General features: G+C 45.6%; 1 protein-coding gene across 1 annotated transcript; it reads right to left on the minus strand.

Annotated features, from left to right (window-relative positions):
• Nucleotides 1–15,506: 15,506 nt before the first annotated feature.
• golga2 (golgin A2) lies at nt 15,507–115,588 on the minus strand. Its single transcript, XM_085965416.1, has 30 exons — nt 115,426–115,588; nt 110,155–110,280; nt 103,150–103,236; nt 93,860–94,015; nt 92,686–92,729; nt 91,246–91,309; nt 88,177–88,233; nt 84,873–84,953; nt 78,730–78,768; nt 76,055–76,117; nt 74,724–74,817; nt 72,159–72,265; nt 68,399–68,457; nt 68,149–68,290; nt 67,139–67,228; nt 66,449–66,454; nt 66,232–66,333; nt 64,618–64,705; nt 57,252–57,388; nt 53,498–53,716; nt 46,068–46,181; nt 43,549–43,773; nt 42,864–42,966; nt 40,940–41,031; nt 39,379–39,520; nt 35,229–35,311; nt 26,887–26,989; nt 24,546–24,652; nt 22,961–23,126; nt 15,507–19,897 (listed from the first exon to the last, which is right to left on the minus strand). Exons 1-30 carry the CDS (start codon nt 115,471–115,473, stop codon nt 19,644–19,646), a joined length of 3,198 nt encoding a protein of 1,065 aa, XP_085821542.1. The 5' UTR covers nt 115,474–115,588; the 3' UTR covers nt 15,507–19,643.
• Nucleotides 115,589–144,179: the final 28,591 nt, after the last annotated feature.

Here is a 144,179-nt window from a genome sequence, read left to right on the forward strand (position 1 = left end):
GCTGTGCCTGCATGTTTACTTTCAGTGATTCATGTACAAGGACATCCAGGTCCCTCTGAACACCAACATTTCCCAATCGCTCATCTTTTAAAAAATACTCTGCTTTTCTATTTTTCTTACCAAAGTGGATAACTTCACATTTCTCCACATTATATTCCATTTGCCATGTTCTTGCCCACTCACTTAGCCTGTCTATATCCCCTTGAAGCCTCCTTGCCACAGGTACAGAAGGTTTGCGATGGTTTAACTACAACGTCCGCTTGCCGGATTGACTTTGGCTTCAGAAACCTGAATCCAGTTCAGGGACAACTGGTAGGAGGTTCTCTGCAGCCCAGAGCTTTTTTCCCTCCATTTGTTTCTCTTCCATTTCCCTTTTTCTTTCTTGGCCAAGAGTTTACATAGATAAAGAAAAGAAAAACTTTCATTTCTATAGCGCCTTTCACAACCTCAGGACATCCCAAAGCGCTTTACAGCCAATGAAGTACTTTTGAAGTGCAGTCACTGTTGTAATGTAGGAAACGGGGCAGCCAATCTGTGCACAGCAAGCTCCCACAAATAGCAATGTGATAATGACCAGATTTATGATGTTGGTTGATATTGGCCAGGACACCAGGAATAACTGCTCTGCTCTTCTTCAAAATACTGCCATGGGATCTTTTACATCCACCTGATGGGGCAGACGGGGCTTCGGTTTAACATCTCATCCGAAAGACGGCACCTCCGACAGTTCTGCTCTGGGATTGTCAGCCTAGAATTTTGTGCTCAAGTCTCTGGAATGGGACTTGAACCCACAAAGGTTCACCAGACTGGTTCCTGGGATGGGTGAATTGTCCTATGAGGAGAGATTGAGTAGACTAGGCCTATATTCTCTCAAGTTTAGAAGAATGAGAGGTGATCTCATTGAAACATACACAATTCTTACAGGAAATAACAACAGAAAATGCTGGAAAAACTCAGCAAGTCAGGCAACATCCGTGGAGAGAAATTTGAGTTGACGTTTCGGGTTTGACCCTTCTTCAAAACTGGAGAGAAAAGGAACTAGATCGAAGGCAGGGCTGCGATCGGACAAAAGAATAAAAGAACCAAAAGAAGTAAAAGAGATTAGAAGCTAGACGAGATGGTAATAGGCTGTGATTAGGTGTAAAGTGTACTGGCAGGGTAAAAGATAGCTGCCAGGTGTGAGAGAGAAACAAAAGGAAAGGGGGGGGGGGGAAGGAAAGGAGTGGAAAAATATAAGTGAAAATGAAATAGGGGCCGAGGTTATGATCTGAAATTGTTGAACTCAATATTGAGACCGGAAGGCTGCAGAGTGCCTAATCGGAAGATGAGGTGCTGTTCCTCGAGTTTACGTTGAGCTTCCGTGGAACAGTACAAGAGGCCAAGGACGGTGAGGTCCGAGTGGGAATGGAGCGGTGAATTGAAATGACAGGCGACCGGAAGCTCGGGGTCACCCTTACGGACTGAACGGAGGTGTTCCGCAAAGCGGTCACCCAATCTGCGTTTGGTCTCCCCAATGTAGAGGAGACCGCATCGTGAGCAGCGAATACAGTATACTAGATTGCGAGAAGTACAAGTAAATCGCTGTTTCACCTGGAAGGGGTGTTTGGGGCCCTGGACAGTGGGGAGGGGGGAGGTATAGGGGCAGGTGTTACATCTCCTCCGCTTGCACGGGAAGGTGCCAGGCGAAGGGGAAGGGCTGTTTGGGGTGATAGAGGAGTGGACTAGGGTGTCTCGGAGAGAGCGGTCCCTGCGGAATGCTGAAAGGGGAGGGGAGGGGAAGATACGTTTGGTGGTGGGATCACTTTGGAGGTAGCGGAAATGCCGGAGGATGATCCGTTGAATGTGGAGGCTGGTGGGGTGAAAGGTGAGGACAAGGGGAACCCTATCGTGGTTCCGGGAGGGAGGGGCAGGGGTGAGGGCAGAGGTGCGGGAGATAGAACTGACACGGTCGAGGGCGGTGTCAACCACGGTAGAGGGGAATCCTCGGTTGCGGAAAAAGGAAGACATGTCTGAAGCACTGGTGTGGAAGGTGGCATCGTCGGAGCAGATACGGCGGAGGCGGAGAAACTGGGAGAATGGAATAGAGTCCTTACAGGAAGCGGGGTGGGAGGAAGTGTAGTCCAGGTAGCTGTGGGAGTCAGTGGGCTTGTAGTAAATATTGGTCGATAACCTATCCCCAGAGATGGAGACGGAGAAGTCGAGGAAGGGAAGGGAAGAGTCAGAGATGGACCATGTGAAGGTGAGGGAAGGGTGGAAATTGGAGGCAAAGTGAATGAAATTGTCAAGTTCGGGGCGAGAGCAGGAAACGGCACCGATACAGTCATCAATGTATCGGAAAAAGAGGTGAGGGAGGGGACCCGAGTAGGACTGGAACAAAGATTGTTCCACATAGCCCACGAAAAGGCAGGCATAGCTAGGACCCATGCGGGTACCCATGGCAACACCTTTGATTTGGAGGAAATGAGTGGAGTTAAAGGAGAAGTTGTTCAATGTGAGAACAAGTTCAGCCAAGCGGAGGAGGGTGGTGGTGGATGGGGACTGGACGAGCCTCTGTTCAAGGAAGAAGCGGAGCGCCCTCAGGCCATCCGGGTGGGGGATGGAGGTGTAGAGGGATTGTACGTCCATGGTGAAAAGGAAGCGGTTGGGGCCAGGAAACTGGAAACTGTTAAAGTGGCGGAGGGCGTCCGAAGAGTCGCGGATGTAGGTGGGAAGAGACTGGACAAGGGGAGAAAAGATAGAGTCAAGATAGGAAGAGATAAGTTCCGTGGGGCAAGAACAGGCTGAAACGATGGGTCTACCAGGGCAGTCCTGTTTGTGGATCTTGGGAAGGAGGTAGAAGCGGGCTGTGCGGGGTTGGGGAACTATGAGGTTGGTGGCAGCGGGGGGAAGATCTCCAGAGGAGATGAGGTCAGTGACAGTCTTGGAAACGGTGGTTTGATGTTCGGTAGTGGGGTCATGGTCCAGGTGGAGGTAGGAGCAGGTGTCGGAGAGTTGGCGTTCAGCTTCCGCTAGGTAGAGGTCAGTACGCCAAACAACAACAGCACCACCCTTGTCAGCGGGTTTAATGACAATGTCAGGGTTGGATCTAAGAGAATGGAGTGCTGCAAGTTCAGAGGGAGGTAGGTTGGAGTGAGTGAGGGGAGCAGAGAAATGGAGACGGCCGATGTCACGGCGGCAGTTAGCGATGAAAAGATCTAGAGAGGGTAAGAGGCCAGGGGGAGGGGTCCAGGTAGAATGGGAATTCTGCAAGCGGGAGAAAGGGTCAGTTGTCCTTGGCCTCTTGTACCGCTCCATTCCCACTCGGACCTCACCGTCCTTGGCCTCTTGTACCCCGCACAACTGACCCTTTCTCCCGCTTGCAGAATTCCCATTCTACCTGGACCCCTCCCCCTGGCCTCTTACCCTCTCTAGATCTTTTCATCGCTAACTGCCGCCGTGACATCGGCCGTCTCCATTTCTCTGCTCCCCTCACTCACTCCAACCTACCTCCCTCTGAACTTGCAGCACTCCATTCTCTTAGATCCAACCCTGACATTGTCATTAAACCCGCTGACAAGGGTGGTGCTGTTGTTGTTTGGCGTACTGACCTCTACCTAGCGGAAGCTGAACGCCAACTCTCCGACACCTGCTCCTACCTCCACCTGGACCATGACCCCACTACCGAACATCAAACCACCGTTTCCAAGACTGTCACTGACCTCATCTCCTCTGGAGATCTTCCCCCCGCTGCCACCAACCTCATAGTTCCCCAACCCCGCACAGCCCGCTTCTACCTCCTTCCCAAGATCCACAAACAGGACTGCCCTGGTAGACCCATCGTTTCAGCCTGTTCTTGCCCCACGGAACTTATCTCTTCCTATCTTGACTCTATCTTTTCTCCCCTTGTCCAGTCTCTTCCCACCGACATCCGCGACTCTTCGGACGCCCTCCGCCACTTTAACAGTTTCCAGTTTCCTGGCCCCAACCGCTTCCTTTTCACCATGGACGTACAATCCCTCTACACCTCCATCCCCCACCCGGATGGCCTGAGGGCACTCCGCTTCTTCCTTGAAGAGAGGCTCGTCCAGTCCCCATCCACCACCACCCTCCTCCGCTTGGCTGAACTTGTTCTCACATTGAACAACTTCTCCTTTAACTCCACTCATTTCCTCCAAATCAAAGGTGTTGCCATGGGTACCCGCATGGGTCCTAGCTATGCCTGCCTTTTCGTGGGCTATGTGGAACAATCTTTGTTCCAGTCCTACTCGGGTCCCCTCCCTCACCTCTTTTTCCGATACATTGATGATTGTATCGGTGCCGTTTCCTGCTCTCGCCCCGAACTTGACAATTTCATTCACTTTGCCTCCAATTTCCACCCTTCCCTCACCTTCACATGGTCCATCTCTGACTCTTCCCTTCCCTTCCTCGACTTCTCCGTCTCCATCTCTGGGGATAGGTTATCGACCAATATTTACTACAAGCCCACTGACTCCCACAGCTACCTGGACTACACTTCCTCCCACCCCGCTTCCTGTAAGGACTCTATTCCATTCTCCCAGTTTCTCCGCCTCCGCCGTATCTGCTCCGACGATGCCACCTTCCACACCAGTGCTTCAGACATGTCTTCCTTTTTCCGCAACCGAGGATTCCCCTCTACCGTGGTTGACACCGCCCTCGACCGTGTCAGTTCTATCTCCCGCACCTCTGCCCTCACCCCTGCCCCTCCCTCCCAGAACCACGATAGGGTTCCCCTTGTCCTCACCTTTCACCCCACCAGCCTCCACATTCAACGGATCATCCTCCGGCATTTCCGCCACCTCCAAAGTGATCCCACCACCAAACGTATCTTCCCCTCCCCTCCCCTTTCAGCATTCCGCAGGGACCGCTCTCTCCGAGACACCCTAGTCCACTCCTCTATCACCCCAAACAGCCCTTCCCCTTCGCCTGGCACCTTCCCGTGCAAGCGGAGGAGATGTAACACCTGCCCCTATACCTCCCCCCTCCCCACTGTCCAGGGCCCCAAACACCCCTTCCAGGTGAAACAGCGATTTACTTGTACTTCTCGCAATCTAGTATACTGTATTCGCTGCTCACGATGCGGTCTCCTCTACATTGGGGAGACCAAACGCAGATTGGGTGACCGCTTTGCGGAACACCTCCGTTCAGTCCGTAAGGGTGACCCCGAGCTTCCGGTCGCCTGTCATTTCAATTCACCGCTCCATTCCCACTCGGACCTCACCGTCCTTGGCCTCTTGTACTGTTCCACGGAAGCTCAACGTAAACTCGAGGAACAGCACCTCATCTTCCGATTAGGCACTCTGCAGCCTTCCGGTCTCAATATTGAGTTCAACAATTTCAGATCATAACCTCGGCCCCTATTACATTTTCACTTATATTTTTCCACTCCTTTCCTTCCCCCCCCCCCCCCCTTTCCTTTTGTTTCTCTCTCACACCTGGCAGCTATCTTTTGCCCTGCCAGTACACTTTACACCTAATCACAGCCTATTACCATCTCGTCTAGCTTCTAATCTCTTTTACTTCTTTTGGTTCTTTTATTCTTTTGTCCGATCGCAGCCCTGCCTTCGATCTAGTTCCTTTTCTCTCCAGTTTTGAAGAAGGGTCAAACCCGAAACGTCAACTCAAATTTCTCTCCACGGATGTTGCCTGACTTGCTGAGTTTTTCCAGCATTTTCTGTTGTTATTTCGGATTTCCAACATCTGCAGTATTTTGCTATCGTACAATTCTTACAGGGCTTGACAGGATAGATGCTGGGAGGATGTTTCCCCTGGCTGGGGAATCTAGAACCAGGGGTCACAGTCTCAGAATAAGGGGTCGGCCATTTAGGACTGAGATGAGGAGAAATTTCGTTGAGTTTATTCAATACTGAGATCGATAAATTCTTGGGCACTAAGGGAATCGAGGGATATGGGGATAGTGCAGGGAAGTGGAGTTGAGGTAGATGATCAGCCATGATCTTATTGAATGGCAGAGCAGGCGCGAGGGGCCAAATAGCCTACTCCTGCTCCTATTTCTTATGTTCTTAACCTTCTGACTCAGAGGCAAGAGTGCTTCCCACTGAGCCACAGCTGACACGGACAATACTGCATTGGGGTTTCCTTCTGTCATACCTTTGCCAGCTTGGTTCTCTTGGTCTGGGGTCTGTGGGATCAAGCCACACACCAGCACTTAGGTGCATGATAAAGGACCATTGCCAAAGCTGATACCTATCTCTGGAGGCAGTGGCTATAGAACCTGTGGTTGAGGACCTCTTACATTTGACAAGCCACAGCATACTTACATGGAATGTGTTATAGGTAAGATCGTATTATGCTCGATATTTGACAGTTTTTATGCAGTATTCCAAGATAATGTTACTCCCTTAACTCACTCCCAGCTATCCAGAGACAAAGAAGAAGAATCCTAACCCCAGTGACAAATGTACTCCTTACAGCTTCCATTAATGAGCCAGTCTGGCTGGTCAATTGGTGCCCTCCGATACTGCACACCTGTCTGGCGGAAGGCCACCTTGGTTCCAATCTTACGTGATCGGGCAAGACGTCATGGAGTCAACCTGACCCAGCTTGACACGTCTCACCTCGGAGGATAGTGTAAGAGTAAATGCCCCAAGAAATACCTTAAACACGCCCCTCAAAAATGGGGTCAGTAGCCAGCCTGAATGCTAGGAAAGGAAAGGAAAGGGTTAGCGCTAATTAAGCCATAAAGCATTATACTGTAGGAATGGCTAGATTCCTAACTAAAGGACTGAGATCGAGTCAGTCTATCAAACAAACGATGTTTAATACTATTGATCAGAGTTTAACACGAAAACACAGGAGAACTAAATTACAGGTCTGTACTCTTTGCTGGCTCCACGAGGGCTGGCTAGGGCGGCTCCCCAGCCTGACGTTATGACATCATCACGTTTTCCTGCTGCTGGAGGATCACGTGATGACGTCATCGCGTTTGGTCTCATTCTTAAAGGGACCGCGCTATGTACATGCAATATGAACAAAGATACAGATTCATTCTGTAGCTAATAATTTGTTAAAGATAATTATGTACATTAGATCAGAGTCCCCTGGTGGCTCTGCCACATGCGCCCCCCCAGAATTGACTAACAGTAAAAGTCAATCGACTAGGAGGTCTGACAAGCCTGTCAGAGCGACTCCTGTATTCTTGGAGTGGATGTTGTTGAACAGCGGGCGGGCTGGCGGATGGAAGCCTTCGGTCTGGCGTGGATGTAGCGGGAGGTCGACCACGTCGTGGTGGCTGTGCGGTCTCTACTGGCCGGTCGATGTCTAGGTGTGCCGGTTTGAGACGGTCAATGGATATGTGGTCGGGTTTACCACTGATGTCTACAGAGAAACTCGTCGCCTGTCTCCAGTACGCGAAAAGGGCCTGTGTAAGGGGCCTCGAGCGGATCCCTATGGGCATCATGACGAATGAATACAAATTCAGCATTCTTTAGCTCCGCTGGTACGTGTGAAGATGGAAGGCCGAGATGCAAAGTTGGGATAGGCGCACAAGCCTTGGCTGTTTCCCGGTGGTTGCTGAGTTGGTCGGCTGCGGACCACGGCTCAGTTGGAAGCGGCAGGAAATCTCCCGGTACGCGGAGTGGCTGGCCGTACACGAGCTCCGCGGCGGACGATTGCAGGTCCTCTTTGGGTGCCATGCGAAGACCCAACATGACCCATGGAAGCTTATCCACCCATCCGGTGCCTTGGAGGCTGGCCCTCAGCGATGCCTTTAACGATCTGTGGACACGCTCACACAAACCGTTGGCCTGCGGGTGATAGGCTGTGGTGCGGTGAAGCTTGGTGCTGAGACCCTGGGCCACAGCGTTCCAGAGCTCGGAAGAGAACTGTGGACCGCGGTCTGAAGAAATGTCTGTCGGAACGCCAAAACGTGCGACCCACGAGGAGAGGAATGCTCTGGCGACAACAGCGGATGTAGTAGACGCCAAAGGAACTGCCTCTGGCCATCTAGTAGTACGATCGACCATGGTGAGGATGTGTGTGAACCCCTGTGATGGTGGAAGCGGCCCGACGAGGTCCACGTTGACATGGTCAAATCGACGTTCTGGTACTGCGAACGTGGCCAATGGGGCCTTGACGTGACGTTGCACCTTAGACTTTTGACAGATGACGCAGGTGTTAGCCCAGTCGCGGATATCCTTACGCATTCCTCTCCAGACGAACTTAGCCGACATTAATTTTTGAGATGCCTTCACGCCAGGATGCGAAAGCCCATGTATGGCGTCAAAAACTGTGCGGCGCCAGGCAACTGGAACGATCGGGCGGGGATCTCCCATGGAGACATCGCAGAGTAACGAGGTGCCTGCAGCGTGGAATTGCACATCAGCCGGTTGGAGGCTAGAGGTGTCGGTGCAATACTCCTGTGTTTCAGGGTCGGATGCCTGATCGGTAGCCATGAGGGCATAATCGATGCCCAGCTGGACCGCCTGTATGGTCGCGCGAGAAAGGCAATCAGCTACCAAGTTGTCCTTGCCAGCTACGTGTTGGATGTCTGTCGCGAATTCTGAAATGAAAGTTAGCTGTCGCTGCTGTCGAGCCGACCACGATTCGGCGGTCTTAGCCATGGCGAAGGTCAGTGGTTTGTGATCTACAAACGCAGTGAAGGGACGTCCTTCTAACAAAAAACGGAAATGGCGGATAGCCAGGAACAGCGCCAGCAACTCCCGGTCGAAAGTGCTGTATTTGCGTTCATTGCGCCGGAGTTGGCGGCTGAAAAACACCAGTGTTTGCCACGTCCCATTGACCCACTGTTCCTGTACGGCGCCTATGGCATAGTCATTGGGTCGGTGGTAAGGGCGATGGTGGCACCTGGCAGAGGGTACGCCAACATAGTTGCATTCGCTAGAGCGGTTTTTGTGTTGTCGAAAGCGTTGTCCATTTCGACCGTCCAGGCTGTTGTATCCTTTCCAGCCTTGCCTTTGAGGGCCTCGTAGAGGGGCTGCATGAGTTGTGCTGCCTTAGGTACAAAGCGGTGGTAGAAATTCACCATGCCCAGGAATTCTTGAAGAGCCTTGGTGGACTGCGGCCTTGGGAATGCCGTAATTGCTTCGACCTTTGACTGCAGCGGAATTGCGCCCTCCAAAGTAATGTGGTGGCCCAAGAAGTCAATTTGCTGTAGGCCGTACTGACACTTGGCCGGGTTGATTATGAGGCCATGTTGGCTGAGGCGCCGAAAGAGGGTGCGTAGATGGCAGACGTGTTCCTCTTTGGTAGAGCTGGCTATCAGGATGTCGTCGAGGTAGACAAATAAAAACTTAAGATCCCGCAGGACCGAGTCCATTAGTCGCTGAAAAGCCTGTGCAGCGTTCTTGAGCCCAAATGGCATCCGTAGAAACTTGAACAGTCCAAAGGGAGTGATGACTGCAGTTTTCTGGATGTCCTGCGGGTGTACGGGAACTTGGTGGTAGCCACGGACGAGGTCGACCTTGGAGAAGATTGAGTTTCCCGCCAAATGGGCAGAGAAATCCTGAATATGCGGGATCGGGTACCGATTGGGAGTAGTGGCGTCATTAAGGCGTCGGTAGTCCCCGCATGGCCGCCATCCACCGCCGGGCTTTGGGACGATGTGGAGAGGCGAGGACCAGGGACTATTCAACTGGCGAATAATCCCCAGCCGTTCCATCGTGGCAAACTCTGCCTTCGCAGCCGCGAGCTTGCCGGGTTCCAGGCGCCGAGCTCGTGCGTAAACTGGAGAGCCAGTCGTAGTAATGTGGTATTCGACACCATGCTTAGTGGCCGAGGAGGAGAAAGTGGGCTTGGTCAGCTCCGGGAATTCACCTAATAGGCGAGTGAACTCGTCCGGCGAGGGCAACGCGCAGGAGAGTGTGCAACGTTGCAGAACTGCGGAAGCAAGGGATGGAGTGGAAGGTGGCCACGTTAACCAATCAACGATTTCTTACATCCACCAAGAGGCCGTTGGCACATAAGAAATCCGCGCCGAGGATGGCTTGCGAAACCTTGGCTGTGATGAATTCCCACTGAAACCGTTGCCCGCCGAAGCACACCTGGACCCGCCATTTGCCAAAGGTACGAATGGCCCCGCCATTAGCTGCCTCGAGGGAGAGGCCGTGCCTCCCAGACTGAATATCGAGTGCTGAGGCAGGAAGGATGCTACACTGCGCCCCGGTGTCGCATAAAAAACGCCGGCCCGAGAGGGAATCTGTAATGTAGAGGAGCTTCCCGGAATTTCCAATCGCCATTGCGGCCACGGAGCATCCCTCAGACTCCGTCCTCCTTTTCTGAAGTTGCTGCTGGTGTTGATGTTGGTTGTTTTTTTTAGGCGCGCAACTGCAGGGAGGGCAGCAGCCTCTGGCTTTTGCGCCAAGCGGGTGTGGTAAAAGCACAAGCCGGGGGATGGAGGCATCGGGGCGGCGTTCGCGGGGGAGGGGTGCCTCGTGGCAGCGCAGGATTGCTGCGTGACCGCATAAATCGTATCTGCTTCTGCAGCAAGTGCTGCACAATCTGTGGCTTCCGATCTGGCGAGGGCAGCCTGAACCTGCTCGGGTAGTTGACTCAGGAATAACTCCCGAAAGAGGAAACATTGTGGTTTGGAACCAAGGAGCGTGAGCATCTGGCTCATTAACTCAGATGGCTTGGACGCGCCAAGCCCGGGCATAGCGAGCAGTCGGCGGGCACGCTCCGCCTTCGTGAGCCCGAAGACCTGTATTAACCGCGCTTTAAGAGTATTATACGTGCTGTCAACCGGGGGGTTTTTGAGCAGGCTGATGATCCGTGAGGCCGTGGAGCTGTCGAGTGCGGAGACTACGTAAAGGTAACGGGTCTGATCCGCAACGATATTTCAGAGTTCGAATTGTGCTTCTGCTTGTACGAACCAGGAGGCCACCTGTTGTTCCCAAAACTGTGGTAGCTTCAAAGCCATGGAGTTCACTTCCATGTTTCGTTTCGCTTCTTCCGCGAAAATTGTTCACGAAAATTCGGGGTCACCACTGTAGGAATGGCTAGATTCCTAACTAAAGGACTGAGGTCGAATCAGTCTATCAAACAAACGATGTTTAATACTATTAAACAGAGTTTAATACAGGTAGACTATCCTTTATCTGAACTTCTGAAAACCGAAAGTTTTTTCGTTCAGCGTAAGTCGTGCGCACGACATGACCAGAGTGGCGCACGACTTACGCTGAGCAGGGCAGAGGGTCACAAGAGTTCCCTCCTGGGTAGGAGATTGCAGGCCGAGCCGGGCAGTGTGAAGGAGGTACCGGGAGAGTGAACCCAACAATACAGCGGCCCGTCCGATAGCTGCAGCGGCCCGTCCGATATTCTTTTCTCCCCCCGACCCAACCCGAACCGAACCGCGGCCCGTCCGATATTCTTTTCTCCCCCCCCCTCCCGACCCGTCCGATATTCTTTTCTCCCCCCCCCAACCCGACCCGACCCCCGACATTCTTTTCTCCCCCCACCCGACCCGAACCGCAGCCCGTCCAATATTCTTTTCTCCCCCCCCCCCCACACGACCCCCGACCTGATCTGCGGGCCAGATTAGTAGGAGTCAGCCGATATCCGGCTTTCCAGAGAAGCAGGAAGGGGAATGAGACACGGAACAGTCGCAAGAGGTAGCCTGAACTTTTAAAATTTATATTAAATACACATTTCCCAGTCTTATAATACCTTCTGAAATCTGAAAAATTCCAAAAACCGAAACTCAGCTGGTCCCAAGGCTTTCGGATAAGGGATAGTGTACCTGTACTATTAAACAGAGTTTAACACGAAAACACAGGAGAACTAAATTACAGGTCTGTACTCTTTGCTGGCTCCACGAGGACTGGCTAGGGCGACTCCAAAGCCTGACGTCATGACATCATCACATTTTCCTGCCGCTGGAGGATCACGTGATCAACGTGATGACGTCATCGCGTTTGGTCTCATTCTTAAAGGGACCGCGCTATGTACATGCAATAATATGAACAAAGATACAGATTCATTCTGTAGCTAATAATTTGTTAAAGATAATTATGTACATTAGATCAGAGTCCCCTGGTGGCTCTGCCACAATACAAACCAAACATTCCTCAACAGTGATGGAAAACAAGCCATCAAAACCACAGGCCCGGAGACAGCTAAGGTGAGGATGTAAAGATGCCCTGCCTTATCTGGACCTGTGTGCGAATCCTTTGTTGACAATGACCTGAGAAGCTGGGGAGTAAACGAGAAACTTGGCGGGTCCAGGTGCCAGTGCTTCATTCATTTAGAGGTTATTAAGGATACCAGAAGGGCTGAAATCTTTGAACATTGTTACTCAGATTGGTCAATAGAATTGAAGAGGTTTCTTTGGACATCAAGGATATATAAGATGGCCTTTTTGACACTAGAGTCCTGAGTCTAGTTTTAGTTCTTTTAGTAGTCTTTGTAGAAGAAGGTGTAAGGGTCTTTCTCTACCATATGTAGAAGGCTATCTGTGAAAAATTGGAAAGTGCATTTCTGAGAGAGAAAAGTTACAGAAGGTTGTGTGGCTATAATCAGCCAGATACAGGCAGAAGTGTGCGTGCCACTTAGATGTACAAGTTTCCCCAAAATCAAGGGAGGTGAGAGTTCAGATACAGCTACCAGCGCGGAAGGTGAACGTACCGGTGAGGATTCAGGAGGATCGGGCAGTGCCTCACCGGCTGGAGGCTCATCATTCTGCTGTTTCAGAAAGCCAACGCCATCCTCCCAGAGAAAGGCGATGCAACCGGTTCATTGACAGCAGCTCATAAGGACGAGGTTGCACAAGTTCTGGAAACATCGTTAAGTACAAGCATATAGACTTTAATCTATTCGACAGACTGGCTATCCAATGCTGTTATCTAAGGAATCCTATCCTAAATTAATCTCACCCATCGATATTAATTGCAAGACACTGATCTCAACTGTAAATTTATAATCAGTAAGAATTGTGACATAGCTGAACTTCCTTTGAAACCTTATTTCATCAATTAACCCAGTCTATTAATTATTTGCATACTCAATATTTAAGTGCTAACTATGACTCTAAGGTTGATAAACACTTACTAGTTCATGTCTTTGTTGACTGACCTTTGATAATTGGCAAGGGCTTAATTGATTCACTCAGTAGCTTTTATGAATCTGGTTGGAGGTTGGTGGCATAAATGTTAATATAATCCAAACTGGCTGACGTAAAACAGCTCAGTGGGACTAGTTAGGCACCAATAACTCCTAGGTATGGACTAGGCGGTAAGCCCCAAACAGTTTCTTGACAGGGAGTTAAGCTGAAGGGGGTTAAGGGATTGTCTGGGCCCCTTGATGAATATTCCCGTCAGGGTATCGATCCCAATGTTCAGTTGGTCAAGAGGGATAATCTGAAAAGTATGAGCATTACTTGTTAAATTAAACATTCAAAATTAAAAAGGAGTTCCAAATTTAGCTCCCCCCCCCCCTCCCAAAATTCCCCACATCGACTCATTTTACACAGAATTTATAGGTGGCCCGGAAATCAAACCTACTCCATTTGATCACAATTCATCCTGGACTACAACTTCCAATAATCATAAACGCAGCTCATTGTACAGCTCAGTCATTTCTCAAAGTTAGATTCTACCAATCATTCAGATGAACTATTACTAGGACATTAATTGCAGATCCAAAATATGAATTATAGACAAGCATAAGTGTATAAATTTGCTTTGGAATCATTACTTGTTAATCCACACATTTAATATTCATTGAGGTTGTAAAAAAAAAGCTCTTAAGCGCTATCAATACACAGAAGTAATGAGATTTTTCTTTGATAAACACCAACTCACTTGTTACTTGCTGACCATTGAATCACAGCAGTCTGGCGCATCAGAGAGAACATTCACATTAGCTTTTCACTGTGGACATCTTTCTACCGTTGCACTGTGTTGCAACTACTCAAGAGTGCAGTATCCAGACGAGGCAAGAACACTGCTGTCGCTCCACGTTAACTGTATATTCAATGGCACCAAACAATGCTTCAAAGGAAGCTGCACAGCGGTGGGACGAAGCCTCTGCTTTAAAAAAAAAATCATTCTAGGGATGTGGCCATCGGTGGCAAGGCCACATTTATTGCCCATCCATAGCCGTCACCGAGAATGTGGTGGCGGGCTTCCTTCTTGAACCACTGCAGCCCGTGTGGTGAAGCTGCTCCCATAATGCTATTAGATAGGGAGTTCCAGGATTTTGACCCAACGACGATGAAGGAACGGCCAAAATATTTCCAAGTTGTTATGATGTGTGACTTGGAGATGATGGTGTTCCCATGCACCTTTTCAAAATTCTGCTGGTTAATCAAGGACTAATGAACACCCCCCCCCCCCCCCACCCCGCCCCTCTTCAGAAAACAATTGTCTTCATAGTGGATTTTGCTCCTTTTGTTGTAATCAGAATTGCAAGATTCATATAGAAAGTATCATGTCCAGCCGACACATCACACTGTTGCTATACAATATTGGGTATTTTTTGTGTGCAATGTATACAATCAAATCTTCTGCAGCCTTAACAGTTCTGGAACCTTTCTCTCCCCTGCAACTGTGCAAAGAACGTCTTCACGAATGGAGCGGTAGCTGCCGAGCCTTTCACCATTTTCTTCCGCAGTTGTTTATAGCCCATTAGGTTTAGTCGGAGTCATAGCTTTTGGAATCAATACTTGTTACATTTTATCAAAAAGTTCCCTCTTTTCAATTCTCCCCCTTCTTCTCACTGTCTCATGATGGTGCAGTCCTGTTCCACAGGTGCCAAGGGGTTACTTTTCATGTGTGAGCCCCAGCAGAGGGTACAGAGGAGATTTACCAGGATGTTGTCAGGACTGGAGAATAGCAGCTAGGAGGAAAGACTGGATAGGCTGGGGTTGTTTTCTTTGGAACAGAGGAGACTGAGGGGAGATTTAATTGAGGTGTATAAAATTAGGAGGGACTTAGATAGAGTGGATAGGAAGGACTGATTTCCCTTCGCGGAGAGGTCAATAACCAGGGAGCATAGATTTAAAGTAATTGGTGGAAGAATTAAGAGGGGAGTTGAGGAGAACTTTTTTTCACCCAGAGGGTGGTGGGGGTCTGGAACTCACTGCCCGAAAGGGTGGTAGAGGTAGGAACCCTCATCGCATTTAAAAAGTACTTGGGTATGCGCTTGAAGTGCCGTAACCTACAGGGCTACGGACCAAGAGCTGGAAAGTGGGATCAGGCCGGATCGCTCTTTTTCGAACGGCGCAGACACGATGGGTTGAATGGCTTCCGACTGTGCCGTAAATTTCTATGATTCTATGAGCACGGTGTTAGAAGGTAACCCTGATCCAGAGAAGTGGCAGTCAACTGTAGCAACCTCACCACTGCCCCTAGCCGAGATCAGCTCAGGCTGGGGGAGAAAAAAAAAAATCAAACCTGGGACTTGCCTCCATCTACTGCAGAAGCCACTGGAGGGAGCCTAAAACAAGGACATTTCCCCAGCACCTCACTGTTGTTTTGTGCTCAGAAACTTACCAGATTAAAACCAAAGTACAAAATTATGACAGGGCGAAGAGATGACTGCAATTTATTGAATCAGTTTATTCATACAAGAAAGGCTAACAGGATCACATCAGTATTATAATGCAGACAATTTTTTTTTCTATATGTGTTTCTCTTCATATTCTTTAAAATGGATTCTTCACCCCCAAATAAATACCGCAATATACTGAAATTATATCCCCAGCTTCCTTTTAATTAGATTCAAGTTATGATATACATTATGAGCAACAGCTCAAAATGCTGCCAATCTCTTCTCCGTAATGAATTTACAAAATGTTACACAAGTACACTATATACAGAATTATTTGTACCTTGCAATGCAAGGCTGCATATCAATCTTTGCCTTTAATTTTTTTAAAACATTTTTTTTTATACAGTATGGCAACTCTGAACGTAACTGCATTCCAGAACACAATAACTTGACAGTCCCACGACCTTATTGCTTGCTTCCTCACTTTGCAGCATCTCGCAACCATAAGCCAAAAGCCCGTAGTTTTCTCCCACCTCTACTGGGCAATGTGAACCAATAAAACAATACTCTGTTAACGGCCCTTCAAACTTGCGTCCGGACAGGTGGAAAGCTGGCGGAGCCTTTCTGTCTTAGAGTGATATAAAGCGATGCATCTTAAGTGGTTTATTGCCACTGTTACTTTGACTGTTGTGTTCCATGGGAATTTAAAAAAAGGGGGCTCAGTTTCATAAATTGAGAAATACAAACAAATCAGGCGGAAAAAGCGTAGAAGGGTAAAATTCGGAATCATGACTACAGGAAAACTTCCTTGATTGAGGAGATTCATTAAATGCTCTGAATTCCCAAGACATTCAAACCTCTGGCACTGACCAACTCACCATTAAACCTAAGTCCAGATTGAATACATAGGGGGGATCATTTGTATATCTCAGGCTCAGAATTACACCATTTTATGGACTAGGAAACCCACATAGCTTGGGGGTCAGTGCAAAGCCACACCAGAAATGTTCATGGTATTTAAAATAAAGGCAGTAAGGTCAGCTAATCCACAAGACCATCCCTACCTCAAAGTCTATTGAAATACTTCGGATAGTCAATTATTTTCACCAAAATAACTTCCAACCCACAGCTCTAAATTGGCACACATTCTCTCTCCTGCTCGCACTTTTACACCAACCTCAAATCGCCATCTTTAGTCAATTTCTTTTCCAAACAAGTTGTGATCAAACATTAGAGAATGTTCATTCTTCAAATTAAAAAAAGATTTTATATCCTACAGTAATGTTCAACCCTCCTAGAAACAAAGTAGATGTTAAAAAAAACCTCCCAATCTGTCCATATACAGGTAATCACGACACACCTTCACAATCTGTCCATTTACAGGTAACCACGACACACCTTCACCACCTGCCCATGTACAGGTAACCACGACACACCTTCACCACCTGTCCATTTACAGGTAACCACGACACACCTTCACCACCTGCCCATGTACAGGTAACCGCGACACACCTTCACCACCTGTCCATGTACAGGTAACCATGACACACCTTCACAATTTGCCCATGTACAGGTAACCATGACACACCTTCACAATCTTCCCATGTACAGGTAATCACGACACACCTTCACAATCTGCCCATGTACAGGTAACCACGACACACCTTCACAATCTGTCCATGTACAGGTAACCACGACACACCTTCACCACCTGCCCATGTACAGGTAACCACGACACACCTTCACAATCTGCCCATGTACAGGTAACCACGACACACCTTCACCACCTGCCCATGTACAGGTAACCACGACACACCTTCACCACCTGCCCATGTACAGGTAACCGCGACACACCTTCACAATTTGCCCATGTACAGGTAATCATGACACACCTTCACAATCTGCCCATGTACAGGTAACCACGACACACCTTCACCACCTGTCCATGTACAGGTAACCACGACACACCTTCACCACCTGTCCATGTACAGGTAACCACGGCACACCTTCACCACCTGCCCATGTACAGGTAACCACGACACACCCTCACAATCTTCCCATGTACATCCATTCTTCCAATACTTAACCAGCCGACAGGGTGAAATAGAACTGCACAATACTATACACGTGTAAGGAGCCAAGAGTGAATCATAAAAAGGAAGAGGAATCAATACAACCAGAGAACACGGTGGAACCTTTCCTCAGAGAATGACTGTGCGTATCTACCGCACCAAAAGCATCTCTACCTCAATAAACAGCAGTTGCCTGGGGATGGTCAGAATTTCTCATTTTGTTTGATTTGTTTAAGGGGTACACTCCACTTGCGTTATATGGTTTTAGATTGCAAGATTTGTCATACAGTTACTGAGGCTTAGTATGGGACTTTCCCCTTGCTTATGTTACATTCACTAGGGTACACCTCATTAAAAGAACAACAACAGAAAATTACAGGATAATATGTCCCCCCCACAGCTGATGCAGAATTCAGTCACAGGGAGAGAGCTCATTGTTGGCCTGTCCGCAAATGAAGCGGTGGCTTCTAGGACTGTGGGGCCAGGTACTGAAAAGGAGGGTAGCAGCATATATTCCACCTGCCCCAACGGAAGCCCCAGTTGGCAAGCTGTAGCTGATGTCGGGGTATCTGGGGAGTGGTGCTATATCTAGAACTACTGTGGTCAAGGTGAGCACATTCCTTCTTTCACGAGCGAAAGGAATTTGTGAGTGTATGTTCCACACTGTGTATACACACCCAAATCAAAGAGAAACCATCCACGTGCACCAATCTGTAGAAAGTACATCCTCCTCTGCTCGCAAAGCCTATTCTGGCACATCCCTAACAACAGCACTACATTACCGCAACCTGTGGACAACCCGGTCTCACAAATGGCAGCATAAATGGAAAGCTGCACAGAAAACATCTAGAACACAGCCAAATGATCAGATGATTTTTTTTTGTTATACACTTAGTCATACAGAGTGATACACCACAAAGGATATACAGTAAAAAGAAAAACAGCCGTGCCAGAGAGTCATCAGCTCTGTCTGAAAAGTATTCATTATCTACCTTTACTTCACCAACTGGCCAACTCAAATCCTCCTTAAGAAATGCATTTCTTCAGCACTAATAATTCCCCTAGTCTCCTGAGCGCCCCGACTTGTGCCGAGATTAAGGTCCAACAGGCCCTGGCCGCCCTCGGGTACCTCACCCAGGCGCCTCATTCTTCACGCACGAGCCTGGGACAACAGCGAGTGTCAAAAGGGCAATTTGACCTCAGGGCCAAGCCTGCTCCTGTCCTCGGCTGACGGCCACGTGGCCCCCCACTCTCTGGCAATGAACAGAAGAGACAAGCCCTGGCTGATAATTCTCCCCTCCGCTCCCGCGCCGAGACGCACGGAGGCAACTGCAGCAGCCCCCGGCGGTTTCTCTCGTTGAAATCAACTAACTCAGCCAAGAGTGGGAATCGAACCGGGGATCCTCTAGTCCGTATGGTTGAATGCCATGTGTGTGGGCAGCACCTTTACCCACTAGACCATTGGGAGAGCTCTACAAAATGCATTTCTAAATTAAAAAGTACAATTTTTTCTTCAGCAGCTTAAAAAAATAAACAGTTTCTTTTTTTACTCTTAATATATAAAATGGCCGGACAGATCTATTTCTGATTTAATATATTTTCACAATTCCCTAACGCCTTCTTGTTGTAACAGGAAATGTGGCAAGTTCCCAAAGAGTCTTGAGGATAGAGTGTAATTAGTCTACAAAGCAAACGGGACAAAATGGCTACTGATTGGGAAAATCCTTCCAATGTCATTCGAGCATTATAACTCAAATCTTTGGGAAGGGGAGGGGGGGGATTTATTGAAATGGGATTTCAAAAATCCATAATATAAATGATTATGTTTGTAAACGGTTTCAAAGCAGCTGTTTAATGACGTTAAAGAAACTTGGTTTAGAACTATCGTAATCTTTTTGATGAGGCATTATTAGAGGTCATGCTAGATGAACACTTTTGCTTTGTAGAACCATGTCATCTCTGGTCTCAAAAATTCCTCGTGTTCTACCACAATGTCGCTCATCGACGCACTTCATTTTTTTTTTTTTTAAAGATCCTTACCAATTTACAAACCTCCCCCCACCAAATAAAAAATAAAAATATTGTATTCCCCCGTGCTTGAATGGATCTCTAGACGATTACAATCTTCACTTCCCCATTTTCATCAGGCCTGTAGAAGAAGGGAATACTGGTGGAATAGTTCAGGGATGAGCTCTGTTTGGCCTGCGGGTTCTGGATTTCTTCGAGAAGTTGCATGATCTGTTTAGTAGTGAAGTCCTCGGAGGGCAAGCCTGCTTCTGCTGCGGTGCCTGTGCTGGAAGGACGGGAGTTCGGTGAAATGGCTGGAGACTCGATATCATCCACCAAGCTGATGTCTTGTAGATCTGGGGTGGGAGTGAAAAAACCCCACAATTACACACAAATAAAAAGTTACTGCGGCTTGAGAATTTTTCAGGTTATCAAGCGTTCTGGCTCAGTCTGGGGATCTACAAATTCCATGAGGAAAAACAAGCAGTTTGCAAGAACCCATTTCTCAATCCTGCAAAATCCGACATTCTGCAACTCAACCTAAATCAAAGCAAATGTTACATTCTGTAAAAAAAATTACCCCTTTATCGCTCAAGCTGTCATCACAGGTCAAAACTCTGCATGCGAGGCAGTCAGTGTGACTACAGGGTGCCGCAAGTGTTTTCCACCCCACTATTGAAGGCAAGACTCCCTTTTCTTAAAATGGCCTTTTTGCATCTTCCCCATACACTGCACCATAAATCATTCCTTGCCAAGTGGGCGAGTGACCTTCTCCCAGGCCCCTTACTCAGACCAGGTAGCGTACGAGTGCACTCAGCTCCCTACAGTGCACCTCCTCTGTGCTTTAGAGGGGCTTGGCCGAGATGGAAACTCAGCACGGAGGCAGACTGGGTGTAAACTGACAGCCCACCACTATGTGGTGCAGAGCTTTGATGCTTGAGTGTGCTACATGAATGCCACCTACCCGACTTGAACATTCAACAAGTATCCATGCTCTAAGATAAAACCATGTGCTACATGGCAAGTGCAGAAATGTATGGCATTTCCCACAAGATGCCATGCTGTGTCAAAACCCTTGCCCTACTTATGACCACAGTAAACTGTAAAACACTCAGCTGGGCAGAGTCACTCCAGGCAAGGGACCCATGGATCAGTATGGCGACGTCTGAGGCAGAGTGGGGGATAGAGAGAGGCTGGAGAAAAAGACCACAGGAACTTACCTACACCAGGCAGGTCACAATTACACAAGTAAATTTCAGAACAGATTTCATAGAATCAGAGACTAGTACAGCGCAGGAGGAGGCCATTCGGCCCATCGAGTCTGCGCTGGCTCTTTCGAAGAGCAATCCAGTTAGTCCCACTCCCCCGCAATTTTTTCTCCTTCAAGTATTTATCCAATTCCCTTTTGAAGGCTACTATTGAATCTGTATCCACCGCCCCATCAGGCAGCGCATTCCAAATCCTAACCACTCGTTGCGTGAAAAAGTTTTACCTCATGTTACCTCTAGTTCTTTTGCCAATCACCTTAAATCTGTGCCCTCTGGTTTTGCCCCTGAAAACCACTAAACGACCATACCACAGAGCTTTTCCATCCATAGTAAGTTATGGGAAGGCCAAGAGCGATCATTGTTAACCAATATCAGGCTTCACTCACTGAAGTCAACCTTCTTGGACTGCAAGGGTTTCCCCTTTCTCATCAACAGGGCGCCTCCAAACTGCAATTGCAGAATAAAGGTCAGTTTCTTGCTGCAAGAGTCCGACCATCAGGGAGCAGGGGGAACCAGCTGAATATTACATTGGTGAACTATCAAGCTTTACAAACTCGTGAAGGGTTTCCTCTTAAAAGTAGGCCTACCAAGTGTGGTATCAGTACTTTACAATCAATGGGGGGGATATTTACTACAAGGCTCAATAATCATCGGGGACTGCTCTTGTGCACCTCCTAGTGCCTGGAAGAGCAGAGCTGCAACTGACCGGGGAACATGTCGCCCATTTGCCTTCCCTCTCCCGCCAGTCTAGGGCCAGCTCAGAGGGCAAGAATTGGACATTACACATTTCTTGCCTCTCACCAAGACAAAACAGCTAAGGGTGAGCGGGAGGAGAGAAACTCAAACTTCAAAACATGGAATTATTGCTGGAACGGTTTTATTTTCTGGATGTTTTAACAGATTCAGCAAAACGTTGGGGGGGAAATAAGCAACATTAACCTTTGAAGACAGAGGTGCCAATTCTGCAGTGAAATGCTAGAAATGTAAATAAGCGCTCACTCCCCCAGGTCGGTTCAGGAAATCAAAAGTAGTGACACCAATCATCATGGGTAACCCAGAAACCTCGCTATAAATTATTTACTTTTCTTCAGGTTTTAAAATGAACCCTCCAGGTTTTGTTAGAACAACCATGCACATTTACTGTAATGTTGTTGCCATGACGAGTTGGATGGGGATTTTTTTTAATCCCCCTTCTTTAAAGTGGTTTAATGCAACACAACTTGCTATGTACTGTACTTGGTGCAGTTCCAATCCCTCCATGGCCTCGCCCATCCCTATCGCGGTAACCTCCTCCAGCCCGACAACCCTCCCAGATCTCTGTGCTCCTCCAATTCTAGCCTCTTGAGCATCCCCTGATTTTAATTGCTTCTCCACTGGCGGCCATGCCTTCAGCTGCCGAGGCCCTAAGATTTGGAATTTCCTCCCTAAACCTCTCCGCCTCTCTTTCCTCCTTGAAGGCGCTCCTTAAAACCTCCCTCTCTGCCCGAATATCTGCTTGTGTGGCTTGGTGTCAAACTTTGTTCGACCATGTTGCTGTGGGACGTTTTACTACCTTAAAGGCACTATATAAATGCAAGTTGTTGTTGCTCCCCGCTTTCAGCAGCTTTGATTTCAGTAAGTGCGCCAGCCTGCCCAAGTCCGTAGCGCTCAGGAGAATGTCGTGGGATCTTCAACCTTCACCTAAGCCACCAGAAAAGTCAGAGAGGCACCGCAGACTATGCAGCACTCCCTCAGTACTGCACTGGAGTGTCAGCCCAGATCATGCACTTAAGTGCTGGTGTGTAGCTTTTGAACCCAGAGGCGAGGGTGCTACCAAATGGGCCAAGCTGACAAAAGCCACGACAGAAAGAATCCCCAATGCAGTATTGCCCGAGGCAAGCTATCTATTGACGATGACATGGGCTTAGGTCTCTTTGATTAAATGTGCCATGGAACATAATTGTTAATTAAAAACATAAAAATTGAATTGAATGGGGGAAAAAGGGAAATGGTGGAGAAACAAAAAGGCTCCCAGCTGCAGAGAACCTCATACCAGTTGTCCTCGAACTGGATTCAGATTTCTGAAGCCAAAGTCAATCCGGCAAGTGGTTGTTCAGACCTAGAATGCCAAACACTATCCACTCGGAATGTTGTAACTAAACCATCACAAACCTCCTGTCCCTGCGGCGTTTAACTCCATATCTTTCAGTAAATTCGGTCGTACTTCATCTGCCAAGGGGTGTGTAGGCAGTTTGGCGGCGCGGACGTATTTATCGTACCATTCGTTCCTCTCTCCCACTAACCTCAACACCAGCTGCTGCAATTCTGACAGTTTCATCTGCAAAGATAATAGCTCGATTTTAAAACGTTATAGATCACTGAAATTTATTTTCTGCTTCCATATGAAAATATAGGTTACTACCAATTCAGATGGATAATAAATGCAACAATGACACAGGGAAAATGGCTGGAATGTTTATTTCCCTTATGACTGTAATTACTCTCAACTGAACAGGCTTAGTACTAACTCATTCTAGACTGCTGCGGAGTTAAAACTCAGTGCTGTAATTTTAAAGCTCTCTACAGCCGATTCGGTTATATTCGTCTTGTTAAGTACCACTTATGAACTAATTGAAAAGTCACACAAAAGAAACACACCATTGTATCCAAACTTCAAACATTACTTTGAATTTATTTGTACTAGACCAGAGATCCAACAGTGGCCTGCTAATTATTGAGGCGTTCCGCGAACCACAGCTCGGAATGAACAATGTGGAGAGAATGCATCAGGAAAATGAACTGAAACATTACATAACGGCCCTCAGGATTATACGAAACAAATGGATGTTGAAACATAATCCAATTGCGATGCAGTCCTGGTCATTTGTGCTTGCAGCTTTCTTGACTAATGAGGCCTAAGATCAATTCTCTCCTTATACAATGCTGTCAGCTAGTTGGCTTTAAAGTAATTTGATGTTTCTGGAGCACAACTGGTGTGATCTTAAGCCAGCGGCTCTCCAAACAGCAAGCTCCCAGTCTCAGCTACGTGCAGCGGGGATTAAAATGAAAAGAAAAGCTCGGCGCAATCTTGCACACAGTTTACCCTTTGAGTCTGGGCAGTATTAGCACAGGCCCAGTAACAGCTGACCAGTCTGCACCCTGACCAGGTGAACCATCTGACTTTAAAATGAAGTTGGGGGGGATGGGGGGGAATGAAATATGAGAATGGGCCTAGGAAGTTTCAACATGTAGTTAACTGAACAACTAGCAGTCAAACAGATGGTGCCTCAGTCAGTAAGAATATGCAAAATGAATTGGCATTTTTTTTTTACTGACCACCAGGAGGCCTTTTACGGGTCCGTTGCAGCAATTAGGAACTCCCATTAGTTTTCTTAATTAGTCAAAACTGCGAGTGCAGATTTTATGGACACCATCTCAGTTATTGAGCACAACTAAGCTGAATTAATACACACAGTTCATATGGCACAATTGCTGAGGTGCTTTCGGGTAACGAGCACGGCCCCACTGACATTAATTCAGCTCCTTCACAAGCCTAGGCTCAGCAATTCCTTGCAACCACTTCCCCTGCTCTTTCCCCCCCCCCCCCCCAAACGACACCACTGGGACTTGCTACAATCAACAGAAAGAGCCACCAGAGATGTTAAACTAAGATTTCCGAGAAGCGTGGATTGTTTTTAAAGACTGACAGAATTAAGCATCTTGAGCAGCACGCATTCAACATTGCAGGGACATGTACCTTCATCTCCTCCTTATCCTGAGCCAGCCTGCTAATGTACTCCTCTTTCTCCGTGTGCCTCTGTTTGAGGATAGCTCTCTGACTTTGGTAAAGTGCAATGTACTCGCCTAAAGGTCAAAGAAAAACAAAGATCAGAAATAAGAAACTCTATCCACAATACCAGTCACTTCCAGAAGAGATAAAACAAAAGGAAAAACTGAAAAGTAAAAATTTTAGGGATACAGGGAAAGAGCAAGGGAGTGGGTCTAATTGGAACATAGGACAGGAGGAGGCCATTCAGCCCCTCAAGCCTGTTCCACCATTCAATGAGATCATGGCTGATCCGTGACCTAACTCCATATACCCACTCTTGCCCCATATCCCGTAATACCTTTGGTTAACAAAAATCGATCAATCTCAGATTTAAAATGAATAATTGAACTAGCTTCAATCTGCGGAAGAGAGTTCCAAACTTCTACCACCTTTTGTGTGTAGAAGTGTTTCCTAACTTCACTACTGAAAGGCCAAGCTCTAATTTTTAGACTATGACCCCTAGTCGTAGACTCCCCAACCAATAGAAATAGTTTCTCTCTATCTGCCCTATCAGTTCCCCTTAATATCTTGAAAACTTCGATCAGATCACCCCTTAACCTTCTAAATTCCAGGGAATACAGCCCTAGTGTGTGTAATCTCTCCTTGTAACTTAACCCTTGAAGTCCGGGTATCTTTCTGGTAAACGTTCGCTGCACTCCCTCCAAGGCCAACATATCCTTCCTAAGGTGTGGTACCTAGAACTGCTCTCAGTACTCCAGGTGTGATAGCTCTTTCAAAGAGCTGGCACAGGCACGATGGGCCGAATGGCCTCCTCCTGTATTGCATTAAAAAAGGTGGCAACCTAGAGTGAACTAATGGTCTGGGCCGTGTAAAATAAACAAAAGCTGTTGAACCTCCAACAGGGCTTCACAGTTACTGTCTGTGGTGCTACCTGGGTCCACAGCCCAATGATTCCCAACTGATTTGTCCAGGTTAAACTGGCTGCCTAATCATCGCTGAACATTTTTCAAAAAACATCTCCCTGTATGATGAGCCAAAGAGACACTGGCCAGCAGGGTCTTATTTTCGTTAAATAGCAATTCTGCTGGATTGGTGACTCGAAATACATTTCTATTTCCATTCTCCATGGCTGCTACCAGCACTCAATGAGTGCTCGGTTAAACTGTAACAAGGACACTGAAAACAATCAAGCCTCTCTTTTGCAAGAAATAAGCTAGCTTATTGGCGTTTTCATCTACTTGACACATCTTGGTAAAAGCAAAAGGCGTTTGGTGTTCCTCAAATGAATTCTTCCAATCAAAAAAGGCCTTGAAACATTTACACGCAACGTTTATAAACAATATTTAGGGAAAAGATGCTGCAGACGTCATCAATAACGTAATTTAGAAACTGATTAGAGGACCTCCCTCAATGGCGCTGTGGGTATAATACAAAACGGGGACTCTGAGCAGGGAAGTCTGAAGTTCAGTCCATGGGTTGCTGAGTTAGTTGGTCTCAGCCAGGCTTGCCAGTGCAGATGGGAGGGGTGGGGGATATAAAGTCAGTCTAGACTTTCCGTTCCTGGTTGCTATACAGTGATTCCTGCTGAAAACGGCACAGGATCAAGCTTGGCTGTGACGTTACCCATGATAAAATAGCCTTCTGTCACTCACTGTTTAAGCTCTTGGAGAAAAAGGAAAGATGGGGACGAGCGGAGGAGACGGGGACGAGCGGAGGAGAAAACAAATGTACAAGGCTAAGAACTGAACACATCAGACAATGGAAAGACAAAAAATTCCATTCAGTTGAGACTAATTTCAATATGACTGCAGAGGCAGCCACAGATTACCGATGTAGCTCTTTGTAAACCCAAAATATTTCAAGACATCCCTACTCAAATGAAAACAAGAGTGACATTACGACTGTGGTGGAAAGTTTCAACCTTTACAAGCAGCACAGGCAACTACATATTCAGTCAATCACCAATAACAATCAAATACTTCAATTGAACGGCCCACGATATCACACGGCAACCAAAATTCTATGAAAATTAGCATTATGAATATGTAAATAAGGTGTATATTTCTTGAAGACGCACTGCTCAAAGTTCAGGGAGTCTATACAAACCCTTTAAACCCATTGCAGATTTTTTCCCTTTAAACAAAATTTAAAGTGAAAATAGAATTTATTTGGTTGCTAAACTAAAGAGAAGCAACTATAATTTTAACAGCAATATCCCTCAGTGGTAGGGGAGGGCTGTCAGAATATGTAGTGTAGAGTAGTGGAACAATGCAGAGATTTCTCTCGAAGATCAGATCAGCTCAGATACCTATTGTATCCGTCTCCCCAGACAACTGGATACAGCGATGCTCCAGCTCCTCCACTCGTTCTTTTAGATCTACCTTCTCCTGCATCAGGGTTGTGAATCGAGCCTTTAAAAAAATAATGAAGTAGCATTAACGTTGTGATCTAACCAAAACAAGTGGCCAACAGACCATTTGATACTGGCACGAACACAAAGTGCTCTGACGAAGGGTTACACCAAAACATTAACCTGTCATTTCCCTTTACAGATGCGGATAGACCGGCAACGCCTCGATTTTAAAATTCTCATCCATGTGTTCAAATCCCTCCATGGCCTCATCCCACCCCATCTCTAAACTCTTCCAGCCCAATAACCCTTCGAGACCTGTGCACTCCTCCAATTCTGGCCTCTTGCCATTCCCGATTTCCTTCACTCCACCATTGGCGGTCGTGCCTTCCGCTACCTAGGCCCTAAACTCTGGAATTCCATCCCTAAACCTGTCTGCCTCTCTCTCCTCCTTTACGCCTCACGTGGAGCATAAACGCCAGCATAGACCAGCTGGGCCAAATGGCCTGTTTCTGTGCTATAGACTCTATGCTCCTTAAAACCTAGCTCTTTGATCAATGTTCTTGGCCACCTGTCCGAATATCTCTGTGGCTCGGTGTCAAATTTTGTCTGATAACACTCCTGTGAAGCGCCTTGGGACATTTTACCACGTTAAAAGTGCTATATAAATGCAAGTTGTTTTTGTTTTAGATTTCCAGTATTTGAAGTTTGCTCCCTTTTTATTCATTTGATGCCACAGAAGGAATCCTTAGGTACCCTAGCAAATAACGTCGCAGCTGGCCATTCATGTTGTGTAGCACCAAAACATCTTTCAATTATTTTTGCTTTTGGCAGGAAGTATAAAAAGGGATAGGACAAAAATATTGCCTGCTCAGAATTCAGGAACCACCTGAAATTCAATCTGATTCTGTCGTCTCTCTAACAAATAGTAAGCCCAGAGTTAATGAGACCCCATTTCCAAACGGCATACATTTAAAGAAATAATTCATAATTCGCAACAAATATACATTCTCTTAAGGAATAAAAATGCCACGGGAAAAATGGTCCACCCGTGGCTAACCAGAGAAATTAAAGATAGTATTAAAGGAAGAGGCCTATAATGTTGCCAAAAATAGTAAGCCTGAGGATTGGGAGGATTTTAGAATTCAGCAGAGGAGGACCAAGAAATTGATAAAGAAACAGAAAATAGAATACGAGAGTAAACTAGTGAGAGACATGAAAACATACTGTAAAAGCTTCTATAGGTAGGTAAAAAGGAAAAGATTAGCAAACGTAAACGTGGGTCCCTTACAGGCGGAGACAGGAGAGTCCCGAAGGCTGTGTTGCCTGCCCAGTGCCAGGGTTAAGGACATCCCCTCTGGGCTGGAGAGAAACTTGGAGTGGGAGGGGGAGGATCCAGTTGTCGTGGTCCATGTTGGTACCAACGACATAGATAGGACAAGGAGGTTCTGCTGAGGGAGTTTGAGCAGCTAGGGGCCAAATTAAAAAGCAGAACCACAAGGGTAATAATCTCTGGATTACTACCTGAGCCACGTGCAAATTTGGCTAGGGTAAATAAAATTAGAGAGTTAAATGCGTGGCTCAAAGACTGGTGTGGGAGAAATAGGTTTTGCTTCCTGGGACACTGGCATCAGTACTGGGACAGGAGAGAGCTGTTCCGTTGGGACGGACTTCACTTGGCCAGTGCTGGGACTAGAATCCTGGTGAATCGAATAACTAGGGCTGTAGAGAGGGCTTTAAACTAATTAGTGGGGGGGAGGTTTTAAGAGAATGAAAAATAAAAATGACAGCGGAGAAGGCAATAGAGCAAGGTAGCAGTGGGGGAATTAAAAACCAGAGCGTGTCAGGAAGGGACAGAATGTATAAAAGGTAAAGTAGTAAAAGGGGTAAAAGCAGGAATAAATTGTCAGAAAACATATTTGAAAGTTCTTTATCTGAATGCACGCAGCATTCGTAACAAAATTGACGAGTTGACGGTGCAAATAACTACACATGGGTATGATCTGGTGGCCATTACGGAAACATGGCTGCAAGATAATCATGACTGGGAACTAAACATACAAGGGTATTTGACAATTAGACAGGAAGGAAAGGGAGGTGGGGTTGCTATGTTAATCAAGGATGGTATCACTGCAATAGTCAGAAATGATATTGGGTCAAAGGATCAGGATAGTGAAACAGTTTGGGTGGAGATAAGGAATAATAAGGGGAAAAAGTCACTAGTGGGCGTAGTCTACAGGCCTAACAGTTGCAACTCTGTTGGTCGGAGTATAAATCAGGAAATAGTTGGGGCTTGTAATAAGGGAACAGCTATAATCATGGGGGATTTTAACTTTCATATTGACTGCACTAATCAAATTGGGCATGGCAGCATTGAGGAAGAGTTCATAGAGTGTATTAGGGATGGGTTCCTTGAGCAGTATGTAACTGAACCAACCAGGGGGCAGGCAATCTTAGATCTGGTCCTGTGTAATGAGACAGGATTAATAAAAAAATGTCCTAGTAAAGGATCCCCTTGGAATGAGTGACCATAATATGGTTGAATTCCAAATTCAGTTTGAGGGTGAGAGAGTTGGATCTCAAACCAGCGTACTAAGCTTAAATAAAGGAGACTATGAAGGTATGAGAGTAGAATTGACTAAAGTGGACTGGGAAAACAGATTAAAGTGTAAGACGGTACAAGAGCAGTGGTCTACATTCAAGGAGATATTTCGCATCTTTCAAGATAAATATATTCCACTGAGGAAAAAGGGGAGTAAAGGAAAAGACAGCCATCCGTGGCTTAGTAAAGTAATAAAGGATAGTATTCGACTGAAAACAAGGGCATATAAATTAGCCAAATCTAGTGGGAGGATAGAAGATTGGGAAGCATTTAAAAGCCAGCAAACAATAACTAAAAAAGATTAATTAAGAAAGGGAAGATAGATTATGAAAGTAAACGAGCAAAAAATATAAAAACAGATAGCAAGAGTTTCTACAGCTATATAAAAAGAAAAAGGGTGGCTAAAGTGAACGTTGGTCCCTTAGAGGATGGGACCGGGAAACTAGTGGTGGGGAACATGGAGATGGCAAAGACGCTGAACAAATATTTTGTATCAGTCTTTACAGTAGAGGACACTAAAAATATCCCAACACTGGACAAACAGGGGGCAATTGGGGGGAGGAGCTAAACACGATTAAAATCACTAAAGAGATGGTACTCAGTAAAATAATGGGACTTAAGGCGGATAAATCCCCCGGACCTGATGGCCTACATCCTAGGGTCTTGAGAGAAGTGGCGGTAGGGATTGTGGATGCATTGGTGATCATTTTCCAGAACTCCCTGGACTCAGGAAAGGTCCCGGCAGATTGGAAAACTGCTAATGTAACACCCTTATTTAAGAAGGGAAGTAGACAAAAAGCTGGAAACTATAGACCAGTTAGCCTAACATCTGTGGTTGGCAAAATGTTGGAGTCCATTATTAAGGAAACAGTATCAGAGCATTTGGATAAACATAATTTAATAGGACAGAGTCAGCATGGTTTTACGAAGGGGAAGTCATGTTTGACAAATTTGCTCGAATTCTTTGAGGATGTAACATACAGGGTGGATAAAGGGGAACCAGTGGATGTAGTGTACTTGGACTTCCAAAAGGCATTTGACAAGGTTCCACACAAAAGATTACTGATCAAGATAAAAAATCATGGGATTGGGGGTAATATACTGGCATGGGTGGAAGATTGGCTATCTAACAGAAAACAAAGTTGGGATAAATGGTTCGTTCTCGGGCTGGCAATCAGTAACTAGTGGTGTCCCACAGGGATCAGTGCTGGGACCCCAACTCTTTACAATCTATATTAACGATTTGGAGGAAGGGACCAAGTGCAACATATCCAAGTTTGCCGACAATACAAAGATGGGAGGGAAAGCAGTGAGTGAGGAGGACATAAAAAACCTGCAAAAGGACATAGACAGGCTAAGTGAGTGGGCAGAGATTTGGCAGATGCAATATAATGTTGGAAAGTGTGAGGTTATGCACTTTGGCAGAAAAAATCAAAGAGCAAGTTATTATCTAAATGGAGAGAAACTGCAAAGTGCTACAGTAAAAAGGGATCTGGGGGTCCTGGTGCATGAAACACAAAAAGTTAGTATGCAGGTGCAGCAGGTGATCAGGAAGGCCAATGGAATCTTGGCTTTTATTGCAAGGGGGATGGAGTATAAAAACAGGGAAGTCTTGCTGCAGTTATACAGGGTATTGGTGAGGCCACACCTGGAATACTGCGTGCAGTTTTGGTTTCCATATTTAAGAAAATATATACTTGCTCTCGAGGCGGTTCACTCGGTTGATTCCAGAGATGAGGGGGTTGACGTATGAGGAAAGGTTGAATAGGTTGGGACTCTACTCATTGGAGTTCAGAAGAATGAGAGGCAATCTTATCGAAACATATAAGATTGTGAGGGGGCTTGATCAGGTGGATGCGGTGAGGATGTTTCCACTGATGGGTGAGACTAGAACTAGGGGGCATAATCATTCAAAACTGAGATGAGGAGAAACTTCTTCACTCAGAGGGTAGTAAATCTATGGAATTTGCTACCCCAGAGAGCTGTGGAAGCTGCAACATTAAATAAATTTAAAATGGAGATAGACATTGTCCTAGCAGATAAGGGAATTAGGGGTTACGGGGAGAGGGCAGGGAAGTGGACGTGAGTCTAGATTCAGATCAGCCATGATCCTATTGAATGGCAGAGCAGGCCCGAGGGGCCGTATGGCCTACTCCTGCTCCTATTTCTTATGTTCTTATGTTCTTAAATTATAATTGGGGAATAAGGAAATGGCAGAGAAATTAAACAAATACTTTGTGTCTGTCTTCATGGAAGAAGACGCAAAAAACATTTCGGAAATAGTGGAGAACCAAGGCTCTAGTGAGAATGAGGAACTGAAAGAAATTAGTATTTGTAAAGAAATAGTACTGAAGAAATTAATGGGGCTGAAAGCCGATAAATCCCATAGACCTCATGGCCTATATCCTAGGGTTTTAAAAGAGGTGACGATAGAGATAGTGGATGCATTGGTTGTCATCTTCCAAAATTCCAGAGATTCTGGAACGGTTCCCGCAGATCAAATCAAATCAACTTTTATTGTCATTGTTAGTGCACAAGTGCAGTACAACGAAATGTAGGCTTGCGGCTCCCGAGAGTGTACATTTAGATTAAGACATTTAAACATTCAACATACATTTGGCTTGAAATACATTAACATAAACATAACCATAATAAGGTGCATTGGCAGATGTGCAGGCTTTAGAGTTTATTAGCAGAGTTCAGTAGGATGACAGCCCTGGGAAAGAAGCAGTTCCTAAATCTGGTCGTATGGGTGCGAATGCATCTGTAGCGTCTCCCAGATGGCAGGAGGGCGAACAGACTGTGGCTGGGGTGGGTAGGGTCTTTGATGATGGACCGTGACCTCCGTAAACAGCGTTTCTGGTATATGTGCTCTATGGTCGGTAGCCGGGTGCCGGTAATGCGTTGGGCAGTTTTGACTACCCGCTGCAGGGCTTTCCGGTCATAGTAGCTACAGCTGCCATACCAAACTGTGATACAGTTCGTCAGGATGCTCTCTATTGTGCAGCGGTAAAAGTTAGAGAGGATCAGGGGTGACAGGTTACATCCCTTCAGCCTCCTTAGGAAATATAGGCGCTGCTGGGCCTTCTTCACCAGAGAGGAGGTATTGAGGGACCAGGAGAGGTCTTCCGTGATGTGGACTCCGAGCAAATGTAATCCCACTATTTAAGAAAGGAGGGAGAGAGAAAACGGGGAACTATAGACCAGTTAGCCTGACATCAGTAGTAGGGAAAATGCTAGACTCTATTATTAAAGATGTGGTAACAGGGCACTTAGAAAATAATAATAGGATTGGGCAGAGTCAACACGGATTTATGAAATTGAAATCGTGTTTGACAAATCTGTTAAGAGTTTGTAACTAGCAGGATAGATAAGGGGGAACCAGTGGCTGCAGTGTATTTCTATTTTCAGAAGGCATTCAATAAGGTGCCACGCAAGAGGTTACTAAACAAAATTAGGGCTTGGGGGCAATGTACTAACATGGATTAAGGATTGGTTAACGGACAGAAAACAGAGAATAGGAATAACCGGGTAATTTTCAGGTTGGCAAGCAATAACTAGTGGGGTACCACAAGGATCAGTGCTTGGGCCTCAGCTATTCACAATCTACATCAATGATTTGGATGAGGGGACCAAATGTATATTTTCCAGGTTTGCTGATGATACAAAGCTAGGTGGGAATGTAAGTTGTGAGGAGGATGCAAAGAGTCTGCAAGGGGATATAGACAGGCTAAGTGAGTGGGCAAGAACATGGCAAATGGAATATAATGTGGAGAAATGTGAAGTTAGTCACTTTTGATAGGAAAAATAGAAAAGCAGAGTATTTTTTAAACGATGAGAGATTGGGAAATGTTGGTGTTCAGAGGGACCTGGGTGTCCTTATACGCGAATCACTGAAAGTTAACATGCAGGTACAGCAAGCAATTAGCAAAGCAAATGGTATGTTGGCCTTCGTTACAAGAGGATTTGAGTATAAGAGTAAAGACACCTTACTGCAATTATATAGGGCCCTGGTGAGACCACACCTGGAGTATTGTGTACAGTTTTGGTCTCCTTACCTATAAGGAAGGATATACTTGCCATAGAGGGAGTGCAACGAAGGTTCACCAGACTGGTTCCTGGGATGGGGGGATTGTCCTATGAGGAGAGATTGAGTAGACTAGGCCTATATTCTCTCGAGTTCAGAAGAGTGAGAGGTGATCTCATTGAAACATACAAAATTCTTACAGGGCTTGACAGGGTAGGTGCAGGGAGGATGTTTCCTCTGGCTGGGGAGTCTAGAACCAGGGGTTACAGTCTCCAAATAAGGGGTCGGCCATTTAGGGCTGAGATGAGGAGAAATTTCTACACTCAGAGGGTGGTGAATCTTTGGAATTCTCTACCCCAGAGGACTGTGGAGGCTCAGTCATTGAGTATATTCAAGACAGAGATCGATAGATTTTTGGATATTAAGGGAATCCAGGGATTTGGGGATAGTGCAGGAAAGTGGAGTTGAGGCAGAAGATCAGCCATAATCTCATTGAATGGCAGAGCAGGCTCGAGGGGCTGAATGGCCTACTCCTGCTCCTATTTCTTATGTTCCCCAGTTCATCCCATTAAGTGCAACTCAGCGCCAGTGTCTCAGCCAAGCTGCGGTATTTAGCTGTGGCTGACCAGGTTTCATTGGTGAGGCCTACTGCTTGTCAGACTCCAACAACAAACATTTGTTAGCCTCAACAATGAACCGTGTGTGGCAATGTTCCCTTTAATTATTTTTTGGGTTAGCGGCCCCTTTAAGGGGCTGCACGGGCCATTCAAAATACTACGCATGCGCGTTTTTTCCTATTTAAAAGCTGGTGAGTCAGCTGTGTGTGAGTTGCAGAGCGCTGTGCACCTGCACAGCTTAAGGGGAACATTGGTGTGTGGGTCATGGGTCATACCATCAACAGGTATGAGGGCAATTGTCCAGCTCCGGGGATATAGCACAGGAGAGTCAGATTAGCACCATCCTACTCTTAAGGGTCTATTGCCATGTCAGCTTTCCTCACTGACAGCATGAAAAGAACAAACTTGCATTTATATAGCGCCATTCATGACCTCAGGGTGCCCCCAAAGCACTTTACAGTCAATGAAATACTTTTGAAGTGTAGTCACTGTTGTAATGTGGGAAACACGGCAGATAATTTGCGCACAGCAAGCTCCCACAAGAGCAATGCAATAAATGACCAGATAATCTGTTTTAGTCATGTTGGTTGAGAGATAAATATCGGCCAGGACACCAGGCAGAACGCCACTGCTTTTCTTCAAATATGCTACTGCTAGAGGGTAAATGCACTAATCCTGCACTGCCAGGTGGGAGCAACACTCAAAAGGGAGCACTTGTGAGAGAGACAGTGGTTACAACACTGTATTCTCCACCTTGCATTCCTTTCAAGCACCGGTGAATTCAATCCTTATGTTATCACAATAATAGGATCATATGTTTTAGACAATTCCCAAACCAAAACATGAGTAAGCTACCAAAGGTGACTGTTTTAAGCAGGAGAAATGCGCTTACATGCGCAGATGCCATCGGTTTGTATCTACCTTCACTACAAAGAGACCCTTAAAGATGCACAAGTACGTACCAGTACGTGCTTGAAAGTAAAACACTTTCTGCTGTAAAGTAGGCCCATAGAGGTTTGGGCAAAAGGGGAAATAAAAATCTACATTCGCTAACCTGCAGCTTGTCCATAGCAGCTTTCAAGGCTTCGTGCACCTCTGTTGGTACTGTGTCTGCATCGCTCATTGTTTCTGCAGCTCCTGAGAGGATGGTATAATAAACAGTTTTTCAGAAAAATCTTACATGGAGAGAGATGTTACTCACACGCTGACCCCAAAAGGTAATACAAGAACAGACATGTTATGTGGAAACAAATCTTAGTGACGGCAAAAGCTTTTTATTTACAGCCTCTGGAGTTTTGCTGCACAAATCCTTTCTCACAAACGAGGGTAGGTAACCACAGAAAACCACGATCCGGTAGGCCAATAAATGTGCCCAAGAGGGGAGAGGATGCACAGTCGGGTATTTTAAGTGATGAAGACAGGATATTGAAGTACAGCAAGGGATTGAGTGTGGGAAAGGAGGTGCGAGTGTGTCATAGAATGTTACAGGAGGCGGCTATTCGACCCGTCGTGTCTGTGCGGCTCTTTGCAAGAACGATCTAATCCGTCCCACTCCCCTGCTCTTTCCCCATCGCCGTGCAAATTTTTCCTTTTCAAGTATTTATCCAATTCCCTTTTGGAAGTTACTATTGAATCCGCTTCCACCACACTTCTAGGTAGTGCATTCCAGATCATAACAACTCTCTGCACAAAAAAAAATTCTCATTTCCCCTCTGGCTTTTTTTTGCCAGTCACCTTAAATTTTACATTTCTGCCGTACACATTTGTAGTACATCTGCTGTTGTTGTGCGATGATGCAATCTGTCATATACATTTCTGTATACCATCATCCCCTGGGTTTGGAGCAAGGGTCAATCATGCCTTCATTCAATTTGTTCAGAGTTATTGGTGTAATTTTCTTCTTAAAAAAAGGTTGCTACTTTGTGAAGGTTAGAAATGGAGCTGCGTTGTATACAACACCTCCTTTACAATCAGGTCTGAGAAAGGTTGAGGTGATCCCAGGTGTTTGTGTGGCGGGGGAGGTGGGGTAAGCCTCACTGAAATGTGTCAGGTGAATAAAATAAGTCACACTCAATGCAAAATGTCTACACAATGAAATGTCATAATATTGTAGTGTTTTACACAAATTTATGAAATCTATATCATGCCTTCTCAAGTCGATTAGTCAGAACATGCAGCAGATAATCCCAATACAAAAACCGGTCACAATAAGTATTTCATGTACGTAAAATCTACTCCAAAAAAGTTGCGGGCTAATCATTTGATTGGATAGCACCATGTTACCCTGTCACCCCTGATCCTCTCTAACTTTTACCGCTGCACAATAGAGAGCATCCTGACAAACTGTATCACAGTATGGTATGGCAGCTGTAGCTACTATGACCGGAAAGCCCTGCAGCGGGTAGTCAAAACTGCCCAACGCATTACCGGCACCCGGCTACCGACCATAGAGCACATATACCAGAAACGCTGTTTACGGAGGTCACGGTCCATCATCAAAGACCCTACCCACCCCAGCCACAGTCTGTTCGCCCTCCTGCCATCTGGGAGACGCTACAGATGCATTCGCACCCATACGACCAGATTTAGGAACTGCTTCTTTCCCAGGGCTGTCATCCTACTGAACTCTGCTAATAAACTCTAAAGCCTGCACATCTGCCAATGCACTTTATTATGGTTATGTTTATGTTAATGTATTACAAGCCAAATGTATGTTGAATGTTTAAATGTCTTAATCTAAATGTACACTCTCGGGAGCCGCAAGCCTACATTTCGTTGTACTGCACTTGTGCACTAACAATGACAATAAAAGTTGATTTGATTTTTTTGATTTTGATTTGATTTGTTACTGGCTTTATCTGGGACATCTGGAGAGTCTAGAACAAGGGGACATAGTCTCAGGATAAGGGATCGGCCATTTAGGGCTGAGATGATACATTTCTTCACTCGGAGGGTTGTGAATCTTTGGAATTCCCTACCCCAGAGGGTTGTGGATGCTCAGTCGTTGAGTATATTCAAGGCTGGGATCGATAGATTTTTGGATATTAAGGGAATCAAGGGATATGGGGATAAGGCGGGAAAGTGGAGTTGAGGTCAAAGTTCAGCCATGATCTTATTGAACGGCGCAGCGGGCTCGAGGGCCAACTCCTGCTCCCAACATATAAAATTCTGACAGGGCTAGACAGACTGGATGTTTCCCCTGGCTTGTGGGGGGGGCGGGGGTGGGAGGAGAGAGTCTAGAACGAGGGCTCACAGTCTCAGGATACGGGGTAGGACATTTAGGACTGAGATGAAGAAAAATTTCTTCACTCAGAGGGTGGTGAACCTGTGGAATTCTCTACCACAGAAGGCTATTTAGGCCAAGTCACTGAATATATTGGAGGAGATAAATAGATTTCTAGCCACAAAAGGCATCAGGGGGTATGGGGAGAGACCAGGAATATGGTAGTGAGATAGAGGATCAGCCATGATCATATTGAATGGCAGAGCAGGCTCGAAGGGGCGAATGGCCTACTCCTGCTCCTATTTTTCTTTGTCTATGTTTCTTATGTTATCAGGAGGATGATCTTCCAGCAACATTCATAAAGCCAAGAATCGTCATTTATTGAGCGGAATGTAAGCATGGGGAGGAGACACTCCACATTTTTATATAATACTCGCTTAAGCTCAAACCTGATCAATGCAAGGAGCCTAATTCTGAATTTCTGCTGCTAGAGAGCATCTTAAAATTGCACCATCCCACAATAACCAGCAGCATTGCAGATATAGTGTGTGCTTGGTTCACCTTTAAGCACTTGCCAAAATATGGCTGATGAAGGTCACACACTCGGCTCAGACTGCAGTGGTGGCGATTATGCTGTTTCTATTGTTGACGAAAAGGTTTAATGTGTCAGCTGCAAACCTTACACAGCCATATCAGAAATTACTTAGAAGTCACTGCATTCAAGTCAGGGGCAAGTAAACCAGCATTGACAAGTGGTTTTAAATTACATTGTCAGCAGGGCCACCTGGAAAAAAATCATTGCATTTTTTATTGTGGAATCTACGAACTTTGCCCCCAGGTCCACCACTTCCAGCTCCTAATTAATGCTGCTGTTTCTCCAGGTGACTGAACTCTGCAAGATACAGTATTGTGGGCAGCAACTTATGATCGCTCTATAGTGTTGCAAGATTAAGAAATCCCTCCCAGAGCAGAGGTCGATGCCCAGAGCAACAGCTCTGCAAATTTGGATGAGGAGAAGGACCAGGACCTGTCTGAACTGGGGGCGCAGCGGAAGGAAGGAAAGTGTGAGTTTGTGAAATGGGGTTTGGGGGGTGCGGGGAAGGGAAGAGACGAGTGGCAGTATCAACTTGTAGGGTCTGTGAACTGATGGGGAAGAGGAGAGAAGGGTGGCATTGTGAAATGGAAAGGGAGGTGGAGTTAATGAACAATTTAACATTCAGTACAACAATTTAACAATCAGATTTAGCAATAGTACTAATGCATGTGCGCAATTTTTCTGCAAGAAATGAGGGAAATCTAGCACAGTATTTGCAGCAATCACTGGGCGATGGAGACCGCAAGCTCTTGGCAGACCGCTGTAGGTGGAGCTATGCTGTTACTTTTGTGACGGTTGCAAAATATAAATGACAAAGTTTGCACAGCCAGATCTCAGTGATTCATTAGAAGTCATTATGTTCAAGTGAGGGGGTAAGTAAACCAGCATTTAAAAAGGAACCTGTGGGATTGTGTGGTTTTGAATTGCTGTAGTCTACAATGGATTATAAGCAGGGCCGTTGGAAAATCTTGCCGTATTTTTAGCGCGGAATCTGCGAAAGTCTCACCTTCTCTAACCTGATGCTGCTACTGCTCTGGGTGTGGGTAGCCCTGATTATAAGCCCAATGTATCAGTACATTATACAGTGTTGCCACCATCCGAGTTTACCTTTTATATTACTCAAATTTCACTTATTTGAAACCCTTGGCCATCTGAAACATTCTGGAGAGACGATCATCTCAGTCCGATTCTTTTCCATTTTGCACCCCACTTTCTCCTCTGTATAATTTTCAGGTCATCCCCTTTGTTGGAATTTGCTGTATAAAGGTAATGGAACTTCATAATTCTTGAATATTCACATCTCCAGTGCAGTGGGGGTTTCAGATAACTGAGGATTGATTGTTTTATTTAAATGCACAGTTTAGGTAAAAATACTCAAGTGGATACCTCTGGACAGTTCGTGCTTGTGCGTTAGAGCGGACATTTGTTGTAGTAGCGCCTGGTGCTGCTGTTTCTGTTCCAAGAACTGCACAGTCAGTTGATCTCGCTCCTGCTCCAGTTGGCTTAGTGCTGATTTCAGGAAATCAACCTGAACAATGGATGGAGAGGAAGAGACTTTCAGACCAAGAACATACAAGACACCACCTCGCTGGTGACAACCAGCATCAGGCATCAGGCAGTGCTGCCTCAGTTAAATGCAAAACTGAAAAGATATAGAACTCGTCTAGTAAAAAAAAAATTACATGACTCAAAATAATAAAGGGGCTCAGATTGCGTTTCGCCATCACTGTTTAACACATCACCTTAATCCCGTCAATGCTCCAGCCCACGCATGATTGGGTTGGATTAAGGGAAATATTCAATGATCAGGGTAGTGTTTTATTCCATTTTCTAGTATGCACAGACTGGAGCATCAGCAGGAGATATCTAGGGAGCAGAGAATGCAGTTACTCCCCAATCTAAGGTTAACCGTCCCCACCCCACAACCCTTCTTCAAGTGTTGGAGTGTTTTTGGTTGTGGGTATCTTCACAAGATTCCATCCGCGCTGACCCCTTCAACAACCGACAAGTATTCCTGCTTTAGCAGTGCAAAATGAGTTTCCTATCCTCTTCGAGCCATAGATTTACAAGAGCTACAGATAATGTATACAGAAACCCAAGAACTAGGAACAGGAAAGGGCTATTACGTCCAACAAGCAAGTCCCCCTTTTGACAGATTAGCCTCACCCGCTCGCCTTCTCTCACTATATCTCTCAATCTCTTCTTTTACTAGTATGCATTGAATCTTAAATCAATTTATAACTGTAGCCATCTTCCTTGGTATTTTGTGACGGAAAACAATACTCATCTATACACATATAAACACTACGCATATCAGATAAGCCAGTTTAAAGGCGGATAGCAAGTTTCATGAGGTAATTTAGTGAGGCACTAACCCTCAAACTCAGTGTTTAAGAACACACACACGGTACTAAAAAATAATCTTTGGTATATTTTATCCCATTTCTCCAGATCTACCAATGAAGGCATTCTGATGAAGGGCTACACCCCAAACCTTTCTTTTTCAGGAGCTGTTGTGCTCTTCCATGTGTTCAGTTTGTCCGGTAAAGTACAAGGACCCGGGGGAGGGATTGGGTTGGGCTGTTCCTCAGACAATTTACTTGGTGAAACCTTTTGTAGCTTTCGGTGATGATATTAAGCCCTCGAACCTCTTCTAGTCTTTTCTCCCCAAGCTCCGCAGCCTCAGCCAATGTTGCTTTGAGCTGGACAGCAGGAGACACAAACAACACCGGCATCCCAGGAAGGACACTCCCGTCGCATCCCCCTCCCCGGTAGGGAAGTCCTTGTCCCCTGCTCAATGGTTTCCCCCAAGCAGTGCGGCTGATCCAACAATACAACAGCATGGGAGAGATTGAACCTGCATTCTTTGCTCCCGAGATACCTCCTTGCTGATGCCCCAGTTCAAGATCTTTAAGATGAGCTTGAATTGCCCCAAAGACAATCTTACCATTTCTTCTTTACTTTCAAGTTCCTCTGGTATAATAATAGGGGTCCTCTGAATTCTATCCGGGAGAATGCCATCACTTTCTACCCCATCACCTGGTAGCACAAAGTTAAATATTAATCAACCTCAACAGGAACTTGTGGTAATCATGCAACAAAATGACAACGCAATAAAATTATCCTTGTTTAGTTGGTCAACGCAATAAAATTATCCTTGTTTAGTTGGTCAACGCAATAAAATTATCCTTGTTTAGTTGGTCAACGCAATAAAATTATCCTTGTTTAGTTGGTCAACATAGTAACAGCAGAAGCTGCTTTACAAACTGACGCAAGAGCTTTTTGCTCAAAACTAGGCGTCATAAAAAAAATTGAGTTTGACAATTCTCTGCAGCTTAATTTGTGGGATAGCTGTCCATTTCACTCTTCCCAGAAATTGGCATTCCCACCTAATTTTCTGGGATTAGGAGGAATAGAGTAGGCTGTCCAACTTCCCTGGGTGAAGAGAACCAATTGGAATCAAATGACACAGGAGTGCAAGGCACCGAGTCCCAGTACCATCAACTTCAGCACTAAGCTGGATGCTGATTTTCATTTTTAAAGAAAACTTATTTTAATACATTGTCTTCCCAGTGTAGCGCACAGTTGCATGTTTCACGAGGCATTCAATATTGCCAGAATAAAATTAACAGAGCAGTAGTTGGAGAATACTATTTTGAAAAGATTTTCCATGTCCAGTATTAACTTGAAGCCATCTCCACCTTCCTGCACAGCCCTGTATTGCAGCAGTACTCTAATGGTTTTCTGGTACAATCTCTGCTGCCAGCTATAATGTATGTAGTTGGTGAGCTTATCGAGGTCACTTTGCAGGGTTATAAAGGTAACTAGTGATAGATTGCGTTCACTGGTTAGTGAGATCGTAACATCAGTGTACAAATGTAATCATAAAATGAATTGAAAGTGAGGTTAGAAAAGATGTCTTTATACAGAGGATGGTTAGAATGTGGAATTCTTTGCCACAGACCAATGTTGAAGCAGCATCATAAATTACTTGAAAAGGGAATTTGACAGTTGCTTGTAAAAAAAAAAACTATTGAAAGTTATGGGGAGTGGGCAGCAAAACAGAATTGGCTTAGGGGGCTCATGTAGAGAAAAGGAGGAAAAAATCCCGTTACTGTGCTGTAAGTTCAATACATAGAGATGCACTCGTACATTTGTAAACATTTTCTTAATGCTGCTTTCCCCACGAAGTTAACCCATGTTAAAATTTGGTATGCATGGAGGCATTCAGGTTCATCAATGAGACGTGGCAGCGAGAGGTAGAAAGAACACATGTTCCCTCCTCACCAAAGGGAGGTGAAGAGAGGGAGGGAGAGATCGTGAGCATCCCAAGTAGCCCTTGCTTATCTTACTTGGGGGGCATGAAAACTGGCATTGGCGTAGGTCGACATGCCAACTCTCAGCCACAGAATGGTGCCTGGGCGCCAAGGAGTGAGAGGTGATGAAATAACAAAACAGGCTGAGTAACAAACTCATGTATGGTACCCACCCCTTTTAATTAAAGCTTTTTTTTTTTTTAAAAGCCAAGAGCAATAACTCACACGTACCTTGTTCAATATTTAAATTAAAAAATGGAATAGCAGTAACTCCAGAATTTTTTTTGTTGCTTCTTGTCTTGATACGTGTTATCTGGAACACTTGCTCAATGACAAATCATGAGAGAGTTAGAGGTTTCAAATTACAAGACAAGTTCACACACCAATTACACACTCAGTGGAATCAAACGGAGGGGGCTTGGGGTGCGACAGGACTTTGATGTGGGTTAGAGTCCCCGAGCCTTGGTGAATATACAATTTAGAACTAGAGACGATGTTTACGAGGAAAAGCAGCTTTTAAAACTATGCTAGAAGTGAAAGCTCAGCTTCCCACACCTTCTACTCGAAGCTGTGGACTGATCTCGTTCAGCTCCGCAGTCAGTGTGCCGATCTGTGCCTTCAGTTCTTCGTTTTCCTTGTTCAACAGTTCCACTTGCTCCTGCGGAAGGACACAATTTATTATTGAAAATAACTGTGGAGACACGCTCCTTCTGCCCCTTTCCTGTCGTCTACCACCACTTTAGCAGTCTATACTGGCAGAAACGTGCAGTCTACTCCGTTCCTCAAACATTAGATCTCATTCATCAAATTTGACGTTGCTTAGTCTAAATGGGGTTGCATCAAATCCTGAAATGAAACCTGGAAGGCAGGAGTGGCGGCTCGGCCTGTTCCCATTGCTGCTTTGGCAGATTCTCACTTCGAGTTTCACTTTTTTGCTTTTAAACTTTCTGTATCTTGCTTGAATGGTCACCCATTTTGCCACGATTCATTCTTGCTGGGTATTTCGATAAAAGGTCGTCGAGTGCTGAATGTAGTAGAACTGGCATTACAGGGCCGATACTCCCAAATTAATGGATGGAAAAATCATGGGGATCGTGCCCACGACGTCCCAATAATGCACTCTCGGCAGGTGAGGTCCCTGCTGGCAGCACACATCCAGAAAATTACATGTTTACGTCAAGATTCACTTAAAGCCCCCAAGATAAGCAGCTCTCTCTCCCCAATGAACCTTTAATCTCACCTTTGTCACCAGGAGGTCCTTCTGGTGCAACTCGATGTGGACTTTCCCTTGTACCTCCTCGTGCTGCAGCCTGTCCATGAGGTGTGTCTGCAACAGGTTCTGTTTTTGGAGCTCCTCTCGCTCGGCCACCAGCTGCTGGTAGGCTGCCGTGTACTGTTGCAAGTGAGCATAGAACTGGTCCCTCTGCCCCAGTAAGGCCTGAGCTTCCTGCGACTTCAAGTCAAGCTGTGGAAACACAAAGTGGCATTGGAACGTCAGCTGAAACAATTCAAACAGCAATGCTCACACAAGCAGGGAAAAGGTTCATTTTAACAAGGGGCTGTTCGCTGTCTTCATAACGGTCAAGGGGACAAGCAATGCACAGACTTCAAACTCTGTTGGGTGACCCGAGTCAGTTTTTAGACGAGGCTGCTAGGCTAAGCACCATGGGGGCGGGGGCAGAAGGAGATTCCCCGTGCACCATAGGTGACAAAAGCATACACTCCACGTTGGATGAGACAGTGGGAAATGAGGATTAGTGGCTTGCCCCATTTGGATTGTGCATCTTTGTAACGAATCATTCACTGATGACAGGTGGCTATATAGAAGGCAGTAGCTCACATCAGCCTGGCAGCAGAAGCAAAAAAGGGAAGGGGGAGTGGCAGCGGAAGAAGTGCCACTGTTCAGGGCAATCATAATAAACTTTATGGGCCGGAATTTGCAGTTGGAGGCGTACCTCCGGAGTACGCCTCCGACCCCCAAAAAATCCGAACCTACCTGCTGGCTCCCGAGCTTCGGAGACTTTGGGTCCTGGGCCTGCAGGCATACGTCTATGCAGAGGCCCACAGATCCCAGGGACGCAGTCGGTTCGGAAAGGAGGGTTCCTCACATGCTTATGACAATTCCATTTACGAACGGAATAGCATATGAGTAATCCCCAAATAATTAAATAATTTATACAACTGCAATAAAAATAAATGTTCCTATTTAATTAAAAAGTCCCTTTAATGAAGCATTTACAATAAAATAATTGTTTGAAAAATAATTTTAAATATTTTAATCCAGGCCAAAATTTGCATAAGCTAGTTTTGAATGTGTGTGTGGATGATTTTTTATTTAAATTTTTTTAATTTAACACTTTTATTAACCCTTACGCTGGTGAAAGCAGGCTCTACGCCTGCTTTTACCAGGCGTAAGGGTTTCGTGGGCAGTAGTTGGGCAACTCTGCGCCAGCGAAAGTGATATTTGGGTCGGTTCGTATGATCGGTCAAGGCGAACCTTAACAGATCGCAAGTTCCGGGTTTTCATGCATGCAGAAACTGGGAACTTGCCCCCTCAAAATCCAGGCCATTATTTTAAAATGTACAGAACTTTTCTTCAGCTTCCTGACACCTGCTACTTTTTAATGTTCCACATCCTATACGCCATTTTTTGCGCATCCATCAGGAGTAGTAGACAAGATAACTTTTTCCCGAATGTAATAACTCAACCTGCTAGAACATTCATTCTCCTTTCTACAATACAAAAAAAAAGACATCTTTTGTATTAATTTGCTTCTACAGTTCAAGGTAGATGTGATCATCCTGACTGAATGCCCTACGCAGCGTGCCTATAATGGGCAATCTCCTAATCTTTACCCTCATTCCTTGTTAGGGAATATATATATATATATATTTTAATAACATAGATTTTAATATGATTAAACTAATGACTGAAAGTGCTGATTGTGCTTAAACAGCCACAGAAAAAAGGACCACATTTAAGACTGTAGAACAAAGACATGGTGTGATGTATCAGATCCAATCACAGCGTGGTAACGTCACATCGGCTGATTCAGCTTAACTTTAGAACAAAGGAATGAGTGATGTATAAGAGATCCAATCAGTGTGAAAATGTCAGATCGGCCAATGTAGTTGAACCAATCATGGCTCTGCATGCATGCTGCTGAGCCAATGGTAATAAAGGGACGGGTACATTTGCTGTGATCTGCTGCTGTATAAAAACCAGCCATTTTGAACATGCTTGTTAGTACAACAAAGGAAAGTCAAACATGTAAGTCAGTGCTGCAATAAATCGACTATTTAAAACTTACCACCGGACTCGCAAACTTTTATTTTAGTGTGTTGACCTCAGATCAGTGCGGTTCACTGAAATTACCTTTCAAGCTGTTGGAATCGAAAACTCAGTGCCCCTCCTGCAGAGAATTAATTTGTTCTGCTGCACAGTGCACATTAGCCAGCGTGTCCTACTTTTGCAGGAAATGTTCAGCTTGTCACAAAGAGCGTGCTCCAGTTCCATGTAATCAAAGGCAAACTGTGCACTCCAAGGTGCAAAAACTGAGTGCATCTGAAAAGATCTACCAGACTCATGAATAAAACTTGCATAGGAGCAGAGTGTAATATTAATGCAAGCTTCCTGCATATAGCAGGTGCTTTGGTATGAGCGATCCCTCCAGTAAAACTGCAACTAGGTTAAGAAGCGCACAATGTAACACAAGAGTAAATCACTTGACATTTTCGCACTTTGGGAGGAATCAATACCTTTTCTTTCAAATCCACCACGTCCTCTTGCAACTGTCCTATCCTCCGAGCCACCTCCTTCTTTAGGTGCTGTTCAGACTGCAATGCACTGGTGAGCTCCATGTTCTCGTTCGTCTGTGGACAGTTAGTGGAGATCATACATAAATTAAACACTGCAAGGCCCTGCAGTCCTTCAAAATAATGCTTCACACAATCCCCATGTAACATGGCATAAAAATAGTGCGTCCCTCATTTGCATAATTTGCTAATGTAGTCAAATAATTGCTTTCAAAAGACATGCAAAAATTAGCATTTCGATTTAAATATAGAGTGGAGCTTGGAGAGGGCGAGGGTGATGGAAATGTAGTGCTTGGTGCAGGTGGGGGTTGAGGCTGCAGCGTTTTGAATGACTTAAAGCTTGTGATTGTTGAGGTCGGAAGGCGACCTTGAAGAGCGAGAGAGAAATCCAGCCTCAAGCTGAAGGGGGAGTGGAGCAGATAGAGGCATCGGCTAGGGTTTCGGCAGTGGGAGGAGAGGTGAGGTAGGAGCAGAGGCCAGTAATGTTGGAGGTGGAAGAACGTGGTCTTGGTAACAGAGTAAATGTGGAACAGGAAACAGAGCTCGGGCTTAAGTAGTTCCGCACTTCCTTGCAGTCCGTGGCGGCAGTTGGAGAGGCTGATGAGTCAAAGCCAGAAGCATACGAGTGCCAGCAGGAGCCAAACAGATTGCCTTTAGGTTCTGATACCAGACAGACAATTGGAGAGTGTAGCAACAACCTTTGGATCAATGGAGTCCTAAAAAAGAACCACTCTGTCATCAGCATGTGTGTGGAATCCAACCCCACATTTTAAATTGGCACCAAGGGGTTGCATATAGATAGTAAAGAGGCGGGGACCAGGGATGGATTCCTGAGGTATACCAGAGGTGACTATGCAGGTAGAGGAGGATAAGCTATTGAGGGTAATGTGGCGCCCATGTTGCACCAGGTATGAGAACCAGTAGACACGAACAGCATGGAGTGGACTGCAGGGGAAAGATATTAGAGGAGGCTGGAATAGTTAACGGTGTAGAAGGCAACAGAGCGAAACAGCAATGGTTGCTGTCACACTAGATGTTGTTTGTGACTTTGATCAATGGGGACCTGGTGCTGTGAGGGGCAGTGTGGGAGCCAGATTGGAAGATTTCAAATAAGCAACAGTGGGAGAGGTAACAGCATAGTTGAGAGGCACCAATGTATTCCAAGACTTGAGAAAAATCTGGAGATTGGGCAGTAGTTGGAGAGAGTGGAAGGGTTAAGAGTGCATTTCTTAAGGAGTGAGTGACAGTGGCAGTTTTGACAATGGTCAAATCACAATTCTAGGCACTGCAATGAGTGGCTTGTTCTCAACGTTTCTGTGAATGCTACTCTGAAACGAAGATCCAGTGGAAGAGTTCACGTGGAAAATTTGAGAAGGGTGCATTTACACTGTAAAATGTAAATAAAATGTGGAAAATAAACTGGGGGAATTAGGAGCCATTCTGTCACAGGAAGATTTAGATTTAATTGCACTACCAGATTCTTGGCTGAAATCTGGCGGGTTACAATATTTTTTTTTTTTTTTTTAAGAAGGGACTGAATAGATAAGGGAGGAGTGTTACATAGACATAGAAGATAGGAGCAGGAGTAGGCCATTCGGCCCTTCATTCAACGAGATCATGGCTGATCATCCAAACCCTAGCACCCGGTCCCTACACCGACAGCCATCCCACCCAAGCCCTATCCCCGTAACCCCACGTATTTAATCCCCCCTAACACTAAGGGTCAATTTTTTTATCATGGCCAATCAACCTAACCCGCACATCTTTGGACTGTGGGAGGAAACCGGAGCACCCGGAGGAAACCCACGCAAACACGGGGAGAATGTGCAAACACCACACAGACAGTCACCCGAGGCCGGATTCGAACCCGGGTCCCTGGCGCTGTGAGGCAACAGTGCTAACCACTATGCCACCGTGCTGCCCCTGTTGTAATATTGGTGAAGAAATGACAACACAGAAACAGGACGTTGGTGTATATCCTCCACAAGCAGTATCTAATCCCACATGTCTGTCGTGATCCCATATCCCTTTATTCCCCTTTCTCTCAACCCATCAATCTAACCTATTCTTAAATGTTGACATGGTCTGTGCTGAAATCTCTAACTCTGGCTGTGCATTCCGCAGCCTCACGACGCTCTGTGCAAAAATAAAAGTTTCTTCCTGTTCTCTATCCCAAATCTTATTTCTATGTCGTCTCGTTCTAGACCCCCCTCAATTACTGGAAACAGTCTGTTTCTATTTACTCTGTCCCAATTTCATAATTTTAAAGGCCTCTATTGAATCATCCTGTAATCTCCTCTGTTCGAACAAAAAGAGCCCCAATTTTTCCACAGGTGCTCTGTGAACTATATCTGGAGAACAGGAAAAAACCACATCTGTACAGAAGAGATGTGACCATGCCATCGCTGACTGTGCTGTACACTATTGTCTAAACATCTTTCCAATAGTGTGGAGCCCAAAACTACATACAGTACTCCAACAGAGGTTTTGTATAGATTCAGCATTATATCTTGACTTTTATATTCTATGGGGGCGAAATTCAATATTGCCCAGGAATGGGCGCTAACTTCTGAAATGTTTGAGATTTAGCGGCAGGCGCCAATGAATCTCGCTGCACGCAAAATTCAGTGTCATCGCTCAAAGAAAGGATGGGAGCACTAAGCGCTAATGACCTAGCTCAGTGGCATTAGATTCAAAGCACTAAGCAATTTCAGGTGCAGTCTAATCAGTAATCATCATTGACACAGGCTCTTTCCAGTTCTTAAAGGGGAGGTTCAATCATGCTGCAGAATCTCATTCTCCACATTGCTGGTCCTGCAGCTGTCTCAGCACACAGCAGAAGGCCAAGGAGAAGGAACCAGACCACTGGAGGAGGTGTCATTACGGCAGATCAACGGCCCAGGGAGAGAGCTCGCAGATTCTGCGACCAGGCATTGGAGGCATTGGTCTTCGCTGTGGAGAGACGGAGGGCGGTGCTGAACCGGCAAGTGGCAAGAGGCAAATGCTTCAAATGCTACGTACTGCCATCTGAACCTCAGTCTACACACACTGCCCAAAGCACCACACCCCCAGCACTCAGCCACCAACAATCTGCACCTACCAACACTCTCCCACATCTCAGCTATTCAACTATGGCAGGCACATCTCCCAAACACATTGCTCCACACTTACTCACACACTTTCCTCTCTCTTGCAGGCTAAGGCCGCTCACAACGGGAGGGAGCAGGGGCGCACAGGCGGGGGACAACCTGATACCCAACCACTTTGAGCTGGAGGAAAGAGTGCTGCAAATCTTTGGGTGCCAGGTGGTGGGCGCCGTGGCCACCGGTGATATTGACCCCCTTGGGGACAATGGTATGTTCATCCCTACTCCTCCTTCTCACAGCTCACTTCCCTCTCACCCCACAAGCCTTTCCCACTTTCCAGCTAATCATGTCGTATGCATGCCTTTCTACATTCCTGCACCCTCCCCTCACCTTAACCCGACTCTTGTGCTTTTACGCTTTCAGATAATGAGCAAGCAGCTGAGCAGCCTGTCCGAGGGTACCAGAGAGAGTGAGGCGGAAGAAAAGGACGAAGAACTGCATGTCTCACCCGCAGGCACCAGCTCAGATACTGGCACTACACGTTCTTTGGAGGCTAGTATAGTAGCGGGATCTGCACAGGGTGATGCACTGGGGATGAGCAGGCGGCAGCAAGGCCAGGGAGAAAGGGTAGCTCGGGAGTCGGCTCCCCGGAGGGCGAGTTCGGCGCGAGTTCTGCTGCACAGGACTCAGATGAGGACCTCGATGGGGAGGCCTTTAGAAGGTGATGGGCATGCACACGGAGATGATAGGTGCAATGGCAAGGGTGCCCGAGCAATGGTAAGGAGCGTGGAGGAGTCCGCCTCCAACATTGCTCAGAGCTCTGCGCACACCATGGAGCCCATCATTTGGAGTCTGCAAAGGATGGTAGACTCCCAGGGAGACCGTGGCAACCCAGACCTCATGCCGGGTGTGATGGGCGATGTCGCAGCTTCCAGTGCAGTACAGGCGAAAGCCACGCAACGTCTTCGTGCTGTAATGCAACCTATGCTTGGTGCCATCAATTCTCAAGACTGCTCTCATGCAGTCTCAGCTTGATGCCACGCAAGCTCTGACTGCTGCCATCGTGGCTGGGTCAACCACGGTGTTGCAGCAGGCCAGCAATCAGTGTTCCAGTAGATTGGTAGTGATGCTGAGGTGCTGTCCCAGGGGAGCGCCAGTGGGTCAGTGGAGCAGGAAGCTGCTGTCCTCTCAGGATGACAGCAATCCTGCTCCCACCGCTGGCACTCCGCCATTGCCCTGGTCACTGCCCGTCATCCAGCCAGCCCAGACTGCTGCCGCACATGCTGAGGTGGTGCAGTCTATAGCCGGGCCTTCCAGGCCCAGAGCTGGTCGAAGGTGTCCTGCAAGGCCATCTGAAGTCTCCTGCACGGACACTCAGCAGCCTTCCACCCGCCATGCTGCAGCCCCTGGGCCAACACTTCGTAGGAGCACTAGAGTAGGCAAAGGCACTACAGGACTGCACAAGGGTGAATAACTAATGTTGTTGTTGTAAATATGCGTTCACTGATTTTTGATAAATTAATTCAGTTTGGATTCTTTTGTGGTGTCTCTCATTTCGGCTTTGCGCTGTGATATGGCCTGTGACAGGGATGGAAGGAACAACGGGGATCTGGGGTTTCATTTATTGGAACCTCAGTCTGTTGAGGCGGTCATGGACCGCCCTTCCAGAAGGCCGATTGAGTGACTACCTCCTCCCTCACGTCTGTTCCTCCTCCTCGTCTTCCTCCTTGTCGGCCTCCTCCTGAGGTGGTCCCGCAATCCCCGGTGGCAAGGGCTGGGCCCTCATGATGGCCAAGTTGTGGAGCATGCAGCAGACCACGGCGAAATGAGACACCTGCTCCAGCGAGAACTGGAGGGCTCCTCCCGAGCAGTCAAGGCAGCGGAACCATTGCTCGAGTACCCCGATGGTCTGATCGATGATGTTCCTGGTGGCAGCATGACTCTCATTATATGAGTGCTGGGGTTGCGGAGGGGAGTCATGAGCCATGTGGAGACCGGATAGCCCTCGTCTCCAACCAGCCAGCCGCGAGCTTGATGTGGTGGCTGGAAGAGGGCTGGCACATCGGTCTGGCACAGGATGAAGGCATCGTGGCTGCTGTCTGTGGTCGCACACCAACTGCACATTAAGTGAGTGGTAGCCTTTGCGGTTACGGAAGATCTCAGGATTGTTATGTGGTGCCCGCAAAGCCACTTGGGTGCAGTCAATGGCGCCCTGCACCATGGGGAATCCCGCTATCCTGGCAAAGCCATAAGCATGCTCGTCCTGCTTCTCTCTGGCGATGGGGAAGGAAATGTAGCCCCTTCTACTACTGTAGAGAGTCTCTGTGACCTTCCGGATGCAGCGATGGATGGCGAATTGCGAGATGTTCGCTAGATCACTTGTTGCAGACTGGAAGGAACCGCCGGTGACCTTGACTGCCACTGAGAGCGCCGTGGTCGACCTGACCTGAGGCTCGAGGTTTGGTTGCAGGAGGTGGCAGAGTTCTGTGACCACCTCCTTGGTGAAGCAGAGCCTTCTAATGCACTGCTCTTTGCTTAATTGGAGGTAGGAGACGTGCTCTCAGAATACCCTCGGAGGGCAAGGCCTCCTGTTGAGAGCCCTGATGGCCCTCCTTCTCCTTCTGACCATATCTTCACAGAATCACAGAAACCCCACAGTGCAGATAGAGGCCATTTCGGCCCATCGAGCCTGCACCGACACATATCCCACCCAATCCCCGTAACCCCTACACCAACACATATCCCACCCTATCCCCGTAACCCCACGTATTTAATCCCCCTAACACTAAGGGTCAATTAATCATAGCCAATCAACCTAACCCACACATCTTTGGACTGTGGGAGGAAACCGGAGCACCCGGAGGAAACCCACGCCAACACGGGGAGAATGTGCAAACTCCACACAGACAGTCACCTGAGGCCAGATTCGAACCCGGGTCCCTGGCGCTGTGAGGCAACAGTGCTAACCACTATGCACCGTGCAATCTTTCTCGTTGCCTCCACTCCCTCCGCAGTAGATCCTGGAGGGCGAGGTCGACTGCCAGTACAGCCCCCATTAATGTAACAATGTGTAGCACTTTGAAATTGTCAGAATAAATAACAAATTTTTAGTAGCCACAACACTCCTGATACTGAAGAACCTTTAAATGACTGAATTAAACTCTTGCACATCACAAACTGACAAGGAAGCAGTGAAACAGCACTAACCTGACAGCTGCGACTCATCCCGTTAAATAGCGCCCTGGAGCCACTGTCCGCCTGCTTCAAGCCTCCTCTTCCTGTTGCTGTTGGGGCAAGGCGCTAAGGCAGGGGGCGATAATCAATTTGGCAGATCAGGCGCTGAGTGAACGTTGCATGCTCACTGACGTCACGATCTGCCTGGCACTAAAGCCCCAGGCGCTAACTGGTAGTTGCAGTGCTAAGGGGCGACTGGATCTGGCGTATGGCGCTGGATTCGCCTCGCCCCAGCGCTGCTTTATTAGCGCCCTCGCCAGGTGCTAACGGGAGGCGCTAAGCAACCGAATGCCTCCTCCTATATCTCTTGCCATAAAGCGTAGTTTCACTATTACTTTTTTTTTAAACTAAATTGTACCACCTCACACTTACTGACATTGAATTCCATCTGCCACTTTTTTGTCCATTCCGCCATCTTATTAATATCTCTTTGTAGCTTCCTTTGGTCCTCAGAATGATTTACTATTCCTCCTATTTTAGTATCGACTGCCAATTCGAACATCACTCCGTCTAGCTCAATATCCAATTTGTTGATATAAACAGTAAACATAAACAACGCGAGAACAGAACCCTGAGAAATTATTTTCCCACTTAAATATTTATCTAAAAGTTGACCTAAAACATAAGAAATAGGAGCAGGAGTCAGCCATATGGCCCTCGAGCCTGCTCCATGATTCAATAAGATCCTGGCGGATCTTCTACCTCAACTTCACTTTCCCGCGCCCTATTGATCTTAGTCTTGAATATACTCAACTAGCAGATGTTAAATTAACTAGCCTGTAATTATTTGGATTAGCTCTGTCACACTTTTTGAAGATGGATATTACATTACCACTGGATTTATACAACTTTAGTGTTGGTGCAAAGTTGAAACCACTTCACACTGATCAAGAGTGCAGTCCAAACACACCCAAAATGTAAGGCAGAACTTCAGGACTTTGAATACAAGGACTTAGTGAATCCATTTGGTGTCAGGATTACTGATAAAGATTCACAACATATTTGTGAGTAAGGACACAGGGTTTTACAAAGAGGTGACAATATAATACGTACAAGTTTGACAAAGCCGTTTTGGAGTTCTGCTAGCTGTTCCTTGAGTTCGCGGTTCTGCGTCAGTGCCCTGCTTATCGTAACCTTGTCGCTCTGCATGTTTTCCAGCAGTTGCTTCCGGTCCACAGAGTCGTCATTGTAGCGCTGCACTGTCCGCTCTAGTTCCTGCAGCCTCTCTTCCTGCTCCTGGTTCAAGCGACTCAGCTGCTCATTGTCGCGAACCTAAAGAGGCCAGCGATTAACAAAAACAAATTTGTGCACTCTTAAAAAAGGACGCGACTGCTACCAACAAAATAAAGTGATTGCACACGCGCAGTTCCATTACATTTTGGTCGTTCTTGCTGGACTTCCCATAGATGAACAGAAGAAAATTAAAATTAAAAGTTGAATTTGTTAACATTTATGCGCAGAGATTGCTTCTGCGCAGGAAAGAGATCGCTGAACTGAAGAAAATAAAAATTTGTCAGCCTTTGGTAGCTTCTGCTTTGTTGGCAGCAGTCACTCTGCTTAAAAAATTATTCTGCCGTTGCTACATGGCTATCACGTTTGTCCACTGGCACTATAAAAGACCACACCATTCAGTCAACTCTGTGGACTATAGCTGGACAACTGGGTAAAGAAAAACATTGCTGTAAAAGAGATGTGTCCATGCCATCACTGACTGGTCACGATTAGACTGAGACTTATTCCAAGCCCCACTTCAGCAGCAGAGCACATAATCTAAGCCAACAATTCACTGGGAATGACGGTACCGGACATGATATCAGTGCAGTACGAGAGAGTGCTGCACTGTTTGGAGGTGTCTTGTCTTTCAGATAAGATGGTAAACTGAGGCCCTGTCTAGGTGCACAGATGGAGGTAAAAGATCCACTGCACTATTGAAAAGAATGGGGAGCGTTCCTAGTGTCCTGGCCAACATTGATCCCTCAAACCACCACCAAGGCAGAGTAACTAGTCATCCATCTCATTTGCTGTCCGTGGGACCTTGTTGGGTTCAAATTGGCCGTCGCAATCTGCCTACAAAAACAGTGGCTACACTCCAAAAGTAATTTATTGGCTGGGTAACACGTTGGGATGTCATGGGGCCATGAAAGGCACCCTACAAAGTATTCCCTTTCTGTCTTTGCATCCAAGTGGATTTGCCTATTATACTATGGTGATCAGGCAGGCTGGAGAGAATGACTTTTATTTTAGAGGCGTCATACTTAAATCCAGTGTATAGTTAAAAATAATAGCGCTGTACCAAAGAATGCTGCATATCACCCCTCTGCTCCCCCAAAAGGTGGGAAGGTTGGTACTGGGCATCACTTTGAAAAAAAGTAATCAATCATTCAAATTAGCAAAGTAATACAATTTTGAAAAGAAGGGTTGGTCAAAAGTGGATAGATACTTGACAATTTTACAGGAGCAACCCACCAAAATTAGACTGAACTCATTAACTGCAGCACGCTTGGTCATCCTTTGAGAACTGCAGCCAACGTTGCTGTATTAAAAAAGGAGATCCAACTGGATCGCTAGCTGGGCGAATGCAGAAAAGACAGACCTGCATTTATATAGTGCCTTTCACGACCTCAGGACGTCCCAAAGTTACAAGTACTTTCGAAGTGTAGTCACTGTTGTAATGTAGGAAATGCGGCAGCCAATTTGGGTTCCACAAACAGCAACGTGATAATGAACAGATAACACTTTTTTTGTGTGATATTGATTGAGGGGCAAATATTGGCTATAATGCCGGAGAGAACTCCCTGCTCCTCTTCAAATAGTGGCCATGGGATCGTTTACGTCCACCGGAGAGAGCAGACGGGGCCTCGGTTTAGCCTCTCATTTGAAAGACGGCACCTCTGACAGTGCAGCGCTCCCCCAGCACTGCACTGGAGTGTCAGCCGAGATTTTTGTGCTCAGGTCTCTGGAGTGGGACTTGAACCCACAACCTTCTGACTCCGAGGAGAGAGTGCTGCCCACTGAGCCACAGTTGAGAGTCTTCTACTCAAAGTATACCTACGAACTGCCCCAAATACACAGAGCAACTATTACAAAATTAAGGCAAGAGGGAGTCTCATGCAGATGAGTTCCCTCTTTTCCTTTGATTGGTCTGCCCATACAAGGCACTACGCTCAGGTTACAAAGCAAGCAGATAACCTGTCGCCAGACTTGTAGCAAATCAGCCTTACAGGTCATAAGGTAGGTATTCTGAGGAATGCCATCTCGCCTACTCGAGCTCATCAATGCACAAAGAACTGCATTCCTTGCTCCCACACTCTTAAACGATGCCTTCACTACCCTATCTGGAAGTCTGTTCCACATGGTGATCACTATTTGTGTACGCAGCTTCCTGACATCAGTCCTAATTTTGCTTTCTACCAGTTTGAACCAGTGTCCCTTGGTCTGCTAAAATAACTGGCACTAGCTTTCACGTCCTGTAGCAACACTTCAATTTTACTTTCACTCTGAGTGAGGAGCCATCTAGTCTCCAGGCAGACGGTTATAATGGCAGAGCTGAGATGGAGAATATTACTACCTCATGGGTTCAGACCCACACCTCATCATTTTGTAGCACCATGCACTATTGCATTATATATAGTGTTACAAATAGCATTTCAATTATTTTACCCTATCTATCATTGTTTATTCTTTGTACCTCATCCAACTTTTTCTCCTCCTCTGGTTGTTGACTCCTCACTGGGATATGGTTCCATGGGTTCTGGCAGCCCTCGAGGACGCTCTTCATGTGCGAGCCGAGATAGCCAGCGTTGACAGGCTACTTGACTGTGGAGCACATCACAAGCTGAGCTTAATTTCGCCCTTGCCCAAGGTCCATACGTGTGCACTCGACAGCGAGTCACTGAATCACTATTAGGAGTGGGGATCCTGGCTACATTTTCCCCATCTTAAACTAGCGGCACTGAGGCTAACTATAGTGCCTCAAGCTAACACAAATCTGGGGAAATCTAACTTGGGCCTGCCAGGCTTCGAGGGCTCCGTGCTACACCACGTGCACCCATTAAGCCTCATGGGGAGGTGGAACAACAAAGAGCTGCAAAGAGTTGTGATCCAGTTTCTTGAGTTCTTTTTGTCCATTGCTTTTCTTTCTTTTGTTTTAAAGAACATTTTTTCTTCAAGCCCCCAGGGGGTGGGGAAAGAAGGAAGTAAATTATTCTCTCCAGTGTGTCAGCCGTGGCTCAATTGGTAGCACTCTCACCCAAGTCAGAAGGTTCTGGGCTCAAGTTCCGCTACAGAGGCTTGAGCACAAATTCTAGGCTGACGCTCCCAGTGCAGTACTGAGGGAGTGCCGCACTGTCGGAGGTGCCGTCTTTCAGATGAGACGTTAAACCGAGGCCCCGTCTGCCCTCTCAGGTGGACACAAAAGATCCCGCGGCCACTATTTCGAAGAAAAGCTGGGGAGTTCTCCCCGGTGTCCTGGCCAATATTTATCCCTCAATCAACATCACTAAAAAAACATTATCTGGTCATTATCACATTGCTGTTTGTGGGAGCTTGCTGTGTGCAAATTGGCTGCTGCGTTTCCTACATTACAACAGTGACTACACTTCAAAAGGTACTTAATTGGCTGTAAAGTGCTTTGGGATGCCCGGTGGTCGTGAAAGGCGCTATATAAATACAAGTCTTTCTTTTTCTTCACAACATTCTGTGCGGTTCGGCTCAGTCAAACCTCCTCCTGAATGCGTTCTTTAAGATTCATGTCTACTGAGAAAGTCATTCCCCCTCCTCCTCCGAATGACGAGGGAGCTCCTCTTACCTGTGCCTGATACTGAGTGTACAACTCCTCCTTCTCCCGCTGCAGGCGCTGAACGTCCTCCTCCAGCAACCGCTCTTGCTCTGTGGGGCCTTCGGGCTGTGGTGTGGTCTGGCTTTCGCTGGCCTCACATTGTAGTGCTGTACAACACAGGGCACAGTCAGCATTATAAACTCAACCTTCCAAAATATATAAACCATCCATTCACTATGAAAAGGGCCACTGATTTACACTGACTAAATAAGTCACATTCTCCTCTAATTATAAAATATTAGGATTTTTATCGGGTGTTTTCAGAATCATAGAATGTTACAGCTCAGGAGGAGTCTGTTTATCCAGCACACCCATGCCACCTCTCAAAGGCTCAGGCCAACATCCCCAGCATCGAAGCTTTGACCACGCTCGATCAGCTCCGATGGACGGGCCACATTGTCCGCATGCCCGAAACGAGATTCCCAAAACAAGCACTCTACTCGGAGCTCCAACCCAGCAAGAGAGCCCCAGGTGAGCAAAGGAAACGCTTCAAGGACACCCTCAAAGCCTCCTTGAAAAAGTGCAACATCCCCACCGACACCTGGGAATCCCTGGCCCCAAGACCGCACAAAGTGGAGGAGAAACATCCGGGAAGGCGCCAAACACCTCGAGTCTCTTCGCCGGGAGCAAGCGGAAGCCAAGCGCAGGCAGCACAAGGAGCGCACGTCAACCCAAGCACCCAACCCAGCCGTCCCTTCAACCACCGTCTGCCCCACCTGTGACAGAGACTTTAGGTCCCGCATTGGGCTCATCAATCACCTGAGAACTCATTTTTAATGTGGAAGCAAAGTCATCCTCGGTTCTGAGGGACTGCCTAAAAAGATTATTAACCGAGATCCATTGCCCCATACTCATAATTTTTTTACTTTTTCAAATATTTATCCACTTTCCTTTTAAAAGCTATTTTGGATTCTGCTTCCACTACTGTTTCTGGGAGCGCATCCCATGTCCTAACAAGCCTCTACAGTTTTTACAAAAAGTTTCTCCTAACCTCTCCCTGGTCTTGGGACGTTTTATTACATTAAAGGCGCTATATAAATATATAAGTTGTTGCTGTTGTTGTCATCTATTGGTGATGGCCTTAAATTTATGGCCTCTATAGTTGCCAATCTTTGCATTCAGAAATGTTATCCTTTTTCTGTGAAAATTGCAAACCTATGGCCTTAACTAGAAAGAAAGTTGGCTTCTTACTGTAAATAAACCTATAAAAAGCTGGTACAGTTGTAAGAATACAATTTTAAGACAGGAAATTTAAAATGCAACTCGATTGTTTGTTTCTGTAAAGTTTTTTTCCACTTTGCTAATTTTTTTTTTTTTTTTACCTTGCCCCCTCTGCTCCTGAACTCTATCTAAGGATAAGGGGTAGGCCTTTTAGGACAGAAATGAGGAGGAATTTCTTCACCCAGAGAGTGGTGAACCTGTGGAATTCTCTACCACAGAAGGCAGTAGAGGCCAATTCATTAAATATATTCAAGAAGGAGTTGGATATATTTCTTAAGGCTAAAGGGATCAAGGGGTATGGGGAGAAAGCAGGGACAGGGTACTGAATTTGGATGATCAGCCATGATCGCATTGAATGGCGGAGCAGGCTCGAGGGGCCGAATGGCCTACTCCTGCTCCTATCTTCTATGTTTCTGTTTCTGTCTTCTCGCCCGCTGGCCTACATTGGCTCCCGATCTGACAACGCCTCGATTTAAAAATTTCTCATCCTTGTTTTCAAATCCCTCCATGGCCTCGCCCCTCCCTATCGCTGAAATCTCCTCCAGCCCTACAACCCTCCGAGATCTCTACACTTCTCCAATTCTGGCCTCTTGCACATTCCCGGTTTTAATCGCCCCATTGGCGGCCGTGCCTTCAGCTGCCTGGGCCCCAAGCTCTGGAACTCCCTCCCTAAATCTCTGCACCTACCTCTCCTTTAAAAAGCTCCTCAAAACCCAAGATTTCACCAAGCTTTTGATCACCAATTCTAATCTCTCATGTGGCTCGGTGTTAAATTTTGTTTGACAACGCTCCTGTGAAGCACCTTAGAACATTTTACTACATCAAAGGTGCTGTATAAATACAAGTTGTTGTCCGTATTGTTACCAAGTTACAGCTCCATAAAGACCTTGCTCAACTGGGCATTCCATGTGCGAGCAAGCTGCGATTGGGGAGTGCACAGCAGCCAAGCCCAATTCTGACCTCATCCAACATCCACAGTCATGCACCCATTAGGCTGATGTCACTGGATAGCCAGGAGTGAGAACTCTGGCCTTTTCGTTTACCTTCTTAGTGGCACCCTGACTGAGATCAGCTTACTCAGCACAGAACGGTGACTGAACCAGGGACCTTCCTGCTCTTTCTGACTCAGCTACTCGCTGGGCAAACTTGCTGGTCCAGCAGCAGAACATCCCTCTTAATGGACCCCAACCTTTTAAATACCACTGGAAATTGAGCAGTAGGAATCCCAACTCCAATCTTTGGCACTGGGAAACCCACGTATGAGTGGCAACCAGAAGACTTCACACACAAGCGGCAGCACCTCCCAAACCTGCAATCTCTACCACCCAGAAGGACAAGGGCAGCAGGCGCCTGGGAACGCCACCACCTCCAAGTTCCCCTCTAAGTTATGCACCATCCTGACTTGGAAATATATCGGCCGTTCCTTCATCGTCGTTGGGACAAAATCCTGGAGCTCCCTCCCTGACAGCACTGTGGGAGCACCTTCACCACACGGACTGCAGCGGTTCAAGGTGGTGGCTCACCACCACCTTCTCAAGGACAATTAGGGATGGGCAATAAATGCTGGCCTTGCCAGCAATGCCCACATCCCAGGAACTAATTTAAAAAAGACATCTAGCTGTGTTACACGAGGTGTTTTTACCATCATTACTGATCCCCTAAAGGAAGTCAAGACACCCCTAAACCTTAGAATCGGTTCCACCTGATCACTGTAAATGAGTATTTGACTCCAAGTTAGTCTTTAAAAGGATATCTTTGATTTGGGATCAGAGGTAATCTAAAAGCCTGGTTTAGCCCTACAAAGAATGCAGCACCAGAAATTTGCTTTAACTGTAGCTGTACAACTGTGACTCAAACATGCAAGATGCCACACCCAACCAAAGCTTCAGTCAACATGACTTCAGTAGTCAAATTAGGTTTGCTAAATTACCTACACTTAGGCACTGCGCTTCCTACATTTCAACAGTGACGACACTTCAAAAGTACTTCATTGGCTGTAAAGCGTTTTGGGACGTCCTGAAGTTGTGAAAGGCGCTATAGAAATGCAAGTCTTTCTTTAAATAAAGGTTATGGGAGTCTTCTGGCTGCTCACACTGGTGATACAAAGAATGCAGCTTCTCCTGGGGTCTAAAACTGCCTCAATCGGTCAGATCAGTGTTTGCCCATCACCTTCTTTAAGCAATGAAGGCAATTATTGGAAATTCTGAAACCAGCACGTTGGATTCAAGATGCTTCGACTCTGCATTAAGACATTTAGAAACACGAGGCAGGGGCTAAGAGGAAAGGGCAAAAACACAAAATCTGAGCACAACTATACTGCCAGGAGGCTTCAATCCTGGTCAGCAACACATTTAGCTCTTACGAGTCAGTGGATACAAAATTCTCATCTCGTCACACATCTTGATCTTTGGTAGCCTGTGACAATCTATGTAGCTTGACAACAACTTAACTTTGAAAATTGATAACAAGTACACAGATTATCTGACCACTATCTTATTGCTGTCTGTGGGATCATACTTTGTGCAATTGGCTGCTGTGTTTCCCACATTACAACAGTGACTACACTTTTTTTAATTTTTTTATATAAAAGTACTTCATTGGCTGTAAAGGGCTTTGGGACGTCCCGTGGTCATAAAAAGCGCTATATAATTGCAAGTCTTTCTCACACATTTCAGAAAAAGAGTAATTTGCTGTTATCCAAATCCAGATTACACAGCACACTGCTGCCACATTAAGATACTGTTCACTAGAAAAAATATGATTTGGCTTCGGTGGCTGGCCACTGGAATTTTCTGAGTACCGTTCGAAATAAAAGAGCCCCTTTTGCTATCAGGCTCCCGGTCTAATAATCAGGGAGTTACAACATTTCTCTTATTTTTTTTGCACTCATCAAGGTGAGGTAGGTCAATAGTGGGGAGCAGAACCTGCTACCATTTCATTTCAGGCAACTCATGGCAGCATTAAGCACTCCCAGGTCAGCTACAGCATAATCCGATACAGAGCAAATCTCTCTCCGCTGTGCCTCAGGCCCAACCCCTGAAGAGCACCACCGACTGCGCCATGGTCATTTTTATTTTCATTATCCACACCAGCCAGCCTGTGGCTTCTCCGAGTGAGACTGTCAGGTCATAGAATCTTACAGCACAGGAGGCGGCCATTCGGCCCATCGTGCCTGTGCCGGCTCTTTGAAAGGTCAATCTAATTAGTCCCACTCCCCTGCTCTTTCTCCATAGCCCTGCAATTTTTTCCTTTTCAAGTATAAATCCAATTCCCTTTTGAAAGTTACTGCTGAATCTGCTATCACCGCTCTTTCAGGCAGTGCATTCCAGATCACAACAACTTGCTGCGTAAAAAAATTCCTCCTCATTTGCCCCCCTGGATATTTTGTCAATTTCCTTAAATCGGTGTCCAGCCATGCCTCAGCGCCTCCCGAGTCAGAAGGATGTGGGTTCAAGTCCCGCTCCAGGGACTCAAGTGCAAAATCTAGGCTAGCACTCTAGTGCAGTACAGAAGGAGTGCTGCACTGTCGGAGGTGCCGTCTTTCAGATGCGGTGCTAAACCGAGGCCTTTTATGGATGTTAAAAAATCCCATGGCACTATTTCAAAGAACAGCAGGGGAGTTCTCCCCGGTGTCCCGGCCAATAGTTATCCCTCAAGCAACATCTAAAAAGCAGATTATCTGGTCATTATCACATTATTGTTTGTGGGAGCCACATTGACACGTGACTTCACTTTAAAACAAATACTTCTGGCTGTAAAGCGCTTTGGGACACCCTAAGGTTGTGACGGGGCTATATAAATGCAACTCTTTTGTTTCTTTTTATTGCTAATTACAGGAAACTTTGTGCTATCCGGAGGTTGAATGTCCGGCAACTTCGATCTAACGGCAGAAATTAGCAGCCGTTTTGGTTAGGTTTTTTTTCTTCTCCTAGCATTCTGTTCACAGGCAGGCTCTGGAAAGCGTCTTTGTAGCTTAGCAACAGCTTCAGAGACGCTTCCAAGGTACGGGCCGAGTGTTTACAAGCTGTTGCTGAGCAACAGTGTTTGTTGTCAAATACGGAGATGAAAAGCTCCTATCTGATAACATTGACGCTGGTCTATCCGGAAGTTTTGAGGCAACGGCAGTAGCTCGGTCCCGTGGGTGCCGGATAGCACAAAGTTTCCTGTCGTGCCAAGTTAGGGGCAGTTTTACTCTTTCGGGACTGGACTGAGACTGTTCAAACTAATTTCTCCTGGGACCCTTACAGGGAGCAGGCAGAGAAGCCTGGATATGAACCTGGGTCAGGAGAGAGAAAAGCCAGCCACTGTGCTACCCCAAAACCTCACCCTCAAAAAAACTTCTGATGTGATTTACTGGTTGATTGTAATGGTGAATTACCCAATCCAACCATGGGAGGGAGCTAAACATCAAGAACGGTGAATTACCCAATCCAACCATGGGAGGGAGCTAAACATCAAGAACAAGACAGCAACGATAACCAGTGAGCTTCAACTATGCAGGTCTTTAGCACTTAATGAAAGAAAAAGTGAGAATTCTTTACAAATATGCTTTTAACTAGTAGGTGGCAACTGTTTAATCTTTTGGCCCTCTACGTTATCACAGCATAACCTTCTTTGTAGGGATGCTCGACAGAGAGCAAGACCTTGCTCTGTAAATAACCCCCTACAGCTGAAGGGAGTTCTTTTGCTACTCCGATTTGATTTTTATTGCTGACTTCATATGTAACTCTCAAAATATCCAAATGATAATGAGCTTTCTGTAGTCCAGTGTTCTGAAGATGTTCCAGGAAATTACCTATTTACAGGAAACTTTGGTTTATCTGGAGGTTGTATGTCTGGAATACTCGATCGAATGGCAAAAATCAGGAGCCGTTTTTTTAGTTCTCGTTCTTTTTTTTTCCCCAGTCAGGCATTGCAAGGTCTGTATCTATAGCAACAGCTTCAGCTAGAGACGCTTGCAGCTGCAGCCGACTCTTTAGAAGCTGTTGCTAAGCAACTGTGTTTGTTGTCAGATACGGAGATGAAAACATCCATATGCTTCAACATTAACTTTGTATGTCCGGCAGTTTTGATAGTTCGGCAACACGCCGGTCCCATCATTGCCGGATATCACAAAGTTTCCTGTACTCCCTGAAAACCAGATCAGGCTCCCGCTCTCCTACCCAGAGGTGCGTGTGTGATTACAAGCAGCCATTTCAGAAGGGAGAAGACAAACACTGGATGGGGAAGGGAGAGGAAAGAGAATAGGAGACCCAGGCATCTCACATGTTTAGGTCATCCTCCACTAAAAACAATAGTTTTCCTCTCAAATTGCTATTGTTAAAACCTACTGACTGTCGCCGATTACAAGGTGTTGCCACAAATCTCACCAAGGTCAAAAACGCCTCGATTTTAAAATTCTCATCCTTGTTTTCAAATCCCTCCTTGGCCTCAGTCCCCCTTCCTATCTCTGCAAGCTCCTCACATCCCACAACCCTCCGAGATCTCTGCGCTCTTCCAATTCTGGCCTCTTGAGCATCACCGATTTTAATCGCTCCACCATTAGTGGACGTGTCTTCGGCTGCCAAGGCCCCAAGCTCTGGAATTCCCGCCCTAAACCTCTCCGCATTTCTCTGCCTTTCTTTCCTCTTTTAAGATGCTCCTTAATTCCTACCTCTTTGACCAAGCTTTTGGGCATCTGCCCTAATATCTCCTTATGTGGCTCGGTGTCAAATTTTGTTTTAGAACGCTCCTGTGAAGCACCTTGAGATATTTAACTACGTTAAAGGCGCTATATAAATACAAGTTGTTGTTGTAGGGTCACATTGATCTTGCTCATCGATTGGCAAAGAAGAAGAAGAATAAAAGAAACTTAAATTTATCAAATGCACAAAGAGAAGATGCATCTGGGCTAATGTTGTATACAAAATAATTTCCGTATGTCACAGGTGTCACAATTACAGTTAGTGCCACTTGGTGTAAATCACTTCCAATGTGTATAGGTCAGTGGGGTACAGCAATATGGCAATGCAGCAAGGATCCCTTATCTACTGAAGGATGCTCCAACATGATCCAATGAACACATTACTGCAAGCCAAAAATGTTTAGCCCATTGCCGTAGAAACTATAGAATTACCCGATCTGTTCTGAAGATCAATCAATGAGGCCTCCAGGTCCTGCATATGGTTGAGATTGCGTTCCTTCTCCTCTGAAAGTGCATTTACCTGCAAAGACAACATGATCAATGGCTCTGTGGAGACAGTAGAGCCTAGTTTACCGATGTGCGTTCCTAGAGAGGAGCCACACCTGCTAGAAGTGCACATTGGGAGATTGTGAAAGTGCTTCCCATGATTATCCATCCAATAAAATTAATTACGGTCTTTAAGAAAAGAAAATATTTCAGCATTGCACACAAGCCAACAATTGCACACCAAGTATGCATTACAAAGCTCTGTAGAGTGGAATTTTTGCAAGCGTTATATTGCACTCCATGCAAACTTGGTGGCTTTTTTGGGGGGGGGGGGGGGGGGGGGGGGGAAGGTCCGACACCTCCAGTCTCCCGAATTATACTGCTACTTTTGTATTGATTAATTCTGAAGTAGTGTGGGGGTACACTAGCATAGTGGTTATGTTACTGGACTAGTAATCCAGAGTACTGGACTAATGATCCAGAGACAAGTTCAAATCCCACCACGGCAGCTGGGGAATTTAAATTCAGTTAATTAAATAAATCTAGAATAAAAATGTTCCATCAGTAATGGTGACCAATTGTCGTAAAAACCCATCTGGTTCACTAATGTCCTTTAGGGAAAGAAATGTGACTCCAGACCCAGTTGACTCTTAACTGCCCTCTGAAATGGTGGCCTGCTCAAGGGCAATAAAATGCTGGCCTCGCCAGCGACGCCCACATCCCGTGAATGAATTTTTAAAAAACTGCAGCTCATTGCTCTGAGCAAGTGTCTCAGAAAGCAAAGTGTCGTCACTGGCACGATGGCCCGAATGGCCTCCTTCTGTGCTGTATGAATCTTGCACAATGGCTGCCACTGTGATTCTGGCCATGACAGGTGATCTTTCAGCCTCCAGCTGCAGGTCAGTCATTGGCCTTTTGTCATTGCGAGCCTGGGTGGTCCTGCCCCAAACACCAGGGAAGGTCCACAACCAGAATCATGCAGTCACCAATGTAACTTTCAAACAAGATTTAAAGTAATTGGCAAAACAAAAGGCAGGGGAGTGGGGGAAGATGAGGAGAATGTTCTTTTAATATATATATATATATCCAGCGAGTTATGATGATCTGGAATGCACTGCCTGAAAGGGTGGTGGAAGATGATTCAATAGTAACTTTCAAAAGTGAAGTGGATAATTAAAAAAGGAAAAATTTGCAGGGATACAGGGAAAGAGCAGGGGAGTGGGACGAATTGGAGAGCTCTTTCAAAGAGCCAGCACAGGCACGATGGGCCGAATGACCACCTTCCGTGCTGTAAGATTGCATGAAATCTTGTGCGTGCCAAATCTGTCTGCACCAGAAGGTGGCAATCAAGGGAACCATCCACACGTTTCCAACGGAAACAATCCCATAATATTAACAGGGTATCAAGTTTAAACTCTAAAAACTAAGCACATTACCTATGCAGGAGCACATTGCTATTTTTTTTTTTTAATCGTGAAACACAGCAAAATATTTCATTATCCAGCGTGGATTGGAGCAACCTATTCAATGACGGGCCTAATTCTTATTGTTGCTACTTACTTGTGCTGCCAGCTGCTGAACTTTCTGCTGCCAAACACTGCCCTCCTCCTGTAGCTTCTGGGCGTACTGATCTCTCTCAGCAAGGAGCAACCGTAGGGGATTCTGACAGCTACAAAACAGAATGGCAGTGGAGTTTCAAGATTCAGTCCACGTTGGTCAGTTTTATCCCCGCCCCTGTATTCTTTTTTAAAATTCACTCCTTCTACGTTATTGAGACAGACAGCTCAAGTTAACAGAATGTGTGATTTAAAACCCTATTTTCTTCCAAGCGTGATTCTCCTACTGATATAGCTATGGAAATGTGAATTTAGAAATGCATTACAGCCACAAAGTGAGCAAATAACTCTTGACATTTATCCTGAAGATTCAGCCATCCTTCACGCAGGCTAATAGGCTTCAGTTTATTGCCTTTTCAATGATAATCTTATCCAATTCTACATAGGCATACAAGGTTTGGGTACCCAAATAACCCGGGGTTGACCAATTGCACACAAAATAAAGTAGCTAGTGACTAAAATTATAGTTCCAAAATCCATGCAGACCACAACATCTTCCAACAAATTCCCTCACACCAAGTTCTGTGCCCGAGCTGGTAGTTCCCACCATGATGCAGTCATTGCTACACTTCCCAGTTGTCCTGTCAAAAGCACCAAGTGTCTCCTTTCCCGCACTCCCACCACCCGCCCCCTTTGCATAAGGAACAGGATTCCGCACATCTGCAGACTCTTTTCCAATAGTAGAACTATTTCCGAGATGCGGAATGTACAGTCTGTAATCCTCTGCTGTTGTCCGCTACGCCCACAGGGAACTGGCTGAATACTAATCGCATACACAAAAGTCAAGAACTCCCTCATCTTGCATATGGATTGAAGCCCAGCTTGGCAATTTTCGACCATATAATCCTTACTTGCATCATCTGTGCCTCTAAATGAGCTCTTTCTTCAAGAACCAGGTGCAGCTGCTGGTTAGCATCTGGAAGCCCCGACTGATTTGAGAACTGGAGGAAAAGATACAAAATAAAATGATTCTCACTAAAATACCATAAACTTTGACCCGCACATAATGAACATATACTGCAACATTCAACATAAATCCTTAAGTGTAACTGATACCATGAACCCTCAATTGTATATCATAAATAGTTCAACGTGAAATTCTGTGGCAAAGAAAACCAGTTCGTTCCCATCAATTAAATGCTGTGTTGAGTCCAAAATACAAATAAGGTCTTGTTTTTGGTGCCATACAATTTTTTTTTTTTTTTTGAGGAATAAAAACTTATTGGGAAGATCTGGCAGAGCCCATCTCTCCTAAACCAGTTACTTGAGGTCCTCTAACAGTGAGCAACAACTGTTAGATCTCAGCTAGGCTGTTAGATAGAGGGCAATACCAACATTTTGGGATGCGGAGAAGGCAGAACAATCATACCAATTTGTAAAACCGATAAAGGCTGATGAAAATGCAAAGGAGCGTCCTTCCCCGGCTAAAAATACACAAATGTTGTACCATAGGGTAAATGTAACCCCAGAGGCAGTGCACGAGCTTCCTTGAACAGCCTGCAAAGCTCCGCCAGTTCCTGTTGCCTTTGTGATTGCGTGCAAACCCAACGTCGGCACTTTTTGCATTTCAGCTCTTTGAAATTCCTGGGGCCTGGAGGACTGGAAAAGGCTGCTCCCTGATTGGGTGGATGCTGACCAATTAGACTTTTGAGTCCTTCAGGCCTAGGAACCTCAAAGAGCTGAAGCGTCAAAATTTTCCAGCTTTGGAGAAGATGACAAGACTAAAGGGGGAGAAAGGTTCTTCCTCCCTCCCCCTTCAACAAGTGTCTCAAGCCTTTAGTGCTCGATGTATGGGTCTGCCAAGTGAATCGCTTCGACCAGGACAGGGGAAACAATATTGGGGGAAAAAAATTCGTCCTACCTGCTGAATCATCAACTCGGCCATTTCCAGTTTTTTCTGTAGATCTTCAATGTTGTGTTTCACAGAGTCATTTTCCAATACCTTGGAGCGCAACTGTTCTGAGAGCTCCGAGTTCTGTTGTTTAATCTCTTCAGTCATTTTACTGCAAATTTAAATACAATTAGTTTGCTCCTCGGTTAGGCATTTTTAATAATAACTAAATCAGTTAACTTAAAAGTTTATATGATCAACACTTTTTTTCCTAACTCACTTTAGTCTGTATACTTCTTGTTTAAGATTGTCTCTTTCTTTTTCAAGTTCTTTGCTGAACTGTGAAGAGAAGATGTTTTCAATATATTAAATACACAGTGTTAAATCTGTGAGTTGTTCAAGTAATTAATACTCAGACTTAATCAGTAACAATAAAACAGGTCTTTACTGGTTGGAGGTAGGGACTACACGTAGGTCTTTACTTCATGCCCACAGGCGGGAACTGAGGGGAGATCAGTACCCACAGTACTATTTATACCCCTATGGCCAGGAGTGGTACTGCGTATCACTACGCCCAACAAGTAGTGCAGTCCTGTCCATAGGTTCAAAGTAGCACACATATTACATACACAACATTCCTCCCTTCCTAGCTTTACAGTCATCTCCCCATTTAACATAACGTAATAACATATATACATATATAACTTCAGGGTTACATAACAGAATAACATAGATACATAGATAACTTCATGTCAAAACAGATCACAGATTCAGTCTCTGCGGAAAACAGTTCACAGATTCAATCTCTGTGGTGGAGTCGGTTCACGTTGCTGGAGTGACTCATTCAATAGTCCTTCCATGGATTTAACAGTTTGAACTTCCGAACTGAATTGGCTCCATTCGGAGGGACCACGTGTGTGATCTGGTAGAGGTAATAATGGTTCAGATGGGTCATCTTCTGTTTCGACTTTTCCTTTTCTGCTTCTTGGAGACTCTCTGGGCTCCACTGTCAGCTGCCAGCTGCATGCGCAGTTCCTCCTTCTCTCCCTCCTTTTTCCGTAGTAGAGCCACCTTCTCCCGATGTTCCGTAGACTTTCGGTGCTCCTCCATGATTTCTGTATGGTGGGAGTCGAAGTTACAAGTTGGGCAGGACAGGACATAGTAATATTCGGTGTCGTCCTGATCTAGGCCAGCGAGAGGGTCTTCTATTTCCTCCATACCCAGCTGGGCGTTAGCCAGCTTTTGTTCCAAGTCCAGACATCTTTCCTGAAGAGACTTCTTCATGCGTACCTCTTCATCCAGCTTTTTCTGGGCTTTCAGCAAGTCGTTTACTAATGACCTCATTTGAGATTTTACTACTTCAACTTCTTTTGGAGATTGATTGATCGGACTATTCAATCCCTCTACCGGAGCAGCTGTTTCAGCGGTCTGTTGTTCTACGTTGACGTGAGTCAGCGTACTTTTGGCATCCAAGGGCTGCTCTGTTGCAGTCATCTCAGTCTGTGTTGCCACCTCAGCTCTTCCAATAACCTTTGAGAGCTCCGAACCCCTTTCGTTTGAATATTGAAGTTCGTGTTCAAGTTTTTCCCATTTCAGAGTCCTGTCCTTCAGCATATGCAGGAGTTGGCTGACCGTTAACTCCTCTGACATCAGACGTTTTGTGTGCTCCTGCTCCATTTTCTCCATCAGCTGCTTCTGTTGTCTTTCCAGATTCTCCAACTCTATATCAAAGAACTCTTTCGTTGCATTCAACTCTTGCTCAAAACGGCGAAGCATTTGTTCTAATTGCTGTTGTAGTTTGAAATGGAGTTGAGTTCGAGCCCGGTGTCCCTCAGAAATGGGCACATCAGTAGACTTGCCAGACTCAGAATCCAGTTAAACTATGTTGTTGTTGCTCAGTGGAATTCTGTGCTGAAACTTTGTCTTTTGCACCTGAGTTGGGCTTACCATCATCCGTTCCAGAGTCTGGGCCGACTATCTTCACCGAGTTCGCACTCGTTATTGTTTGTAGGAAATGCCAGTCCATATTCATTTTCCTAATCCACTCCCGTCCTAGTAGTGGAGGACCTCCTTCAGATATCACATATAAGTCCATTATTTGACTGTCTTCGCCCTTGTGGACCACTGCAACCTCTATTTTCCCGATGGGGTACACTCTTTGCCCCGTGTATGTTTCCAATATAATCCCCGTATACTGTAGGGGAATATGTTGGAATAACTTTCCGTAATCTTTCTTATTTATGACCGTCAATGCCGATCCAGTGTCCAATTCCAGTTTTACTTGGACTCCTTCTATCTGAAGAGTGACCCAAATTGTCTGGAGGTCTGCACCCTTACCAGCGTTGAGTACTCTTAAGCTAGCCAGTTCATTACAGCTTAAGCTAGCCAGTTCATTACTGCTAGCGTCTGAATCGGACTCCTGTTCGGTCACCTTGTGTACCTTTGCGTATTTTCCTTGCGGTGACTTCTTGTTGCTGGTCTTCTTCCCTGACCTGCATACTCTAGCTATATGTCCAAGCCTACCACAAGTTCTACATTCTTGGTTTTTAAACCAACACTGGTTCTGATCATGCGTTGTCTTTCCACAACGATAACATTTGCCAGAACTCACACCCAATTTGTGTGCACTGAGCTCCGGTGACCGTAGCTGCATTACTGCCGTGCCTCTCGCTGCGGCTTCGTGTGCTGCTGCCATAGTGACCGCCTTCTCAAGCGTCAGCTCATTCTCCTCGAGCAGTCGCTTTTGTGTATCCTGTTTAAATAAACCACACACAAATTTGTCTCGAAGTGCCTCTGTCAGTCCCGTTCCAAACTGGCAATATTTCGCTAATTTACGCAATTCCAGCAAATAATCAGCATTGCTTTCATGCTGTAGCTGCCTTCTGTCGTAAAATTTAAATCGTTCCGCTAGCATCAGCGGCGTGGGGTTTAGATGATCTTTCAGGACAGTAACAATCTCATCGAACGTCTTATCCGCCGGTTCATCTGGTGATAACAGGTGTTTCAATTGCCCGTATGTCTTCGCACCCATTAAATTTAATAATGTTAGAGCTTTATCTTGGTCACGAATTTTATTGGCCTTACAATAATTTTTTACTCTTTCAACATATATGGCCCAATCTTCGAGGTCACTATCAAAGGTGCTAATATTCCCGTGTTTAGGCATTGTAGATTTGCAATTTCTCAGATTTTATTTTCTTTACTTGTTATCAAAGATGGCGGCTTCCCGCTCTTGCCGTCGTCCTCCGCCCACAAAATGGCGGTTTTCCCACGCTTGGCGGTCTTCACCCGTCCCCCGACGCCGTCTCCCTTCAGCCCCCGAGTGCGGCCCTTATCTTCGCCGCGATCGCCCGAGTGCGGCCCTTATCAGCGGATGCGATCGCTGGATCGCGAAGCGGCTCTCGGCTCTTATCAGGAGATGCGATCGCTCTGTTGAAACGCCTCCCGCTCGAAGCGGCTCTCGCGCCCTATTCCTCCAGCTCCCCCAGCCCCGTTCGTGCGGCCAACGCGGTCGACTGCCTGTCGCGTCGCTGCCCGGCTCAGACAACGGCTTACCCACCACCAAGCTGGAGAAGAAGCTGACGGTCGCCGATGGAGGCTCCGAGGTCAGGATGTCTTCCAGTGGGGTGGAGAGGGTGGAAACCTCTCTGCAACGTCCTGGCTGTGGACGAAGCTGCCGTGGAGTGACTGCCGCAGGGTCCGAATCAGACTCGTCGCCAGTGTTAAATCTGTGAGTTGTTCAAGTAATTAATACTCAGACTTAATCAGTAACAATAAAACAGGTCTTTACTGGTTGGAGGTAGGGACTACACGTAGGTCTTTACTTCATGCCCACAGGCGGGAACTGAGGGGAGATCAGTACCCACAGTACTATTTATACCCCTATGGCCAGGAGTGGTACTGCGTATCACTACGCCCAACAAGTAGTGCAGTCCTGTCCATAGGTTCAAAGTAGCACACATATTACATACACAACACACAGCAAATTTTATTTCCCCAAAAAGAAAGTTGGCCTTTTGTAATAAAATTAGCCCATTTACTTTGTCAGACTGTTTCTGCTGGGATGAGATGGAGGATAGGGTTCGTTCCAGTTCTGCCACTCTTTGCCGCAAGGAATGCAGCTTGTTACCTAGGTCTTCGACTTCACCTGGGAAAGGGGAAAGAGGCAAAAACAAGAGTTAGAATTCAAACACCCCATGGAAATACTACAATGCTGTATCCTTACTCAGACATATCTTAGGGCAAGAGCTCTGCAGAAGCACATTATTGAAAAAAAGAACTTAAACAAACTTGTAGTTATATGGTGGCTTTCACGTCCTCAGTATGTCCCAAGATGCTTCACAGCCAATGAATAACTTTTTTGAAGTGCATCAATGTTATGTAGGCAAATGCAGCACCCCCAGTTTGTGCACAGCAAGAACCCACAAACAGCAAGGAGATGAATCACCAGTTAATCTATGCTGGAGGTGTTGGCTGAGAAAGAATATTGGTCAGGACACTGGGAGAAAACGCCAGGGGATTTTACATCCACCTGCCTGAAAGACAGCACTTCCAACAATGCAGCACTTCCTCAGCACGGCATTGAAGCACGACGAATGCCATGGAATAACTTCACAATGCGGCACAAGCTCATTCCCAAGACAGTGTTGTTCTACTTAGTCACGTTTGTCTAAATGTAGCCTCCCAGTCTGACTAGACAGCAAGACGACCTCAGCAGGCTAAAGCATTGACTGTAAATTCAAAGTCTACTGGGAAATACACTCAATTATGAATTTTTATAAGTTTAAAAGAAAGACTTGCATTTATACAAGCACTTTTTAAAACCTCATCACATCCCAAAGCACTTTACAGTCAATGAAGTACTTTCTGAAGTGTAGTCACTGTTGTAATGTAGGTAACGCGGCAGCCAATTTGCACAGAGCAAGCGCCCACAAACAGCAATGTGATAAATGACCAAATAATGTGTGTGATGTTGGCTGAGGGACAAATATTACTTTACACAGGACATTTACTTTACTGTGCTGCCCTGAAGCAGCCCCTCCTTCCTCAAACATCAACTACAAGGTACAGTAGTAACAAAAGGTCACACGGTCGGCTGCAGAGTCCAACAAAAATGGCAATCTCTGCAGATGCTTGGACCCACTGATAATATCAACAGATTTCATGGAGGTGGATAGTGACATTGTAGAAGCACTAGAGGCGAGTGTCGAACCGCTAGCGGTGTGACAAAATACTAGACGACATTAATAAACTTGCAGAATGGGCTTGTAAATGGAAACTGAATTGCAATATAGGCAAATGTGAAGTGGTGCATTTTGGTAGAAAGAATCAGGAGGTCGCATACTGCTTGGATAATAATAGTCTAAATGGGGTAGAAGAGCAAAGGGCACCGATGCACAAATCACTAAAAGTAGCGACACAAGTTAATAAGGCCATAAAAAAAGCAAACAATGCACTGGGATTCATTTCTACAAGGATAGAATCGAAAACCAGAGAAGTGATGTTAAACTTGTATAGAACCTTAGTTAGAGGAGTACTGTGCACAGTTCTGGTCTCCATTTTATAAATAGCACAGAACATTTAAGGGGAAGCTAGATAAGCACATGAGGGAGAAAAGAATAGAAGGGTATGCTGATGGGGTTAAATGAAGAAGCTCGTGTGGAGCACAAACACCGGCACAGACCAGAATGGCCTGTACCTGTGCTGTAAGTCTATGTGAACAGATTGGTCTTTCAGGAAGGAGGCAGCCATATTTCCTGTCTGTCCGCAGGCCAACTAGTTTAACTACTTGAACAAAAGCAAAATACTGCGGATGCTGGAAATCTGAAATAAAAACCAGAGAATGCTGGAAATACTCAGCAGGTCAGGCAGCATCTGTGGAGAAACAGAGTTAACGTTTCAGGCCGATGTTTAACAAGTTTAACTACTTGGACTGGTGAGTGAAGTGATATGGTGCTCACTGGCTTGCATATGCGGGCCCAGCAGGTATGCAGCCACGAGCCGCTACTTAAAATCCGCAGACCAACAAGCTTGTGGAATCACAGGTGCAATTCAGTTCACTCCCGCATATTGGAAACTATCCTCTGCATCCATCTCTAAACGGGTGGCTGCACGTCCCCCACCAACCGAATTATTTATATGCATTACAACAGGTTTCAGGTTATCATGGATGCCAGGACCCAGAAAACTCGTTCTGCCAGAACAGTTTGTTCTGGCACTGCTTTACACGGATGTTAAGTTTTGTAAAATCATTGCCCTCTCCAACAAAACCCACAACATTGCAAGTGAAGTGAAAAATGGCAGTACCGTACTTCAAAGTTTGGGCCTTCCAATTTGACACATGACCATTTGACACAAACATGTTGAAAGCTCTACAAGTTACTCTGATACGGGCAGTCAGGGGATATTTTGTGGGGGGGGGGAAGAAGGGGACAGAAATTGGGGAAAAGAAATGAGGCAAAGCATTGCAAAATTGACCATTTGTTTTTGTTGAAAAACTGTGTTCAAAGCACTCAAGTGATTACAGGGAGCAGTAACTTCTTGCAAGGAAAGGCTGGTAGCCAGAGGCAAGTGGACCTTTGGGTAATGAACTCAAATGGCTTTACCTGCTTTAAGTCTTGCTGCCTGCTGTGTGTGACCCAGAGCGGTCTGGAGTTCTGATTTCTCAGATACCAAAATCCCAATGGTCTGGATGTGAACCTGCAGATCATATTAAATTATTCAGATGTCTCAATGATTCAATTCACCAACCAACGCAACAACGATCAGCGGTTTAGGACCTTGCCAAGAATTACAATACAACATTTTAGACTGAAAGTCATGGCCAATGTGCAATTTACTGAACATTTCTCTCAAAACAATGCAGCTATATCTGCAGGTTGAACTGCACGTATACATCTGGTTAATAGGAACTATTTTATAAAACTGACTAGATTAAGTCAAGCCAAGTAATGTGTACATGTACGGTAATTATACAGTTATTAGACAAGCTTTTTAAACAGCAAAATGCATTTTAGAAAGAGTTGAAACAGTGTTGGTAAAGACACAGCTAATTGTCTGCTTTCCTCTAACTGGTTATAACATCCGACACAAGCATGTTACTCAGGAAATAAGTGTGGATCTTTGGCATGCCTGATCACCGTTTAATAAGTCTTTTTTTTTTTTAATCTGCAACAAATTCCAGTTGGGAGCTCCCAATTTCTCAGCTGGTTAAGGCAGTGAGTAGCTGAATCCTACATACCAGGAACCTCCCAGATTCGACTGCCAGTCTGTTGCAAAATTAATTGGAGATGGCAGTAAGGCACCACAATTGGCATATCACTGCCCCAGGTTATAGAAGCAGGGAGGTGAAGAGAGAAAGGAGAGGGAGAATCAACTGGACCAGGGATCCTGCTTTGAAAGGAAGAATGAAAAGAACGAACTAATTAACTCTTGAGGTCCCAAATGCTTTACAGCCAATTACTTTTGAAGTGCAGCCACTGTTGTATTGTAGGGAACATGGTGGCTAATTTGCACAGAGCAAGGTCCCACAAACAGCAATGAGGTAATGACCAGATAATCTTTTAACGATGTTGGTTGAGGGATAAATATTGGCAAGGGTACCGGGAGAACTCCCCTGCTATTCTTCGAATAGTGCTGTGGGATCTTTTCCGTCCACCTGAAAGGGCAGACGAGGTCTCGGTTTAACATCTCATCCAAAAAGAAAGCACTGGGAGTGTCAGCCAAGATTATGTCCTCAAGTCTCTGGAGTGGGACTCGGACCCACAACCTTCTGACTCAGAGGGGAGAGTGCTGCCCACTGAGCCATGACTGACACTTGAGGTACAAAAAGGCACCCACAGAACCTTACCATAGCAAGAAGTTAATGTCATTACGAGAAGAGGCGGGAAGGAGAGAGAACTGGAGGAAAAACAACTTCCCAATGAGTTCTACTTACTTGTAGCTGTTCTCTCATTGACACATGCTCCTTGAAATACTTCTGTTCAGAGTCTTTCTTCTCCTGTGCAAAAGTAGAGATGCACTATGAGTACAATCATGTCAGACGGTGCAGAAAAAACTTTTCTTAAACCTCCCAGCACAAATTAAGAACAGAATTCAAGTCTAATCGACTTGACATTTGATGTAGACAGCTGGGCAAAAAAGAATCGCAGAAATAAAATTCAATGAAGCGCAGAGATTACAAGACCCTTTTCTTGAAGGCAGCACGATAATTTTGCAAAAGCTCAGTGAAACCACACTCGACTAAATCTAAAATAGAAAGAAAGCGGTTTAATATTTTTTTTTTTTTTTTTAAATAAAAGTGCACATTTAAAAGCTATTTTATCAAGGGAGGCAGTGCAGATCCTCAGCCTAACTCCACAAGTACTTTCCAAAAGATGCCACTGGATGGCAGTCAGGAGCTGAAACCGTGACTCACCGTAACCCAGAGATGCTAAGTTAAACTGTAGTGCCCCAACTTACCCAGCAAGCCATCAGGGTAGCAACCAACCTTCCCCTATTTCCCCCCCCCACCCCCAACCCCTTGCACACCATTTCAAATATCAGCAGAGTGGTTTGACTTTCACGACTGCAATCCCCCTTTCCCCAAACAATTTATTCATTTGGTATCCGCTCTGGAGTCTAGTATTAATCACTATGCTGCCTACGCCAAGTTTCGGAATTTCAAGCTGTAGTATTGCTATTCCAGGGCACTTCAATCGTAAACTTGTTTTACGGGCTTTTGAAAGGACATTCATTTCCCAACAATTCCCTGCGCGGGGCATCATCACCAGCTGCCAGGCCGATGACTACTTTCTCCTTTATCCCAGCTTCAGTTTTAAAGATCTCGGCAAAACGCCAGGGAAGGCACTTTACAATTTCCAGTCCAGCGGCTCGCTGACACCAGACACATTTAAAAAAACAATCAAACGTTAGTGAAGTTGAATACCACAATTGTACTGGTTAACTCTTGCTGCGCCAGCAACGCCGTGAAGGCCGGTAATTGTTTTGCTGTTTCACGCCATGCGACATTTTCTGGTTAAGAGTTGAGTGTGCCATCAGTAGAGGCTTGGCAGCAGATTAACTAGCTTTATTCTCAAGTCACAACTGGCACACAGCCCACAGAGACAGGGGAAAGGGAGGCTTGGGGAAGAGTCAAGCTGGTGCATTGCTCCCTGGCCTTTACCTGAATCGCAGTATTCCGAGGTACATGAGTTGACGAATGCACAGTTCTCCAATGCTGGACTTGAAACCCTCATCCAGGCCTTTGTTACCTCTAGGCTTGACTATTCCAACACACTCCTGGCCGGCCTCCCACATTCTACCCTCCGTAAACTTGAGGTCATCCAAAACTCGGCTGCCCGTGTCCTAACTCGCACCAAGTCCCGTTCGCCCATCACCCCTGTGCTCGCTGACCTACACTGGCTCCCGGTTAAGCAACAGCTCGATTTTAAAATTCTCATCCTGGTTTTCAAATTCCTCCATGGCCTCGTTCCTCCCTATCTCTGTAATCTCCTTAAGCCCCACAAACCTCAACACCGCCCGCGCCCCCCGAAGATATCTGCGCTCCTCTAATTCTGCCCTCTTGAGCATCCTTGATTATAATCACTCCACCATTGGTGGCCGTGCCTTCAGCTGCCTAGGCCCTAAGCTCTGCAATTCCCTCCCTAAACCTCTCCGCCTCTTTCCTCCTTTAAGGCGCTCCTTAAAACCTACCATTTTGACCAAGCTTTTGGTCACCTGCCCTAATTTCTCCTTATGTGGTTCAGTGTCAATTTTTTTCCCCATCTTAGAACACTCCTGTGAAGCGCCTTGCGGTGTTTTACTGCGTTAAAGGTGCTATATAAACACAAGTTGTTGTTGTTTCTGGACTTCAATTATTCAGTCTTTAAAAGAATGTTTTTTTTTAAATGAACAGCTGCTCTGGAGGTGGTCAACTGGAAGAAGCTGCCAAGCAAACAAGTCACCAACAGGTGGAGCCAGTAAGCACAACTGGCAGGATGGATGAAGCTCAATGGAGCTCAAAGATGTAGGAGCAATAATATGCTTCCTGAACTAGTTCCACTGAGAACATCCCACACTATTTTTCCCCTTGTGATTTATGCTTGTGAAAACACAAAACTAAAATCCTTCCCATGTGAAGATAAACACCTCCCCCCCACCTGCCCACAATGCAGAGGTCTTTACCCTTTACCTTCCCCCTTCTCTGTGTCTCAATGGAGTTTGCACCAACTGCTTAGTGCAAACATAATCCGATTCTCATTCCTATAGGGAGGCATCAAGCCCCTCAATCAGAGACAGAGACGTAATCAACCTGGGGTGAGAGAGATGGGGAAGGGGGTGGGGGAGGAAGAGAGAAGAGTGATATGCCACCAGGCAGCGGTGTTACAAGCAGCATTGGCAACAACCTGCCCATCCTCTCAGCTTCAGGCTAAATGGATCGGTGGCGGGGGGCGGCCCCCCCAAGGGAAATTTATCTAAATACTCCAACAGAAAGAAAGGGCATTGGCAAAGGCCTGGGAGCAAGTCACCGGCCAACCCTACCTACTGTAGATAAAATGAGCCCATAACAATAGAAAGGGGCAAAAATCCAAGGGTGCCGTGACCAGAAAAAAAAGAGCGGTGTTATTTTACCTTCTCGAGCTGACCGCTAAGCTCTTGATTGTGTTGTTTCTGTTAGGAGAAAAGAGTCAGAGGTGAAAGCTACAATGAACGATCAAAATACAAATCTGTTGCCACTTTACTCCTGTACTCCAATAAAAACCTGGAGAAATGCAGCAGTCGGCAACACTCATACTAGATCAAAATGCACTTCTAAAGTCCCACACAGAGCCGACACACATTCGCCAATGCAAAACTGCTTTTTTTTGTTGAAATATTGAGCTGGATAAATACTCAAAATAGACATTTATTTTTCAATTCAAAGCAAACTTCAGTGCCATTCCACATACACACACACTCGTTGACAGAAACACATACATTCTTAGGTTGCTGACAGTACATTTCGAATGGTCAGTTAAATTGGTTGCTGTTAACAACCTGGGTCAATTCTGAGAGTTTCAGATCTGTTATTTATGTATGTGTGTGTAAATATAGCAGGGAACATTACAGCTGTCTTAAAAGTTTAGGGTGAGGGGAAGAACACAGCCAAACACTTCCAGCACGGTGGCATAGTGGTTAGCACTGTTGCCTCACAGCGCCAGGAACCCGGGTTCAAATCCGGCCTCGGGTGACTGTGACTGTGTGTGGAGTTTGCACATTCTCCCCGTGTTTGCGTGGGTTTCCTCCGGGTGCTCCGGTTTCCTCCCACAGTCCAAAGATGTGCGGGTTAGGTTGATTGGCCATGATAAAAATTGACCCTTAGTGTTAGGGGGGATTAAATACGTGGGGTTATGGGGATAGGGCTTGGGTGGGATGGCTGTCGGTGTAGGGACCGGGTGCTAGGGTTTGGATGATCAGCCATGATCTCGTTGAATGGCGGAGCAGGCTCGAAGGGCCGAATGGCCTACTCCTGCTCCTATCTTCTATGTTTCTATATAACCTGCAGATCTCCCGTAACATTGCTCACAATGAGATGGAAGATGCTCAGTTTTTCTAACAGTAATGGTGTTATAACCCTTGTTCCCAGCAAAATAAACGCCACCTCCCACCTGACATTCCCCAGTACAGCACCATTTTCTCTCCCTCAAGTCGGTGGAGCACAAACTTGAATGTAGCTGGTGTACAACGGGCCTGGCCACTCAGGACCAGGTCTGACTTGACCACACCAAGCGTTACTCTGCTTCGCTCTCCTCAGCCTGACCCACAGACTAAGCCAGGATCACCCTGGAGGGCAAAAATAACCCCAGGTTTCCCCTTTTGCAGTGACCAACCACCTCCTTCAACCTTTCTCCCTCACCCCCTTCCACACTGAACTCAAACACCAATTGCAAAGAGCTCAGGAATTTCTTTGGCATCGAGATACAGACTGACATGAATCAACTGAGCGGCCTGCGGGTGGCGCTGTCCAGGGAGAGTATAAATACTCGGGCACGGGCCCAGCTTGCGCAGGACATTCTTAACAGGAACTAGTGAAGGACACAACTAGACCTCCATGTTGTAATACAGTTGATTAAAGCTTTAACGCTTAGACCAAGTGCCTAGTAGTTTTCTTACGTAACACACCATCCCTGCAGCTGCCGCCAATGTGTCCTTCCTTCCTCTTGCTCCCAAGTCTCCCACCCAGGCTAGTCGCAAATCCCCGTCTTCCTGCAGTTTCTTCTCCATCTGTATCCCACCCCCTAATTTGAAGGTATTTGGTCAAGGAATCAATTTTCACTTTATTGTGCTTGAATATAAACATATACTGTACATGCTCTAGGTGAAAGGTAGGTGGCAGCCATTTTAAGGATCAGTTTCTGTACATGGCAGGGAATTAGTTTACAGTTCGAGCAATCGTGCAATACGACAGTCATGCGCACACATACAATGAAAACGTGAAACATCCCATGCAGCTTACTGTGGTCTGAAAATTCATACAAAGTGGCAAGAAGTTGATCAGTTAACATTACAAACCAAAAGTAGGACTCCATTTTCTAAATAATGGTTAATTCTACTTTGATTCAAAGCCAACCGTAGATTACAAGAAATGAAATAAAGACTGTAAGCGTTAAAGTTTAGAGAAAGGCAGCGCCATCCTGGCAATGCAGTTTAACGGTGCAGATGTAGGACTGAGGTTCACTGCGATCTAAAACAATTGCACACACCCCCGCCCCCCACCCCCACAACATAACTGTCAAATTAAAGAGCTTACTACGAATTTATGTGAATTGTGCATTCCAAAGGATTTTATTCACTACACACTGATTATAGCGAGTTGTGTCAGCTGATAGCACTCTCACCTCTGAGTCAGAAGGTTGTGAGTTCAAGGCCCACTCCAGAGACTGGAGGACAAAAATCTAGACTGACACTCCAGTGCAGTGCTGAGAGAGTGCTGCACCGTCAGAGGTACCATCTCTCGGATGAGGCGTTAAACCGAGGCCCCGTCTGCTCTTTCAAGTGGACGTAAAAGATCCCATGGCCACTATTTCGAAGAAGAGCAGGGGAGTTATCCCCAGTGTCCTGGCCAATATCTTTCCCTCAATCAACATCACTAAAAACAGATTATTTGGTCATCATCACATTGCTGCTTGTGGGAGCTTGCTGTGCACAAATTGGCTGCCTCATTTCCTACATTACAACGGTGACTACACTTCAAAAGTACCTCATTGGCTGTAAATCGCTTTGGGAGGCCCTGAATGGCGCTATATAAATGCAAGTCTTTCTTTTCTTTCTAGATTACAAGAGCCAAGTAGAACAAAAAAGTCTAGGACCTGCTGCAGGATCCAATCTGCCCACTTGCGGAAGTCCCACCTCACTCAGAAACAAAAGTTAGAGAGTATCTGGGACTAGAAGCCCGACTAAATGCAGCAACACACTGGTAGCACAGGCTGGGGCCAGAATTTGATTTTGAAATACCAAAATTAAAGAGCAAACTAGACTTAAAGAAATTGCTACAGATATTGAAAGTATTCCCAAAAGAGAAATTCATTGTCTTACTGACATCAAGGGTTTATTCGAGCCCAATAGACTCCGCTACCCAGTATTTTCACCTACATGCTGCTCGTGTCATTGGGAAAGTCCGTTCATGGGGCTGCAGTATTTTCACTGGAGCGATTTTTCTGCCTCATTTTCAATGCCCTACTTCTAATGGTTACGGCAGCGCTGGGTAAAATGGGTACTGAAGTTTATTTCAACAGTTGCCTTTTAAATTAAAATAGGGCTATTTTCCCCTTTAGCTTCATTCACAATTTCTGCAAATTACCGTCAGATATATCTTGGGTCCAAACTGACCAGCAAGGAATAGCAGATTTCAATTGGGTACGTGGATTTTCCATGATGAACTTTAGATTTTAAAAGAGTCACGTGTACGCACACATGACGCAATTGGCGAGATGTGCACAATTTGGGAGAATAGAAACTTGGGAGTTTTTTGATGAGACTGGCTGCAGACAGCAGGAGTCCAGGGGAGAGAAGAAATGGCCTCAGGTAGTACAGCGGTAGCATGCTGCTAGGAGCTGATGTGAGGGAATATGTCAGACAGTGCTCAAGTCCGGTACGGTTAGCATTAGCAGCCAGTCTTCACAAATCTCCCCAGTTTTGCTTCCCTTACAGATTAGCTGCTTTTTCATACTCTGCCGGTTAGAAATGGTTGGCACGTTCAGTAAAAGCTTTGCATTTAAGCCCAGTCTGTAAACACTGCTGCCTATGTGTCTCCTGGATAGTAAAAGCCACATCCCTTAACATGATCTTACCTTATGTGACCCCCACAAAAGCAAAAGTAGGCACCTGTTTAAGTTGATTAAATCATGGTAGTAGTGAAATGCAAAGCCTCATTATATCAAGTCCTGGGTTTGAATCGAGGGTTTGTCGCTTTCACAGAGAGCTCAAATTAAACCAGGCAGAAAGCCTCCAATCTGAGTTTCATTGGCTCTCATTTGCCCGTCTGTAGTGATTATACTAACCATCAGAATCTGAATTTCAGACAATTTCTCTGACCCTCCAAATTGCAGTGTTTACCAAGGTCTAAGATTACAATCCTCCCTCAGAAGACGTATCTTTTTATTTTTGTAGATACACAAAAACATCATCGGTCACAGGATAGAGCTCTCGACAAGAGCTAATATTCAAAGTTTTGGCCACTAGAAGTTATGCCAGAGTATCTCGGAAGTTACATATTCCCCGTCGAGAGGAAGGCACCACAATTCTACTCGCTGCTTTAGACAGCCCCAGTGAATGTTAATCCGTGCGAAGTGAGGAACATGAAAACGAGAATTCTAGCACCAGTACATTCATTCAGCAATGACAACAATGGAGCACATAAATTGTCAGACTGCAGGGAACTGGAAAAGGAAATGTCAATCCAAACTAACAGGAGTGAGTGCACCAGATAATAGTGCTCTGGCCAGATCAGGACTAATTTGATGTAGGACAGATCGTTGGGTAGGAGTCAATAACTATAATTTAAGGAGGTTCTGACAACAAATCACAGGAACAATGCTGGCATTTGTAATGGTCACGAACAAAAAACAAAACTTAGTTCACAAAATGTTCTTCTTACAGCCATGAATGAATCTGGCGACTTCAAAGGTTTGGACAAATCCACACAGCAAAGTTTACGGTTTTGGAGTTTGCATATTTGGAGACCGGCTGAGTGACAATTAATAGCTGGAAATGGGGCCAACAAAGCCTGAAACCAGATACACCATTCATTAAAGACACATTTTTAAAAAAGGGTTCAATGCAGCAAAGATTTGTTCCAAGTTTAATTATGTATTGGGGCTATTCTGCGGTGTGGGCTTGTCAAGAGGCTTTGCCAAATGAGCCTCTATATATGAGCAAGGATATCAGCTTAAATAGGGGGTCAGTTCTTAAGGCGGCAAACATCACGTGAGGGGCGCCTTATTAAAATGACCATTTTTCTCTCCTCTGCCCCATAGCCTCTTCATTCTGTGTAGTTCCTATTAATGCCCAATGTTATTGGACGTGGAAATATCACACACAACTGTGCTTATAAATCCCAGAAATTTACGGCACACAAGGAGGCCATTCGGCCCATCGTGTCTGTGCCGGTCGAGAAAGAGCTATCCAGCCTAATCCCACTTTCCAGCTCTTGGTCTGTAGCCCTGTAGGTTACAACACTTCAGGTGCATATCCAAGTACTTTTTAAATGCAGCGAGGGTTTCTGCCTCTACCACCCTTTCAGACAGTGAGTTCCAGACCCCCACCACCCTCTGGGTGAAAAAATGTTCTCAACTCCCCTCGAATCCTTCTACCAATTACTTTAAATCTATGCCCCCTGGTTATTGACACCTCTAAGGGAAATAGGTCCTTCCTACCCACTGTCAAGGCCCCTCAGAATTTTATATAATGTATGAGTGCACATGTTCAATCCAACACTGTCCTGTTGAAATGATGCATTTGGTGTTTAAAAGAGAAAAAAAAATTCTAACTAGCACAGTTTGTCCCAATACATGGAGAAAAGCTGGTTGTTCAGTAACTGGTATATAACAGGTTGTTACTGGTTGCACTGTGACATTCAGTTACAGTGCGTTTCAGAATGGGGCTTTAGAGTTTTTTTAATACAAACAACTACTGTGCAAAGAAAAAAAAACTCTGCACATCAAATCTGCTTGGAGTTTTTGCAAGGACTTATTAAGTCAGTCTCCTTAGTTTTAGCATTTCATGTCCTGCAGAGACCCAATAACCTGCATTTGCAATACTGCTTGCTCCCCCCACAAAAAAAACTGCAGTGGGGGGGGGGGGGGGAAAGAGGAGAGAGAGACGGGGGGAAGAGAGGGGTAAGAGATGACACATGAAAAAAAACAGGGGTCTTTTCAGAACAGTATAAATGGCAAACTGGGGAATTGCAGAACAGATACAGATCGCTCATCCACGGGAAACCCTGGTTGTACTGCACTTAATCTTTGAGCGTACAATAGTACGAGAAAATGTATAGGCATTTCAGACACAAATACCTCACTTATGTCCCTCTTTTAATACCATTTGGAACCTGGAGCAATTGGTAACGCAATAGATCTTCAGAATGCGAAAACAGCTTTGCTTTCCAGCCGCGATATATTTAGTTTGATGATGACTGATCAACTTCTTTTATCAGGCTGCTTAACTTAAATAAGCGGAAAAGCAGAGGCACCTAGATAACATCAAATGCTGCTACATCAAACTCCACATTCCCTTACCAATTCCTCTATCTTTGCACATAGTTCTTTATTTGATAAATTGCTGGAGTCAAGGGCTACAGTCAGCTCTTGGTTTCGTGTCTGTGTGCACATGCAGATTCAGAGAGAGTGAAGTGGAGGAACAAAAATGAAAGAAAAGTTAAATTAATAAAAGTGAACAGTTATTGTTGGTTTCTACCAGCGCATGCTTAAAAAGTAAATGAAACTGCATCAGTCCTTGCAAGGAATCTTTTCGTCACTCCAACCTTTACCAAAAGGATTGCTGGATACTTTTAATCCACTATCCTAAAATGCTTTGGTAAGTTCTGTTTTTTTTTTAAACTTAAAAGGGTTATAATCTTGCAATTGTCTCCATTCAATAGTCAAAGCCCTTTTTTTTCCACTGAAAAAAATCTGAATTATCCACTGGTTCAAATTAAGCAATTTTAATAGAACAGAACAGGATGGGCTTTCAAATTATTTTAATTTGAATCAACAGATAATTTAAACTTGCTCAATTCAAATTAAGGGCCGACTACATTCAGAAGCTTTTATTAAGACTCAGCACTGTCTGCAATTCTAAGATTTCTGGATTTTGTTTGGGGAGTTGGAAAGGAAACAGATAGGCTAAAGTTAAACACGGGACTGGGGCAAGACAGTACTATATCAACAGCATGGTTATCAGACTCAGCACGTTACTTTAACATCCATTTCTGTTTTAACACAGTGCTATCAGGGCCTTCAGAATAAAGGTCACTGATGTCATTGGACAGACATTTCAAAAAAAGTTATAGTATGTCAACCAACTCTTCATTCAAATTCAGAATAAACTTGGTGCTTTCAGCAATCATGCCCATTTATCTTGTGGTGGCAATTTATTAGCATCAACATCTGGACAGATCTGTGGGATGGCATTACTCAACTTTCAGAATTAAAAAATTCCAGTATTCATCACTGGGACAGCTCTTGGCTTTTATTAAGTTGCCTGTAAAGATGTTATAAAGATGGGACGGCTCTAGATTCTTTTCACTCGAGTGGACTAGAGCTGATGAAGATTTCTACATAGCTGGGTTTATTCCAGGACAGACGCTCAATGCAGCTGCTGCCTACATGTGCTGCATTTTGATAAGACAGCTGTAGAGGCCAAAAATAACCAGCCGATTGGGATGGTGAACTATCTCTGAACCATTAGATACTGACTTTTGAAGCGCTGTATGGATAAAAAGGTCAAATGCTGATCTTTATGAACACCAGGTTGGCCTCCAGTGGCATTGCTCATGACCAAAAAGAATGTCTGTCCTTGTCTCTGTGTTAAGGCCTTCCCAAGGCTAGTATTTGAAACAAGTTACATTCGGCCTGTCTGAATATCCATTAGATTTGTCCAGCTTTTGTATAAGCTTTGTCAGTATTGTGCAAGTGTAAGCAGCAATAACAAACAACAGATTTTTTATCTTTTTCAAAAAGGCTCGTAGTTCTTATCGTGCAGCATTTAACTCAAATCTTTATTCTAAGCCAAGTGGAATTCTTTGAACTCAAAAATCAGCATCATCCACAGAAATTTCCTAGGAGGCTGCTGATAGAACAAAATTCAAACTTTGATCAAGAGTGCCAAGGATGGTGACAGTCTTTATAAACTTGAGGTAGATACAATTATCAAACATGGCCATTTTTGAGTGCAATTAATTGTCGAAGGGGCATTGCCCCAAACCCTGCACTAATCCAAATACAAGACTCTTCTATTCCACGTGGTGTGGGGGGGTAACAGACCATTCCTACCTCAAAACAGGCAGAGGAAAGAGAGGCGAATCGGAGTGAAATTTCTTAACTGTAGTATGGATTTTACAGCTTTTAATAAACTCAGAATATAAACTGAGTTATTGAACACGAGCCAATGAATTTAATAAAAATCTTCCAGTTCTCAGACCCGCGATCAGGATTTTGTGACTGGCCGAACTGTTCAGTGATGCATGAAGTTATCTGACACACAATAAAAAGGAAGCGCAGGCCATCTAAACAGTGCTTAATGATGCAAGAACCCAGGAGTGCGTGCTTTAATCCTGACAGACAGGATACAGTTTCATTTACTTTTTATTTAGCTAAAAGCCACAATCATATACAGATCACTTTATCCATCTGCAATCATATTAACTAAAATTTATACAACTGGTGCAGCGACATTCTGAAGTCAGGTAAGAACTCGCTTTCGCTCCACAGCAAAATATGACATTATCAGAGCAGCGAGAACAATTTCTGTATCAAGGACAAAAAGAGCAACAGCTTGTGATTGCTGTAGCTCAATTGCAGTTCAGAACTGGAATAAAATTCAAATATCATCCCTCACCCCACCCCCACCCAACCCAACTCAAATATACAAATCTGCTCAAAAAAATGTCCTTGTTCACACATACTCAGCCAACGAGCAGCAATCTCACGGCACGGCTGATTTTTCAGACTGGCTTCCCCCAACAGCTCAGTGAGTTTATACATTGAGTGCTGAGCCACACAGGCCAGAAATTTCTCAGGTTCGATCCCAGTCTATGCTGAGTTGGTTGCTACGAGGGGGATAAGGAGCCAGCTTTCCTGCCTCCATTAACTAACTAATCAGTGCCGCCTCCTGGAGGTGCTGTACATGGAAGTCAGGGGAGGGCTGGATCAGGCTAGGGTCAAATGCCCTGTGAACAAGCTTAAAGCTCACACATGAATAATGGCAAGTGATTGGTGAAAGTAGATCCACCAGCCAGGAATGCCTGCCTTCAGGTCACGTGACAAAAATTGACTTTGGGTGTGGTGGTGGGTGGGGGGGGGGGGGGGGGGGGGGGGGGGGAGAGTTTAAGAAAAAAAAAACAAATAGAACCAGTTGTATAAACAGAACACTTGACAGGAACATAGTGGCTTATATTCATGGAGGAGGCCACATAACTCAAAGCCTAGACGCTACTGAATTATGTACCCAACCCCTCACCCTGTGCAGCAGTTCTGCTCCTGTCAAGTAGCCTCTATGCAATAAGAATTGTGGTGCTGATCATCAGCTCCTCAGAACATTGTCAACCTGAAGCTTTCACAAGGATCTAATCAGTAGCAAAACTAAGCCATTTTCCATCTGAATAATCACATTCTACACAGAAGCAGAAGGTGAGAGAAATGTATTTGTATTTAGAGAATCTCTAAAATCATACAAAGAAGCTGAGAAAATATTAAGAGGCCCTCAGAATTTAGACCGCTGTATTAAATTAGGGACATAATGCGATCAATTTTATTCTATAGTTTTCTTGTCCTATGTTAGAATTGCGTCCTCGACATACGGAATCTTCTCGTATCACCTTACCTCCAGTTCTTTTGGGCTGACAGTGCAAACTGCACTTTCACCATTCACATAAGTAGTCTAGGGAGAGCGGGAGGGGGGAGAAAAAAAATCAGTGTTTCACTCCATCTGACAAGTTGCAATCATAATGCAATCGCCACAAGCAGCATCAGGTTACATCGCTTAATTGCAATGCCGCTTAAATACCTGATCCTAGTCCAGAAAGATTTTGCCAGCCAGTGCTCCAACAATGATGTTTAATCTTCATCTGATTTGTTTAAAAACAGGGATATGTAAAGGCTCCTGGATAGGGAGGAGTGGGTTGCAAGGTGGTAATCCAGCAGAGGGGTTCAGGTGCCATATCAAAGTGGAGGTCGAGCAGTTAGTCACTTGAACCCCCCCCAAATGGATTACTGTCTTGTAATCCATTGACTTTTTTTTATAAAAGTGCTTCGTTGCAATGGAAGACTACAAATGCTGGAAATCTGAAATGAAAACACTGGAAACACTGGGTTAGATCAATGGCCCATTCTGAAAACAAATGCTGAGAGACGTGCTGCTCAGGTCCAATATTTATAAACTTATAAAATTCTAACAGGACTAGACAGACTAGATGCAGGAAGGCTGTTCCCGATGGCGGGGGAGTCCAGAACCAGGGGTCACAGTCTAAGGATAAGGGCTAAACCATTTAGGACAGAGATGAGGAGGAATTTCTTCACCCAGAGAGTGGTGAACCTGTGGAATTCTCTACCACAAAAGGCAGTAGAGGCCAATTCATTAAATATATTCAAGAAGGAGCTAGATATATTTCTTAAGGCTAAAGGGATCAAGGGATATGGGGAGAAGGCAGGGACAGGGTACTGAATTTGGATGATCAGCCATGATCTCATTGAATGGCGGAGCAGGCTCGAGGGGCCGAATGGCCTACTCCTGCTCCTATCTTCTATGTATTTCTATGTATATTTTGTTTTATTTCACATGGAGTGTGGAATTTGGACAGCAGGAGTGATAAACTGACACAGGAACTCAGAAGTTAGTGCGTCACCTTTCAACACAGGGCTTAACCAACTTCCACACAATATACAAATACTGACGGCGCTGGAAGGGTGAATCAGCTCGGTGTCTCTGTGCCCCCTCAGGTTACATAGGTAATTGAGAAGTATTTCTCGGTCCTAAGCAGCCACATTTCACCAATTGGAAAACAAAAGCAAAATACTGCGGATGCTGGAAATCTGAAATAAAAACAGAAAATGCTGGAGATACTCAGCAGCTCAGGCAGCATCTGTGGAGAGAGAGAAACAGAATTAATGTTTCAGATCAAATTTCCAGTTTTGATGAAAGGTCATCGACCTGAAACATCAACTCCGTTTCTCTCTCCACAGATGCTGCCCGAGTATTTCCAGAATTTTTTATTTCCCCAATTGGAGTTTAGTCTGAAGACTGCAGTCTGTTGCACCACACTGCAGTCAATAGTAAATTATGGGATTTTAAAGCACGTCGACAGTTGGTAAAAGTACTGCCATAGTTTTTTGAGCCTGTGAAATTAGGAGTCGAAGAGTAGGAAACAATGCAATGCGTCCTGATTTCAAAACAGTGAGGAAGCAGGAGAAGGAACAGCGTGTAGGACGGTACATTAGCTGCTTAGGAAAACAAGAGAAAATTCAAAACAGGACTGACGATAGTAGTTTGGGGGGGGGGGGGTGGGGGGGGAAGAAAGAGAGTGTGCGTGCGACAGAGGCACAAAAATAGTGATGGAGAGGAAGGTCAGAATCCAGGAGGTAGGAAGGGGTAGCCCATCAGACACGTGCTTTTCTTGTATTTGGCCCAGGAATTCCAGAGCAAAGCAGGAATGGAGGTTTGATCGCCTCCATTCGGCTGAAGTTCTTGATTTTAGCCGCATCAACAACAACTTGTATTTATATAGCGCCTTTAACGTAGTAAAATGGCCCAAGGCGCGTCACAGGAGCGTTACCAAACAACATTTGCAATTATATAGGGCCCTGGTGAGACCACACCTGGAGTATTGTGTACAGTTTTGGTCTCCTTACCTAAGGAAGGATATACTTGCCATAGAGGGGGTGCAACGAAGGTTCACCAGACTGATTCCTGGGATGGGGGGATTGTCCTACGAGGGGAGATTGAGTAGACTAGGCCGATATTCTCTGGAGTTTAGAAGAATGAGAGGTGATCTCATTGAAACACACAAAATTCTTACAGGGCTCGACAGGGTGGATGCAGGGAGGGTGTTTCCCCTGGCTGGGGAGTCTAGAACCAGGGGTCACAGTCTCAGAATAAGGGGTCGGCCATTTAGGACTGAGATGAGGAGAAATTTCTTCACTCAGTGTGGTGAATCTTTGGAATCCTCTACCCCAGAGGGCTGTGGAAGCTCAGTCGTTGAGTATATTCAAGACAGAGATCGAGATTTTTGGATATTAAGGGAATCAAGGGATACGGGGATAGTGCAGGAAAGTGAAGATGAGGTCGAAGATCAACCATGATCTTATTGAATGGCGGAGCAGGCTCAAAGGGCCAAATGGCCGACTCCTGCTCCTATTTCAAGAACATTTGACACTGAGCCGCATAAGGAGATATCAGGGTAGATGACCAAAAGCTTAATCAAAGAGGTAGGTTTTAAGGAGCATCTTAAAGGAGGAAAGAGAGGTACAGAGAGAGAGAGGTTTAGGGGGGGAATTCCAGAGCTTAGGGCAGCTGAAGGCAAGGCCACCAATGGTTGAGCAATTAAAATTAGGGATGCGCAGGAGGCCAGAATTAGAGGAGCACAGATATCTTGGGGGAGGCTGGAGGAAATTACAGTGATCGAGAGGGATGAGGTCATGGAGGGATTTGAAAACAAGGATGAGAATTTTAAAATCGAGGTGTTGCTTAGCCAGGAGCCAATGTAGGTCAGCGAGCACAGGGGTGATGGGTGAACGGGACTTGGCGCGAGTTAGGACACGGGCAGCCGAGTTTTGGATGAGCTCAAGTTTACAGAGAGGGTAGAATGCGGGAGGCCGGTCAGGTGTGTGTTAGAATAGTCAAGTTTCGAGGCAACGAAGGCATCGCTGTGGGAAAGTTGAATGGAAACAGCCTTACCTGAGTCACCAAGCCATTTAATTGAGCAGACAATTGCCGGAGGCTTTCTGTGGAGGAGACGCCTCTGTAAGACAACAAAACAGAACTGTTTTTAAAAACTGGCTCCGTCAACAGCTTAGCGAGTTTATCCCGAGTAGCTGAGCGACAACGGTCCCAGGTTTGATGTCCAGTTAGCTGATAATCAGTCTCAGCATTCCACCCCCCGCCCCAGTTAGAGGGGGTTAGAAGAAGTCAGCCAGGATTCCGAACCCCAACTGAAAGCCCTGCTGGAAGTGTGCTTGTGTGAAGAGAAGAGGATTGGGCTGGGATGGAATGACAGCTGCTGTCAAATAGCCTGCCAGAAGTTACAGCCACGGCTCACAGGTAAACAATGGTCATTTGCTCAAGGGAGCAGCCAGCACCCATAAACCACTCCCTAGCAAGGAAACAATATCATTCGAGGAGTGGAGGGGAGAGAAAAAAATTCTTCTGAAACACATGTATATCAAGGACAATTTCAACACTTCAAACAACCAGAAACCAGCATCATCACCGGGTGCAATTAGCAAATTGGTTCCAATACAGTGTCGGGTAGGAGCCACTATGCCTTAATACAGGAAACTCTCGTTTAAACGGCACCGGAATTCTCGATTAACCGGCAAAATTCATATTCCGAAAACACCTCAATAACCGGCAATGTTGCCGAGTCCGAGTCTCCCGCGGTAGCCGAGTTAGTCAGTAGGGGTAGTTCTCCAAACTGCCACTACTCGGCTTCTTGGCGCTGTCGGGAAGTCCGAACACCTCAATGACAGGAGTCTGACTCCCCCGTGCTGTATACAGTCGTTTACTGTATAAGTTTTGTTTCACTGTTAAGTAATTAGAGAGTTATGGATTACCCTCAACTGGCAGTACTGTACTTAATCAAGCATCTTCCACCATCCATTTAACACAACATTCTGTAGGTGAGTACCCAATTACTGTATACTGCACATTTCTTGATGTTTTTATTTTTGTTTGTTAAAAAATAGCCTCGGTAGATAACCCTCTCCGTCATCGGAATTTTTAATCAACCAGCACCATCCTGGTCCCGTCGGTGCCGGATACCAAAGAGTTTCCTGTATTGCATGATACACTTCTTTGTGGCACTCAATGAATCATCTGAAATTGTTCCCACCACCAGTGACAAATCTTTAACTATTAGCACTTCACCCTGGTGCTTTTGAGTTCTAAAATGCTCTCAGTAGACACAAGCCACATTTGGACGGACAAGGCCAGTAATCTTACTGCTGGGTGCCTTTCCCGGTTCAATCAGCCATACTTTCACACGTCCATTACTCTTTATTGAAAGTCTAGTGAAAAGAAAACGATCGGCGTGCAGGCGTGTGAAAATCTTAAGCGAGGATTGCCTAGTGACAACCGTAGCAGAGAGACTGACTAGTGAAAGCCCAAGTGTGCTCCTACCTGCTTTCTTCAGATTGCTCTTCATGTGCTGCAGGATACAACATCTACAGAGGCAAAAATTAACATTTAGGTTGTGCAAAGAAAAGCTCTCACACACCACTGGTTTCCTGACAATTTTGCCAATAGACGACTTTCCCAACTAGACTAAAAGAAAATATTGCAGATGCTGGAAATCTGAAATAAAAACAGAAAATGCTGGAGAAACTCAGCAGGTCAGACGGCATCTGTGAAGAGAGAAAGAGAATTAACATTTCAGGTCGATGACCTTTCGTCAGACGAAAGGTCATCGACCTGAAACGTTAACTCTGTTTCTCTCTTCGCAGATGCTGCCTGACCTGCTGAGTTTCTCCAGCATTTTCTGTTTTTATGCCCAACTAGACTGTTGGGTCAAGACAGGTGACCCGAGTGAGGGGGCTTCCTATGAGAAGAGAGTGCGTTAGAGAAGCTCATTTCATTTCCAATCGTTCTCAGAGCTGGCTGACATCAGTGAATACAATGAGTGCTGCCCAGGTTTCAATTCTCTTCTGCACCTCCCGTCAAGAGCAGGCCTGATCTTTTAGTTAAGTGTGCAAGAAAAGTGCACTCAAGGGCACCAGGGTTACAGTCTATGGTGTAAGCACGATGATGATACTGGGTGGCTCAAGTACTATCACCATAGCAACGAAAGAGCTGCCCAGACCAGTGACCAACGTTCCCGCGAATTCTTCTTGGGTGCGCGGCCCCTTTAAGGGGCTGCATGGCCCATTCAAATGACCACGCACGCGCGGTTTTTGCCATTAGGCCGTCGTTGAATCAGCTGCGCAGGACCTGTAGACCGCTGTGCGCCCGCGCAGCTTAAAGGGAACATTGCCCGTGACACTATAGCATTTAAAATGGCATCATATCTCGTTAGATCGAAGGAAGCTCTGATAAGGATTTACTGCAAGAAGAACTGCTATTCTTCCACCAGACTTCTCAAAAGCCTTTAATAAACACCATACCCATTCTTGCACATGCAGGTCTAATTTTAATTAATTCCCATGAACACATTTATATTTACACAGCGTTGCACTGAAAATCATCAACATCAATTAGCATGCTTTTAAAAATCAGAAGCCACACTGCACAAAAGCAAGCTGCAACTAACAGAAAAGTGAGCATGTTTAAAAAAAATTTTTAAATGCACAAGACAGACCTGGGAGAGGGTTTCATTCTGTACTGTGTGGTCAATGTGCTGTGTTACAGTCGCTGCATTTGGCAAACTGCTGTTGGAGGTGTTGAAATGAGCAAACGTGGCACCGTCGACCCTTTGTCCACTACCAAGATTGTCAACGTCATTCTCCAGGCAAGCCTGCCAGAAAACACAGCACCCAGTTGATATAAACAGGACGGAAGCATGCCCAGCTTCCAAAAAATGACCCAATATGTGGTAGGACGGAGAAAAAAAGAGCAGTATCACAAGTTCTAATTACACAAACTGCAAGGGATTTTTTAATTTTTTATTAAAAAGACTTGAATTTACAACATTCCGAATTACAGTGCTTCCAAGCCAGCTGATAATTCAGCCTAGCCAAAGCTTTAAAAGCTGGCTTCCTGAGTCAGTGACAATCGCCAGATCCCATGTTATGCCTTGGTGGCCATTGACTAGATAATCAAAAGGATAGGATTGCTAGTAAACTGCCAGCTGCTTAAATCTATTTCCAGTCAGTTCACAATGAGCCCCCGGAGAGTGCAGAAGTGGACATGCAACAGTGCGCAAAGCAAAGAAACATAAACTCGAGCCGAGTCCCTGAACAAACCAACAGCTGCGGAAGAGAGTCGGGTGCAGAGGCGAGTGGCGAATGGGGAGCTAAGGACAAAGATTTTCACTGGGGTGGGGGGGGCAGAGAAGAAATGCCAGGCACTTGGTCCAGATGTAAAGGCTTCCTGGTACTGATACAAACCACAGCCTGCCGGTTAGACAGAATATAAAAAGTATATGACGTGGTCAAACAAATAATTTTATAGCTAATGAGTTCACTGGAATCCCTGTTCCATTATTCATTTAATAATTATATATATATTTTGGTTATGTCTAAACAAAAAAAGGTTACATTAGTGCTATAATTAATGCATTATTAGGTTAATCTGGCTATTAGGAATCAGTGATTTTAATTATCGTTTACACGGTTTCTGTAATTTGCCATGACTCACTGCATTCTTAAACAGGAGTCCATATCAGGGAACTGGTTGTAGCTTACATTAGATTAATAGCACAGTGGAGATTAGAAACGACAGGAAAACCTATGTCTTACTACTCCTAGCAAAATTACTTTGAAATTTCAATGCACTAATAACCCCTGAATATTCTTGTAACCTAGGACAGGTTTTTCTATGTTCGTGACAATTTCTTAAAGCTACCATTAATTGAGGCACTGGTGAATTCATGGATTTTCACTTTAACGGGAGTACTTCTGGCCCTAGCAGCCCACTTTCAGGTCGTACAAGAAAGATCACTCTGGTAGAATTTAACAAAAGGATAGGTATCCATGACACTACATCATAGTCTTGGGTACAGTGTATGAATGTGGCGGCTTTAAGCTCAAGTCAAGCAGCATGATCGAGGTCTTTCAGCTTTAGAATAAATCCAGGTCATTCACTTTTCACTTTAGTAACTTGAGATGCAATGGGAAGTTGTAAATCCAAAGATTACATCAATTCAGTTAGTGGAAGAAAAGTAGGTCATTACTGGCTCCAAGATATCTTGTGACCAAGTACGTATCTGTACGTTCATCAACTCATCTTCCCAACACCCCTTAAAACTAGTTGCGTCTTCACTTCCGTCCTAATGCTCCTTGAAGTCACAGTTGCACCCCTATTTCCTTGACAAGATTGTGGAACAGCGTCCATCCAACAGGCACTGTTTTTCCAATTAACATAACCAAGGATGACAACTGATGGATGCCAATGGAGAGATAACTTACAGCCCCCTACGCGCCAGAGAAAACTGAACTATATTTAACAGTCTTAAAAGAAAACATCTCAGTTTGAACAAAGACAGGAACAAATATATGTCTTAAGTGGCGCTGCATCATAAGTGCCAAAATATTCACATCAACAAGGTTGGAAAGACCCACAGTGCTAGACAAACAAAGTATCGTAGGAATGACTGCAGGATTTCCCATCAACGAGTAGCATTAGAATCGATACACTGTAACCAGGAGTAAATGGCACTGCTGTAGGATTGCGTTACCCATCAGATTCACCCACGTTCACAGAGATATTGGAGATGTGCCAACATTCCAAATCTTGCACAATATTGGTTTCCTGCTCAGTGTGATTCACGCTTCTTTTTCTAACCTAGATACACAAACAAAACTGTTCTTCTGGTTGCCCAACACTAGAATTGGCCTAAACAGCTTACTAATCAGGTTTTAATAACTGCACCTCATGATGAATATAATTTAAAAGGAGCTGCTGGGTCAAGAATGGTGATGATCTGGAATGCATGGCCTAAAAGGGTGGAAGCAGGTTCAATAGTAACTTTCAAAAGGGAATTGGATTTTTACTTAATAAAGAAACATTTGCAGAGCTATGAAGAATGAGCAGGAGAGCCGGTAAAGGCCGAATGGGCCGAATGACCACCTTTTACAGAGAATTACAGAGAATATACAGCACAGAAACAAACCATTCGGCACAATTTGTCCGTGCTGATGTTTATGCTCCACTCGAGCCTCCTCTCGTCTTTCTTTATCTAATTCTCAGCAGAACCCTCTATTTCCTTCTTCCTCATATGCTTATCTAGCTTCCCCTTAAATGCATCTATATTATTCGCCTCAACTACTGCCTGTGGTAGCGAGTTCCGCATTCTCACCACTCCCTAGGTAAAGAAGTTTTTTCTGAATTCCTTATTTGATTTCTTGGTGACTATCTTATATTGATGGCGTCTAGTTTTGCTCTTCCCCACAAGTGGAAACACTCTGGCCTAGAAATTGGGTTCTGGTCTTGCCAGGGCTGTTGCGCCAGAAAGTTTGCGCCAGCGGTAATGCGGCAGCGCCCGACGAAAATTCGGGTGCGCTGGGCCCAGACGGCGGCGGGCGCTAAAACCCTCCTTTAGCGCCTCAAAACGGGCGTGAACTTGGGTTTCCCGGCGCTAATCCCCCGCTGCGGCACCCGATGCAGTGCGGCAGGCGGGGGAACTGCGGGCCTCCTCCTCCTGTTAAGGAGGAGCTGCCTGCAGCCGACAACTGTCCGGCGGATTGACCCGACATCTGAGCCCGGCACCTCGGGGAAGTGCCAGGCTCGCATGAGACACTGATCAGGGCCGCGGGGGGGGAATGCAGGAGTCCGGGAAGGGAGGTGCGGGCAGGCGGCCGCCGGGAACGCGGCCGGCCACCGCTCCACCTTTATGCGCCGGCGCACACTGGGGGAAGACTCTGTTGCCAGAGTCTTAGTTGCGCCTGCCACGGGCGAGGCGGGCGCAACTGAATTTCGGCTTGGGGCCGGGTTACCACGGCAACCGGGACGCTGCGCACACCGATGACGTCATCGGTGCTGGCGCAGCGCTACCGGTCTACCGCCGCGGAAGGGCCCCAGGCAATTTAGGAACCGGCGCCAATTGCAGCGCTAGGCCCTCTAGCGCCGCAAAATCGGTGCTAAGGGCACTGAATTTCTAGGCCACTGTGTCTACTCTATCAAAGCCTTTCATAATTTTAAAGACCTCTATTAGGTCACCCTCAGCCTTCTCTTTCCAAGAGAAAGGAGCCCCGGCCTGTTCATCCTTTCCTGATGGGTATAACTCTGCTGTAGGATTCTAATTTACTTTTTAAACCCAATAATCTCCATAAATTACACAGGCTGCAGTGTGGATTGGTTCCACTGATCTATCAATCACTTACCTGGAGGTTCAACAAAACCATGCACAGCCTTGCTGTTCTGTTCACCTCTGTGGTTCAAACTCCATCACCATGGTTGCTTGTTTCCATCTCTGCCCTTACCTTAGCCCCCATCCCAACCCCTCAAACCCTCATCCATGTTTTTATCACCTCCAGACCCGAATACTCAAATGTTCTCCTTGCTGGGATCCCTTCGTCCAAGCTCCATAAACATCGACTTGTCCGAAATGCAGCTGTCGGTATCCTAACCCATCCCGCACGAGGTTCTGTTCATCCAGCACGCCAGTCCTCTCAGGCCGACATTGGCTCCCTGTTCCGAGCACATTACATCTGTCTGCAAGTGCAACTTCCTCCAATCTCTTTTCCCGCACCCACTAGTCTTCCGACTCTGGCCTCCTGTGCCACCCCCCTCGCTCTGCCCACTGTGCGTGATGGAACTCTCCGCTGTCTGTGCTGTTCATTGAAACTCCTTCCCGAGACCTCTCCGCCTTAACTATGTTAAACAGCACCTCCAAACTTCCTATATCTAAATGCAACCCAGAATTTCAATCCATCGCTTTGGATTATCTCCTTTTATCAGGTTTCCACTGGATGCCAGCACAGGTCCTCTGCAGAGAGTACATTTAGTGCAATTACATTCTTGGTTTAACTGACTAAGCAGTTTCAGGTAATTGGCGAGGTTTTACAAACAGTGCCTCTTTATGTCAGTGTAGGCAGGCTGCAACAGAGATCAACTCACAGTCTCAATGCCATCATTTTGACTGTTCTAGTTTCTGCAATAAGGCAAGCTCTGTTCATTTGAAGTAGTCAGCTTAAATGTGACGGCTTCAATATTTTACCAACCGGGACAGAAATGAAAGAGGACCCCTGACCAGACCAAGAGCTGCACGGGAGGAATCAGACACATAATTCATTTAGAAATGTTGAGCAGTATCGGTACAAAAAGAGTCCGAAATGCAAGGGTCAAAGAAGTAGCAGTTGCCTAATCAGAGCTATTAATCGAGGTCCCACCAGTAACATTAACCTATTTTTTTTTTTCAAATGCTGATGGATCTGCTGTGCGCTTCAAGCAGTTTCGATTTTTAATCACAGAATCATACAGCACAGAAGGAGGCCAATCAACCCTTCGTGCCCATGCAGGCTCTTTGAAAGAGCCATCTAATTAGTCCCACGCCCTCGCTCTTTCTCCAAAGCCCTGCAAAATTTTCCCTTCTAATCCCGACATCTAATGATTCAGATTCACTGCTCCTTGGTCTGCATTCTCCATTCGAACTTTAAAATAGACTGCTGGATGAAAGCCGTCAGTTTTCTGCATGCTGATGTTCCAATACCATTCACACCACAGCACCAACCATTCTGACGCCAATGCCGCCAACTCAAGAACTGTTTGATTCATTTGATATAGCTAGGTGGTAAAGTTCTGTGGAGAATTACAAAGACAGTGACGCAACAACAGCATAGCCTTATTAATCACATCTTCAAATGAAATAAAAAAGGGTTGGGAATGCTTCACCGTATACATAAGAACATAAGAAGTAGGAGCAGGAGTAGGCCATACGGCCCCTCGGGCCTGCTCCGCCATTCAATAGGATCATGGCTGATCCGAATCTAGACTCACGTCCACTTCCCTGCCCTCTCCCCGTAACCCCTAATTCCCTTATCTGCTAGGAAACTGTCTATCTCCATTTTAAATTTATTTAATGTTGCAGCTTCCACAGCTCTCTGGGGTAGCAAATTCCATAGATTTACTACCCTCTGAGTGAAGAAGTTTCTCCTCATCTCAGTTTTGAATGATTATGCCCCCTAGTTCTAGTCTCACCCATCAGTGGAAACATCCTCCCCGCATCCACCCAATCAAGCCCCCTCACAATCTTATGTTTCGATAAGATCGCCTCTCATTCTTCTGAACTCCAATGAGTAGAGTCCCAACCTACTCAACCTTCCCTCATACGTCAACCCCCTCATCTCTGGAATCAACCGAGTGAACCTTCTCTGAACCGCCTCGAGAGCAAGTATATCTTTTCTTAAATATGGAAACCAAAACTGCACGCAGTATTCCAGGTGTGGCCTCACCAATACCCTGTATAACTGCAGCAAGACTTCCCTGTTTTTATACTCCATCCCCCTTGCAATAAAAGCCAAGATTCCATTGGCCTTCCTGATCACCTGCTGCACCTGCATACTAACTTTTTGTGTTTCATGGACCAGGTCCCCCAGATCCCTTTGTACTGTAGCACTTTGCAGTTTCTCTCCATTTAGATAATAACTTGCTCTTTGATTTTTTCTGCCAAAGTGCATAACCTCACACTTTCCAACATTATATTGCATCTGCCAAATCTCTGCCCACTCACTTAGCCTGTCTATGTCCCCTTGCAGGTTTTTTATGTCCTCCTCACTCATTGCCTTCCCTCCCATCTTTGTATCGTTGGCAAACTTGGATATGTTGCACTCGGTCCCTTCCTCCAAATCGTTAATATCTGCTCAAAAGAATAAAAAGACTTGCATTTCTATAGCGCCTTTCATGACTTCAGGACGTCCCAAAGTGCTTTGCAGCCAACGAAGTACTTTTGAAGTGGCAGCCAATTTGTGCACAGCAAGCTCCCACAAACAGCAATGTGATAATGACAAAATAATCTGTTTTGGTGATGTTGATTGAGGGGTAAATATTGGCTGGGACTCCCCTGCTCTTCTTCAAAATAGTGGCCGTGGGATCTTTTACGTCCACCCGAGAGAGCAGACGGGGCCTCGGTTTAGCGTCTCATCCGAAAGACGGCATCTCCGACAGTGCAGCACTCCCTCAGCACTGCACTGAAATGTCAGCCTAAATTTTGGTGCTCAAGTCTCTGAAGTGGGATTTGAACCCACAACCTTCTGACTCAGAGGCGAGAGTGCTACCCACTGAGCCACAGCTGACAAGTCATCATATGGTGTTATTGTAAACACTAATGTAATGAAGAGCGATAAACAAATACTTCATACACCATGCTCCTTAATCTTTGTTTTCATACTCAACACTGCATAATCCTTTATAATTTACTTTGGATCTACAATAAAGACAAATTTAAAAGTACTCCAATTTCTGTAGTGTCAATTAGGGAGAGGGCTCCTATCTTAATAAATTCAAATGAATAAGTTTTGCTCAACATTCTATGCTGAAGTGCTCTTGCAGAGAGCCAGCACGGGCCCGACAGGCCGAATGGCCTCCTACTGTGCAGTAACCATTCTATTCTACTCTCCTTTTCCTGTCTCTAAATGCAGAAAGGATTTTCATGCAGTGGCAAAGTTGCAGCAATACATTTATACCCTGTGATAGCTGCACTAGGCATAGAGATCAACTAACAAACCTACTGGTAGTTTTCCTGTATTTTACGCCACATACATAATCTAAACAGCAACTGTGGGTTATTTGGACTGCCCTGGCACATCCTCACACCATTACAGTGCAGTTAAGCCACAAATGCATCCTTCTACATTCTCTCTCCCACTCTGCCCCTCACACACTATATTATCGACAAACAGCACAGGGCAAGGCCATTTGGCCCATCATGCCTGTGCCAGCTCTCTTGACAGAACTATCCACTTAGTACCATTACTTTGTCCTTTCAATTATTTTTTTCTTTTACACATATTGATCCACTTCCCTTTTTAAACACTATTATGGATTCTGGTCCCACCACTGTTTCTGGTAAGGCAGTCCAACATTTTTCCTAATCTCGTCCTAATCATCCCAGAGGAGGTTTACCAGGATGTTACCAGGGACGAGGGGGGGTTTGGAAAAGTTCGGACTGTTCTCCTTGGAACAGAGAAGGTTCAGAGGTGACCTCAGAGAGGTTTTCAAGATGATGAGAGGTTTCGATAGAATAAATAGAGAAACAATATTCCCTCTGGCGAGTGGGTCAATAACTCGAGGTCATAGATTCAAAATCATTGGAAAAAGATCTAGAGAGGAGATAAGAGAATTTTTTTCACTCAGAGTTGTTGGGATCGGGAACGCTCGACCTGAACAGGTGGTGGAAGTTGATTCCATCAATAATTTTACAAGGGAGTTGGGCAGGTACTTGAGGATGAGGAGCTTAGTGTTATGGACAAAAAGCGAGGATATGGGACTAAACACGATCGTTCTTTCAAAGAGCCAGCACAGCCACGATGGGCCGAATGGCGGCCTCCTGTGCTGTAAGTTTCTATGAACTCTATGAATCTCTTAATTAATTCGCTTGTTGACCTTAAATTTATGCCCCCTAATTACCAGCTCACCAAACAATGGAAATAGTTTTAAAACTTATTTACCTCAACAAAACACTTAATCATTTTGAATGCGTCTACCAGATCTCCTCTTAACGTTCTCTACTCAAATGGAAGAGCCTCTTGTTTCCCTAGTCTCTCTTCATAGTTAAAGCTACTCATCCTTGGTATCATCTTAGTGACTCGCCAATACTTCCTTCTTTGGCTCGGTGTCAATTTTGTCTGCGCTGCTGTGCAACGTAAAGGGACTTTTCTTACGTTAAATGGTGCTATATAAATGCAAGTTGGTGTTGTATCACTGTTAGAACTGCTAAACACAGCACTAATTACAATCAAATTCACTAACTTTTAAAACCAGCTGAACAGATAAGATTGAGGGTGAAGGAAAATAATTATTTTATCATAAGAGTTAAAAATTGCATTAAGTTCAAGCCAACACAAAGTAGCCTTCTAATCTGGCACAGCTGATAATATCACGCTGGGTTCAATTGTCCCAGAGACAAAATTCAGCCAAGCACCTAACAAATAATTGGAGACAAAAGGAAAGATGAAATTCCTCAAGTACTGTGAAGTCTCTTCTCACTGAGCTATCCCACTTTCAGCTGCTTTTAATTGTAGGGTACTGCACACAAATCATTAATGCGGACAATAAAATGGCCGCAGATTAATTACAGAAGCTGTTTTGAGTCCCATACTGTCCATTTCCCAATCTGAACCGTGTTGGGCAGAAAGGTACAGAGCAAAGCTGTTGCACCTCCCAACCAGGAGAAGAGGCGGAAAAATAGGAGGCATAGTCACAGAGGACACTCAGTTACAGTGGGAAGCCTAACCACCCTTTAGGCTTCCAGGTGCCTGGCTAGCAGAGGAAGAACAGGGGCGAAAACACACAAACAAAAAGGAAACTTTCTTGAACATATGCATGCAAATCGAAAACAATTTTTATTAATTGGATAGCTCTTTCAGAGAGCCGGCACAGGCATGACGGGCCAAAAGGCCTCCTTCTGTGCTGTATGATTCTACGAATCCTCGATGCCACCGTTTTGTTGCACTTCGAACACAGAGCGACTTCACAATACTTTGAACTATGCGCCAGTAGAGCAACACAGACAGAATGCACACAGAGGCAACACCAGCTCCTGAACAAAAAAGTTACAAGTCACAACAACTGGATTGAAAACTTTGTTTAAAGTATGAACAAAGGAAGCAGGCAGAAGCTGCGGAGTCATGCAACATCAAAATCGAAAAGGAAGCAGTTCGTTGCCCTGTCTCCCACTTCTCCACCCGCCCCGCCCCCACCAACCAAACAAATTGCATGCATCATCGCTAGCAAGCCAGCCAAACAAATAGGTTACATCCAAAGCTACCTCACCTTCAGCCTGTCCAATGAAGGCAGAGTTACCCCATTGGATTTACTGCGGTCTGCCACCAGCACCTTCAGAATGTTCTGCAGGGGCATCTGAACAGTAGTAAAGAGACAGGGATAACTCAGAGATAAAGAAAGAGGAAGAAATGATAGGGTGTCCAGCAAACAAGACCAAAACCAAGATTAAATGGATCAAGTGATACACACTACAATCTTACTTTCTTGCAATCTCATGGGCAGGGAGCATCTTTTTTTTTGTGTTAAAAGACATCCACGGTATTTATTTTACTTCCTTAAATCTGATTTTAAAAAGGTTAGATAGGGCTGTGGGCACTGTTAACTCCCCGTTTGCGGAGTGGAATTGGGGTCCGAGATCATCGAGAGAGGGTCTTTTAAATTCAGCCCAAATTTACCAAACATGCATATAAATAACCGTTAAGAACCCAGAAAGTACCCCACTCCTTTAAATAAGAGTTTCAATTGCCCGCGGTTTCCATACTAGTGCCGTCGGCGTGTTCTACAGTTTTAATCACATTAAAGTCGTGCAGTTTTTCCTTTGTTCAAAATACAGGAAACTTTCGTTTAACCGGAGGTTAAATATCCGGAATGCTCTATCCACCAGCAAAATTCAGGAGTCGGTTCAGATAAGTTTTTTTTACTTTTCGTTGCTTTTTTTCCTCCAGTCCTGGCTCTGCAAGCGTCTCGCTGAAGCTGTTGCTTAGCTACAGAGACGCTTGCAAGCTGCGCCGACTGTTTTGAAGCTGTTGCTAAGCAACAGGGTTTATTGCTTCAGATGGAGCTCAGAAGCTCCGTATGTTTTAACATTAGCGCTCGTTTTTCCGGCAATGTTGATCGACCGGCACCAGCTCGGTCCCGTCAGTGCCGGATACCAGAAAGTTTCCTGTAAATGAGAGAAATGTTGGTCCCCATAAATTCTGTAAAACTCATTACTTTTTGCACATTCCTTTCCTCTTTCGATAAACATTTGATAATCTGCATAGGTCTTCAGTTTTAATGGCCCGTATTCTAGTGCAGTTGTATCTGCTGACTGCTCCAGTGTCAGAGCCATTTTAAAAACCAGCAACACAATCGGATTTCGCTTCAGAAAGCTCTGCAGCGCAATGTTTAATTTAGGGCAACTATAAGCCAAAAGAAAACATCCTGAAACAGAGAAATGCACTTGCATTAAATTAAATAAAAACATTACCGACAGCAGTAATCATTTTGAAGGTGTGAGACGGTTATATTTTTCCGGCAGGGGCGAGCACTCGCTTGAGGGACACAAAGCCAAATGCTTCAGGTCCCTAATGATCCAAACTTCAAAAGTCGGATCAACTTTGGAAGTTTGGTTTGGGTCGATGCAAACTGTGCCAAAAGAGTGATTATGTGTTCCCTCCCAGCTTCACCCTGCACAGAATAACACTCATTAAACACAGCACGCCTGCTTATTGCCCATGTAAATTAATTCAATATTTGCAAATAAACCTGGGAGTTAACCGCTTCTTTATAACTCAGTACTATGTACAGTTTTGGTCTACTTATCTGAGGAAGGATATACTTGCCTTAGAAGCGCTGCAACAAAGGCTCACTAGATTGATTCCTGGGATGAGCGGGCTGTCCTAGGAAGAGAGATTGAGCCTATGCTCTCTGGAGTTTAGAAGAATGAGAGGTGATCTCATTGAAACATACAAGATGCTGAGGGGGATTGACAGGGTCGATGCTGAGAGATTGTTTCCCCTTGGCTGGAGAGTCTAGAACAAGGGGTCACAGTCTCAGGATAAGGGGTCGGCCATTTAAGACTGAGATGAGGAGGAATTTCTTCACTCAGTTATAAATATTTGGAATTCTCGACCCTGAAGGGCTGTGGATGTGGAATCGTTGAGTATATTCAAGGCTGAGAGATAGATTTTTGGACTCTAGGGGAATCAAGGGATATGGGGATCGGGTGGGAAAGTGGAGTTGAGGTCGATGATCAGCCCTGATCTTATTGAATGGGGGAGCAGGTTCGAGGGGCCGTATGGCCTACTCCTGCTCCTAATTCTTATGTTCTTGTTCCATTTGATAATTTAATTATTTTTAAGAAACACTGCCACAATTATTTATGTTTACTGTTCTGCAATGCAGTTCCTCCTGATTGTGTTCACGCCATAGAAAGAGGCTCTTTTTATCTGTCTTGTAGAATCTGGCCAGGGTAAGCTTTTTCCTTCTCTCCACTGAGCTTAATGAAAGCAGACCAATATTTAACCTTAATTGGATCTCTGCAAGATAGGAAAGAAAAAGAGGCCCGTCCCATGGATCAGATTCTGGATGACAATCCATCCATAAGACATCGCCCCATCAGGCGTGTGCCATACAAGCTGCACAAATACTTAGTTATAGGCAGGGCTGTACATTTTTCACTGGGTGCGATTTGTGCACAGAATACTTGCGAACGCCGAGCAGCTGATTAATTTTGTTGATGATTTTAGAAGAACTCTACAAAATTCACTGCGTCCCGCAGTGTTGCAGAACTTCAGAGACTCCTGCACAAAAAAAGCACCTGTTAAAAGCATACAGCCTTAGTTACAGGGCTTCTCTGTTGACTCCCGGAAATTAAACAACTTAAAAAATGACTGGAAACTGAGGAGAACGACATGGGTGAGTACCCATCAGTGACGGTTCTTCCTACAATTAGCTTCCTCTTTTAAAGCAAAGGGTCCAATGAGTTTACACGATGAGTAGCTGAGCTAGAAGAAAATTACAAGTACAGTACAGTAGCATAGCGGTTATGTTTCTGGACTAGTAATCCAGAGGCCTGGACCAATGATCCAGAGATATAAGAGTTCAAATCTCACCACCGCAGCTGGGGAAATTAAATTCAAAACTATTAAATAAATCTGGAATTTCAAAAAAAAGCTAGTATCAGTAATGGTGACTGTCGTAAAAACCCATCTGGCTCACTAATGTCCTTTAGGGAAGGAAATCTGCCACCCTTACCCGGTCTGGTCTATATGTGACTCCAGACCCACAGCAATGTGGTTGACTCTTAACTGCCCTCCGAAATGGCCTAGCAAGCCACACAGTTGTATTCAAGAAGGCCATCGCCTTCCCGAGGGAAATTAGGGATGAGCAATAAATGCCAGCCTTGCCGGCGACGTCCACATCCCGTGAATGAATCAAAAAAATGTGGTCCTGCTTAGTTTGCTAATCTCAGCCAGGGACAGTCTATAACTGGCCTCCGTACCCCTGGATCAAGGAAAGGGGGAGAAAAAAAAAAAAAATTATCCAGGGCTCCTGGAACTGCCCATGTGTGGACGGCAGGCGAGGGCAGGATCAGGTTCGGCAATAATCCACTTTTCTCAGCCCCCTCCCCACCCTGCCATAGTCAAATAGAAAGCTAACAGTGACCATCGAGGCTCGCAAATTGAAGAATGGCTATTTGAACTAGGTACTAGAGGCCAAATGGCAGCACAGTACTGTACCCCAGCAACAAGTCAACGCTCTCAGGCAGGTAGGGGAGAAATGTGGCAAGAGAGGTTCATAAAATTTAAACATAGAGTGCGGTTGCACACCGACAAATCTCAAATTTCTACTGCAAAAGTGATGCTTTTTTTGACACACTGGATTTTAACTATTACAGGAAAGATGTGATTGCACTAGTGCACTAGAGAGGGTACAGAGGAGATATACAAGGATGTTGCCAGGAATGGAGCATTTTAGCTATGAGGAAAGATTGGCTAGGTTGGGGTTGTTTTCTTTGGAACAGAGGAGGCTGAGGGGAGACTTAATTGAGGTGCATAAAATTATGAGGGGCCTAGTTAGAGTGGATAGGAAGGATGCAGTATAATGTGGATAAATGCGAGGTTATCCACTTTGGTGGCAAAAACAGGAAGACAGATTATTATCTGAACGGCACTAGATTGGGAAAAGGGGAAGTGCAACGAGACCTGGGTGTCCTTGTGCACCAGTCGCTGAAGGTAAGCATGCAGGTGCAGCAGGCGGTTAAGAAGGCAAATGCTATGTTGACCTTCATAGCGAGAGGATTCGAGTACAGGAGCAAGGATGTCTTGCTGCAGTTGTACAAGGCCTTGGTGAGACCACACCTTGAGTATTGTGTGCAGTTTTGGTCGCCTTATCTGAGGAAGGATGTTCTTGCCATGGAGAGAGTGCAGCGAAGATTCACCAGACTGATACCTGGGATGGCAGGAATGACATATGGAGAGAGATTGGGTCGACTGGGCTTGTATTTGCTACAGTTTAGAAGAATGAGAGGGGATCTCATTGAAACTTATAAAATTCTAACAGGACTAGACAGACAAGATGCAGGATGTTCCCGATGGCGGTGGAGTCCAGAACCAGGGGTCACAGTCTAAGGATAAGGGGCAAGCCATTTAGGACTGAGATGAGGAGGAATTTCTTCACCCAGAGAGTGATGAACCTGTGGAATTCTCTGCCACACAGGGCAGTTGAGGCCAATTCATTAAATATATTCAAGGAGTTGTTGGATATATTTCTCGAGGCTAAAGGGATCAAGGGATAGGGGGAGAAAGCAGGGACAGGGTACTGAATTTGGATGATCAGCCATGATCTCATTAAATGGCGGAGCAGGCTGGAGGGGCCGAATGGCCTACTCCTGCTCCTATCTTCTATGTTTCTATGACCTATTTCCCTTGGCAGAGAAGTCAATAACCAGATGGCATAGATTTAAAGTACAGGAAACGCTGTGTTATCCGGAGGCTAAGTGTCCGGCAAGCTCGAGCCACCGGCAAAAATCAGGAGCCCTTTTGTTAGGTTTTTTTTCTTCTCGTGGCTTTTTATTTCCCCAAACAGTCAGTCTCTGGAAAGTCTCTCTGAAGCTGTTGCTAAGCTACAGTGACGCTTCCAAGGTACTGGCCGATTGTTTAGAAGCTGTTGCTAAGCAACAGTGTTTGTTGTCAGATACGGAGATGAAAAGCTCCGTATGCTTCAACATTAACGCTGGTGTGTCCGGCAGTTTTGAGGGAACGGCAACAGCTCGGTCCCGTCGGTGCCGGATAGCACAAAGTTTCCTGTAAATGGTAGAAGGATTCGAGGGGAGTTGAGGAGAACTTTTTTCACCCAGAGGGTGGTGGGGGTCTGGCACTCACTGTCTGAAAGGGTGATAGAGGCAGAAACCCTCATCGCATTTAAAAAGTGCTTGGATATGAACTTGAAGTGCCGTAACCTACAAGGCTATGGACCAAGAGCTGGAAAGTGGGATTAAGCTGAATATCTCTTTCGGCCGGCACAGACACGATGGGCTGAATGGCCTCCTTCTGTGTTGTAAATTTCTATGATTCTATGATTATTTCCAGGGCCATCTCTAGTCAAGGATGCTTTTACAGCTAAAACCCAGGCACAACAGCCCCATCCAATTTCGTTTTTCCACTATGCTACAAATATAATACGCAAGATAAGGAACGTACATCTGCTTGTAATACTGTTGCTCTATTCAATGGCTCTCGTAGTATAATCTCTCGGGTTAGATTGTTTTATACCCAGTCACAGTCAACGGTGGAAAATCTTATCCTATAATCCAAGCTCTTTCATATCTGAAAAGTCAGCGAGGGATGGAAATAAAAAATTCTGAATGCTAAGCAGACAGCCTTAGGGCATCAGGAGGGTCAGCCTGGAATAGCTGCTGCTGCTGCACACCCCCGTTGACCAGATAGGGAGAAATCCTGCATTTCAGAGAGCAGAATATGTGAAGGTGGAAAGAGAGACTGAAATGATTTAACAAACCGCCCATTTTAACTTTTAGCAACATAATTACTATCCTCATTAAAGAAGTGAGAAAGTGCTCAATTATCTAATCAATATATACCATCACCAAACTCCAAAAGGCTTCTGTGTTTTGTGTAGATACCAGAAACTGGAGGGTTTAATGAAAGTGCATTGCAGTTTCCAGGCGTTATGTAACCTTCTGATTCACTTATAGAGGAAATGCGACAAAGACAGGTAGATTTATAGAAAACAAGCCAAATGGTACCAGCCACATGACTCATTAGTGCAAGTTACAGCAGCTAATACAGAAACGGTTTATTTTGCAAAAAAAAATCTTAATGCACATTTCATTAATTATTCATAAGATGCTCTACTGGAAAAGGGCGCGGTACAACTGAATATGTAGGGCAATGATCTCGGGTTCAGTTCCCCCGCTGTGCTGAGTGAGCTGGTCGCGGCTGAGGTTGCACTAGAGCCACGGCAATTAGCCTCAGCACCCCTGTGCTTGGAGGGGGAAAAGGTTAAGCATGCACGTGTCAATGTTGGGATCCCACACCCACCTCTCTCTTTCCCCCACCCCAACTCAAATACCCTGCAACGCTCACTGTGAAAGCACACACATGAACAAAGACTATTTAGTGGAAGATCTGGACCCAGCAGGATTTAGTGGCTTTAGAAGGCAGAGGAGAAAAATCGGAGACGGAAAAATACATTTCCAAGAAAAAAAAACCTAGAAATGTAGACATAAAATGTTTTATTTTAAAAGTTTTGTGGCGATTTCAGAAGGGCTTACCAACAGAGGTCTGTGTGGAACAACTGGTAAGGCAATGTCACATGAAGACAATCAAACAGCTCAGATTAATATTATAGTAGTACATGTTGGGAGCATGTGGTCTAAGAAACACAATCACAGCAAAGAAAAAGTCCCACAGTGGAAATGTAAACCACTGTTACATGCAATTGTAAAAAGAGTGTTTAGAATGAGCAGCAGCTACTTCACAAAGGGGCAGAAAGGAACCCAGAACAGATTTTCCAAATGATTTACATTCCGTCTATCGACAATGTACAGGATGTCATAATGAATGCGACAACAAGCCGAGGATTAAGATTTGGACTTTGATGCAATCAGTTTGTGCTAAAACATGGAAATGAGTGTTGCTGTGCACTATTTTTTTTTTGGGGGTGGGGGGGGGGGGGGGGGGGGGAAGGGGGGGAATATTGAGGAAGCATTGGAGGATACTTGTACAGCTAGAACCCCAACCATGGCACTGTAAATCCAGAGGAATTTACCTCACTAATTTCTTGGTCATTCTCTACGGGAGCTGTTGCGGGTTCAGATCCGTCTTCTTTTGTCCTTCTCTTCTTTTTGGCTCCCAAGGGGGCTGGGGGGGTCTTCTTCTGCTGGAATTCCTTCAACTTTTAAAGGAGAAACATCATTTAGCATATTGAAGCAGCTTAGTTTTCAAAAGGTCAGTTCCACATGAGGAAATATTTTCACTACAGAGTTGAGAGAGAGAGAGAGAGAGAGAACTTTTTTTTTTTTTTTTAAATGCCAACAGAAATATTAATTCTCACTTAATTTTGTTTTTCCAACATAACAGATTTGAAGACCATCACACCAGCGCAAGTGGATTCCAACAAGGTGGTCATTGTGAACCAAGTTTGGGTACATTAAATGTGCCAAATTCTACAGCATTGCAATAGTACGGTCTTAATACATGTACTATCCCGGAGATTTGTAACAGCTGCCATTTCCAGGGTTACAAACCACGAGTCCTCTCGTCACTTAGGTCACTTTTCCGTTACAGAAGTGTAACCAGCTGCTGGCAATCCCTTCCCTGGATTTTCTTTTCCCTGTATGAAGAGCTTGCCACAGTACCTCGCAAAGGATACAGTCAAAAAGTTATGATATAAGTAATTGCATTTGTGAATTTACCATTCTGTGGCACAAGGCACTGAAAGCGCCAGCACACTATCCCCATGGTGCCACTGCAATAAGAGCTTTTGATACTTAACAGGAGACTGCACCACCTTTGTTGACCAAGTATGTTATATTCGTCAACTATTCAAATGAACAGTTCAACTTCCTGCTTAAACAGTCGGCTTCCAAAAATAACTCATTTGATAGGATCTGAATCGTGGGGCGAGGTGAGCAGAGTACTCCATGATGCCTGCACTAACTACCATGGAAACAGATGATTTAAACTTAAACAGATTGGACAACAACTCCTGATGGTCAGGCAATAAACCCACTATTGCAGTGATTCAATGCCGAGGACACAGGCTGAAGGACTACAGATGCACCTTACTGCCAGGGATATGGCTGACACTTGGGGAATCCGAGACTTGTCTTTTACAGAAGCTGCTGTATTTCCTTGTATCAGCCAGTGAAATAGATATGGACACTGATAGTACTCCTGGTCTAATCATGTGTACACAAGCTGGAGGAAACCCTGTGCGGGCGACTGGGACACTCCTGGTGGCACAAGAAAGCAAAAGCAGCAAAGCAAACACTAAAAAATGAAAGCACCTCTTTCTATATGGAAAGAACAAACTTGCATTTATATACTCCCCATCATGTCCCAACGCACTTTACAGCCAATAAATCACTTCTGAAGTGTTTTCACTGTTGTTTTGTACACTAAAGTGGCAGCCAATTTGTACACAGCAAGGTGCCACAAACAGCAATAAGGTAATGGCCAATTTATATGTTTTGACAGTGTTGGTTGTGGGATAAATGTTGCACAGGACACTGGGAGAATTCCCCAGCTCCTCTTCAAATAGTGCAGTGGGCTCTTTTACATCCACCCCAGAGGGAAGACGGGCCCTTCCCAGAACATCTCATCAGAAAGAAGGCACCTCTGACAGTGCAGCACTCCCTCAGTACTGCACTGATGTCTCAGTCCAGGTTATATGCCCACAAATTTCAGATGGAAGAGTGTTACCACTGAGCCAAGGCTGACAGATAATGTATAACTAATGTTTGAAATGGTGTTGAAGCAGAACATTAACTAGGAAAAGGCGAAAGGTGACTTCCCTCCGTTACAGCACAGTTTAGCTTCTGCTTACAAGGAAACAAATGTATATTGCTATGATTTAACACAGAACCCCGAAGGTCAACTGGATAAAAACGTCACTGCTAAACAAAATCTTCTCAACCCTCTAAACAGCACAGTTCACCATGACTGACACTGTCCGAATCTCAAGTTAAAGTTCATTGGTACTACAATAATTCACCTATTCCGATTGAGCACTTGTATCTTATGGATGACTGTACAGGGTAACTGACACTCAGCATAATGGAGATCTGGGGGCAAAAATTGACTGAAGAGAACCAGACAAACCATCTGGAAACACAGAACCTCCTCTAGCCCCACAACCCTCCGAGATCTCTGCGCTCCTCAAATTCTGGCCTCTTGAGCATCCCCGATTTTAATCAGTCAACCATTGGCGGCCGTGCCTTCAAGTGCCAAGGCCCTAAGCTCTGGAATTCCCTCCCTAAACCTCTCCGCCTCGCTACCTCTCTTTCTTCCTTTAAACCTACCTCTTTGACCAAGCTTTTGGTCACCTGCCCTAATAGCTCCTTGTGTGGCTCGGTGTCAAATTTTGTTTTATAACGCTCCTGTGAAGCGCCTTGGAACATTTTACTGCATTAAAGGCGGTATATAAATACAAGTTGTAGTTGTTAAAAATTTCAAAGTGATCATATTACATATAATGTTGAGATTATTAGGAGTGGGTTTATTCCACTCTAGGAATAGCATTGGCAACAGTGGTCGTCATGGCACATGGCAATAACCATGCACTCCATGTTAATCTATAATAACCATTAATCTTCAGTGGCGGTCATAACAATCGCTTCACATTTATCCAGTAATAATCAACAATTGACAACTTGGATCAGCATATTCTTTCAACAGCATCAGCCTATACTCTAACCAATTAACCTGAGCATTTAATGGGCAAGATACTTAAAGCAATAACAAATGTTTGGAGTCACGATCAGGACTGCTCATCCAGAGAACTAACTGGGAAGGAAGGAAACGTGACATCCCTCCATCTTAGTAGTAGCACAACTTTAGCTTCTGCTTGAAAGGGAACTTTACATTTTTAGGATGTAGTGTGTCACTGGCCTTACGCGCATGTTTTAAATTTATTTGAGGATGTGTGTAGAATTCACCCTGCAGCAGTATCAAATGTCCTACTCATTAGATTATTCAAGACATTGCGTGGGCAGCACTCCGTGGCTGTGTAACTACTGTAAAGAGACGTGGCAGGATTGTATGAAATATGGGTTTTTTTAAATCATAAGGCTGGCGAAAACCCTGAAGCGATGCAAACAGTCTGGCTTAATTGAACTTTGTGGACTTTGTGAAAAGGCAGTTAATCAAGGAACCAGAACACAATGTGAGGTGACCAAAGGTAACCAAATCATTTCTGAGGAGATCAGTGAGTGATCGTGCGCACAGAGACCTTATAAAAAGTAATGAATTCTGAACTCTAGACACAGATGGGAAACACAGCCAAGAAAAAGACAGGATCCTGCCGGGTGAATCGGACCCATTGACCTACAACCAACTCGGATTGATCAACTGAGGGCGACTGTAGGTATTGGCCAAACGCGTGCAGGGGCACAGATACTGCGTGCAGGGGCACAGATACTGCAAAATAATGCATAGCTAAGTGCATAGTTTTTGCAAATATTATTGATCGAATTCAATAAACTACCGTTTGATCGGATCTTGTTTGACCTTGATCTGTAAGTATCGGGGTCTGAACACAAAAGTTAAGTCTTACACTACAGGAGCAAGCTCCAGGATGTCAGCGAGATTAACAAAATGCCTGTTCCCAGACTGCCTGCAGCCAGTAATTTACCCAAAAAATGTACAAATGGGAACAGACACAAATGAACAAACAGTTCCCTTAACATTTAACTTATACATAGCAGTTCAGAGTACAATCTTCTGTTGATGCAATTACAGCTGTTAATTCATTCTTTGGGAACAAAATCTAGTCATGTCTGAACAATGTGCTGTATAAACCATAAATCAGGCAATGTATTACCTGAGTTTGAGCATACAATTAATCCACAACCTCAGTTAGCTGCAAATGTTGCATGCACTGATACAACTAGTATTTAGATTGTAAATGGGATTGGATATACACTTGAAGTGCCGTAACCTGCAAGGCTACGGACCAAGAGCTGGAAAGTGGGATTAGGCTGGATAGCTCTTTTTCAGCCGGCACAGACACGACGGGCCGAAATGCCTCTATGTCATAAATTTCTATGATTCTATGATTAAGAGTCTGCAAAATCCACACAAGTAGTTATTTGTTTGCCTTGTATGGAATACACCATCTCCCCATACCTATGGCCGTAAACAGAGATACTGCTGGAATTCACTTGGTTAAGGCCAAGCATTGACTTGCACAGCTTTCTGCAGTTAAGTGGGAAGAATGCTAACCACAGTGACAGGTCATCACCATCAAGGAAGCCAGGCTGGTTGATTCAAACATCAATCGCAGCCTGAAGTGGTGCAGATTTGCCTGCGTGAAGTATTCTGCCACAGAAAATGAACTCTGTTCCAATCTCCTCTCACGAAGTATATGATCTTTATGCCAATTTGACCCCCAGAGACCCACTTACCTCTCTCTCTCTCCTCCCCAGAGGATAGTCACTAGATTGTCATTAGACAACCGAGGAGCACAGGTTTTTGATCAATATTCTACAGATCAAGTTCTTACACCAGGTCCCCAGTTGCTCCTCACAAGTTGTTGTTACAAAGCTGCTTTGTGAGACTTTTGCCCCTATAAAAACAGTATTCTATTTCTTCAACAATTTACATTTTACTGCACATTTTGCTACCATTTAATTCTTAGCCAAGAGCACAACTATTGGCGTCAGATAAAAAATATTTGCAAGTAAAAATATGTGCATGGATTCTGCCATGGGAAACCATCATAAAGGGAAGAAAAGCTGCCGGAACTGAACTCCTCTCCATGATCCTCAAGCCGCCTCCTCGTCCTCAAACATTACCGCAGGTCCACATTTGCAAAGCAGCTCGGCGAAATAATGTGAAGCTCCGAACTCCTGGCTCCTGTCCGGCCAGCAGCTGGAAGTTGGCACCTGTGCCAGGGACATTCCTGCAGCTCCGGGGGTCCCTGGAACTCCCATTATTCCCCTCTCTCTTCCTTCCTAAGGAAATACGATTTGCTCCCGGCTTCCCAATCTGAGGAACACCAGCCCGTGGGGCTCGTTTGCCGACCACCGGGGCGGGGGATTTAACACTGTCAAGCGAGCGGACCGCAGAGTCCTGGGACTCGCGTGATTGCCCTCCCCGGCGAGCCGACGCGGCCCCGGGCGTCAGACGGACGGAGACGTGGTAACTCCGACTGCTGGGGGAGGGGTTGGGGAGAGATAGAGAGGCCTGTCAGTGTACGACGAGGCCTCGGCCTCAGGTACGAACACCGGCCGCCTTCATTCCCGCGACGGTGCTCAGGCAGCCGGCTGCGATCTTCAACTCCTCGCCTCGCCCCTGTCTCACTGATCCGCTCGCTCACCTTCTTCTTGGCGGCCGCCAGCTTGGCCTGTCTGCTCCCGTCGGCCATGGTGTCAAACCCGCACACGTCACCAGTCCGCCGGCCGACCGCTCCTCCAGCATCCCGGCCTGCACCGCGCCCCGGCCGTGACGTCAAGCCCCAGTCCGCCGGCCGACCGCTCCTCCAGCATCCCGGCCTGCACCGCGCCTCGACCGTGACGTCAAGCCCCAGCCAGTCTGCGTGACGTAATGGCGCAAAGGTGTGCGTGTGTGACGTCATCAGACCCTCTCCAAAGACTCCCTAGCAACAACAACAACAACGTATATTTATATAGCGCCTTCAATGTAATAATAACGTCCCACGGCAACAGACCAGAACTAAGGGCTATCAATATAAGAGAGTAACTAATAAATCCACCAGGGAAGTCAGGAGAAGCTTCTTTACCCAGAGAGTGGTTTAAGTACCTGAGGCTGCGGGCAAAGGGTGGGGGAGTGGGCCTCGCTGGGGTGCTCTTGCAGAGAGCCGGCATGGGCTCGATGGGCTGAATGGCCTCCTTCCCTGCTGTAACCATGCTATGATTCTATGAACGTGGAACTCACTACCACAAGGAGTAGTTGAGGCGAATAGTACAGATGCCTTTAAGGGGAAGCTGGATAAACACATGGGGGAGAAAGGAATAGAATAGATATGTTGATGGGGTCAGGTGAAGTAGGGTGGGGAGAGGCTGGTGTGGAACATAAACACCGGCAATGACCCGTTGGGCCGAATGGCCTGTTTCAGTGGCTGTACGTTTGATGTAATTCTATGTAAAACAATTAGGGGTCATCAATTTGGAATACAGTACTTGTTTTGTTCTCTTCACATAAGCCACCTGATCTGCAGAGTGTTTCCTTTTTTTGTTCCAACATCTGCAGTATATTGCTTTTTTGTTCATCAATTTCTATGTTTAAAGGGAAAGAGTGCACCCCACATCAGACAACCAGAAACTGTTCTTCGCAAGATAATTAGGGTGAGAAAAGCCAGCATAATTCATCCATGCCAATAGACCCTAAAGTCAGCCCCCTCCCCCGCCCCCCGCCATTGTTTTTATTTCTTAAATGATTCCAGGGTTTCTGCCTTCATTACTCTATCTGTCAGTGCAGTCCATGTGTTTATCATTTTTTGTATGAAGAAGTTCCTGGTATCAGTTCTAAATTTACCTTTTACCAGTTTGAACCTGTGCCCCCTTCTCCTACTCCCTCAGTTTAATTTCAAGTAATATTCTAGATTTACCTTTTCTATTCCCTTAACTCGCTTACATTTCTCTGTAAGGTTCTCCGGTCTTATAACTCGTAGCTTTTCTCTGCAGCCGACTCTAGTGCTTGAATTTTTTCCTTGTGTCTCAGTGACCAGAACTGGATGCGGGACTTGGGCCTGGTTCGATTGTGACCCCTTCTGACCTATATCTGCTGTTTTGGTTGTGTAGTTTAATATTCTCTTGTCATTGTTGATTGCTGCTCTAATATCTTGGACATGTTGAGTGTCGCATCTACTAGAATCCATAGGTATCTTTCAGCTTCATCTATTACAACACCATTCATGGAGTACGTGTGCTGTCTATTTTTCTTTCCCAGTTTGGTTTGGATATCCTTAAGCAATGGGCTTCCAGACACATCACGCTGACCAAACACAAATATTTAATAATAATAATTCAACTTTATTGTCATTGCACAAGTACATGAACAACAAAATGTGATCTTGCAAGCTCCCATGACTGGGAGAAGCAAAGCCACTGCGTCGGTGCACGCCGCCATTCCATTTCCACCATTCTTCAACCCACTGCCCGGGCCTGCTCACCAGCTGCTCCTCCCGTGGCCTTCTCACCAACTGCCCCTCCTCAGGGCTCTTCTCCGTGACCTTCTGCACCTGGTCTTCCTTGATGGTCACTCCTCCAGGTACTAACCAGGCCTGACGCTGCTTAGCTTCATAAGCCTTGCCAGTGACCCTGTCCCTAGTCCCAGGAACAGGGCTAGTAAGGCTCCACTGTTACTTAATGGAAGGCTTCATGACATCATGGCACTAGGACTGTGTGACATCATAATAGTCCGTCACCTCTAAATTCTCCACATCAAGAAGCAACAAGAAAAACATAGGCACAATAGCAAAAAAGACTGCAGATGCTGGAAATCTGAAATAACAACAGGAAATGCTGGAAACAGTCAGCAGGTCGGATGCTGCCTAACCTGCTGAGAGTTTCCAGCATTTTACGTTGTTATTTAAGAAAAACATAGGAACAGGAGGAGGCCATTCGGCCCCTCGAGCCTGTTCCGTCATCCAATGAGATCACGGTTGATCTGTATCCTAACTCCATTTACCCACCTTGGCTCCATGTCCCTTAATACCCTTGGCTAGCAAAAATCTATCGATCTCAGATTTAAAGTTATTAATTGAGCGAGCACCTACTGCTCTTTGTGCGAGAGAGTTCCACACCTCTACCACCCTTTGTGTGAAGAAGTGTTTCCTAACGTCTCTCCTGAATGGCCTGGCTCTGATTTTAAGGTTATGTCCCCCTTGTCCTGGAATTTCCTCCACTATCCTGCCCCAGATCGAGCGGAATTGGACCAGAAACCACTAGGAAAGTTGGGCAGTAGCACTAGTGTAGGGATAGATTGAGGATAATCTAGCTAGTGAAGTCATAAATTTCCACGATTTGTAAAGTGTTTGGTTTCCTCGTCCTTACAAGGGTTCTTTGACTCTGGGTTTTACAGGAACAAAATGGTAGATGACACAAAGCTGTTAGTTTATTAAAACCAACAAAACACAGACAAAAACCTGTTGAGATTTGGCTGAAACTTATAATCACCCATACGGCCGGTCGTTACCGTTGTGGATTGTAGGCCTGGATCGGAGATGACCTGTCCCCATCCTCCTTTATCTGACTGCAGCTGCCTACACAGCGCAAACCCCTTGTAGAGTCAACTGATACTTACGATCACCCATCCGGTTGGTCGTGGCCGACGTCGATTGCAGGCTGGAAGCTGGAGATGACCGTCTTCCCTTCCTTCTTACACCTGTAGTCAGAGCTAGCTTCCGAGAAAGAGAGAGCTTCCCAGAGAGAGCTTCCGAGCGAAAGAGAGAGAGAGCTGTGGGTGTGGTTCCTTCTTATAGTTCTTTTAGTCACCTGGCCCCATGCTGGGCCTCCCCCAACCAGTTTCGGTTGTCGGTTTGCTGAACTGTCCGACATTCACACCTTGTCAACCTGTAATTCAATCACCGGAGGTGTACAGAGTTGTGAGATCGAAGATAACTCCTTATCTCCTCTCCCGCTTTCTGTAATGCATATTCAATGTGATTTCTATTACTGTTGATGGGCGGTTGGCTGATTGTCTGCTCAGGACTTGTGTATCTTCCATTCATGTCAGGAAGTCGATCGTGACCCCCATTGTTTCAATTAAACTCAGAGCATTGTCCGGATGTTAATTTTTCCTATCGAAACCAATCATGATTCAAAGCCTCACAGTTCAATGTCAATGTCCTTTACAGAGTTAATCATGAGTCAAAGCTTTCATTGTCCAGTATCAATGCGTTCTCCAAGAACTGCAGACTTTGATGACTGGCACCTTTTCTGTGCCTCGAAGTTTAACCGTTTCATGCCCTTACCACTGGGCCAAACAGGCTTTCAGCATTTGAAATCTACAGTGTCCATTACTAATCCCAACCATTCAACATTCCGGATCGGAGATTACACTATGGAGGCTTCCTGACATGATGGTCGAGTGTGTCTGTATGACATCATAACCCCCTGCCAAATTCAAATGCATATAGCAAGAGCTAACACCAAGCAGATTAATAGCGTATATGTTTAACTGCAGGGCTAGCAATGCCAAGGTAACATTCCAAAGTGTGAACGATTTAAACACATGGCAGCAATGTTCCCTCTAAAATTCCGTTGTTGCGCGCACCGCCAGTTTTTTCAATGCGCGGTACCTTTAAATTTTTTGCGCGGTATTTGAGAGCTGGCTACTTAAACATATCACACTGTAATTACACCTTTTGCCCAGTGGAGGCTCTGCAATCCAATCCACTGACAGGAGGGTTAATTACAGCGTGACAGGTTTACATAGACAGTTTCTATTATAAATGTGGATATAGGAATTTATAATAAAAAATAAAGAAAGACTTGCATTTATATAGCACCTGTCACATCTTATAGGAAGTCCCAAAGCACTTTACAGCCAATGAAGTACTTTTTGAATGTAGTCACTGTTGTAATGTAGGAAACGCAGCAGCCAATTTGCACATAGCAAGCTCCCACAAACAGCAATGTGTCAATGACCAGATAATCTGTTTTTTAGTGATGTTTTTTGAGGGATAAATATTGGCAGGACACCAGGGCTAACTCCCCTGCTCTTCTTCGAAACAGTGCAGTGGGATCTTTTATGTCCACCTGAGAGGGCAGACGGGGCTTCGGTTTAACGTCTCATCTGAAAGACGCCACCTCAGACAGTGCAGCACTCCCTCAGCACTGCACTGGAGTGTCAGCCTAGATTTATATGCTCAAGACAGCACGAATGATTTATGTGCCCATGGCATGAAAGAGGCACTAAAGACAGATGAAACGTTAAACTGAGGCCCAGACAGGGTTGCTGTAATGGCCAGGAACAGCACACTCTAAAACTCTGCAATGCTTTTCTGTCATGTTTATGTCTGTAGCAGATGCAGTAGCTCTGTGTGGGTCTGCTCAGAGAGGCCATATGTCTGGCTGATGTGAGAAATAGCAATTTCACATTAGTGGAGAAGGGTGCGCTCTTCTGAGTTTGGGGATGAAGAGACAATGGTGTAGAGAGGGAGCTTTAACCTGTTGTGTACCTGTTCTGGGAGTGCTTACTTGGTGCTAACACCAGGTGCAATGTGCGGAAAAGTGTTCCATTCCCCAGCACTTACATCTTTCGTCTTGATGAGCACAAAATTGCTATAAACATTTTAAAACAAGCACAAATGCTTTGCAAAACAATCCTTCGCTGTGCAGAATAATAGTTCATCCTGACAGTGAGATTTCCATTTCATCTTGCAGTGTTGTACAGTCATTGCTGCATGAAAATAATTATTTAAATGATAAACTGAATTTAATGGCATTTTGAAACCCATTTCTACCATGAAGGAGCCATTTTCCGCTGGTAATAAATGAAAAAAATGAAATGTGAAAAGTCACAATGACGCAAGAATTGTTCCCCCGTGTCCCTTCCCCTCTGCTGATTAAGGGGATGAGTAGCAGAGCCATTTCAGACCACGAAGGAGCCAAGTTCGATCTCCAGTCTGCAGGAGCTCAGCTGGTGTTAGCCGGGGCAGCAGTAGGAACACTACAATCCGCCCCTGGGTTAGAGGAGGGGTAAATCAGTCACGTCCTGCTCCCGATCGCCATCCAATGACTCCTGATGAAAAGTACCTGTGTGGATATCAGGTGAGGCCAGATTGGGCAGATGTGATCTCCCCCTCCCCCCCCCCCCCGCCCCCACAACAACTTGCACCTGTAATGGCATCAAAGAGACAATGCCTTCAGGGGAGGGGTGAAAATCGCTGGAAAAAGGAAGGTTAAAAAAAAGAACACCAGAATTTTTAAGAGCAGGAATAGGCCGTTAGGCCCAACAAACTTGCCTCTTTTTTTCATAGGTGGATCCCTTCTCATCCTATCCCTAAATCCCTTCTCTCTCCAAATTGCCTGTTTGCTTCCATGTCCTTCCCTGGTAACCTTTTTCCACAATTCAACCACCATTTGGGTGGAAAAAGTTCCCTTATTACTCCAAACCCTCATTTCTAACCTGAGTCTCTTGGTATTGTGAACACAGTGAATAATTTGGCTGGATAAACATTTCCAGCCCCTGCACAATCTTGAAAACTTCAACAAGGTCTCCTCTTTCCAAAGAGATCAAGCACAATTTCCTTAACTTCTCTTCATAACATAGATTCCTGGTATTGGGAAATGTCTTTGGTGAAATCATTCAAAACCGATTTGTGAATTCACACAATACAGGAAACTTTTTTTTATCCGGCACGGACGGGACCGACGTGGTGCCGGTTCATCAAAAATTCCGGATAACCGAACGCTATAGTAAAAGATAGGGAGAGCTGACAGCTCCGTATAAAGCAACAAACCCTGTTGCTTAGCAAAAAGTGTAGAACAATGGCCACAAGTTCCAAGCGTCTCTGTAGCTTAGCAACAGCTGCAGCCACACCCTTGCACAGCAACAAATGGAGGAAGGCAAGTACAATATGAAGTAAAACCTACTCCTGAATTTTGCCGGTTAACCGAGATTTCCGGTTATTTAGGTGCCGGTAAATCGAAAGTTTCCTGTACTTTGTTGTGATCTGAAACTGTGACCTAAATTAACTGATACTTCAAAGTTGCAGGGGGAATGGACTCGGTGGTGCAGTGACTTGGAACACAATCTCCTTCATCTCAGAGGCTGGGTTCAAATCCAGCTGAGAATACTGAGTTGAAAGTTTCTCTCTACCAGCTACAGGGGTCCAATACAAAATAAGTTGGGAGCTACTTTCACCCAATTCGCTTGTGACATTCACTCCAGTGATACAATGAATGAATCAAAATGTCTTAAGGCACTCCCTACCATTAACAATTTTTTGGAGTGCAGCACTTGTTAGATCGGCAAACATGGCGACCATTTACCTCCAGCCACATTCCACAAACTGCAATGGGATGAATTTACAGTTAATCTCTTTGGTAATATTGATTGAGCAAAGAATGTTGGTCAGGACACTCGGAGGTCTCCCTACTCTTTGAATAGCGCCACGGGATTATTCATTGTCACCTGAACAGGCAAGAGAGACCTCGATTTAATATCTGAAGGTTGCAACCTGTGACAGTGCAGCAGTCCCTCAATATTGCTCTGGAGTGCCAGCCCAGATAATGCGCTCAGATCCTGGTTCTTAAACCCACAACTTCCGACACAAAGGTGAGAGTACTACCAACAGAGCTAAGCTGAATGGAGAATGCTGCCCGCAGCTTCAGTATTATAATGTCATGAGATAATGTCATTGATGTCACATGGATGTTCAATCCAAACGGCCTCTATCTATTCAACATTCTTTAATAAAGTAGGTGAAAGTGCACATTCCTAAATGATTTCTCACTACCTTTTTTTTTATTCGTTCATGGGATGTGGGCGTCGCTGGCAAGCCCAGCATTTATTGCCCATCCCTAGTTGCCCTCGAGAAGGTGGTGGTGAGCCGTCTTCTTGAACCGCTGCAGCCCGTGTGGTGAGGATGCTCCCACAGTGCTGTTAGGGAGGGAGTTCCAGGATTTTGACCCAGCGACGATGAATGAATATACTTCTAAGTCAGGATGGTGTGTGACTTGGAGGGGAACTTGGAGGTGGTGGTGTTCCCATGCGCCTGCTGCCCTTGTCCTTCTAGCTGGAAGAGGTCGCGGGTTTGGGAGGTGCTGCTGAAGGAGCCTTGGCGAGTTGCTGCAGTGCATCTTGTAGATGGTACACACTGCAGCCGCAGTACACCGGTGGTGGAGGGAGTCAATGTTTAAGGTGGTCGATGAGGTGACAATCAAGTGGGCTGCTTTGTCCTGGATGGTGTCGAGCTTCTTGAGTGTTGTTGGAGCTGCACTTATCCAGGCAAGTGGAGAATATTCCATCACACTCCTTACTTGTGCCTTGTAGATGGTGGAAAAGCTTTGGGGAGTCAGGAGGTGAGACACTCGCCGCAGAATACCTAGCCTCTTACCTGCTCTTATTGCCACAGTATTTATGTGGCTGGTCCAGTTAAGTTTCTGGTCAATGGTGACCCCCAGGATGTTGATGGTGGGGGATTCGGCGATGGTAATGCCATTGAATGTCATGGGGCAGCGGTTAGACTCTCGCTTGTTGGAGATAGTCATTGCCTGGCACGTCTGGGCGCGAATGTTACCTGCCACTTATCAGCCCAAGCCTGAACGTCGTCCAGGTCTTGTTGCATGCAGGCATGGACTGCTTCATTATCTGAGGAATTGTGAATGGCACTGAACACTTTGCAGTCATCAGCGAACATCCCCATTTCTGACCTTATGTTGGAGGGAAGGTCATTGATGAAGCAGCTGAAGATGGTTGGGCCTAGGACACTGCTCTGAGGAACGCCTGCAGCGATATCCTGGGGCTGTGATGATTGACCTTCAACCACCACAACTATCTTCCTCTGTGCTAGGTATGACTCCAGCCAGTGGAGAGTTTTCCCCCCAATTCCCATTGACTTCAGTTTTACTAGGGCTCCTTGATGCCACACTCGGTCAAATGCTGCCTTGATGACAAGGGCAGTCACTCTCGCCTCACCTCTGGAATTCAGCTCCTTTGTCCATGTTTGGACCAAGGCTGTAATGAGGTCGGGAGCCAAGTGGTCTTAGCGGAACCCAAACTGGGCATCAGTGAGCAGGTTATTGGTGAGTAAGTGCCGCTTTATAGCACAGTTGACGACACCTTCCATCACTTTGCTGATGATTGAGAGTAGACTGATGGAGCAGTAATTGGTCGGATTGGATTTGTCCTGCTTGTCGGATAGATGCCAGTGTTGTAGCTGTACTGGAACAGCTTGGCTAGAGGCACGGCTAGTTCTGCAGCACAAATCTTCAGCACGATAGCCGGGATGTTGTCGGGGCCCATAGCCTTTGCTGTATCCAGTGTGCTCAGCCGTTTCTTGATATCATGTGGAGTAAATCGAATTGGCTGAAGACTGGCTTCTGTGATGGTGGGAACATCAGGAGGAGGCTGATATGGATCATCCACTCGGCACTTCTGGCTGAAGATGGTTGCAAACGCTTCAGCTTTATCTTTTGCACTCACGTGCTGGGCTCCACCATCATTGAGGATGGGGATATTCATGGAGCCTCCTCCTCCCATTAGTTGTTTAATGGTCCACCACCATTCACGACTGAATGTGACAGGACTGCAGCGCTTTGATCTGATCCGTCCATAGCATGCTGCTTCCGCTTTTTAGCATGCATGTAGTCCTGTGTTGCAGCTTCCCCAGGTTGGCACCTCATTTTTAGGTACGCCTGGTGCTGCTCCGGCCATGCTCTTCTACACTCCTTATGGAACCAGGGTTGGTCCTCTGGCTTGATGGTAATGGTAGAGTGAGGGATATGCCGGGCCATGAGGTTACAGATTGTGGTGGAATACATGATGCCCAGTTTTGAGCTGCCAGATCTGTTCTGAATCTATCACATTTAACACAGTGGTGGTGCCACACAGCAAGATGGAGGGTATCCTCAGTGTGAAGATGGGACTTTGTCTCCACAAGGACTATGTGGTGGTCACTGTTACCAATACTGTCATGGAGAGATGCATCTGCGACAAGTAGATTGGTGAGGACGAGGTCAAATAGGTTTTTCTCCTCGTGTTGGTTCACTCACCACCTGTCGCAGGCCCAGACTAGCAGCTATGTCCTTCAGGACTCAGCCAGTAGTGGTGCTACCGAGCCACTCTTGGTGATGGACATTGAAGTGCCCCACCCAGAGTACATCCTGTGCCTTTGCCCCTCTTAGTGCCTCTAGCCACGTGGTGTTCAACATAGAGGAGTACTGATTCATCAGCAGGAGGTTTCCTTGCCCATGAGATTTCATGGGGTCCAGAGTCAATGTTGAGGACTCCTAGGACCACTCCTTCCCGACTGTACCGCCATGGTGATGGAAGAGTTTGGGACATTGGCTGAAAGGTATGATTCTGTGAGTATGACTATGTTAGGCTGTTGCTTGACTAGTCTGTGGGACAGTTCTCCCAATTTTGCCACAAGTCCTCAGATGTTGGTGAGGAGGACTTTGCAGGGTTGAGTGTGCCGTTGCCGTGTCCGTAGCCGGTGCCGAGTGGTCCGCCCGGTTTCATTCTTATTATGTTTTGTCATGGTTAGTTACAACTGAGTGACTTGCTGGGCCATTTCAGAGGGCAGTTAAGAGTCAACCACATTGTGGTGGGTCTGGAGTCACATATAGACCAGACCAGGTAAGGACGGCAGAGTTCCTTCCCTAAATGACATTAGTGAACCAGATGGGTTTTTACAACAATGCATTAGTTTCATGGTCACCATTACTGATACTAGCTTTTTATTCCAGATTTATTTAATTAACTGAATTTATAATTCCCCAGCTGCCGTGGTGGGATTTGAACTCACATCTCATGGATCATTAGTCTCGGCCTGCTGGATTACTAGCCCAGTGACATTACCACTACGCTACCATTCAGTTGATTTCTCAGAGATTACTGGCTGTCCTCAACTTTTGAATGAATCAGATGTCACTCCCAACTTCCCTTAAATGTTGTGTTGCCATATTTTTTTAAATCCTCACATTTTTATAGGTGTGCAGATGAGTTTTTTTTCCCAACCTGAACCTTTTTGGGAGTTGCTGTCTTCTCTCACCTCTGGCCAGAAGTTGTGGGTTTAAGCATCCAGGATCCAAGCATGTTATCTGGGCTGACACTCCAGTGCGATATTGAGGGACTGCTGCTCTGTAAGAGGTAGCATCCTTCAGAGGGAAATAACAGAGGCTCTGGCTACAATCTTCCAATCCTCCTTAGATACGGGAGTGGTGCCAGAAGACTGGAGGATTACAAATGATACACCCCTGTTCAAAAAAGGGGAGAGGGGTTAAACCAGCAATTACAGGCCAGTCAGCCTAACATCGGTGGTGGGGGAAACTTTTGAAGGCAATAATCCAGGACAAAATCAATTGGCACTTGGAAAAGTATGGGTTAATAAATGAAAACCAGCACGGATTTGTTAAAGGCAAATCGTGTTTGACTAATTTGATTGAGTTCTTTGATGAAGTAACAGAGAGGATGGATGAAGGTGATGCGGTTAATGTTTTCTATATGGACTTTCAAAAGATGTTTGATAAAGTGCGACATAATAGACTTGTCCGCAAAATTGAAGCCCATGAGATTAAAAGGGCAGTGGCTGCGTGGATACGAAACTGGCTAAGGGACAGAAAGTGGTGAACGGTTGCTTTTCAGACTGGAGGGAAGTTTACAGTGGTATCCCCCAGGGGTCAGTGTTGGGATGTCTTGATATATATTAATAACCTGGACTTGGGTAAGCAGGGCATAATTTCAAAGCTTGCAGATGACACTAAACTCGGAACTGTAGTAAACAATGAGGAGGATAATAACAAACTTCAGGAGGACATAAACAGACTGGTGAAATGGACAGACACATGCCAGATGAAATTTAATGCAGAGAAGTGTCAAGTGATTCATTTTGGTAGGAAGAACGAGGAGAGGCAGTATAAACTAAATGGTACAATTCTAAAGGGGGTGCAGGAACAGAGAGACCTGGGAGTATATGCGCACAAATCATTGAAGGTGACAGGATAAGTTGAGAAGGCTATTGAAAAGGCATACGGGATCCTTTGCTTTATAAATAGAGGCATAGGGCTGAATTTTCCAGGGTGGTAGCGGGCGAGATGGGTGGCGGGTTGGGTGGGAAAGTTGTCATCTCGCTCCCACGTGCCTTTCCCACAGGTGTGTCTGACATCGTGGAGCCGACCCGACCTGCAGCGGCGGGCGACCCAATTGGAATCATTATGAGGCACTTTACAGGCAGTTAAGAGCCTTTTCCCCCCTACTTTTTAATTTCCCTGCATGGCCATGCGATTCACACAGCTCGAGAACCACATCTGTCAACATGAGGCAAAAGTTCCGTGGCCATTGCTCCAGCTGATTATTTGACAGCGTGGAAAACAAGCCAAAATAAAAACATGTTGATTACTTCAGCTAACAGATTGATGGAGATTCTGTTCGACTTGAAAAGCTACTGGTAAATGTTAATTCAGAAATTCCTGAAGGGATGTAAGTGCTACCCTCGATGGTAATGGAAATACATTTTTCACTGGCCATTCTCAGCTGTTGCCGTCCAACTCAACAGTAATTGCAGTGAATTGATCTGCACTGTAAAAAATGACATATACCATTTAAATAATTTTTTGTGTTGTTTCTGGTTAGGTTTTTCTCACAGTAAACTGTGATTGTCCAGTTACACAGTAAATCAAGTCATCAAACGTAACAATTTCATTCTCATCACTCATTCCACTGGTTCAATTTGCTTTCAGTCCCTGAATATGACGAATTTAATTTTTCCGTCTCAGACTTTAGGGTGAATTTCTGCAGAGGTTCTCTCACTTGTCCATTGTTAACTTCAACGGAAGAGCTGCAGAAATCCCAGAAACACATTGGAAGCACCACTTACACTGTTTGTCAGGGATTCTGCAGCTCTTCCACTGAACTTGCATAAGATTGTAAATCCACTTACAATTACATTTAAAATCTGCTTAATTTTATATATTACCTATACACACACATCTTTTATTTGTACCAGTTACTGATACAAAAGTCTATAGATTTGTGACTAAAGCACCAATAACTTCCCAATTAATGTACTTTTTAAATTATGTTCTTGATCTTATTTGTAGATGGCATCATATTACTTAATGATAATATTATTTAAATATTTCTTTTTCACTCATATATAACTTTTATTATATTATTGTACAGTAAAGATTCAACACCCACTATGTTAGATTAAACTTAAAATTTAATGTGGCCATTGTCCTTTTAAGGATCCCGGTTTAAAATGCATCATGAATGACATCCATCTCATTCGGCCGGGTAATGCGCTGGGCGGGGCTTAATAGGCCCCATTAAGGTAAGTTCATTTTCTACAGCGGGATGGAGCCAGCAGGGGGGTCGTGACCCGCAATGGACACCGCCCATACCGGACCCGCCAAGGTAAGGAAAATTCCGGCCACTGAGTAGAAAAGCAAGGAAGTTATGCTAAATCTATATAAAACACTGGTTCGGCCCCAGCTGGAGTATTGGGTCCAATTCTGGGCACCACACTTGAGGAAGGATGTCAAAGCCTTAGAGAGGGTGCAGAAGAGATTTACTTGAATGGTACCAGGGATGAAAGATTTCAGTTATGTGGAGAGACTAGAGAAATAGAGGTGATCAAAAGGTTTTGATAAGAGTAAATAAGGAGAAACTGTTTCCAGTTGGCAGAAGGGTCGGTAACCAGAACGCACAGATTTAAGGTGATTGGCAGGGCTGTGGGGAAAGAACAGGGGAGTGGGACTAATTGGAAGGCTCTTTCAAAGAGCCGGCACAGGCACGATGGGCCGAATGGCCTCCTTCTGTGCTGTATCATTCCATGATTCAACGAAATGAAAGCCATTGTTCTAGTTTCAACCTGTAGATGGTGGTAGAGTGCAGCCTCCAGTAAAACTGGAGTTGGGCTGGTTGTCACTGACTCCATCAGTCATATCGTCAGTGCCAGTCCGAAAATATCAGCTGGAGTTTGTTGTGTGTTCTTTTTTTCCTTTTATTTTTCTTTTGTACCCAGCTCTTCCGAAGTTACCATCCCATTGTGAGGTATGATTCACTGATGCTTTGTGTTCAAGATGATTAAAGGAGTTGATAGGGTTGATAGAGAGAAGGTATTTCCACTGGTGGGGGGGGGGGGTGGGGGGGGGAGTCCAGAACAAGGGGGCAGAATCTTAAAATTAGAGCCCGGCAGCTCAGGGGTAATGTCAAGAAGCACTTCTTCACACAAAGGGTGGTGGAAATCTGGAACTCTTCCTTCCCCCGCGCCCCCCCCCCCCACCAACCACCCCATAAAAAAGCTGTTGAGGCTAGGGGTGGGGGGGGCAGAGGGGGGGGGTGTCAATTGAAAATGTCAAAACTGAGATTGATAGGTTTTTGTTAGGCAAGCGGATTAAAGGGTTACGGATCTAAGGCAGGTAGATGGAGTTAAGGTGCAGATCAGCCGTGATCTAACTGAATGGCGGAACAGGCTCAAGGGGGCTGAATGGCCTCCTCCTGTTCCTATCTTCCTCAGCTACCTCACCCAAGTTGGCAATGTCCTCACGCACTTTACAGCAAGAGTGCCCCAGTGATTCTTTCTTCCCCCACCTCCCTATCACAGGGCTGCCGAGACCGATTGTGGTGGGCACCCCCCCCCCCCGCCCTACTGGCACCCTGGCTGAGATCAGCTCACTCGCCACAGACTAAGGATGAAACCATGGACATATCTGCTCAGCTCAGCACCGCACTAGGTGCTACATTTACCTGCCCAGCCACTAAGGGACTGTTTCCTCTGTTGATTCATTGCAGGCTCCCTCTATTACCTCCACATCCACAATCCTGATGGCCTTCTCCTCATCAGGAGTCAAAGGTCATGATATTGGTACCCGCCCTCCCCTCCCACTCCCTCCACACCTCCTAGCTGCAAGTGCTGTCTTTTCCTTAAATGCAGTCTCCCCTTGCAAAAGGCATGCGTTGTGCAGAGGATTATGAGAGATGAGGAGTGCTACCCAAGGCACAAGTCAGGAGCGTGGTGGAACACTCTCCACTTGCCTGGAGGGGTGCAGCTCCCAACAACCTTCTACCACCTAGAAGCACAAGGGCAGCAGGCGCATGGGAACACCACCCCCTCCAAGTCGCCCACCATCCTGACTTGAAAATATATCGGGCCGTTCCTTCATCGTCGCTGGGTCAAAACCCTGGAACTCCCTTCCCTAGCAACGCTGCGGGGAGCACCTTCACCACACGGACTGCAGCGGCTCAGGAAGGCGGCTCACCGCCACTTTAAGTGATGGTGTGAACATGCAGCGTTAAGGGAACCTGTGCTGGCATAATGATTGTTACTTGCCACATCTAATGGTCGTCACTATCAGCACTTTGATATGGCAACAGTACACAGTGCAAATCGATAAACATGAGCATGTCTGTGCGTTTAAAAGGATTTGGCATAGTTCACTGCATTCTCCCTCAATAAAGCAATAAAGGAGCTATGTACTAGGACCTATAAAGATGCCCCATATTTGCACAATTAACTTAATCACCGTCTATACGCCAAAAACATTCTTCCTTATCTATTCCCAGATTTGGGCCTGAATTAATGCGCTCCGTAACCATCTCCACATAGAGACTCCCTTCAGCGTAGGATCTCCAAAGCCTGGTCACTGAATGGGGCCGTTCTGCTCCCCAGTCATTTCTCACCCTAAATAAAGAGCACCACTTTAAGATCCGCCAGCAACCCTACAACAGCTGATGGTGCAGTGAAATCCCACAGCTCCACCTCACTACATTCCTAGTGTGGAATGCACTAAACACTGGGACTACTGTCAAAGCTGACCTCATGTTATGGTGTGAGGCCAACCTCTTGCTCCCAATGAACGTACAGCAGTCATGGCTCCACTGCACATTATCCGTTCCATTGTGCCATCCCGGGGCTTGATGTTTTAAAATTCATTCTTGGGATGTGGGCGTCGCTGGCAGGGCCAGCATTTATTGCCCATCCTTAGTTGGCCTTGAGAACGTGTGGTGGTGGTGAGCCTTCTTCTTGAACCACTGTGCGGTGGAGGTACTCCCACAGTGCTGTTAGGGAGGGAGTTCCAGGATTTTGACCCAGCGACGATGAAGGAACGGCCGATATATTTCCAGGTCAGGATGGAGTGTGATTTGGAACTTGAAGGTGGTGGTGTTCCCATGCGCCTGCTGCCCTTGACCTCGAGATGGAAGAATGTTGTTGGGAGCTGCACCCCTCCAGGCAGGTGGCGAGTGTTCCGCCACACTCCTGATTTGTGCCTTGTAGGTGGTAGTGAGGCTTTGGGGAATCAGGAAAATTCAGCACAATGCTCAGTTTATCACTCAGCCTAACACTGGACACAATCATGGCATGAGTTCTGCCTGCTTCACTAGTCATTCATTGAAACATTAATAACCTTTATACCCAATGCCTCTGTGCCAGACACAGATATAAGTGGGAAAAAAAAAACTTTTGTTTAAAAGAACACAGACCTTGGGTGTCTTGCTTACATTTTAGAAATTTCCAGGTGCCCACTCAAAAACTGATTGTTCATTCCAAAACTACACAAAGCACAAAACATGCCAGTTTGCCAAGTATGTTGTGTGGTTTGGATAATCTCAATGAAACTATCTCAAAATGTGCTAGTTTTGTATCTTTAAAAGGGGGAAGATAACACATTGGAAAGAACCATACGTCCCAAAGAGCATCTCCATTAGTGATTGGTCCTTACCCAAAAAGCATCTCCAACAATGATTGGTCCTTACCCAAAGAGCATCTCCACAGTGATTGGTCCTTACCCAAAGAGCATCTCCATCAATGATTGGTCCTTACCAAAAGAGCATCTCCATCAATGATTGGTCCTTACCCACAGAGCACCTTCATCCGTGATTGGTCCTTACCCAAAGAGCATCTCCACAGTGATTGGTCCTTAACCACAGAGCACCTCCATCCATGATTGGTCCTTACCCAAAGAGCATCTCCACAGTGATTGGTCCTTACCCAAAGAGCATCTCCACAGTGATTGGTCCTTACCCAAAGAGCATCCCGGTCAGTAGTTAGTATATATGAATGCAGCACCTCCATTAGTCAGTTACTGACCTAAAGACCAGTTCCATTTTATAGTTACTTAGCTGGAGAGTTCCCTCACTGGCAGCAGCCAAAGAGTTCATCCATGGGTTCCAATTTTTCGCCATTCATATTTTTTAATCACCTTCATTTACAGGCCTTCTCCATGAGCCCCTATAACCCTCACTCTCATAGGAAATATGTAGAGTGGATGCAGGCAGATTCCCTCGGTGTGTCCTCTCCACAAAATGTTGTTGATCTTTGTAGAGACCACTCGTTCCACTCTCCCTGCTTTTCCAGCCGCATCTCTACTTGCTCACTCGCTCTGCCCTTTCTCCAGTCCACTTTCTGCAACTGCACACACTCTCTGGGTGATGGAGAGAGTTGGAATTCCTCTCTTGGCCATGCGAGAGAGTGGCTAGAATGTAGAACTCGCGACCACAAGGAGTAGCTGAGGCGACTAGCATAGATACATTTAAGGGGAAGCTCGATAAACGCATGAGGGAGAAAGGAACAGAAGGATATGCTGATGGGGTGAGATGAAGAGGGGTGGGAGGAGGCTCGTGTGGAGCATAAACACCGGCATGGACCTGTTGGGCCGAGTGGCCTGTTTCTGTGCTGTACGTTCGATGTAATTCTATGTAATATGTTAAAAATTAGTGAAATGGTTTTACAGCCTGACAGTGATGCTAACAAGCTATGGTATTTTTTTTCTTCCCGACTCAGTGAGCAGGAAGAGATTATGAGTGGCAGAGAGAACAAAGGCAGGAAAATGGGGGCGGCCCAGAGCGACAACGATAAGCTGGAGCAGATCTACATTTTGACATGCCAAAATAGGATCTTTTAATTTGGGGAGGAAGGGTGGTGATTGAACTAGATTAAACACTATAAATGAGAAATTACTGTGGGGAATATAAATTGGCATAATGCTTAACTTGACCATGTGACATTTCTCTGTTCACTATTTTAATGAACAGAGGGATAAATAGATTAACGCCTCCCTTAACAGAGCAGACAGAGAAGTGTCATCTGGGTGCTTTGTGTCCTTCCACTGGTATCCCCAACAGCAGTGGTTTTCAAACCTTTTTTTGTGCGTGGGACCCTTTTCAAATATTGACACTTTCCAGGGACTCCCTGTCCTAAATGCTGCAAGATAACATCAGCTGCTGGAAGAAAGTAGTGCTAACACCGCACAGAACTCCTGTCATTAGAATGCAGCAACATAAATAACATGCTAGTGAGTCAACAAATGTAGAATGCTGACATTTCGAGACACTGTGCTCTGTATTCACTGCCTGGATCCAACAGGTGTCTGATGACCCATCGGTCTCACTTTCTCTCCCATTTTGGTTCTTTCCCCCCCCCCCCGCCACCCCGTCTCTCGCATCCTTCTTTTCTTTCCTGTCCTTCCCTCACTATCTCTCTTTTTTGTCTGATACTCCCTCTGTTTTTTTTTATGTATCTTTCAGTTTTTGTCAGTCTCTCTCCTCCTGCCTTGTTTATTTCTTTCCCTGGGCTTCCTTCAGCGTTGAGATGCAGCAAGCCTTCATTGTGTGAGGAGACAAATGGATCCAGAATGAACTTGGGAGCAGATTCGGCACATTGGCACCATACTGTCGGCCAGTTGCGAACTGCTGCAGTCTGTCACCGATGCTTTTATAGCTGCCACTGCTTCTGCTTTGCTTTTGCGTCTTTTCTAACCGTCTCATCCTAGATTATTTTGACTCTTGTATCTTTTTTTTTTAAAGGTTTATGCTGAAGAAGCCTTGGCGAGTTGCTGCAGTGCATCTTGTAGATGGTACACACTGCAGCCACGGTGCGCCGGTGGTGGAGGGAGTGAATGTTTAAGATGGTGGACGGGGTGCCAATCAAGTGGGCTGCTTTGTCCTGTATGGTGTCGAGCTTCTTGAGTGTTGTTGGAGCTGCACTCATCCAGGCAAGTGGAGAGTATTCCATCACACTACTGACTTGTGTCTTGTAGATGGTGGAAAGGCTTTGAGGAGTCAGGAGGTGAGACACTTGCCACAGAATACCTAGCCTCTGACCTGCTCTTGTTGCCACAGTATTGATGTGGCTGGTCCAGTTAAGTTTCTGGTTAATGGTGACCCCCAGGATGTTGATGGTGGGGGATTCAGTGATGGTAATACCATTGAATGTCAAGGGGAGATGGTTAGACTCTCGCTTGTTGGAGATAGTCATTGCCTGGCACTTCTGTGGTGCGAATGTTACCTGCCACTTATCAGCCCAATCCTGAACATCGTCCAGGTCTTGTTGCATGCGGGCATGGACTGCTTAATTATCTGTGGAGTTGTGAATGGCGCTGAACACTGTGCAGTCATCTGCGAAAATCTCCATTTCTGACCTTATGTTGGAGGGAAGGTCGTTGATGAAGCAGCTGAAAATGGTTGGGCCTAGGACACTGCCCTGAGGAACTCCTGCAGCGATGTCCTGGGGCTGTGATGATTGACCTTCAACCACCACAACCATCTTCCTTTGTGCTAGGTATGACTCCAGCCAGTGGAGTATTTTCCCCCTGATTCCCATTGACTTCAATTTTACTAGGGCTCCTTGATGCCAGACTCAGTCAAATGCTACCTTGATGTCAAAGGCAGTCACTCTCACCGCACCTCTGTAATTCAGCTCCTTTGTCCATGTTTGGACCAAGGCTGTAATGAGGTTGGGAGCCGAGTGGTCCTGGTGGAACTCAAACTGGGCATCAGTGAGCAGGTGCCGCTTGATAGCACTGTCGATGACACCTTCCATCACTTTGCTGATGATTGAGAGTAGACTGATGGGGCGGTAATTGGCCGGGTTGGATTTGTCCTGCTTTTTGTGGACAGGACATACCTGGGCAGTTTTCCACATTGTCGGATAGATGCCAGTGTTGTAGCTGTACTGGAACAGCTTGGCTAGAGGCGTGGCTAGTTCTGGAGCACAAGTCTTCAGTACGATAGCCGGGATGTTGTCGGGGCCCATAGCCTTTGCTGTATCCAGTGCGCTCAGCCGTTTCTTGACATCACGTGGAGTGAATCAAATTGGTTGAAGACTGGCTTCTGTGATGGTGGGGACCTCGGGAGTAGACCAATATGGATCATCCACTCGGCACTTCTGGCTGAAGTTGGTTGCAAACGCTTCAGCCTTGTCTTTTGCACTCACGTGCTGGGCTCCACCATCATTGAGGATGGGGATATTCTTGGAGCCTCCTCCTCCCGATAGTTGTTTAATGGTCCATCACCATTCACGACTGCAGAGCTTTGATCTGATCTGTTGATTGTGGGATCGCTTAGCCCTGTCTATAGCATGCTGCTTCCACTTTTTAGCATGCATGTAGTCCTGTGTTGCAGCTTCCCCAGGTTAGCACCTCATTTTTATGTATGCCTGGTGCTGCTCCTGGCATGCTCTTCTACACTCGTTGTTGAACCAGGGTTGGTGGTAATGGTAGAGTGAGGGATATGCCGGGCCATGAGGTTACAGATTGTGGTGGAATACAATTCTGCTGCTGCTGATTGATGCCTAGTTTTGAGCTGCTAGATCTGTTCGGAATCTATCCTATTTAGCACAGTGGTAGTGCCACTCAATGCGATGGAGAGTGTTCTCAGTGTGAAGACGGGACTTCGTCTCCACAATGACTGTGCGGTGGTCACTGCTGTCATGGACAGACGCATCTGCAACAGGAAGAGGACCAGGTCAAGTAGGTTTTTCCCCTCGTGTTGGTTCATTCACCACCTGTTGCAGGCCCAGACTGGCAGTTATATCCTTCAGGACTCAGCCAGCAGTGGTGCTACCTGTGGTGTATGTAACCTGTCCCACCTTAAGAGAGCTACCTTAAGAGATGTACTACTTTCTCTTGGCTGCTGTATACTGTAATACCGGTGGTGGCCACACCGGTATATAAGTGTTGTGTAGGGATTTGCTGGGCAGTTTAGCCCTGACCTCCGAATAGTAAAGACCTGGTAAAGTTATTCTTGTGGTCTGTGTCCAGTGATTTATAATAAGCATAACTGGGACACACAGACTTAACAGTGGCGACGAGTCCGATCTTACCCTGCGGCAGTTTTACATCCAAGGCAGCTTCGTCCTCAGAACGGGCGTCGAGAAGAGGCATCCGCCCTCATCATCCTGCTGAGCACCATCGCACGGGAGGCATCGAGAACCCGGGTTAAAAAGAAAAATTCTGACCACGAAGCCCTCCATCAGCGACAGGCAGTGATCATCCCTTCTACCACGGTGGTGGGTAAGCCGATCAGCGACACGAGCAGAAAGTCGGCCGCGTTGACTGTGGAGTGGGGGAGGGAAAACGGAGGAAAAAGGGCGGAGAACTCGACCACGGCCGGTGAAAAGGGCCGGGCTGCAATCGAGGCCGAGAGGCGCAGCGACTGGGGCAGCTTAAGGCACGAGAGCCGTGGAGAACTCATACGCAGCCGGTGTAAAGGACCGGCCTGCATGCGGGGCAACCGCAGGGGAGTAAAAGCAGCGTCGGGGAATTGAGAACCGCTGGGGAGGCGAGAACGGCAGCAGCACGGCAATCGCCATTGCAGCCAGCGGGGGAAGAAGGCAAACGTGGGAATCCACCATTGTAGTCGGCGGGGGAAGAAGACGAGCGCGGGAAAGACCGCCAAGCGCGGGAAGCCGCCATTTTAGTAGGCGGGGGAAGAAGACAAGCGCGGGAAGACGCCATTTTGAGAAAAAGAAAAATTTTAAAAACTTGCAAGGATGCCTAAACATGGGAACATTAATACCTTTGATAGCGATATCGAAGATTGGACCACGTATGTAGAACGCATGGAAGTTTATTGTAAAGCAAATAAGGTACCAGATGATGAGAAAGCACTAACCTTATTAAGCTCAATGGGTGCGAAGACATACGGGCTATTGAAGCACCTTCTATCACCAGATAAACCGGCGGATCAGACTTTCGCGAATATTGTTACTGTCCTGAAAAATCATTTAAACCCCACGCCGCTGATGATAGCGGAACGATTTAAATTTTACAGAAGAACGCAGCTGAAAGACGAAAGCAACACTGAATTTTTAATTAAACTGCGTAAGCTATCAAAGTACTGTCAGTTTGGAACAGGGCTAGCAGATGCGCTGAGAGATAAATTTGTGTGTGGATTGTTAAAAGAAGGAACACAAAAGCGACTGCTTGAGGAGAATGATCTTACGCTTGATAAAGCTGTCACTATTGCAGCATCGCACGAAGCCGCAGCGAGAGGCACTGCAGAAATGCAGCTACGGTCACCGGAACTCAGCACCAATCAAATGGTCTTGGGTACAGTAAAATGTTATCGTTGTGGAAAGACAACGCACGATCAGAACCAGTGCTGGTTCAAAAATCAGGAATGCAGAAAATGTGGCAGGCTTGGTCACATAGCTAAAGTATGCCGGTCAGGAAAGAAGACCAGCAACAAAAAGTCACCGCAGGAAAAGTACAGAAAGGTACACAAGGTGACAGAGAACAGTTCGAACGAACAGAAGTCAAATTCAGACTCCAGCAGTAATGAACTGGGTAGTCTAAGAGTACACAATGTTGGTAATGAAGCAGACCTCCAAACAATCTGGGTCACACTTCAGATAGCAGGAGTCCAAGTGAAGATGGAATTGGACACTGGATCGGCATTGACGGTCATGAATAAGCAAGATTACAAAAGGTTATTCCCACATATTCCCCTACGGGATACGGAGATTGTATTGAAAACATACACGGGGCAAAGAGTATACCCCATCGGGAAGATAGAGGTAAAGGTGGTCCACAAGGGCAAAGAAAGCCGAGGAATGGACTTATATGTGCTACCTGAGGGAGGTCCACCACTACTGGGACGGGAGTGGATTAGGAAAATAAATATGGACTGGCATTCCTTAAAAGCACTAACGGTAGATTCCGGTAAAAAAGATGTCAAACCTAAACGATTGTCCAGAATATTGGACGATGCTAAAGAGGTGTTCCAACAGGGACTGGGAACACTGAGAGGAATTACGGCAAACATCAAGGTTGAAGAACATGCAAACCCGAAATTTTTCAAAGCCAGACCAGTACCTTATGCAATACAACCTGCTGTGGAAGCTGAGCTGGAAGGGCTAGAACGTTCAGGAGTACTGTCTAAGGTAGACTGGAGTGAGTGGGCCACGCCCATTGTTCCCGTCATGAAGCGTTCATCGAGCAACAAGCCGGGGGAACCGGGGAAGGTTCGCATCTGTGGAGATTTCAAGATCACTGTTAATCCGGTGCTTCACACGGTGCAGTATCCGCTTCCGTGGATTGAGGATATCTTCGCTTCGTTGTCTGGCGGGAAACACTTCACCAAGATAGACCTGGCGCAGGCGTACTTACAGATGGAAGTTGAGGAAGAATCACGCCAGTATCTCACGATCAACACGCATAGAGGCTTGTACCGGTATAATAGACTGGTTTTTGGAGTGGCATCGGCTCCAGCAATTTGGCAGAGGGCCATGGAGCAGGTATTACAGGGAATTCCAGGCACACAATGTTACCTGGACGATATTCTGATTACAGGAGATGATGATGAGGAACACCTTGCAAATTTGGAACTGGTGCTCACCAGATTGAAAGAATATGGACTTCGAGTTAATCGCCAGAAATGTGAGTTCTTTCAGAAGCGGATCTCGTACTGTGGTCATGTCATTGACCAGGAGGGGCTTCATAAGTCTCCTGACAAGATCGAAGCTGTTGTGAAGGCTCCCGCTCCGGATAATGTATCCCAGTTGAGGTCGTTCCTGGGGTTGATTAACTATTACCATAAGTTTCTGCCAAATTTATCCACGGTGCTGCACCCGCTGAACGCTCTTTTGCAGAAGGGAGTACCATGGAAGTGGAGCGAGGACTGTAAGAGGGCCTTTCGCAAAAGCAAGGCATTGATCACCTCAGAGGAAGTGTTGGCTCACTTCAACCCAACACTGCCTATTCGTTTGGCTTGTGATGCTTCTCCATATGGTATTGGGGCAGTACTCTCACACAAGTTGCCAAATGGCCTGGAGAGGCCAGTTGCGTTCGCATCCAGATCATTGACCTCCGCTGAGCGCAACTATGCTCAGATAGATAGGGATGCTCTCAGCCTTGTGTGGGGAGTAAAGAAGTTTAATCATTACCTGCAGGGCCAAAAGTTTACGCTTCTGACAGACCACCAGCCGTTGGTATCCATTTTTAACCCTAAGAAGGGTGTTTCGGTGATGACAGCACAGAGTCTCCAGAGATGGTCCCTTTTCCTAGGGGCACATCAATATCAGATCGAATTCAAAGGTACAAAGCAGCATGGTAATGCTGATGGGCTGTCGCGCCTGCCACTACCTACAGAGGAGGAGGCACCGACGGTTGACCCTGTTGAGTTATTTCACGCGACCATCATTGAATGTTTACCAGTCACCAATGCAAGTATTGAAAGAGAAACCAGGAATGACCCGACACTGTCCCGGGTCTACGAAGTGACAGTGAAGGGATGGCCAGCACATGGTGATCCACTGTTACCGGCATTCTCAGCAAGACGAGACCAGCTGTCCGTCTGTCAAGGAACATTGATGTATGGAACAAGGGTGATTATTCCTCCTAAGTTAAGAGAGAGAGTTCTAAAGGAACTGCATGAAGGTCATCTGGGGGGAGTCAAGATGAAAAGCCTTGCTAGGGCTTATGTGTGGTGGCCGGGTATCGACCAACAGATAGAGGATCTGACGAAAAGCTGCTCAGGGTGCCAAAAAGTGCAAAATGCACCTCCGATTGCACCACTGCATCCATGGGAATGGCCTTCAACCCCATGGCAACGTGTACATATTGACTTTGCTGGTCCATTCGTGGACTCCATGTTTTTAATTGCGGTGGACGCACATTCTAAATGGCCAGAAGTGATTAAGATGACTACTATTTCCTCGGAAAAGACGATCGCGGTGCTAAGAACGATATTTGCGAGAAATGGATTGCCAGAACAAATATGTTCAGACAACGGACCGCAGTTCGTGTCAGAAGAATTCCAGAAATTCCTGAAGAAGAACGGGGTGAAACATTATACCTCTGCCCCCTATCACCCGGCTACAAACGGGTTGGCCGAGAGATTTGTACAAACGTTCAAAAAAGCAATAAAGGCCATGAGCGATGATCAGATTCCACTACAACACAAGGTGGACAAATTCCTACTGGCATATCGAAACGCCATGGTTACGGCAGAGACAACCGTGGAAGAAGTTAGTGAACCTGAAGCATCTACCTCAGAAGCGAATGTACCTGATGATGATGTCCAATTCATAAGCGACCAACTAGATGAGTCACCCCAGCAACGAGAATCAGAGACCCCTGAAAGGCGTTATCCAACTCGAATAAGGAGGCCTTCTCAGAGACTGAATCTTTGAACTGTTTTGCATGAAGTTGTATATATATATATGTTATTATGTTATGTTAAATGGGGATATAACTGTTAAGCTAAAAAGGGAGGATTGTGGTGTATGTAACCTGTTCCACCTTAAGAGAACTACCTTAAGAGATGTACTACTTTCTCTTGGCTGCTGTATACTGTAATACCGGTGGTGACCACACCGGTATATAAGTGTTGTGTAGGGATTTGCTGGGCAGTTCAGCCCTGACCTCCGAATAGTCAAGACCTGGTAAAGTTATTCTTGTGGTCTGTGTCCAGTGATTTATAATAAGCATAACTGGGACACACAGACTTAACACTACCGAGCCACTCTTGGTGATGGACATTGAAGTCCCCCACCCAGAGTACATTTTGTGCTTCTTCCAAGTGGTGGTCAACATGGAGGAGTGCTGATTCATCAGCTGAGGGAGGGCGGTAGGTAATCAGCAGGAGGTTTCATTGCCCATGCTTGACCTAAAGCCATGAGACTTCATGGGGTCCGGAATCAATGTTAAGGGCTCCCAGGGCCACTCCTTCCCGACTGTATACCACTGTGCCACCACCCCTGCCAGTGGGAGAGGACATACTCAGGGATGGTGATGGAGGAGTTCGGGACATTGGCTGAAAGGTATGATTCTGTCAGGCTGTTGCTTGACTAGTCTCCCAATTTTCACACAAGTCCCCAGATGTTGGTGAGGAGGACTTTGCGACTGGGCTGGATGTGTCGTTGCCATGTCCGTAGCCGGGGGCAATGCCGGGTGGTCCGTCTGGTTTAATTCTTATTATTTTGTTTCGTAGCGGTTTGTTACAACTGAGTGGCTTGCTAGGCCATTTCAGAGTGCAGTTAAGAGTCAACCACATTGCTGTGGGTCTGGAGTCACATATAGGCCAGACCAGGTAAGGATGTAAAGGACATTAGTGAACCAGATGGGTTTTTAAGACAATCCGATAGTCACCATTACTGATACTAGCTTTTTATTCCAGATTTATTTAATTAACTGAATTTAAATTCCCCAGCTGCCGTGGTGGGATTTGAACTCACGTCTCTGGATCATTAGTCCAGGCCTCTGGATTACTAGCCCAGTGACATTACCATTACGCTACCGTTCCTGATACAGTAGAATGTCTTTTATTTTATTTTACTCCTCAAATAGATAAAATAATAAAAAGTTCACCCGCTGAGCAGGTTTGGTTACAATTACCCCCCTCACTTATGTCACAGCTTTGCACTGGGATGGCATGTTTAAGCTTCATTGGCGTCATCTTTGAGCTCAGCTTTCAGGGCCTAGTTATGCATGGTTGCCATGATACCCAGGTCCCTCTGATGCAAGTTGATCACACAGTCGGGGCTACCAAAAGGTAGAAAGAAAGACAGGTAAAGGAGTCACTGAAACCCAAATCCAGAGCATAACTGCTGACTGTAAAAAGATGCCAAGTTTCAAAGACACCTTTTACAGTCAGCAATGCTCGCTGATCCAGCCTTTTTTTTAAAAACTTTCCCCGGTGCCTTGCTTTCTTGGTAGATCCTATTGTGGATCCCACTTTGAAAGTCTACGGCCAGATGTCATTTCTACCTTCAGATGTTTGGAGTCAGTGCGAGAGCACCCGACACAACCAGACATGTCAAAGAATGCGCTAAGTTTGTGGTGTGTTGAACTTATTTTGTCTCCTGTACTGTGTTATGTCTTCCGGCTGCCTTTGGGCGGGTTCCCAATGTAAGCAAGCTTTCGAGCATAATTGGGATATTCTTCACATGAATAAACACTAGCTCAGAGCTGCTGAAGCTAAAGGGAAATTCCTCCAGTTTAACCCGGCTCAGATCCTGATAGGTGGAATCATGATCTGAGCATTAAATTGAATGCGAAGTTTGCTCATCTTCGCTCCCCAGAGGAATGCTTATCTCTGGCTCAGAACAATGGATTTGAACTCTGTACATGGCTTCTCTGGATACGACTTCCGCCCAACCCAAACTTTGGAACTGAGGCCTGTTCGCTTTGCCTTTACAATCCAGGTTCTTTTCTAACACTTCTTACTGCGCTCGCAGAAAGTCAGCTTCTGTACGCAAGCCTGGGTTTCCTATGAACTGAAACTTAACCTAATGCACCAAATCTGTGGGATAGGCGCGATCTCAGCGTCTTTTACCATGGGGTGTTCACCAGAGCTAATACGGTCCACTCGCTGCGTGCTCCAGATCGCTCCACGCTATCAGAACATGTCAACTAAAAAAAACACTCATTTAAAAAAAAAATAATAATGCTGTCCTTAATTATCATTGTTACTTTGAACCCATTTCTCTTAAAACAAAATAGCAAAGGTACACAATGTATGTACAGTACATTGAGTGCAGATGCTCACACCCACAGCATTCTCCCGCGGTGAGTCACTAAACTGGGCTCTTAGGGAAACGGGAAAAAGCAGGCAAGTCCCTCACCACCGACGGGGAGGGAAAAATCAGAGGGCAAGTAAATCCAAGCCCTTCTCACACGTCTCCCTGTGTTTAGTGACTGAGCAGCAATGTCAGAAGCCTGTGGGTGGGTTGCTTTGTCACACTCTTGGCCAGAGTATGGTACTTGACATGTTGGGACCTAAAAGGGAAAATGGGTAGATTATTTCCCATTTCAGATGGCAGCTGTTGATGCTTCTGCCATTCCCATTTACACTTCTTCTAGACCCATCTTTTGTTTCTTTACTTGTCCCATTACTTTTGCCTCGCACCATCATCCCCTTTTGTCTTTTAATCTCTCCCACCTTCCACCCTAACACAGACCTTCCCTTTTGTTCTTTCCTCCCCTCCCCCCTTTCCCGGCCCCAACACTTGCTTAAAATCTGTTACACCTCTAACTTTTTCCAGTTCTGACGAAGGGTCATCGACCTGAACCGTTAACTCTGTTTCTCTCTCCACAGATGCTGCCTGACCTGTTGAGTGTTTCCAGCATTTTCTGTTTTTATTTCCTTTTCCTTTTAGATTGTTTCTAATGATTGGTGATTGTTGGGGGCGGAGCGGGGCGGGGCAGGGGGTGGTGGCGATGGGGCGGTCATTGGCCTTCAGTTCAGGAGGGTTGGGATAAACTCCTGATTTATTTATATATTGAGCTGCTCATGATGACCTCATATTGGGCCCAACACTTCACATTAGATCATTCATATGATAGAACTAAGGAAAGAAATAAAGAACTTATATTTATATCACGCCTTTCATGACCTCAGGACATCCCAAAACGCTTTACAACCAAGGAAGTACTTTTTGAAGTGTAGTCACTGTTGTAATGTGGGAAATGCGGCAGCCGAAATGTCAAAGAATAAACCATGTTCATACCGTGTTGTGTCTATTATGTCTCCTGTACTGTTGTATCTGTTGGCTGTCCTTGGGCAAGATCCAAAGCTTTTGAGTTACTTGAGATACATATTCTGCATAAATATCTTTAATTAATACTCTAGCAAAATCTAGAAATGAATTGTTGCATCGATCCAATTAAATTCCGAAAGATTTTGCAACAGACTATCCAAGTAATGATCAGCGAGTGTTGCCCAGCTCCCTGAATGCAGTGCACGGCATAGAATTGCTGATCTCTAGGGTGACTGACTGCCTTATTGACCTGAAACTCTCTACTTTGACCTGGGTTTAGCCTGCAATGATGAAAAGTCTCCTTTCTCTCTCTCTTTGTCGGCATTCAAAGTGAAATGAGTTCGGCCGGTCGCAGCCCAACTTCAAGTCAGCATCAGTACACAGAATAAATCTGCCCAGACATAACACTAATTGGTAGGTCCACTTTGCCCACATGGAAATGGAAATGTCACGCAGGTGCCAAAGGGGCCACTCTGAAGATGCTGAGGTTAAGATCAGTTGAAGGGACGTTTAGGTGGTGTTTCATTCAACCTGTAAACCAAGCTGGTAAAACCAGGTACAAAGTGTTAAAAATGTTCCATTCCCCAACAAAATCATCGCTCACTACGATGGGCAGAAAGTTCAATAATAATAAAAGTAAAATGAAATTCTATTGAGAAATGCTTAAGACAAATGAC

This window comes from Somniosus microcephalus, chromosome 23 (assembly GCF_052327205.1).
Source record: "Somniosus microcephalus isolate GS21.2 chromosome 23, FLI_Smic_1.0, whole genome shotgun sequence".
Taxonomy (NCBI): Eukaryota; Metazoa; Chordata; class Chondrichthyes; order Squaliformes; family Somniosidae; genus Somniosus; species Somniosus microcephalus.

Bases quoted from the DNA above. Each gene is read 5' to 3' on its own strand.
- golga2 (XM_085965416.1), bottom strand. From the start codon at position 115,473: ATGGCCGACGGGAGCAGACAGGCCAAGCTGGCGGCCGCCAAGAAGAAG. The intron at 74,818-76,054 runs GTAAGTAGAACT...TATGATCTGCAG, and splicing joins CAATGAGAGAACAGCTACAA to GTTCACATCCAGACCATTGG. The intron at 68,291-68,398 runs GTGAGTTAGGAA...TTAAATTTGCAG, and splicing joins CAAGAAGTATACAGACTAAA to TAAAATGACTGAAGAGATTA.